The following is a 125,862-nucleotide window of genomic DNA, read 5'->3' on the forward strand; positions in this document are numbered from 1 at the left end:
TTTATTTTCACCAGTCTCTACCTGAAATTTTACCATTTCCTTCCATTATGAGTGTAGGCAACAAGCCACTGGAATACTAGCCGTACTTGTTTCTCAGCAGTAAAAATCGAAGTTATTTTCCTAATACTTTACAGTTGTTGCGGAATTTCAAAATACCGTTTAATTTCATCACTACAACATCATTGTGGTAGTTGTAAGACCTGCCACTGGACCTTATTATCGGATGTGTTAATAAAGAAGCACATTTAATACCGTACCATAGATCTGCTTTTATATTTTGGTAAATATGTCTCAGTATAATTTATTTCCTTAAATGTTCTTTGGATGCTATTTCATATGCATAAAAACATTATTATTCTGAGAAGTAGTCCTTAGACTGCGAGAGGGGTCCATGGCGTGCACACACACAGACTAAAAACCCAGTCAAGGAAGACAAGCCATCTTCATTGGCAGGGGTACCGGCAGGCCTAGAGTATAAGGGGAACCCCCACCCTGAAGGGGCTGCCAGGACAACCTAGGCTTCCCCCTGGAGACGCCTGGTGCCCTCAGTGTCTGCCCCAGGGACGCTTCAGTTACAGAACAAGACAGCATAGTATCGGATCCCTCTGGTTTGGTGCAAGGATGTTTTGATATTCGCTGTTTTGAGGTCCTAAAGAGCAGATGATCAAGTATTTGAATCCATTTTAGATTACTAAATGATTGTACATCAGATATCCTTCCTATTCCATCCCTAATCTGTCTCCCATCTCAGAGCCTCACACTGGGGTCAGGGTGAACAAGATGCCCAGGAATGGGAGTGTTTACTTAGCATGTACATGGTCACCCTGCTCACTTAATTTAAATGCAGAGCACATCATGAGAAACGCTGGTCTGGACAAAGCACAAGCTGGAATCAAGATTGCCAAGAGAAATATTAATATCAATAACCTCAGATATGCAGGTGACACCACACTTTTGGCAGAAAGCGAAGAACTGAAAAACTAAACTCTTGGTGAAAGTGAAAGAGAGTGAAACAGTTGGCTTAAAACTCAACACTCAGAAAACTAAGATCATGGCATCTGGTCCCATCACTTCATGGTAAATAGATGGGAAAACAGTGGAAACAGTGGCAGACTATTTTGGGGGGCTCCAAAATCACTGCAGATGGTGATTGCGGCCATGAAATTAAGACACTTGCTCCTTGGAAGAAAAGCTATGACCAACCTAGACATCATATTAAAAAGCAGAGACATTACTTTACCAACAAAGGTCCATCGAGTCAAAGGTCCATTCAGTCACTGAGTGATTGAACTGTTACTTAGCATGCAAGCAGGCACAGCCTGGGCGTTCTTAGCCCCAGGGCTGGGGTGGGCTAAAGCTCTGAACCCTTTTGGGTTGGTCTGTGCATGACAATAATCCTGTTTTGAGATGAAGTGAAGTCGCTCAGTCGTGCCCCATGGATAGCAGCCTGTACCAAGCTCCTCCGTCCATGGAATTTTCAAGGCAAGAAGTACTGGAGTGGGTTGCCATTTCCTTCGCTAGGGAATCTTCCCAAGGCCACCAGGGAAGTCCTGTTCTGGTTTCGCTAAACCCTCTTCTGACAACTAGCCTGAGGGCAGGGCTCTGACAAAAGCTACAGAGAAATATGGTTGAGGGATTCTTCCCCATCAGCCAACTTCTCCCAGGTACCCTGAGCTACTAAGAAAAGGCCTTCGAGGAACTCAGTTGCACCCAAGGAGCCCAGCCACCAAGTGTATAAAGACAGTTGCCCCTCGCAGGACACGGTATGCCCAGGCAGTCCTGCCTTTGTATGCCAGCTCTCATTCAATGCAGAGCAAAGCAGGGGCCCTTATCCCTCAGCACAGCTTGCCCAAGACCACACAGCCATCACGTAAAGCAGCCAACACTTAAACTAAATACACAGCCATCACGTAAAGCAGCCAACACTTAAACTAAATACACAGCCATTACGTAAAGCAGCCAACACTTAAACTAAATCTGTCAACTCCAGAGTGATTTCCCCAACAGGCTACCTCCCCTTTGAGTTGAAACCAAACAACACTGAGATCAATGGGCAGAAGATGGAAGCCCTTTTACTGAACTCAGCTGACCTCCAACCAACCAAATGCAATTTTTAAGAGAGGCTTGATTCTGTCTCTTCCTTCTCCTGTTCTCCAAGCCAGGCCCTGCTTCCTGTAGCTGCCAAAAAGAATCAGGCCAGTAGCAGCACCTCAACTTCTACTACCAACACTTGCCCTGGAGAAGCCCTAAAAGGAAGGGGCTTTTGCTTCCAATCCCAAGTCAAATCCACTGCAGACCTATAGCCCAGTAGTGGGATCTGGAGCCAGGCATTTTGCCTATGGGCCCTAGGTTCCTCATCTGTGGAATGAAGGGATTGGACTTCAGTCGATGTGAAAGTTGGACTATAAAGGAAACTGAGCACCGAAGAATTGATGCTTTTGAACTGTGATGTTGGAGAAGACTCTTGAGAGTCCCTTGGACTGCAAGGAGATCCAACCAGTCCATCCTAAAGGAGATCAGTCCTGAGTGTTCATTGGTAGGACTGATGTTGAAGCTGAAACTCCAATACTTTGGCCACCTGATGAGAAGAGCTGACTCATTGGAAAAGACCCTGCTGCTGGGAAAGATTGAAGACAGAGAATGAGAAGGTTGGATGGCATCACCGACCCAATGGACATGAGTTTGGGTGGGCTCCGGGAGTTGGTGATGGACAAAGAGGCCTGGCGTGCTGTAATCCATGGGGTCACAAAGAGTCAGACACGACTGAGCGACTGAACTGAACTGAACTGAACCGAGTGATGATGGCAAACTTTGGGAAGCACCACAGTAAATTGAAGCAATAGAGAAACTGAGAAGTAGGAGCTGATGCTCCTGTCTCCCTAGTGAAGACTTTATTTAATAAAGAAAGTCTAGACTTCTAGGCCCTGAAAGCTCTCATAAATAGCATTAGCCCAACAACCCAAGGCCATCTCCTGTTGAGAAATGCGTTCTACCACTAGATGGCAGACATGTGCCAGACAGCCTCATCCTACAGCTTGACCCACTTCCTAGCTTCCTCTGTAAAACTGGAACAGGACCACATTGCTTACATTCTTTGCAGGACTGAAGACTGGTAACGTCCCAGGAGTTATCATCAAAGTCAGGAATTTCAGGAACTGAAAAGAGAGTACATGGTGCCCAGGGCACTCACTGATAAGAGGAATCTGGAAACATCCTCAACCCTAATGCCCTTGGTAAGAGCCTCCTGGGCCTGTCAGATAAAACCCCATGTGACACATGAGCCTGTAAGGAGAGGTTAGGCTGGCTTTCCCTGGTCCAGGGCAGTCAGCACTCAACTGTGGTGAGCCCAAGGCCACTTCATCCTCACTCAGCAACACATCGTGGGCACCTCATTGTAAAAGGGCATGCCAAGCATAGATTGCCCTATGTGAAAAATGAGTTTATGTAACGCACAATTTCACATTCTCCCATGCATTCATTCGAGGAGATATGTCTGGATAAATCTTCGTTGTTGTTTTGTTGCTAAGTCGTGTCTGACTCTTTGTGACCCCATGGACTGCAGCCTTCCAGGCTCCTGTGTCCATGGGATTTCCCAGGCAAGAACACTGGAGTGAGTTACCATTTTCTTCTCCAGGGGATCTTCCCAGCCCTGGGATCAAACCCAGGTTTCCTGCGTTGACAGGTGAATTCTTTACCACTGGGCCACCAGGGAAGCCCCAGATAAATCTTTACTCCTGGCTCAAATTGATTCCACGGGCTAATTTGTTGTTTCAGTTCACGGTTTATTGAGAAGATAAACATGGAAAGTTTTACACTGTTTTAAACTGCCCTCAGCACCAGATGATGACAGAAATCGATCCCTGTGGTTCCCGCCTCTCAAAGCTACTTTCCCACATCCTAGGTCTCCTTCCCCACCTCTCACCTGTAGATCTTTCATGCAGGTCCTAACAGATTTCTTTCCATCTGAGTCGAGGTGGTTTGACTCAAGCAGCACTTACTCACTCATCAAACTGGTGAGTCCAGGCTGTGGAGCAGTAGGTGGCTCAGAGGACATTGTGACCGATGGGTGGGGAGGCAAAGAGAATGGCTCAGGAGCTTCACGGGCCTGTACCACTGCCCCTCCAGTTACAAGGAAGCAGAACTGAGTTCTGAGAAATGAATGAAGTCCCAAGCAAACCATCCAGCTCCAGACACGGTACACAGGTCGGGGAGATGTGAGAGCAACGCGCAGAGAAAGCTGGATCTCAGCTAAAGTGACTGTAAAACCATGACTCACAAGGGCTTCATCTGCCTGCAGATAACCACCAAGCTTGATAATACACACCTCTGTGTTATTTAAAAACACAGCAGTCTTCTGAGATGGATTCCTCTCAAATTCACGTTCTTTTGGACCCAAACTCCGCGGTGGGTTTGCCTCCGTCCTTGGGACAAGTGGCTGGATATAGCAGGGCCGCTCTGCGCACAGATGAGGGTCATGCGGTGCCTGGGGACAGCAGGCGAAGGGACGAAAGGGACACTGAGAAGGTGGGGAGCGAGGGGGGGACTGGGGTGCTACAAAGAGGGCAGAAGCCAATTATTTTAATTACTTTAAGATCTCTGGTGGTGGGTGGCCTAGATCTTTTAATAACGAGGTCGATGGTTATCTGCGTTGATTGTATGACTATAAACTAAATAGGTGTAGTCACTTAAGGTAATCACACACATGGATGTCTGTGTACTCAGCTTGAAGTTGTTCATTGTTATAATGCCAACTTTCTTCCAGCCAATAAGGGTTTAGAATGTTTTGTTTTGGCTTTTATTATTAAAGTTGAGGAAGGGACGGCAAAGGGAGGGGACGGAGGGAAGACACTGCACAAACTGGGTGACCTCAGAGGAAGCAGAGCCAGTGAGAGCCAGAGAAGAGAAGCCTCCCAGGGACACTGGCCTGGCTTTCAGGGATGGAGCAGAAGCGCACGCACGGAGGCCTGCGGCGCAGCAGAGGATGGGGAAGCTTAGCCACGACAGGCCGGTGCCCATATCCAGCCAGCGAAGGCCTAGAGCGCTACCCTCCCGTCGCCTGCTGGCCTCAGTCACTGCTCCTCCTGCACAAGCACCACAAAGAAGGCAAGAGTGGGTTCTTTTCTGTTCAGTCTTTATTTACAGCAAAGTACAGAGTACGTGGTCATTTAAGTGAGTGCTAACAAGTAAGTGCAGGGCAGTAGAAGGAAAAGGGGAAAGTGCAAGCATCTGAAAGACAGAAAAAAAAGAGAAAAAAGGCCTACATCTCTATTTACCTACTCACCCTGTTCCTGAGGCAGGACCAGCCAGGCACTCACCACCTCTAAGGGTGGCCGGACACTGCCTTGAAGCCAGCCCACTGCCTGAGGAGGGCCGCAGAAGGCGCAGAGACCAAGCCCATGGTGGGGACTCAGCTCCAGACTCGCCCCGACGGTTTCCCGAGCATGCTCGTCTCGCTCTCGTCTGCTGGGACACTGAGACTTTGCCCCTCTACCCTGAGGTCAGGGGGAAGCCAGCCCTTTCCCGAAGCCCAGCCCTGAGACCCAGAACCACCCTCGCCTGCCTCACCCACGTGGTCGTTGACAGGCAGGTGGGCGTCTCCAGGGTAGAGGAGAGCGTTTCCCTGCAAGAGGCTACTAGTTCCTGCCAATGGCTCTGGGCCCTGGGGCAGGTCAAGGTTGCTGAGTCAGGGACGCCGCACAACAGCGGCAAAGGAGGTGGTGCACCAACCAGCTGGGCTCCGGCCCCTCCTGCACACAAGCCTGACCCTGCAGCCTCACAAGAGGCTGGCATCCCACCCTAGGCACCACGACGAGCGTCCAAGCCAGCCCAGAGAGGCAGCAAGCCAAAGTCCCTGACCGTCCAGCAGCCAAGACCACAGTGGGTTGCTGCGGTTCACAGGCTCTGAAGGGTGAACTGGAGGCTTCTGCGGTACCCTTCACAGCCTGTTCTTCACAGACTATCGCCTCTCGAGGGCCCACCCTATCCACTCCAAAACCAATGATGCCTGAGGTAACAACACTGCATCTTCCTTACACACACTCCCAGCTCTCTGCTCCTGTTGGTCCCAGGATGGCAGAAGTTCCATTAGCATGAAGGCGTGTGGGACCAGGACTTCCCGCAACACAGCGCCTGTTACCTAAGCACATGGTTCTTGGACAACACCTGTACAGCGGGAGAAGCAGGCGCCACCAGGCGTCTCTAAAGCCAAGAGACTCCCAGGCATACGCAACCAACAGTGCCCTACTCTGCTCATCTGTTTGCCCAGACAGCAAACAGTATCCATTTCTGGCCTAATAATTCTATCTGATGCTCCAGCAAAAACAGATCCAGTGGCAATTTAAATGCCAATTCCTGGATTTGCCGCATAGAAAGCTCAAGTTCAGATAGATACCCAGTTGGCTAAATGCTGGGGTCCTCACAGGGCAGAGCTTCCTATCCCCTCCTTGCCCCAGACTTTCTGTGTCACAGAACCAGAGGGGTCATTAGCACGGCCAGCGAGGCCCCAGCCAAGAGGCCAAGATGTCAAGGGGTGGGGCTTCCCTAGTGGCTCACACACTATAGCGTCTGCCTGCAATGCAGAAGACCCAGGTTCAAACCCTAGGTCTGGAAAATCCCCTGCCAAAGGGAATGGCTACTCACTCCAGTAGCCCCACCTGGAGAACTCCATGGACAAAGGAGCCTGGTGGGCTACAGTCCATTGGATAGCAAAGAGTCAGACACGACTGAAGGACTAACACTTTGACTTTACCAAGAGGCAGGGCAGCCTGAGAACTGTTTCCCACCAAGGACAGGGCTACTCAGAGACCCTGGAGGCTTGGTCCCAACACCACCAGTGGATGAAAAAGCAGCTAAGTAAGTCAAGGCTCAGGGATGAGAAGACTCCATCTTCCAAGGCAGTAGGATAGACAGCCAAGGCACTGAATGGTTTGGCACCTGGGAGCTTCAAGTAAAGTTGAGCGTGCTACCCACCCAAGGGCCAAGGCTCCCCGAGACAGGGAACGGCTTCCCCTGAACACAGGTCCCAGCAAAGCAGCAGGCCCTTGGGTCCTCAGGATCCTAACCCAGGCCTGCCATCCACCCTTCACCTCAGAGCTACACAAGGCATGACTGGAAAGATAATCAATACTGGTTTGGAAATGCGCACTTCAGAACTCAGCCAACCCACCGGGCACTGGCCTTCAGAGCAGGCACCCTGGGGGCCTTCCCTTGCTCCGACTCAGCAGTTGCTACTCTCGGGGCCTGTAGTCCAGTCTCCTGAAGGTCTCGGGGTGGCAAAGCCCTGTTGCGGATTAGGTTTGACTTTTAGACACAGCCCAACAGAGTTAGTCAAACGGAGTCCAGAAAAGGGGAAGCAAACCAGGTGAGGGTGAGGCTGAGCCTACGGGAACAATTCGATGTGACTAGAGTTAATGGTGTTGGATTTATCAGAATGGCTCCAATGGGCTACAAAAGCAATGGAAAGAGAAGGGATTCCCAAAATGTTTCAGGCTGTGGCAGCCACAAAGGTGTAGCCTATCGAGCACTGAGATGGTCCACGCCGAGATTAAAAGGTTCTGGCTTTTCTGCAGTTAAAAGATGAGGCTTTAGAACACTATACTCACAGCTCCTCCATCTCATTAGGCCCCCTGCTTCCTCTGGCCCTCCCCACCAAGAATCTTCAGGAATCTGTACTGCTTCCAAAGAAGGAAGTTTCCACCAAGAGGGAGCCTCGGGGAAAGCTAGAATTCTCCACCCCAAATGCTTTCAGCCTAAGACTCCAACTTGTAATTTAAAAGCGCTACTCTTCCTCCCTGCCTCTGTGCCCAGCTGCCAGGTGACGTGGCTACACGGCAAATAAGGAAATCAGTGTGGCCGTGATACTGCCTGTCATGGCCCCTGCTGACTTCACCTTGCTGCAAATCCCTCAGGGTGGGGAACAAACGCTACAGCTCCCTATACAGCAGAGCTCTCTGGCTGCCCTGGGAGGGGCTGGCTGCCAGGAGAGGTCCTCAACCAAAGCCCAGGCTGCTAGGGTCCACTGTGCACCCCACAATCTGGGGAAAAGCCCGAGGACTATCATTGTGACCTCCCCAGAAGACGTCAGCATCTCAGATGCTACAACAGGCATGGTCCTTCTTTCCTCACTCTGTCAGGATGCAACTCCATCGCATCCCCACCATGGAAGGAGAGAGAAGCCACTCTGGTTTTCGGAAGCGGGTGAGTAAGGAAGGAAGGAAACAGCGAGCTGCCTGAGCAGCTGGAGGTGGGGTCGGGGCAAGAAGAAAACACAGAAGACTCGTTCCCCTCCGTGGGCTTCTTCCCTGAGTTTGATTTTTTAATTGAGGTCTTGCCTAATTTTAACTCAGAAAAAAAAAGAGAGAGAGAGAGAAGAAAAAATAAAAGAGGATATCTTATCCACATTATCCTAAAGCTCCAGCTCCAAGAAGGTAGCATCTGGCAGGGGAGGCGATCAAAGGTTCCAAACTCCACTTCCAATGAGTCGTGCAGACGCTGAGAGCCACGAGCCCCGAGCCTCCCTTCCACAGCCACCTGAGCCTGCCCCATGGGGCACACGCCGGGTACCAGGTGTGAAACCCCAGGTCCAGCCCCCAACACACTCAAGGACAGGCCCTCCTGCAGAATACTTACGGCAAACAGCTGTACAGTATTTGTACATTTACACAAAAATAGATCCTTTTATATATATATATATGTATTTATAACTGGTTACACGTTGGACTCATAATTAGGCATCACCAGTAGTAGTTGGCACAGTTTGTCATTTAAGCTCAGGGTCAGCTCCTGTTTCATTCCGTCGCTCCAAAGTACCAAAAAAAAAAAAAAAGGCATTTCATCTCCATGGTGTTTTCTTAAATACAGCAGTGTCTTAGGGAGCCACAAGCACAGATGCACAGTGCCTCCTGCCCCTCCTCCGGCCCTTTGGAGATGGGGTCAGTGCGGCCGGCTGCTCGACTCCGAGGCCTGCCTCTTGCGTGAAGGGGTGTAGCCGTTGAGATAGCCATTGGTCTGTCGTTTGGAGAGGCCCCCGTTCAGGATGTCCTGGATGTGCTGCACAATGAGGTTGATGGCCACTGTGGAGCAGAGAAGGGCAGAGTGTCAGGGGCACGCGGGGGTAGGGGCAGGTCTGCGGGGCTGTTTGGGTGGAAGGCACACAGGAACCGGAGATGAAAAACCGCTCCAGGAAGCCGGCTCTGCTGCTTGTGGGCAAGTCACCCGACCTCCCCAGACCTCTATGGGGACTAATATGACCCCACAGCAGAGTTCTCAGAGTAGGATAACCCGGGACACAGTAAGCCCTGAATGTGAGGCTTCTTATCAGGATGCGATCAGAGGCAAGAACTGGATGGACGCAATCAACCCAAATTCTGTAGACGTGAGGACTGGCCTTTGTTCTGACACCATTCCACCAGGGAACCTACCAGCTCCCCACCCCAAAGACAGGGAACCCCACAGAAGGCCCTCTCCCCCAAAGGTAAGACTGGACTCTCCTTCCTTAGCCTTAGAAACAAATCATATGCTTCAAGCACATGATCAATGCTAACATCGCCAAAAACAAGATAAACAAGTGCTTTCTGGGGTGACACCCCAAGAACATGGCTCCCCCAGCGTATTCTCCACGTTGTAGGAGCTGAAGCCAGTCATGAGGACACAAAGGCAAACCCAAGCTGAGGGCTGTTCTATAAAAACAACAGGCCTGTACTCCTCAAAAATGTAGTGTCCCAAAATACAATAAAGGCTGAGGAAGGTTAAAGGAGTCGATATTAAGTGTCCTGGATGTGACGAGTGCACTGTGGCTTGAATGCACCTCTAGTTAGTCATTGCTGTGACTAACTCCCAAATGGCTCAGCAAAAAATTAACTTTTTAAACAGAGGAAAACTGAAATAAATTATAAAGAGAATAGGAAAACAGGGTCTTCTCCCAATTCAGCTCTGCCCCATTACGCCTAAATCCAGACAGTCCTACTTTCTAGACAAGGCAAAGCTAATGCATGAATAAATGCACATGGTAAAAATCCTTTCCACCCCAGGAAAAGCCACCTTGAGCTTTCTAAATGAAATTAGGAAGGAACTCTGCTTTTACTAGAAATGGCCTTAGATACAAGGTGCCCAGGTATCACTGGGAACAACAGCAGAAGGTATGCACCGCCCTCCGATCACTGCCAGAGAAGCAAGAGCAAGTTCACGTCTGACCCCGCTTATGTACGTGCGTAAACACAGTGGCCTGTCCTTGATGCCAGGTGTGTAGGTATGAACCCCCTTCCAGCTCAGAGCAGCAGCCAGGGCCTCCGCCACACCCACAGAGCCTTGTTTGGTTACCACGTCCTATCCAAAGTATAACTGACAGAGGGAGGAGTCATGCCCTACGCAAGGCGCCCCACGAGGACTCACCGAGATTATCTGCACCTCTAGGAATGATCACGTCAGCGTATTTCTTTGTCTGTGGAGAAAGATATTTATAACACATTAGATGGATTACAGTGCATTAAAGAGAGAAGATGGCCCAAGCCCTTCTCCAAGGGAATGTGGAGAAAGGGCCAGCCTTCGCCTACTAATCCCAGAGGGCAATAATCTGTTACTTCCAATGTAATATATTTTATCCACTTTATCGAATTTATAATAGATCAGCTTTTTCCTGAGTTCTCATTAACATTCAACACTTTTTCAGCTTACAACCTGCACAATGAACATGGTCTTGGAAACTAAATATATATCTGCCTCTTCACCATTATGAAAAGCCTTAATTTGTAAAACCCAAACTTATGAAGAAGCAGTTCACCTTGGACTTCAACAGTTTGTCTAGTCAGAAAAAGTAAGTCCCACTGATGACCATTTCCACTGGCTCTGTTATGACACAGCCTTAAAAAAAGAAAAAATAAAGCGCACAGTGTTTGGGTTTTTTAGTTTACTGAGACTTTGTGAACCATTTTACAAACTACTGTGTCCTGGTGAGGCTGTGTAAACAATGCCTTAGGACATGGGTCTTCACCCTGCGCCGTGTCCATACTACAGCTGTGGAATGGCCAGAGGCCCAGCGTGAACTAGGCAGACAATGCATCAGGCCCAAGCTCACACAGAGTGGGCTGCTCTTTCCTGAGCTGAGTGGCTGCACAGTGGGAACTAGCAGAAACGACCTAGAAAATACTTACTTAAAATTCTGAGTTCCACTACAAGTTAAACAGCAGAAAGTTGGCAGTAAACTGTAATCTATGTCCAAAAAGAATACTTTGTATTCTTATTATTAAGCTAGAAAGAGCAGAGAGGTCCTCAGATGGATGGGTAGAACTTCAGAGCGCTACAGCCACCTCTGCCTTCTCCTCAGAAACATAATCCTGTGACCCAGGCCTCTCCAGGGAATGAGCAGGGCATCAGGGTTACTCAGGCTGACTCACACAGCCTGCCTGGTTCCGGATATGAAACAAAAGTCAAGTTGGTTTTGAAGCAAAACCTACTAACATACTTGAAGAAACAAAGACAGCTTGGGATCATATTTTTCCAGCACAGAAGAAAGAAGTTAATTATTAACATTAAGAGAAGTAGAGAAATCCCCACTCGACACTACTTCCCAATAGCCCTACATGAGCCAGTCTCCCTAAAGGCATCAGCCAAGATTAGGCGAAGACCCAGCCTCTCTCACACTCCCAGGACTGAGCTCTAAATTCTTAAGGAATGAGAACATGGTTTAGCCAACCTGAAAAAGACGTATGATGAGGTATGAGTCTCCTGAGCTAAAATTCTTTCCAAAGCTAGGCTCTCTCCCATGCCTTCCTCTTTCACACCCCACCACTCCACCTCTTGTAACCCTGACAGCCTTCCCCAAACGTTCGCCTGACTTTCCTCAGGAAGCTGGGGTGCTTCCTAGGCTGAGGGCTGATTCACTAAAAGCTGAACACTGCCCAGTCTCTACCCTTCCTTCTGGGAAAGTCATCTCACTAGAGAGTTCCCAGCTCATGGGGAGGCCTGACGAGCCTGGGGCAGAAGTACAGGAAGCCTGCTCCTCCATGGTACACCTCCCACAGGGGAGCTTACATAGGGACCAATGACAAGCTCAAAATAGGGCTCAAAGGGGGTGGCAGAAGAGATTCAGAAGGGAAGACTGCAGCTGAGGGCTCATGCACCAACATGCCAACCACCAGACCCAAGTAGTCAAGTCTATCCTTGGATACGATGCATCCTTAATAAAATGCCTCCCCATGAGCTCACCAAGCGAGAAGTATACAGCTTGCAGGAATATCGGACAGCGGGATCCTGCAGGGCCACCCCAAAAAAGAGTGGCGGGGCAGAGCCCCAGGGCAGGAGACAAAGCACCAGTGACTGCCTTTCTTAGGACTCGACAGAGGAGCAGCCAGAGGGGCGAGTGAGATCCTGGCTGGGGAGCTCAACTCACAGACCTTTATTTGTTTCATTACATTTTAAACACTAAATTCAATGAAAAACAAGAACACAACTCACTGGCAAGCAGAATTCCTCAAAGGCAGGCTTGACGAATGTAATGTACTGAGATAAAATCTGCTCAAGGTCCCTCCCTCTTTCGCTGATGTCCCTTAATACTAGAAGAGAAGGAAAAACAAGAATCAAGAAAACGGTGCATGTCCGCCCTTCACGAGGCTGATCAGGATCATACAAGCTCCACGAGGACTCTGGATGAGTCACATGCCAGATTCCTGAGAGACTGGACCAACCGCCGGTCAGCAGCAGCTGTGGGGAAAAACAAGTTGCATTTTCAAGTCTTGCTACAGTCAAACTCAGCTTTGACAAAACACTCTCTGAAGCAAAAGGTTTCCGGGAAAGGCCATTAATCTTCTCATTTCAAGCAACACTTGCCCCAAATAAAACTTCATTGTGAACCCCCCCAAAAAGGTAGGACAGACTCATAACAGGAAGGAGACTAGGCCCAGAGAAATGGTGGGGCTTCCTGGCAAAAGGGGCAGGTTGCCAGGAGACGTCCTTTGCCCGTCCTCATCCCGTTACCCTTGCACGCACTCACCTGTGTGCAGGCTGGCAACCCTCTGTGGATGTGCCACCACTGTCTGCCTGGTTCCCGGCCACACTGGGGCCCCTCCACCGGGTGGAAGTAGGGCAGAGGGCCCAGCTGCAGTCAGCCACACCTGCCCACCTCAAACACAGGAGACCACTAAGCAAAAGATGAGAAGACTATGGTGTCAGAAACCATGGCCAGAGCTGTGAAGCAGCCCAGAGGGACCCAAACTTATCATCTTCCACCTTCTTCCTCCTCAGGGTGGGGGGTGCTTTTAACAGAGTCTTTTGTCAAAGCACAGAAAAGGGTCCAGAATCCTGGTTCTGCCACTGTACACTAGCCTCCCTGGGCCTGAGTGTCTCCCAAACTCAGCAAGTGAGTTTGATTCCCATATCAAAAGCAACCCCTCCCTTCAAATGTTTTCAATCATGACTATTAAAATCTTTCCCTCCAACCCCAGAAGGGTATCAATTTATCTACAATCATTTGCAGTGGACCCTTGGCTCCTCTCAATCACTTGTCAAGTAATCGTTTCAGTATGGGATGAAACTCACTGTAAACAAACACAGGGAATACTTGTGAGTGCATTTCTGGAAAGTCGTGTCTGTAAATAATTCTGTGGACATGTATGCACGCACACAGGAACACACACACGTGGGGACGGGCAGGAAACAGAGCTTCTCTGGTTACAGTCCAGGCTGGTGTGAAGTCTGTAAGATCAGAAGGCTGGAAAACTGTCAGGAAGACCCCATTTCAGAAACCCAGGTAATACACTGCTACCACCACTGACTTCCAGCTCCGCGATTCACAAGGGTCTTCCCCCCATGAGCCCTGCTAATAAAATGGTTGGTTGGTCCCTAACTTGTCAGGATTTGCCTCACAAACCCAGCTGCCTGCATGCCCAGCCCAGCCAGGAAATGGTCTTCTCGGGCATTTGGACATGGGGCCCTGCTCCAGCTGCTGCTGCTGCTCTGCCAGGGACACTCGGCGGCCAAGTAGGAGTTCCAACAGCTGCCACGTGGCCAAGCCCCATGGGCCTCCAGAGTGCGGGCCTGTGGGCCAAGGGGCTAAGCTCACCAAAACACACAGCCCGTGTGGCCTCTAGCTCTTCACATGTCTCCAGATAAAGCCCAAAGGAAAAAGGAAGTCAGACCAAAAGGGCATCAGAGCTGGGGGGGAGCGGGGGGCAGGGGGGGAGCGGGGAAGCAAACACATGCCTGCACTTCAGCAGCTTTGACTCAAAACCGTGCAAGAGCCTGATGCTGGATTTGTTTTGCAAGACATGCATTCCCCACAGCTGCTGACAGCCTCAGCGCCGTGGAAATCTCCATCCTCCCTCTAGGACACACACGCACAGACTCTCCCCTTTCACAGTGCTCTGCCGCTGCCCTCAGCCCACATCTGCAGCTCTCCTCTGCCTTGCGGACCTAGAGCATCACTTGTCATGTCACGGGAGTGAGGACCACGAGGGGAGAGACCGGGTGGAGCAGGTGAATCACACCCGCTTCTGCTCTGGAGCCCAAAGCTGCTTCTGGCCCCATCATCTAGAGCGATGGAGGCAAAACCTTCTCTATTTGAATCCTGACCCCATTAACTACTACCTTCGTGGCCTCAGACAAAAAGCTAATTTTCCTCAACTGTAAAGCAGAGACCACAATAGCACCTTGTCTCACAAAGCTGTCACTTAGGAAGACTGGAGATGTGCAGTAAGGTTCTTCAGCACCGTGACTGGCACGTGGCATGCTTTCAGCGAGCCTAAGAGACACGATCACGACGCTGACAGGACCTGAGGAAGCTCCAGGAGAGGGATGGCTCCCCGATAGAGCAGACCATCAGGAGGACACGAGCTGGGAACTCAGCTAAGCAGGCTGGACCCAGCGGGGGTGGGGGTGGAGTCCCAGAGAGCAGCCGGGAAGGAAGGGGTGGGGCTCCCGGGGGGAGGGGAGAGCAGACACATGGAAAGACGGAAAGACAGGACGGCGAGGGGGAAACAGGCAGACGGGAGGAGACGTCCCGCAGCTTCCACGCTGGAACAGGAGACGGCAGTGGGCCAGAGGGCTGTCCAGACATGCGAACACACAAAACAGAAGGCTTCGCCCACCTCTGCTCCCAAGAGCCTCCCATCCAATTACCACCTTAAACAGACGGGACCCCTCCTTGAGCCCAGGACAACTTGGGACCAGCTAGTTCACTACAGTGAAGTGCCCTCCTCCTCAGAGTCAGGAAGCGTAACCAAGCCAACCACTGAATCAGAACAAGGTCTTGGCACCATCCGGAAACTCCAGAGACTCAAAACCGTCTGTAACCCCAGCACACTTGCTGGGCAGGGCAGGTCATCTCAGAGTGAAGGGCAGGAAACTCCAGGCCTGCTCTTCCCTGCCTGCCTTCCACTCGGCCCTTCCAAATCAGCCTCTGCTGCTTCTGGTCAGCCAGAGCCAAGAACCAAATGCAGAAGGACCAGAATAAACACAGTTCCTCCACGGTTGTCAATTCCCTTTAAAGATCAGTTGAGCAGATGTGTTATTCTAGTAAAAGAACCAACTGCCTATGTCAAGGCTCAGCGAAGCCCTAATTCTATGTAAGCTGGAGAGAGGGCCGTGGCAGGCGGGCCTGAGGCCAGCGGTCCCAGGGCCCCACTGCAGGTCCTCTCTGATCCTGCCTCAAAGCTAGGCTACACTCACACAGAGGGGACGGCAGGCTTTGCTGGGAGGAGACCAATCCCCTAGACACCAAGGGGCCCCCTGGGAAGGAAGGAAGTCTTTCCAAAGGCTATGAGACTCCCTCCCTTCCACATGAGGGTCAACCTGGAGTGTGCCCGGGAGGATGTGACCCACAGACAGTAAGACCACGGCACTCACTCAAGTCCCCAGGAATGTCCTGCTCCACAGCTCCTGACTAACCCTCCTTCCCTCTCCCTTACCCCCACCCCGCCCCAGCCCACAGAGCATGTTCTCCTGCCCTACAGAGACAGAGAGTGAGTTTGTAGAAACAGCATTTGGGAAGTCCCTCTTGACCAGCAGAAGGGTAACTCGGCAGTAGGTGACATGACAGGATGGCGGATCTGAAAGAAGACGGTGAGCCGCCGCAGGGGCACCGGGGAAGGCGAGGGGTGCAGAGCTGGCCCCGAGGCGAGCCGCCGCAGGGGCGCCGGGGAAGGCGAGGGGTGCAGAACTGGCCCTGAGAAACCCTCGGAAAGGCCACCGTCACCTCAAGCCTCTCCTCCATCTCACGGGAGGATCCTGGGATGAGACCTACCTAATCCATCCCAGAATTATCCATCGAAATCAGGCGTGTCACACCACAAAATGTGGTTCCAATTTCCACATTGTTTGTACTTACTTCTCTCTCTCAGGCATCACGCCATCCCCTGGGACGTTAGTACCACCTGCTGGACTAATGGTATCAGCCCAGGTGTTACCAGCTCCCGAGGACATGTCTCCTGAGGTTCTGACAAGTCCTGACGGAACACTAGGGAAAACAGAACATCAGCTACCATCTCAAATGAAGCAGGTTTCTGATCTGCCACGGTGACATTTATCCACTAAAGCCACCACCAGGCATTGCCTCTCACAGCACAACTATCCTAGGAGTACTAACCAGTCATTACATGATCCACCAGTAGGAAAATAAGGTGCAAACAGGTTAAAACACAACCTACTCCAAGTCACACATCATCTAAACAGTGAAAAGTGAAAGAAACTCTAAGTGTTAGTCGCTCAGTTGTGTCCAACTCCGTGCGACCCCACGGACTGTAGCCCGCCAAGCTCTTCTGTCCATGAAACAAATTTGTTTCATGAACTGGAAAAGGGAAAACTTCACACACTTTGAGGTTGGAAGGCTTTGGGTTGGGGCTTACGAAATCTGAATCTGCCACTGACTTGCTCTGTGACTAAGGGCTAAGCCTGGAGTATCCTGTGTCGCTCCTCCTCCACATGATGGGAAATCAAACCTTAGTCACCCTTCATCCCTCTCCTCAGTCACTTCCACCCCACTGCCTAGGCTGTGTCCTGTCGGCTCCAACTCTGCTGGGTTCCCCATCTCTCCTCAATGGTTCATGCCCCAAGATGCCACCCACAGACCTCAGGCCTCCCTGTCATCCAGATCAGAAAACAGTGCTAACCAGCCACAGTGTCTATTTTTGCAGCGAGCACCTTCTCAGGTTGCCTACGCCATCAGACCACCACATTCAAGTCCAGACCCCGCTTCCCCCACAAGGCCTCCGGAGCTCTCTGCTCTGCGCCCCAGGGCTGAGTCCACGGGCCCCCACTTCTCCAATGAGGCGGCCTCCAGAGCTCTCTGCTCTGTGCCCCAGGGTGAGTCCACAGGCTCTGCCTCCCTGCTAACAAGCACTTCAGTGTCTTCCGCACAGGCTCAAGGTGTTCAGAGGGAACAACCAACTGTGCTCCTGAACTGTCTGGACAGAGTGACCAAAGCTTCACAGAACTTTCTGGACAGCAAAGGGCAAGCGGAATGAGGAGATGGGACCAGCTGCCCAGAGCTGCCAGCAGAGGTGTTCCTGCCCCAAGATGTGCTACAGTGAGTCCCCATCTTGACTGGGACACCTATGGGGAAATCATAGGGAGCTAAGCACTTAGCCAAACTTCTCCCCAGCAAAAACAGAAGATAAACTTCTTATTTCAGGTCTGTGACCTCATGAACCTTTAACAAAACAGTGAGTGAAACTAATCCCTTCTCAAACGTCACTGGGCCCCAGGGACACGAGGCCACCGATGCACCGTCGGCAGCTTCTGGAACGCACCTCTGCGGGAAAGCCGGGTGTCCGCATCTGTGTCCACAAAAAGCTTCATCTGGAACAGGTCTCGCACCTCCTGGGAGTAGAAGGCCAGGATCCCTTCGAAGAGCACCACGTCTGCGGGGTAGACAGTAACTGTCTCCTCCTTCCTGCAAACCAGAGGGTGGAAGAGGGGCTGGGTCAGGTGGGAGCAGCAGGGGAGGGGGAGTCTGGAGTCCCATCCCCTGGACTGGAAGGGTTTAAGCATAGCCTCACAGAGCCCTGGGGCCACTATGCAGGCCTAAGAATGAGCGCCGGTGGGGCTGGGCCAAGGCCTCCTGTAACCAGCTCTTTGGAGCTTTCACTGTAAAGCAGAAACAGTGGGCCTACATCCCTCTCCTTGGAATAAAAAAGCCTGCTGCTAAATGAAGAATAAAGACACACAAAAGGAGACGTGAGCACTTCCCCCCTCACCCCGCCGGAGGCATCCCTAGGAACGCTCTGAGTCCTGGCATGTATGGAGCCTCACACTCTGAACTTTCAAAAACAGAAACTCAGTTTTCTCCCAAGAAGCCCATCCCGTCCCCCTATGCTGAGGCAGCTGGGAGGAAGACAGAAGGGGCAGAGGGAAAGGTGGGGATAAGAAAGCTTTAGATAAGAGACTGGGAAGGGGAAGGGTCTCTGTGGGAGGAGGAAACAGCCCCAGACCTGCCTGGTTTGGCTCTCTTCCTCATCAGCAAAGCAGAGACACACATTACTCAGTCATCCATCTGCCCACGGGGTTGGGAAGCCCCAGGCAGAGAGATACTAATGTAAACATGACTTTTCAAAAGCCAGGGCAGTGAAAACAAGTGGAGGGGCCTGATGGGGCCTAGCTCTGCCCTGCCTCAACTTTCACTGCACTCTTTTATCTTTTGCTTCTGTCCTAAAACCACATTGCACCTCATTTCAAAATTCACTGGAAGTAAAGTAAGGATACCACTGAAGGTTTACCACTGACCCTGACTGGCAGAGCAGCAAACATTTGTGAAGAAAACCAAACATTTATTTCAAAAGCTCCTTAAGATGACAGGTTTTATTTGCACAAACATAGGGAAGTCCGTCGCAGCTGCCCGCCAAGGAGGAACTTCCTCCGCATAAACATGCTTCAATTCTTTACTGGCTTGGTCCCCTGGGCTCGGGTCTAAATTCTAAGGGAGCGCTGCTGCAGAGCTACCAAGGTGGCAGCACACGGGGCAGAAAAGACGGCAGGAAAGGGCCAGGTGAGAGCAGTCAGGAGACTCCAGAGCAGTGGTGTAACTCTTGATGCACAGAGAATCATCTGGGGAGCTTTTAAAAATACTTATTCCTGGACCCTACTCCCCTGGGCTTCTGATTTCATTAGTCTAGGGTGTAGCTAGGGCATCAGTACTTTTTAAAAGCTCCCCAGGTATTTCTTTCTTTTTTTTTTTTTTTAGGCATGAAACTTTATTTACTTAACAGCAGAGGTTTGCAGTATATTGAGCAGATAAAAATACCAAGAGAAAACTGCATCCACATTCATATTAGAGAGACTTCTAACTTCTTTATTTTAGAAACCGACAGATAAAGAAGGAAATGGAAAGTCTGAATAACACAATTAACAAAATGTGGTTTGAGCATACACATAACTTTGTACAAAACTTTAAAATACAACTGCAGCAGGCACAAAAATTAACTGTCAGGCCACAGTGGAATATGAATCAATTCCAAAAAGCAGAACTCACTTGTACTTTTGTTTTTTTATCTATCCTGTTTGGGATTGCAGGGCATGAAACCTATGGATTTGATTTCATTAGTTCTGGAAAAAAAATTAAGCTAGTATCTCTTCAGATATTGCCTTTATTCTCTTCCCTTTCCTTCTGATTAAATATTTTTCAGGTCTGAACTACCTTCCACGTCTCTTAATCTTTTTTTTTTTTCCTGTCTTTTTCTTTCTTCATCCATTAAGGCATTAATGCATTAATGGAGGATTTCTTCAGATCAATCCTCTATTGTCTGAATTGAGTTTTTCTTTCCACTTTGCTGCTAATACCTCTACTGCGTTTGAAAATTTTGCCACTGTGTTTCCCAGTCCTAGAAGCAATTTCTTTTTTCATACTTATACATTATTTTTTTTAATTTACATTTGCTTTCACCGATTTTATTAAGATATAAAGCACTGTATGAGTTAAAGGTATACATATAATGATTTGACTTACATTATGAAATGATAACCCTAATGGGGTTAGTGAGCATCCGTCATCTCATATGAAACAAATATAAAAGAAATAGAAAAAATATTTTGTGATGAGAACTCTTCGGATGTACTCTTAACTGCTTTCACACAGAATGTACAGCAGTGTTACCTATATTGAGCTGTACATTACATCCCTAGTTCTTATGTGTCTTTACAAGCTGGAGCATGTACCTTTTGATTATCTTCATCTAATTCTCCCTCCTTCACAAACCCTATCTCCCCATTCCCCAACCCCCTATGGGGGTAGCAATAATCTGATCTCTTTTTCTATTAGTCAGTTTGTTTTTCTGCAGTATAATCAAGCTACAATACTGTGTCAGTGGCTAGCACACAACACAGTGATTTGATATTTCTACACATTTCAAAATCATTAAGTCTAGTTATCACCTGTCACCACACAAAGACATTGTTATTGAGTAAATTCCCCACACTGTACACTTCATACCCGTGATTCACTAATTTTGTAGCTGACAATTTGCACCTCTTAATCTCCCTGACTATTTCTTTTTCCCTACTCCCTTCACTTCTGGCAACCACCAGCTTGCTCTCTGTAGCTATGACTCTTGTCTCTGTTTTCTTGTTTGTCCACTCGTTTTGTTTTTAGAGTCTACACAATCCATAAAACCATACAGTATTTTCTTTGGCTGATTGGTTTCACTTGGCATAATACCCTCTAGGCCCACCAGTGTTGTCACGAATGGCAAGATTTCAGTTAAAAAGCTTCCCCAGCTATGTCTGCAGCCAGGGTTGAGATATAGCAGTCTCTGGGATAATGTCAGGTGCTGGAGAACAGTGCCCACTGTGGTTCAGGATAAGGAACCAAACTGGGCAGAATTCAGAAGCAAGACGGACAGAAAAAGAGATCAACAAGTGCGTGAAACGATGAGTCACTCTAGGCAGCTGCCCTGGGCCAAGAAGAGGGCGGAAAGGCTCTGCTGGGAAACAAAGAAAGCGTGTTTTCCTGGGATTTCTAGGGTTCCATCTGCAAAACACACAGACTGTGCTTACACAGACTGACACTGTCTGGCAGTGCTGATCAAGACTAAAAAGACTGTTGACTGTTTCAATTCAGTCATCCTCTTCAATCCTGGGACAGGAAGGAGAACAGAACTGCCTGCCCCGTGGGTGGTACCCCCGGAAGCTGGAATCAATCACTTCCCTACTCTATGTGAAGGTCTAGGTGAGAGAAAATTTTGAAGCAGTTTAGAGCTAAAAGCAACATTTATTGAGCTAGCCCAAGATGTGCCAGAAGGCACGTATGGTGCAATGTCCTGTTTAGGAGTCTGGAGATGGGCTGCGAGGTTCACATAAGAAACCTGGAGTATTAGAGTATTTGGGATAACCTAGCACAACCTTCTCACTTGAGAATTATTCCTTACAGTGAAGAAGGGGAAGATCAGAGAAAGGTATTTACAGAGAATAGGTGATTTCTCAGTTTCCGCCCAACATTCGTTTGTAGGCACCACAAAAAACACAAGGGTGGAATGGGATCAGTTAACTCTGAGTGGCTGGGTCCCTCACAAGTGGCTGGGGGACTGTTGAGGTCTTAGCTGCTCACAAAGCCTCACAGAAGAGTTGGACTCTGGGCCACTAAAGAACAGGATTTTAAAATAAAATATATGAGAGCAGAATTAGGAGAAAAAAGTAAAACACGTCTGGATGCGCAACTCTGTGGGGTTTTTTGTTAATACATGACCTTGACGGAGCTCATGCCAAGAAGATACTCATCTTCACCTCCTGCACCTGACTACGCTGGTCAGGCCCAGACTCCTCCCAGCTCCCCTCACTCCACTCCCTTCCATCGGGCCCTTAGCGGTGTCTCACCTGGGCCACTCCAAGGGCTTCATAACCAGCACTGTGCATCCTCTTTCCCTGCCACGAGAATGACCTCTCCACTACTACATAATAGCTGTCTTTGGCTCCCTACTGCCAACACGTTTGTGCCCTGGCTCTGAGGTCTGTGCCCTTCCTGATCTGAGGCCTATCTACCTCCCAGCCTCCTCCACCTCCTGCCACTCTCCCCACATACCGACCCCCTTCCCTCCATACCCAACCCACTGCAATCTCCCACCAAGCTTGCCCCTGAAATGCCTCCCTACCCATCACCTTGGAGATCCCTTTCCCAATAACTTCTTATGCTTTTCAATGCACAGCTTAAATATCACTTCCTATACGAGTGCCTGCTTTGACTACTCCAGCCTCCTTCCTCCTTTACATCCCTCCACAGGTCTGTGCCTTACCTGTCAGGCTGCAGGTTAATTCTGTAGCAGTGCCCCACCCCAGGTGGGCTTGACTGTCTCTTGTTAACCTGATGTCACCACCAATCTCTGCTAAGGCTGCTGCTGCTGCTAAGTTGCTTCAGTCGTGTCCGACTCTGGACGACCCCATAGACGGCAGCCCACCAGGCTCCTCCATCCCTGGGATTCTCCAGGCAAGAACGCTGGAGTGGGTAGAAACTACAATTTCCAGAATCTCTTTCCCTAAGTGGTTCCAGCTGCTTTGCCAAAGGAAAACTTAGAAGATGAAAGTGAAACAAAATCTAAAATTTTTAGGAGATCGTAACAGCTAGACAAGGAAACTATGGACACTCCACATAGAGGCTATGGGGACTTCCCTGGGCGGCCCAGGGGCTAGGACTCCACACTCTGAATGCCCCCCCGAATCCTTGGTCAGGGAACTAGATTCCACATACTGTGACTACGACCGGGTACAGCCAGGAAAAAAAAGGCTGTGGGCCCAGATGCAGCAGATTCACGGACTTGCCATGAACACAGTTTCTTTTCCAGCGGCCTAGTCTGCCATCAGTGGGAACTCATGTCTCTGATTGTTCACCTGCAGCCTCCCAGATCTTCGCTCTCCCAGCCCCTCATTACTTATGTTAGTTCCAATTTCTATCTAAACATCCCTCTAGTCCTGCACAGTCTGTAGAGGCAGATACAGGACGGGTATTTTGTTCTTTGAATGTCAATAGAACCGGGTTCATAATAGGAAGTGCTTCCATAGACACCAGAGAGGTATGAAGGTGAGAACCAAAGCAGCTGGACTTTCCATCACAATGTCCTCCTCCAACCAAACCTCTGCCACACCCTCAAGTTCTGAGAAAGTTCCAGAGAGCAGCACAGAATGTGTGAGCTAAACTGCATTAAAAGCTGAGATGTGTCCTAAAGGAACACACAGGGAGATAAAGATTGGGCTTTTAAATGGAGAAACAGACATAGAGAATAGACTTATGGACACGGGGAGAGGGGAGGACAGGGCGAGACGTAGAGAGAGAGTAACATGGAAACTTACGATACTGGATGTAAAACAGATAGCCAAGGGGAATTGGCTGTATGTCTCAGGGAACTCAAACAGGGGCTCTGTATCAACCTAGAGGGGTGGGATAGGGAGGGAGGTTCAAGAGGGAGGGGACCTATGGCTGATTCGTGTTGATTCACACTGATGACAGAAAGCAACAGAATTCTGTAAAACAATTATTCTTCGATTAAAAAATAAATTAATTAAATAAGATCAGGTTTTTAATCATAGAAATACTTGGTAGTAACAGCTGCATGAGATCGAATTACCCATTTAAGAAAAAAAAAATCAACTCAAGAGAGAACAAGATAAAGGAACTAGGAAAGAAAATGAAAAGTGGGAGGGAGAAACTCTCAAACACAGCCCAGAGCTGAAAAAACACTTACTGAGCCATCACGAAGCCCAGGATATGAAGCACTTTGGAGTGTCAGATGTGCCTGGGAGGCCCGGAAGTGAGCAGCGAGCCCTGCGCAGCTCTGAAGGAGCTCTAGGCCAGCAGGAGGGAAATCCTCCAGAAGCCCCTTTTCACCGCTCAGAGGGGAGGAGGCTGTGATGGAAGTCAACCCACTCCTCTACCGATCAGGAGCACTGCTGTTGCTCAGACGCTCAGTCAGGTCCAAATCTTGGCGGCCCCACGGACTGCAGCACGCCAGGCTTCCCTGTCCTTCACTGCCTCCCAGAGTGTGCTCAAACCCATGTGCATTGAGTCGGTGAGGCCATCCAACCATCTCATCCTGTCGCTCCGTCTCTTCCTGCCCCAAATCTTTCCCAGCATCAGACAGTCTTTTCCAATGAGTCAGCTCTTTGGATCATATGGCCAAACTGTTGGAGCTTCAGCTTCAAACAGAAGCATGAAGACTGACAAATGGCAGGGCAAATCTGACCCGAGAAGCTCCCTAGAGGGTCTATCCAGTCCTGGGAACTTCAGGACTCTCCGAGCTCTCCACACAGCCCAGTCCACAGTGAACCAGAGAGCAGAAGTGACAGCTTCCTTGTTCTTCTTCTCGTTCTTCCTCCACCCTGGCCCCTCGCTTTTTATTCTAGGAACAACATCTCGGGCCTGTGGATAAGGATGAATGTGCACTCCCTCACCTGAGCTCAAATTCACAAATCCATCCTTCAGGGTAACAAAACGGGATGATCCTGATCGGACTGTTCCAGGAAGCACTCAGACGAATTCCTGACCTGCGTACCTGCGGACACCCTGACGCCACTGCCCCACCACAGACAGGCTGCTGTGGGCACCAGGCGGCGGGAGGGGACAGGAGGCTGGCACTTCTGAGGAGCAGCAGGCAGCAATCCCCAGCCCGGAACAGCTCACTTACCGGGAATGGGAAACAAAGTCGTACACGGGAATCTGGACAGTTTTCCCTTCCGTGATTTCTTTGAGTGTCTTGAAGATGAGTTCATTGTCAAAGGCATCTGAAGGAAATCAAACTGTTAAGATGTTTGCTAACTGTAAAATGATTTCTCCTGTAATGATGAACAGGCATCCCTTTAAGCCTGTGTTCTACCCATATATGCGTCACACCCTAGATAAGCATCCCCTCTCCCCAAAAAAGTCTAATTTCAACCCAAAGCAGGATGCAAACTCTCTACATTTCAAACCAAAATGTGTGAGTCCTGAGAACTAGAAGTGAGTTCTTTTCTTTTGCCTTAATGTCCCATCCCTGGCCTGTATCTCTCGCCTCTCTCTAAACCCAGCATATGAAAGATAACCTCACGACTAGGTGAGGGCAGCAGGCACTACGGCAGTTTTGACTCCTGCAACTGAAAGAACCCTAAACCAGCTTAAGAGGCAGTGTGCTGACCTGGGACTGACAGGGCAAAAACCACTGGACCTCAATCTCCCTTTCTGCCTTTGGGTGAGTTTAACACACAAGCCGTGTACACCCATGTGCCAGGTGGTAGCAGGAGGTGGGGGCCACAGGCTGTGTAGACCAGAGGAGGCAGGAGAACCAGCTGTTCTGGCCTGTGTTTGTTCCGCCCTGAGTCATGGGTTTCTCCAAGAGTCACCCTTGTTCAGACGCAGATTCGATCAGTATTTAAGGAGCCAAGCATTGCAGAAGCCTCTGTGGAAGCCCTTCTGTCCTATAAGCCCACAGCAAGCCTGCAAGGTACCTAACAGCCCTCCATTCAATGGCTAGGAAACAGACGCAGAGAGGTTAAGCCACTTCTTCCATCAACACCTCCACAGGCCCTTCGATGGGCCAGCTCACCTGGGTGATCGAAGTTGAACTGGCCCTTCAGGGCTTTGGCCTTCTGCTCTGAAGTGAGGGCACGGTAGAAGCTGTCCTGGCTCAGGATGACCACCTGCTTCTGGCGATAGTCCACCTCGTTCTGCCCCAGAAGCTGCACGATCTTAGCACAGACGGAAGACTGCAGGGAGAGAAGAGAGCAGCTTAGACCACAGGCTGAGGCCAAGCCACCAAGCTGACTGTGTGCCCCGAGCAAGAGCCTTTGCAAAGAAGAATGCAAAGGCTACCACCGCGGATGATGCAGTAGGGGAAGGGAGGATACGTCTGCTGAGAAGGAATTCAGGGGCTTCCTTCCCCATTCCTTAACACAAATTACTATGCTGAAGTATCCACAGTGACGACGTAGGGACGAGGGCAGTAATCTCTACTTCTATTCATAAAGCCTTCCCCAAAGCCGCAAATAAAAGGTGATGCTATTTTATCCTTTACTTCCACCCTAGTATAGATACACAAAAAAGACAGCAGAAATTAGGGAAAGGGCACAGTGATGATGTGCTAATGGGCCAAAGGGCTGCTGGGTCATGAAATGACTGAGCATTTACACGACATCTCAGTCCTTACACATCTCTTTATATCAAAGGAATCTCAGGTTGGCAGTGAGGCCAAGGCCTTGGCTTCCATCCTACTTCAGTCTTTTGCTCTGGTCTACAGCCACGGACCTCATGGTCCGCACAGTACACCAGGCAACCTTTTCACAGATGTATGCCTCCACTTATGGAGCTGGAGACACAAACGTCACCAATACTGGAAACAGTAGGGCATCCTAACTAGGAGTAGGGACACCAGCTCCCAGTGAACTTGAACCTACATACTTGTAATACACGTATCTGACTTCTTTCCTCTCCAATGAACGAACGTACACTCTTAGAAAAGTATAAAAACAAGTGCATTCAAAAGAATGAGATAGTCGGGACTTCCCTGGCAGTCCAGTGGTTAAGATTTTGCCTTCCAGCGCAGGGAGTGTGTGTTTGATCCCTGGTCAGGGAGCTAAGATTCTATGCGCCTTGTGGCCAGGAAAAAAAAAAAAAAACACACCATAAAACAGGAGCAACATTGTAAAAAATTCAATAAAGAATTTTAGGACTTCCTTGGTGGTCCAGTGGTCTGCCTGCCTCTTACCAGGTTCCATCCCTGGTCCAGGAAGATGCCACGTGCTGCGGAACAGCTAAGCCCGTAGGCCATAACTACTGAGCCGTGCACACGGCAACAAAGCCTCCCCGCTCACCACAGCCAGAGAAAGCCCACACACAGCAGCAAAGACTCAGTGCAGCCAAATTTTTTTAAAAAATAAAACAAAAATTTTTTAAAGAATTTTTAAATGGTCCGCGCATCAATAAAGATCTTTTTAAAAATGAGATAGTGAAGGACTGTATTTATCAAATAACTGATTTCTTCCTCACTTGCTACAAAGATTAACTGAAAAGTAAGAATGTCTATATCACAGAACCTCTAGAAGAGGTAATGGAAGTGCCCTTATGGAACTGGCTGGCCTGATGACAAGCACAGTTTAAAGGTGAAAGAATGAGAGGATTCTTGGGCTCATCCTTTGAAGTCTTACAACTGAGACTATTTTACCAACTGATTTTAACAGGGAAAAACCAGGAAACTTTTAATTAAAAGTTACAGTTCATATGAAGAATGTATTTGATTTGTCCAAGCATAAGGAAAACTCACTATTCCTTACTATTTTGCACAGTATGTCCTGTTGTGTAAGTTGTGAAACACACTGTCATTTTATAAGGATCTGCGGGAGAATAATATTTTGACTCCACTGTTAGTTATTAGAAAGTTATTTTACTTTTATGACATTTTTGCATATTAATACACAAATAAAACACTTAAACTACTTAGGATTTTTGGAACGACAGATGTGCCATAAAAACAATCATAGGAGGATATAAAGCTTGCATATGACTTAAACTAGATTCAAAAATGAAAAAGCTGTAACAGAACCAAAGGTTCTATGCAGTTAAAAACTTTTGAGTTTTTATACTTGTATAGATCCATAACTTCCTTTTCCTAGCTTCCATCTGCTTCTTGCACCATAAGGCTATGAGTGGGGAACCCTTATACCTGCAGTTTTCACTACTAAATAGAATTCCTTCTAGAAGTCCAAAGAACTGGGGCTTTCCTGGTAGCTCAATGGTGAAGAATCCACCTGCCAACGCAGAAGACACAGGTTTGATCCCTGATCTGGGGAGACTCCACATGCCTCAGAGCAACTAAGCCCGAGTGCTACAACTACTGAGCCTGTGCTCTAGAGCTCATATGCCTCAACTGCTGAAGCCCACGGGCCTCGAGCCCACGCCCTGCAACAGGAGAAGCCACTGCCATGAGAAGGCTGTGAGCAGCCCCCTCTGGCCACAACTAGAGAAGAGCCCACTTGGCAACCAAGGCCCAGCACAGCCGAAAGCAAACTCACGAATAAAAACTGTTTAAAAGAAAGTCAGCAGGAGGAAGTGAGATAAATTTGGAGTTTGGGTTAACATATACACACCACTGTATATGAAGTAGATAAACAATACGGATTTACAGTATAGCACAGGAAACTACCGTATCTTGCAAAACCTACAGAGGAAGAGAATCTGGAAACCAGAAGTATAACTGAATCACTTTGCTGCACACCTGAAGCTAACGCAACACTGTAAATCAACTATACTCCAAAAAAAGAAGAAGAAGGCAATCAGAAGTTTCAGGCAGGGCTCCCGTGGGGGCTCCTTCCTTCCTTCCTTGGAATAAGGTGGTAAAGAATCCACCCGACAATGCAAAACGCACAGGGTTCCGCCCCTGGTCCAGGAATATCCCACGTGCAGCCGAGTCCCTGCACCACAACTACTGAGCCTGTGCTCTAGAGCCCGGGAGCTGCGACTCTGGAGCCCACATGCCACAACTAGTGAAGCCTGCACGCCTACAGCCCGAGCTTCAGAACAAGAGTTGCCATGCAACTCCACTATAGGAGAGCAGCCTCACTTGCTAAAACTAGAGAAAAGCCTGTGCAGCAACAAGACCCAGCACAGCCAAAGACAAATAAGTAAACAAACGAAATTAGTTTTTTAAGTACAAAAAAAAAGAGAGAGAAAGAAAGTTCCAAGGCATAAGAAACCCTTCATCATTCAGGAGATAAACACCACTGCATGAACAAGCAAAGAAACACCAGCCTCTAAGTTAATCTACATTTTTCTAGTATTTTGTTCTCCCTGAAACTTTTGTTAAAAATGGGCCCAAAATATCTAGATAACTGCTGAATCAGGGAGAGGGTCATTGTATTATTCTGTCTTCTGGCGCTTAGGTCTGAATCTTCACACAGTCAGAAGGAAGAAGTGCAACAGAGGACTTCTGCAATGAGTAAATGAGTCCCTCCTTTTATGTCTTTTTCACTTTTAATTTCCCTTTTCTCCAATCCTGCTGTCTTCAAAAGGATGAAATGGAGCTGCAAGGTGTCTTCTTCTCTTAGGAAAGGGTTTGAGACAGGAAAAAAATTAATGACTCGGGCTTGAGAAGAAGGCAAGCAATCATGAGCTTCTAGAATGCTAAAGATGGGAGACAGTACAACTGCTGTGGTGAGCTGCTGCTGCTGCTGCTGCTGCTGCTGCGGCGGCGGCGGCGGCGTTGCTTCAGTCGTGTCTGACTCTGTGCGACCCCAGAGACGGCAGCCCACCAGGCTCCCCCGTCCCTGGCATTCTCCAGGCAGGAACACTGGTGTGGGTTGCCATGTCCTTCTCCAATGCATGAAAGTGAAAAGAGAAAGTGAAGTCGCTCAATCATGTCTGACCCTCAGGGACCCCATGCACTGCAGCCTTCCAGGCTCCTCAGTCCATGGAATTTTCCAGGCAGGCGTACTGGAGTGGGGTGCCATTGCCTTCTCTGGTGGTGAGCTAAGACTTATTAATAACTATAGTTACAAAAACACAAGTACCATATGATGCCACTTACATGAGGTATCTAGAGTAGTCAGATTCATAGAAAGTAGAATGGAGACTGCCAAGGGCTCGGGAGAGTTGCATAATGGATATAATTTTTTACATGATGAAACAGTTCTGGAGATTGGGGCTCAAAGCAAATATACTTAACACTACTGAACTATATGCTTAAATATGATTTTTAAGACAGTAAATTTTATGCTATTAGGTTGGTGCAAAAGTAAATGTGGTTTTGCATTGCTGAACTTTGCTGTTTGATATTGGAATACATTCTTAAATGTGGTTATGTTATACATCATTTTAATGCACATTTCTCCACTTTCATGCAATAGGAATAAACAAACATTTCTTATTGGCAAATATGTGTTGATTATAATGGTTCCTATTTTCATTCATAACGATGTGTTTGAGCCTAGTTATAATGATTTAAAATTCACTTCCAAAACTGCAATTACATTTGTACCAACCTAATATGTATGTTTCATCACAATTAAAAATAATAACTGATATAAGAAGAATGTGCCTTTAGAGGCAGCTTCTTCCCATGTGCTAGTTGTGTGGTGTGTGCTCAGTTGTGTTGGAATCTCTGTGACCCCATGGACAGTAGCCTGCCAGGCTTCTCTGTCCATGGGATTTCCCAGGCAAGAATACTGGAGTGGGTTGCCATTTCCTCCTCCAGGGGACCTTCCCAACCTGGGGACGGAACCCAAGTCTCTTGTGCCTCCCTGCACTAGCAGGCGGATTCTTTACCACTGAGCCACCACGGAAGCCCACACTGGGCTCAATATTTTTAAATCATTCCATTTCCCATCACAACTTTGTATGCTGGCCGTTATTATTATACCCACTCAGTGTGCAGACCGAGATGAAGAGAGGCACAGCCCAAGGCCAGCTGCAGGGGAGCCAGGACTCTCACCCAAGGAACCCCACTCTGGAGCCACTTACTCTCCTTCCAGCTAAACCTCACCAGCAAACTGGCACCGCTCATGGGGCTGGGAGGAAACTCAGTTACACATAATGCAATGTATCCTGAACAGATTCTGTCCCTGCCACTTTTAGCACACTATTTTAAGTATTTTAAGGGGGAGGGAGGGCCAGTTTTGCAGGGACACAGTAACAAGTCAGCTTAGGGTTGCTGTCTGAATACAAAATTAAGATCAATATGGGGTTACTTTTAGAAAAAGAAAAAAGATTAAATGGAAGAATCAGTGAAGACAATTTACAATTTCTTCACTACTGTGCCATTTTGAAGATATCATCTCACTTAATTCTATTACAAAAGATATAGTTTTATCTTTTTTTCCACCTTAATGAGGAAACTGAAGCTTAGAGATTTCAGTTAAGCAAAACAACTTGCTCAAGGGTCATGGAGCTGAATCTCAAGCCTAACTGCAGATCTTCTAACTGCAAAGGCACAATTCTTTTCACTATTCTAGAACTGAAGCAGCTTTGGCATCACCCCCAATATTCTATATACATTTACTCCACTTCCAGGGAACACGGAGGGGACTACTTAGAAATATAATACTGTTTAGTCACACTGTATCATTAAAGTCAACTTCCACAGAATTTCATGTAATTCAAGGCAGTCAAGTGATCTGTATATGAAAAAGAAGCTAAAAAGCACACACACACATGTTCAAAGTATTTAGTCTTAAGGATTGTGTTCGAAGAATCCAGCCAGTAATGTTGGGGGGCCTAGAAAATTCTTTTAAGAAAAATCTATAGGATTAAGTCTCACAAACAGCTACGGTGATGGAGAACCAACCACTCACAATGCCTTTCAGATTCCTTCCTGTGCTGTAGTTTCTAGAACATGCCAACCCTGGACTTCATCATTAGGCCAGTGCTCAGATGTGCTGACCAGTGTGGCAGTCTCTCTTCCCAGAGACCCCTCTCACTCGGGAAGCCCCAGGAGAGCTCAGTCACCAGCGAACCAATGGACCCTTCCAGCTAGTGGTTTCCAACAGGGCGGATGTCCTCACTGGTTCCCATTTTGCTCCAAGCAGTACAGCGATTTCCTCAATTGATTCTCAGAAGAAAGGGCTCAGACAGCCTAGACACCATCTTAGTGTGCCATTTCTAGTGTGTCTGTGTGTGTCTTCCAAGATCTTCCTTAAGATCCCCTTGCCCACCCCAATACTGCCCAGTGAGGAAAACAGAGCTGAGGAAGCACCAACCACCCCACCACACAACCTGGAAGAAGCCCCAGCTGGTCAGCTCAGAGCAACTCAGGTCCGCACTGCAAAGGGCTTCAGGCTGGTATGTCCTCAGGCGACGGCGTAGGCATCTCTCAAGGCCACCTTACAGGAGAGTGCGGGATGCCATCAAGCTGTCTGTGCTGCTCAGAGTAAGCGGCTTCATCAAAAGAGAGCTCAGGTGGAGGAAAATCTAGCAATGACACGGCCTGGGGCTTAAGACGGCCAGCCAGCCCCAGGTGAGGCACCTGTGGCATCTCTCCCTCCCAGCCCTTCAGGATGGGTTGTGGATATCAGTCAGTGCCTGCCCTGATGGCGCCATCCAGCAGCCAAGAGTGCAAGAATCTAACTCCTTCACTCAGGGACTGCGTGCAAGTTACCTCAATGTATCTTGACAGAAGCTTTCCCTGTCACTATCACTAAGAAACACACAACTAACCTGTATGGTGTCCAGCATGCCCCCAGACATTACATCACTCCTTTGAAGGCAGGGGTTCCTCTCCATGCAGTTCGGAAGCTCTAATTCACAAGTATGAGAAAACCAAAGCCCCAGTAATCTGCCCTGAGACAGAACAAAGCTCAAACCTGCTGACTCAATTCCTGGTCAAACCATCTATGTGGAAGCAATAGGGAGGTGCCACTCAATGCTTCCCGGGGAATATCTGTAAGGCCAACCAACCGTGGGGCCATGGATGATCCCAGAACCCATGCACTGCTAAGTTGGTTCTGCTAGCTCCCATACAGTTATCACCACCACACACAAACACAAACAGCTAAGATCTGAACCAGAAACTCACTAAGTTGCTATATAACAATAACTAAGAGCTCCTGGAGCACAGGAACCAGTTGTGACTCAGCTTTTATTCCAGGGTTTGGCAGGCTTTGGCACCTGGTGGGCTCACTCAAATGTGGTTAGATGAATGAACACAGGGACTGTCTGAACTGATATCCAGCAGAGTATCTTTTTCTTTTCCCTTCAGGTCTGGAGTTTCAAATATATAGCTTACCCTGTTCATCCTTACCATCAGTCTTGATTCCATCCTGTAGTACATAACATACTCAAATAGAGATAACTAGTTGTGTAACCAAATCTCAGTCTCTGAGTTTTAGCCGAGCACATGACCACATTTCCCAGCTTATAGCTTGTGATTGTACTAAGTTCTGACCAATTAGACAAGCAGAGGTGTGAGGCAGAAGCTTCTGGAATCTCCTTAAAGGATAAGAGTCCCCTTTTGACTCTCTTCTTCCTGTTGGCTAGAAGAAGACTTGATGGCTGGAGCTCAAGCAGCCATTTGCTATAAGCATCCCCTCAACCAAATAATTTCTTTGTTGTAAAAGGTGAGGTGGGAACATTTGCCTCAACCACTGTCCCAGACCACTGGGTACATTTCTGCCACCTGCCAGTCTCTCTCTGTGTATTTACCCTGATGTGTCAGAGTAACATCATCCCCATCTTTCAGCACCTTGCTTGTGCTGCAGCCCAAGCTCTCCACAGGGGAAGCCATGACTGGGAGGGGGAAAACCAGATTATAAATGGTACTAAATACAAAACTTCCCACAATATAAACTCTAATTTTTAATTCCCGATTCATGTTCGTACTAAAAAGGTAGTCCAGCCTAGAAAATCCCAGGTGTTTTCCCACCTGAGAAAAACTCTGGTTGATCAACAGTCCCTGACATATTCCCAGGATTTTTCAATGAACTCTGAATCCAAGCTCTACTCCTAGCAAAGACATTTAAAATAATTCATTTCTAGGTTTGCAAAATTACATAGTTGGCTCTGTTCTCTTTGGAGTCATGAACCCCGACAGAGAAACTCCTTCAAAGAATACTTACTCGTGAAACTAAACTGGTTCAGAATCAACTGAGGGATGACGAACAATAGTGAACATACAAATGCCAGGGGCTGTTCTAAGGATTTTACATTTACTACGCTATTTAATCTGCAATTTTATGAGGTGCACGTTCTTCTTATGCCCATTTACGCAGAAGAAATGGAGGCACAGAGGGGGTAGATTAAGTGACGTGGCCCAAGATCAGACACCAAGAGAACAGCTGAGCTGGTCCTCAAACTCATGCAGGCTAGCTTCAGGACGCCAGACCTCAACAACCACACACACCGCCTGCCTTGCCGCTGCATCAGAACGGGACGCAGACCTCTTCTCTTCATGAGAGACACCGTGACCCTACCACACAGGTGCAGCGGCCACAGTGTATAATATAGGAGCTGCTGGGAACAAACACTCTCAGTAAGGCTCTGTAATTTCCTCTCCGTGGGCTCTGCAAAGCACAGGCTTGCTGGACTTCCTTAGAAGTTAGTTTTCCTGAGAAATATTTTACTAGGAAAACAGTAAGACAAGTCACTTCTGACCCACACTTTGCTGTACATGTGAAAATAACACAAAATTGTAAAATAACTATGTTTCTATTTCCTATATCCTATTTCCTATTAGGAAATACAATATTTCCTACACTTTTCCTATATAGGGAAAACTATATATTTCCCTATTTTTCAACAGGAAAAAAAACAGGAGAGGGACTGCTGCCCATGGTCCTCATGCGAAGCCAAGCTCCACTTTAATCCACAGCCTGGTGGCAGGTATTAACCTACCATCCAACACGGGTGAAACAGCAGGCAAGAGACAGGGCCTCTGCTCAAGCAGTGATGTGGGCCTCACCGCTGGCCTACACTCATTCAGTACGAAACTGTGACTGACTGCAACTTCCTGTGCTGATTCTGGGCCTGAATATAAAACCTGTGGACACTTCTTTGTATTCCCCACAGGCCATACACAAAAGACACCACCTCCACTCTCCCCTCCACCCCAAATTTGATGCATCTAGGCTGATTGCTGGCTTTGATGAATTTGCTCCTCATGAAGCCCTCTGCAAAAGGTAGAAGCCAAGAGGAGGAGTGCTGGAGGGTCAGCTCCCACTGCCCTGTGGATACACGTGAAGCTGGATCTCTTTCCCTCCCCTTTTACTTGAGGGGCTAAGAGGGTAAAACCCAGACAACCAAACCCCCTGTTTGAGGGAAAAACGAGCACACCCTTGGACAAGGTGTACCAAAACCCACTCACTTGGTACAGTTTGGCTTACAAAGCAAGGATAATATGCCTGTTGCAAAAATTATGGCCCAAGACTTGAAGTCCTTCCGGAGAGAAGCACAAAAAGAAAGCCGACTCCCTTCTGTTCTTAGCAAAGTGAACGGATAAAGGCAAGCACAATGTGCCAGTGGGATCCCCGGCTGGATCTCTGCAAACTGAAGCGCACACATGAGTAAACATTTAACAAGGACTTAACAGCACAAGAGTGCATTGCTGTACCAAGTATATTTGAGTTAACTCTTCCTTTCCAGCAGTCCTTAACCAAACTGTGGAAAACCGGAAGTTAGACTACCTGGCTCTCAAAAGATTGTTTTCTTCATTTTCTCTTTAAGTTTCCTCCGGCACCCGTGTCTAACTGCAGCACAGCAGGGGGAGGAAACCGAAAGTGTGTGCCAGGCACCCACTTCCCCTTCCTTTTGGAAAGGCTCTTTCACTGTCCTCGAAAACCCAACTTCCCATTTATCCCTCACAGCCTCTGAAGAAAGGGGATCAAATCTTCTATTAGGAGATTCAACTTCCTCAAGTTGTCCTTTCCAGATTTTGACAGATTCATCATTCATCAGCCACCTCTTTGGCCCCAAAACTCCTCTGAAATCCAAATGCAAGTAAATAAATAAAAGAATTGTTACAGACCATGTTACTCTGTAAAGGACTATAGTGAGGGGACTTCCCTGGTGGTCCAGGGATTAAGAATCCGCCTGCCAATGCAGGGGGCACGGGTTCGATCCCTGATCCAGAAGACTCCACATGCAGCAGGGCAACTAAGCCTAGGGGCACAGCTGCTAAAGCCTGTGCTCTAGAGCCGGTGCTCCAGGAGAGCAGTCACCACAGTGAGGAGCTTGAACACAACCAGAAAGTAGCCCCTACTTGCCGCAACTAGGGAATGCCGGCATGAGCAATGAAGACCTAGCGCAGCCAAAAATAATTAATTAATTAATTTAAAAATTAAAAATAATTTTAAAAAAGAAATGTAAGTGGCTCACCTCCCCAGGAAAACAATTTGACACTTTCCTTAAAGACTAAACACGCATCTACCATATGATCTTGCAATTGTACTCCTTCCTGGGCATTTATCCCAGAGAAATGAAAACATGTTCACACAAAGACACGTACACATATGTTCACAGAAGCTTCAGTCCTAACAGTCAGAAATGGGAAATCACCCAGATGTTCTCCAATAGGTGAACGCTTAAACAAACTGGTGTACCCACACCACACAGCACCACTGAATAATGAAAAGGAATGAACATCTACCTGAAGCAATCTCCAGAGAATTCTACTAGGGCAGAAAAAAGCAATCTCAAAAGGCTACAGAATGTATGCTTCCATTTACATTAACATTCTCGCAACGACAAAATTATGGAAATGGAGAAGAGGTTACTGGTTGACACGGATGAGGGATGAGGCGGAAGGGCAGTGGTGGGAGAAGGTAGGGATGGCTAACAACGAGCAACATGAAGGGGGGATCCTGTGGTGATGAAACATTCCGTGTTTTCACTTTATCCCTGTCAGTGCCCTGTAAGATACTACAAGATACCACCTACCACTGGGGAAACTGAGCAAAGGGTACATGGGATCTGTTTCATTATTTTAAAACTATCGTATGAATCTACAATTATCTCACACAAGAAGTTTATTTATTAAAAAAAAAAAAAAATCAATGACCATCCATCTTTTGTGATTCAACTATTGCCAGGGGTTGAACTGTGATCCCCCAAAAGCTATGAGTATGTCCTAACCCCTGGAATCTCAGAATGTGACCTTATTTGGAATAAAGTTCTTTGCAAATGCAACTGAGACTGAGGATCCCGAGATGACGCCATCCTTGGAACAGAGGAACCCTAAACCCAATGACAAGTGTCCTTGTAACAGAGCGAAAAGAAACAGAGGCGTGAGGGGGTGCCAGATGAAGCTGAAGCTAGAGACTGGAGAGAGGAGAGAAGCTAGAGACTGAGGAACTCCACCAGAGCTAGGAGAGAAGCATGTGCCAGAGACTCCTGCAGAAGACCCAAGGCTCTAACATCTACATTTTGGACTTCTGGCCTCCAGAAATACAAGAGGATAAATTCCCATTGTTTTAAACCACCGACTTTGTGATGATTTGTTACTGCAGCCCTAGGAAACTAATACATTTGACATTTTTCAATGACTGGGTTCAATTTCTCTCTTCTTTAAAATCACAGGATATGAGCATGTTTTTAACTTCTATTTATGTATATTCCTGGACATAATTTTTTCCGCCCACAGAGGATATAGGCCGTAAGGACATGTATCATTTCACTCTACAATCTTTTCTGCGGGGTTTTCCCTGGTATTTTATGTTTGTTCTAACTATAAACTATTACTAGGTGGCATATAGGAGTGTCCACTCATCAAATATCCTGGTTAATAATTATCATATGTGCTCAACAGGCTCAGTCAACTTTCAAAGGTTTCTTAAAAGAAGCCATACTGACTAACAGGCTAAATCTACTGTTTCCTTGGTAACTAAGAATTTGCTTTTGGATCTTGCAATGTGCTTCAGGGTCTTCAAAATGAGTAGTAATTACTAGGCTGAAGATATACAAAAAGTACCGTTTTGTATCTTGAGAGAAACACCCTAAGCTTCTGGCTTCTGAGCAGACAGATTAAAAAAAAAAAGAAAAAAAAAGGCCAAGATGGACAAAAACCACCCATTAACCACGAAGTTTTAAAAAGGCAGAAAATGGATATTTTGAATCAGGCTTGATTTCTGACTGTGCCACACCAGTTATGTTCAGAAAACGCGAACTCTCAAGACCGGTAACTATCCTTGTGGTATACAGTGGGACTGACAGCCATTCCATAAGTGAGCTCTAGAGGTTATCAAGTTAGTATACACAGCAGTGGCTAACAGAACATACATGCTCAATAAAAATTATTCTTGTCTCTAAATTTCCTTAAACTTTCATTTATGTATATTTATAAAAATATGTTAAATGGATAACCAACAAGGACCTACTGTATAGCACAGGGGACTCAGCTCAATGTTATGTGGCAGCCTGGATGGGAGGGGAGTTTGCAGGAGAATGGATACATGTATATGTATCACTAAGTACCTGAAACTATCACAACATTATTAACTGGCTATACTTCAATATAAAATTAAAAGTTTTAAAAAATAAAAAACAAAATCTGAGCCGAAATTCTGGGTTATATATTCTTTGCTTTTAGTTTTTAATCTTGGTGGGGTTTTTTTGTTGTACTTACTTATTTCTATTACCCTTTTCAAGGCAGTTAGGTTTTTTTTAAGAGGCAATATCTATGGTACATAGTACAAGATCTAAAAGGTATGACAGCAGAATGTGAATTTGCCTTTTTCCCACCCCATATCCAACCACCTTTGACTTCCTTGTAGCCACTGTTTTCAGTTTTCATATAGATCCTTTGATAGGTGGTCACGTCACATAAAAACATAAGTGTGTACAATTCCTCAAAAAAAAAAACCCCAGTATAATGCAATGCTGTGTGTACCTTCATTTACTCATATATTCTGAAGATTTTCCCAGTGCATGTAAGGCCACTTCCTTTACAAGTACATACATTCCACTGTAAGAAGGAATTGCAGCTAGTCTTCCACTGATAAGGATTTTAATTGTGCTCAACTTTTTCTAAAACAAGCACTCTGTATGGCCACATGTATATATCTGTGAGAAATGGGATATTTCCTGCCATACCAGTAAGCAAAGAATGTTACAGTCCCCAGCAATTACAGCCACAGATGGTGAGCCTGCGACCCGAGGGAACTCAGGAAGGAAAAATACCTGCCATCCAGCAGTTATCAGACTGCTGCCACTACCTACAGCGAGTCCTGAGGAAACTGAAGACGTGAAAACAGGATAACTGAGGGACATATCAGAGGAATGGCTTCAGTGAGCCCAGGTTCTTGCATCTTCCCATACACAGAAAAGCATTACCTCTGTTAACTTGGGATTCCTGGTTTTCTTTCACTAACAACCATCTCTGGGGACTGCCCTGGTGGTGCAGTGGAGAAGAATCTGCCGGCCAAGGCAGGGGACACAGGTTAGATCCCCGGTCTAGGAAGACTCCATAGACCAGCTAAGCCCACGCACCACAACCACTGATCCCGTGTTCCAGAGCCCAGGAGCCACAACCACTGATCCCGTGTTCCAGAGCCCAGGAGCCACAACCACTGATCCCGTGTTCCAGAGCCCAGGAGCCACAACCACTGATCCCGTGTTCCAGAGCCCATGCACCACAACCACTGAGCCTGTGTTCCAGAGCCCACGCACCACAACCACTGAGCCCGTGCTCCAGAGCCCAGGAGCCACAACCACGGCGCCCACGTGCTGTGCCACTGAGCCACAACCACTGAGCCCGTGTTCCAGAGCTTGAAAACCACAACTACTGAAGCCCACGCACGTAGCACCTACGCTCTGCAACGAGAGGAGCCACTTCAATGAGAAGCCTGTGCACTCCAAGAGCAGACCCCACTCATCACAACAAGAGAAAGCCCAAGTGCAGCAACAGACCCAGTACAGCCAAAAATAAATAAGATTAAATCATCTTCTGATACTTTTTGCAACTCCGTTGTTGCAAAACTTCTATATAACATGGATCTTCTTTCGCTGCCTCAGCACAGCTCTCTCAGGGTTACTTGAGATGCTGCTTCCCAGGCTCGAAGTCCTAAATATTCCCACAGGATAAAACAAAATATTCCCACGGGATAAAATATAATATTCCCACAGGATAAAACATAACTCTTCAACTTTTAAGTTGTGAATACTTTTTTTAAGCCAACAACTGTCAGATAAATTTCTACTACTGGATCTGCTAGGGCAAAGAATCTGTATTTTTTACATTTCCATACATAAGCCCAGATAGCGCCCACCATCAATGATGTACATACACCTATTTACTCATATCTGAAATTCTAACTTAATCCTCTCTGCTGCTGCTAAGCCGCTTCAGTCCTGTCCGACTCTGTGCGACCCCATAGACGGCAGCCCACCAGGCTCCCCCGTCCCTGGGATTCTCCAGGCAAGAACACTGGAGTGGATTGCCATTTCCTTCTCCAATGCATGAAAGGAAAAGTAGCGACCCCCTCTCTACCTATTTAATTTATATTTCTATTTTATATGAGGCAAAGCATCATATGCCTTCTGTTTTTCTTTTTCTGAAACCTGTCTGTTGATATCTTATCCTCACTCTCTGTTAAGGTGCTGGTCTTTTCTCATTGAAAAGCTCTTGATTTGCATTAAGAAAATGGACTCATTTCTCATTTGTATCACAAATATTATTTCCAGTGAACTGCCTTTTTCCTTTAAAAAATGTGATGTTCCTTAAAGAAAATTTTTATTTGTACAGTTAAATTAACTAGCTTTCTAAAAACTTTTTACCATGTTCTACTTTAAAAAGTTGCATCTACGGGGATTCCCAGGTGGCTCAGTGGTAAAGAATCTGCCTGCAATGCAGGAGATGCCCATGACACCACTTCTATCCCTGGGTCAGGAAGATATTCTCAAGCAGAAATGTAGAGTAAAGTCTCCCAAATTTTCTTCTTCTCAGGTATCCTTTCTTTCTCTTCAACTCCCAAGATGGAACCAGCTCAAAGGAGGGCCACAAGAGGGCACCAGTCCAGCGGCTCTCTGAACCCTGAGGCTGCAGGCGGGACACCCAGGGAACACCCAGGGCAACAACGGAAAGGAAATGAGATCTAACCAAGTGGGTTGTAAGGAACTTCCTGTGCACATACAAAGAGCTACAGAAAAACCTGCAGCTGTGTCCTTCTGGAATTCATCCTGAAAGAGACAGAGGATCTGTTTTCAACCCTCTGGCCCACAGCTGCACACATGATGAGATCAGACTTGAGCTGTGGCACAACTTTTAGGGCAAAAATCTGCAGCAGGTTTAGAGTCCATCATAGATCAAGGCCATGTGTAAAGTGATTTTTCTTTCAAACACAAAGTATGTTTTCTCACCTCACACAGGGTATTCCATAACAGTGTGAAATCCTGTTTCTTCTCTACTGGGTCAAACAGCTAATGTAAGTACAGACATCCTCACAAAAAAACCCCTCCACAAACTAATGGGGAATTTCAGGCCAAACAAACCTCCTATAAAGAACACATATATAACTAAAGATAGTAGATTAAGAAGCACATTAAATATCACGTGTTATTTTGGGAGAAAATGGCTTTACAATATTGTGTTGGTTTCTGCCACACAACAATGCAAATCAGTCATAATTATATATATATATATAATATAGATTACATTATATATAATATATATTATATATATATATGCAAAAAGGAAAAATGGCTGTCTGAGAAGGCCTTACAAATAGCTGACAAAAGAAGAGAAGTGAAAGGCAAAGGAGAAAAGGAAAGATTTGAATGCAGAGTTCCAAAGAATAGCGAGGAGAGTAAAGAAAGCCTTCCTCAGGGATCACTGCAAAGAAATAGAGGAAAACAATAGAATGGGAAAGACTAGAGATCTCTTCAAGAAAATTAGAGATACCAAGAGAACATTTCATGCAAAGATGAGCACAATAAAGAAAAGAAATGGTATGGACCTAACAGAGGCAGAAGATATTAAGACGAGGCGGCAAGAATACACAGCAGAACTATACGAAAAAGATCTTCATGACCCAGATAATCACGATGGTGTGATCACTCACCTAGAGCCAGACATCCTGGAATGTGAAGTCAAGTACCTTAGGAAGCATCACTAGGAACAAAGCTAGTGGAGGTGATGGAATTCCAGTTGAGCTATTTCAAATCCTAAAAGATGATGCTGTGAAAGTGCTGCACTCAGTATGTCAGCAAATCTGGAAAACTCAGCAGTGGCCACAGGACTGGAAAAGGTCAGTTTTCATTCCAATCCCAAAGAAAGGCAATGCCAAAGAATGCTCAAACTACTGCACAATTGCACTCATCTCACACGCTAGTAAAGGAATGCTCAAAATTCTCCAAGCCAGGCTTCAGCAATACGTGAACCATGAACATATTCCAGATGTTCAAGCTGGTTTTAGAAAAGGCAGAGGAACCAGAGATCAGATTGCCAAGATCCGCTGGATCATGGAAAAAGCAAGAGAGTTCCAGAAAAACATTTACTTCTGCTTTATTGACTATGCCAAAGCCTTTGACTGTGTGGATCACAACAAACTGGAAAATTCTGAAAGAGGTGAGAATACCAGAGCACCTTAGTGGCCTCCTGAGCAATTTTTATGCAGGTCAAGAAACAACAGTTAGAACTGGACATGAAATAACAGACTGGTTCCAAATCAAGAAAGGAGTATGTCAAGGCTGTATACTGTCACCCTGCTTATTTAACTTAACTGTACAGTACATTATGCGAAATGCCAGGCTGGATGAAGCACAAGCTGGAATCAGGACAGCTGGGAGAAATGTCAATAACCTTAGATATGCAAATGACACCACCCTTATGGCAGAAAGCAAAGAAGAGCTAGCATCTCTTGATGAAAGTAAAAAGAGGAGAGTAAAAATGCTGGCTTAAAACTCAACATTCAGAAAATGAAGATCATGGCATCTGGTCCCATCGTTTCATGGCAAATAGATGAGGAAACAATGGAAACAGGGACAGACTTTATATTTTGGGGCTCCAAAATCACTGCAGATGGTGACTGCAGCCATGAAATTAAAAGATGCTTGCTCCTTACTACAAAAGCTATGACCAATTTGCGTCCCCATTCCATCCCTGCAAATAGGTTCATCAATACTATTTTTCTAGACTCTATATATATGTCTTGATACATATTTATTTTTCTTTCTGACTTATATCACTCTGTATAACAGGCTCTAGGTTCATCCACCTCACTAGAACTGACCACTGTTATTAAGCCCCACATCTTTCTTGCCCGCCCGTCTGCCGATGGACGTCTAGGTTGCTCCCATGTCCTAGCTCTTGGAAGCAGTGCTCCTGTGAACACTGGGGTGCGTGTGCTCAGTTGCTCGGTCTGACTCTTTGAGACCCCACGGACTGTCGCCCACGAGTCTGCTCTGTCCATGGGATTTTTCAGGCAAGAACACTGGAGTGGCTTTACATGTGTTTTTTCAATTATGGTTTTCCCAAAGTATATGCCCAGTAGTGGGACTGCTGGGTCATACGGTAGCTTCATTCCTAGTTTTTAAGGAACATCTATACTGTTCTTCATAGTGGCTGTATCAATTTACATTCCCACCAACAGTCCAAGAGCGGTCCCTTTTCTCTACATCCTCTCTAGGATTTACTGTCTGTAGATTTTTTTGATTATTGTCATTCTGACTGGCGTGAAGTGATACCTCATTGTAGTTTTGATTTGCATTTCTCTAATAATTAGTGATGATATGCTCCCTTTCCCCCTTTCTCAATTGAAATAGCTCTTACAGATACCCAGGAAACTGCACAGCAGTCCCCTCAGGGAAGCCTCCTGGAGTGTGCTCCCTCACCATAATGCAGTGAGAGGCTTGAATCGCTTCCTCCCAGATCATTCCAACGGAACCTTCTTGCCAGATACCATGACTCAGTAACTCCTGTGAGTTGCAGCTAAGCATCTTCTTTCCCATGATAAAATTATCTTTCAACTAACTGTATTAAAATGAAGATGTAATCCTACCTTATACAATATACCAAAATTAACTCTAAATGGACCCAAGGCCTAAGCCTAAGATTTGAGACGACAAATCCCAAACCCTTTCAAGAAAACAAAGGAGGAAAGCATACTGACACTGGATTCGGCAAAGATTTTTCTGGACATGACACCAAAACCACAAGCAGCAAGAGAAAAAAAATAAGATGGACTTCATCAAAAGTAAAGCCTTTTGAGCATCAAAGGACACTATCAACAGAGTAAAAAAGCAGCCTAAGGAATGAGAGAAAATATTTGCAAATCACATATCTGATAAGAGATTGGTACCCAGAACACACAAAGAACTCTTACAACAACAACAAAAACCGATTAAAAAATGATCAAGAACTTTCCTAGTGGGCCAGTGGTTTAAGAATCCACCTGCCAATTCAAGGGACATGGGTTCAGCCTGGTCCAGGAAGAAGCCACATGCTGAAGTTCCTCAACGACGGAAGCCTACACGCTCTAGGGTCCAAGGCCGTTAACAAGAGCAGCCACCTTAGTGAGATTCCTGCGCATCACCGCAGTTAGAGAAAGTTCGCACCCAGCACCGAAGATCCAGCTCAGCCAAATAATAAACAAATAAATAAAACTGGGGGGTGGGGTGGGGAGTGAGATATCAATAAAAAAATTTCATTAAAAAAAAAAAGATCAAGAATCGAACAGAGACTTCTCCTAAGACTCTATGAGTGCCCAATAAGCGGGTGAAAAGATGTTCAACATGACTAATCATTAGGGAAATGCAAACCAAATACCACAATGATGCCTCTTCACACCGATTAGGAAGGCTATTAGCAGAAGAAAATAACAAGGGTTGACAAGGATATGGAGGCACTGGTGCCCTGTGCACTGCTGCAAAATGTAGCAAAGGACTGTGAAACAGTACAACCACTGTGCAAGACAGCACAGTAATTTCTCAAAAAGTTAAGCACAGAATTGCCATAAGATCCAGCATTCCAGGTCTAAATATATACCCAGAAGAACTGAAAGCAAGGAACAGATATTTGTACATTCATGTTCAAAGCAGCATTATTCACAATAGCCAAAACGTGAAAGCAATCACAGTATCTATCGATGGATGAACGGACACACAAAATGTGATGCTGTATTACTACACAATGGAGTATCTGTTTACCCTTAAGAAGGGAGGAAATTACGGCACATGCTACAACATTGATGAACCTTAATTCCTGGAGGAATTAAGCCAAATGAAACAAACCAATCACAAAGACAAATACCATATGATTCACTTATGACATACTTAGAGTAGTAGGGCCTCCATGGGCTGGAGGTAAGGGGAAATGAGGAGTTACTGTGAAACAGGCAGAGTTTTAAGCTGGAGAAGGTGAGAAAGCTCTGGAGATGAACGGTGGCAATGGCTGAACAACAAGGTGAATGTATGTAATGCCACAGAACTGTTCACTTCAAAACGCAAATATTCTGTTACATATATTTTACCATAATAAAAACTTATCTACTTATATTACTAATCTCTTATCACCAAACTACATAAATTATGGGCAAGGGTCTGAGCTCATTCATCTTTGTACACCTACCCCAGTGCCAAGCCCTCAATAAAAGTATACTGAGTCAAAGTCACATTTCTCAAGTAGAGTCTAAAACCAGGATGTTTTCCAGATTCAGAGTCCTGAAAGGTAGCCCCTGAAACCTTGATGCAGAAATGCACACGCACACACACACACACACACACACACACACACACACCATATCACATAACCCTTTTCTCAGTTACAGACATCACTTCTCTCACTAACAAATATTTAACAAAAAATAAAAATCAACAGCTTGCATTGCTATTTATCAACTTAAAGCCAAGCTCATGCATGCATGCTAAGTCGCTTCAGTGTCTGCCTCTTTGCGACACTATGGACCATAGTCTGCCAGGCTCCTCTGACCATGGGATTCTCCAGGCAAGAATGCTGGAGTGGGTGGCCATGCCTCCTCCAGGGGATCTCCCCGACCCAGGGATCAAACCCCTGTCTCTTATGTCTCTTGCACTGGCAGGTGGGTTCTTTACCACTAGCACCACTTGGAAGCCCACTTAATTCCCAGTACATCCTTAAGACACAGCATTACTCTAATCTTGCAGAGTTAATGTCCTCTTCCAGGAAGACTTGAAAGATTGTGCCTAGAAAGTGCCCTTGCCCTCTCCTCCTTCTCTTTTCCTTCTCCCTGCTCCGCATACTAGCTACATACAGTTTTCTGCAACTCTTCCTCAGCTTGCCACACACCAAGTCCTATGAAGAAAGCCTGGATTACTGGAAAAGGATAGATCTCTCTGCTAAGGAGGTGGGAAGCAACAGGCTTGGTCTCAGACCTATATAAAAGCAAAAGTCTTGGCACCGAGTCCTGCCACCACTGTGGAAGTCAAGTCTGATGCGATGCAGGCTCTGTAATTAGTTATCACGGCCGCTGTTACCCGAGGTAACCACCCACTCACTTTTCCAAGTTCTTTCACAGGGACTTGGGTTATGAATTCATCTGTCTCATTTGTTTTTTGATTCTGCATATAAGTGATATCATATGTCTTTCTTTGTCTGACTTACTCCACTTAATATGATAATCCTGCTATATTTAGAGTGGATAACAAGCAAGGACCTACTGTTAATCAGGAAACTCTGCCCAATATTCTATAACAACCTAAACGGGGAAATAATTTGAAAAAGAATAGATGCCTGTATGTATAATAAGTAAATAAAACAATATAGGTCTCTCTTTTCACGTGAAAAAATAAGGAATATATAAATTAGGGTTGTTTTCAAGAAAGAACTTACCCCACCCCATCTCCAGAAAAATGCAAGAGCAAAAAATGTTTTTTTTCTAGCCCTTTCTTTTTTTTTCTAGCCCTTTCTAGTTTTCTCTAGCCCTTTCTTCTGAGGCGCTCTCTGCTGCGCTCACCATACCTGCCAGGAAAGCTTATACACTGCCGTCCCAGCAACACACTGCATCTGGGACCCAGCTGTCCTGAGAAACTACTCACAGTGGCGCCAACAGCAAGCACTGAGGACCCTGTCCCAGTTTGCCAAGAGTGTGAAAAACGTTCATCCTTTTAACCTATAATTCAACCTGAAGGAATTTACCCTAAGGAAAAAATCAAAGTGGAATGCAAAACTTATAAAAATGTTCATGCTCATCATTGCAAAAAAGTTGATGACAACCTACTTAGTCAACAACAAGGGGGGTGGGTTTATTAAATAAATCCTGGAACACTGCACATACAATATAATACAGGTACCAAATCATGTCTGCAGAAAATAAATTTGGTAATATGGGAAAATTCTCAGGATATGTTAAGTTTTAAAAAGCCCTGTTTATCTCAATTTTGTCCAAAGCCAAAATAAGTTCCATGGACATATATATTAAATTCAGAAAGAAATTTAATAGTTTTAACAATGGTTAGGTATGGGTGAAGCAAATACAAAACACTTTTCGTATTCCTTATACAATTTTACTTATTTTTATACACTAAATGATAAAGTTCAAGCAGAACCCATAAACATAAAACGACATTTGTTTCTGAAATGTTACTTTTAAAAATCTATTTATTTTGGAAAGATTGCTAAAAGGAAAAGTTGTACACTCTGGTAAAGTTTATAATCCATTATCACTAGGACAGGTAGAGATGGAAAAAATCCTATGGTTTCCTATTCTCATTTGGCACCCTGAATCTGACCTTGAAAAAAGCCAAAGAATGCACAAAAACAGGAGGCAGATCCAGGACCCTGATATGTGGGGTCACTTACATTGGAAAAATAAAGGAGGAACTATTAAAAAATAAAAGACACAATTTTTTATAGTACAATGTAAGGTGGTTGCTGTATTTCACAAACACATAATGCAACTGACGTACACCATATAAGCTTTCTACAGACACTCAGAACTTAGTGTTATTACAGACCAAACTGGTTTGCAAACCAGCAATTAGGAAGCATAAGATGATCTCTGTGATCCTACTACTAATACTCTGAATTTCTAAACACTGTTGGAAGTCATTCAGGCTGAGCCATACTACAATCGAGACCAAAACTAATTTCAAGCATGCTTTTTTAGCATCTGGTTCCAATGACTTCCCTTTAATCTACAAAAGGTCCTGGCTTGAAAAGAATGTTTCCTTCTTTACAAAATACCCTACAAGCAATCCCCAAACTGATACACACACACACACACACACAGACACTGCCACCGAAACGTTCACTGGCTGTGCAAAAGTAAAACACATTTTTCCATATGAATGAGTGAAGACTGTGTTCCCAGTACAGTTTCTACTGTCATTTACCACATACTGATGATCCGTCTACAAACAAGAAAAAGCACTACTGCTGCAATTCTACGTAAGTGAAGAACGCCAGCACAGCTGAGCGCCTGCTGGTGCCTGAGGGCGCAGACCCATGCTTCTGGGGCTTTGCTCTTCATGCCTCTCACGGAAAAGGGCCAACGTGACTGGTTCTCCAATACTCAGTCTGGCCGTATGTCTCCAGAGGTCCCTACTCCAAACCTCTCTGCCTTACTAGTTTTCTGTGTGTCCCCAGAGATGAGCCCTCAAGCACATAAACCCCTCTCAGGGTCAATCTGCAAAGCACATCTCTAGTACAGGAGGGAGCGCCCTCTAGATGGAGGTCCCAATGGCCATGCAGTTCTTTCCTCAAGGCCCAAAGGCTCACATATAATTACATGTTTTCCAAGTTCCAGATCTGGCTGAGGGCAGCTGAGAACCAGACAGTAAAATTATCTCTAAGTAGCCAAATGCCTAGCAAGGTCCCGGATTTAGATAAAACTCTGCTTTTTCTACACAGGGAAATCCTCAATTATAGTTATTTACTCTTTCTTTTTACCCACAAAACTGAGAAGCTTCCCTTCCAGATTTCAGTTCAAAGGGACAGTAACAATTGCTGAGTGCCTCTGTGTGGCACTATTTTACTCTCACTTAAGCCTGTAAGTGTCTTATCAAGGCCACTGGCAATGAGGCGGCCCATGACCTGAAACTCAACCCCATCTGGTGGCTCTCAAGTCCGAGGGGGCAGAGTCGGTGCCAGGAGCCCCAGCCAGCTGAGGGTACTATTAAGGTAGTTTAAAAAAAAAAACAACCAGCTGACACAAGACTCAGACTGCAGCAGCTCCATTCACTAACTGCTCCTGATGCAAACAAAGGGTACTGGGGATTTTCTTCCCTAAAATTAAATTTTCCCAAAGTGTTGGTACTTACCTGGGTTTCTCTGAAATGTTCCAACCTCGAGGTTTGGGGGAGGGGGGTGCTGGGGTTTTTACTCCAGAGGACCTCATACTCCTACTAGGCAGCACAAGGCACCACTCCCTGAGCAGCGGTGATGCGGCCGGACTCGAGTCCTGCGTTCACTCAGCTGCACCTGCTCACAGCTGCAGCATGCTAACCTTCGCTCTTCCCTATGGCACATGAAATCTTCAGTTGGGGCATAGGGGGTCTAGTCTCCTGACCAGGGACCGAACACGGTCCCCCCGCACTGAGAGGACAGTCTTAGTCACCGACCAGCAGGAAGTCTCGGCCCTCCAGGGGCCGTCGGATGCGGACGCAGCCCTCCTGGCCCTGGCTGCCTTAGCACGGGCAACCGCAAGCTTCCCTGAGTATTAGTGAAGCAGCGAGAAGAGACACTAGAGAGACAGGTGACAGGACGAACGCCTGAGGATTACACCGTCAGAGATCACCCAGTAGGAAGGGAAGACAGAGCGAGAGACTACGCATGAATACAGAGACCAAGAATAGCACACGCCCCAGCATCTGGTAAGGATTTCTACCGAGGCTGACAAGGGGACTTTATGGCTTTCTCTTCTATAAGCAAGAGCTTTCAAGGGGCAACCATTAAAGAATAAAAAAAATGAGGAGGGTCTCTATCAGAACTCCTCTCTCTCGAGGGCCATTCAATAATTATCAATCAGTTTAATGAAAATGATAACATAATTTACTAAAATTTAAAAGTAGCTTCAGGAAATAGGGATGTATGTGAGGCAGAAGAGCACAGCGAGGACAAAACAGGCTTGCTTACAGACCTGAGTTTGAATCCGGATGTGGACGGCTGACCTTGAGCAAAAGCATTCACTTTCTTTAGCCTCAGTTTCTTCATCCACAAGATGGCCAGGTAGGAGACACCTATCTTATAGGAATGTACAAGCATCCAATAAACCAGAGCTAATTCATTTTACTGGTGATAAGACACAAACTATACTTGACAAGTTCCTTTCTTTTTTTTTTAAACAAAAGGAGTTTTAAGCACTTACTCTGCCTGGTAAAGTATGGGGCATTTATGGAAAATCATGTAGAGCTTATCATCACAATCCCAAGGATATTAACAAGGGATATTGGATAAGATTAAGAATTTACATGAACATCATGTGTAACTGTAGGGAGGTGAGCTAGAGACCTCTGGTCATAGTCCTTTTAATAACACTGAGAAGACTTTAACAGAGCAAAAGACAGCTCAATGGTGGTGGTGTGACAGCCTTAACAACTTCAGGAAGGAGGGGGACAAAGGTAGGGGGAAAGAAAGACTCAGAAGTGGATCCTGAAAGGCAGGTGGTGCAAACCTGGAGTTAAGGTACAGAAGGCTTCAGAGGAAAGTCCAGTGATCCCGCGGTACTGGCGAGGTTTTCCTACTGTGATGTGATGGTGATGTGAGCTGACCCAAACCTGGGAGTGACGAATCCAGACAGCCCTGGCCCCACACAGCAACCTACATGGAGGCTGGGGGGAGGGGGCTGGGAGAGCTACTGTCAAAGGCAAGGCAAGGTGGGCAGGGAAGGCAGAGTGTTCACAAGAGAGGGTGAGGGACCTTCCACCCAGATTTGAGTTTGGAAAGGACTTTCTCCTTCACTGCAGTTGATCCTGCTAACAGGTGCAATTTGGGTCTGAAATGCAGGGGGAGGTTTGTATATAGAAATTTATATAGATTTCATTACAGTCCTCCAATCACTGTATCATAAATGTCACAACCCAGTGAACTGCCTTCTCTTTCTCAGTCTTCAAACCAAATGGCAGGGAGTTAGCACCAACATCACTATAAACTTGTAGAACAGGATTTGCAACGGACACTGCTAGTTCAGCAGATTCTGTGATATGTCCAGACACTTCTGCTTCGAGGCCTGGTGTAACCTTCCTGGATGCGGCCGTTCCCTCCAGGGACAAGTTCCCAGGCCTATCAGAGCAGCTGCTGCTGGCTCATTCATCTGGCAGCAAAAACCAGCTAACGTAGGCAAGGCCGCCAAGGGGGCAGACTGAGGAACCGCAGCCACCTTCTGCACGACACCCAGGGCCGCACTGCCAGACCCGCCTGCGGCAGGCACAGGGCGTGTGGGAGAGGTGTACAGACCCAAGAGCGAAGCCCTGGGTCCACCCCATACTGGCTGAGCAACTTCAGGCAGGCTGCTTAACCTCGCTGAGTCTCCACTCCCTCCCCTAAAACAGAGGACCAGAACCTCCCATCTCAGGATAAAAGTGAATGGGCAGCTTTTCATCCTTAGGGGCACCCTGCATGCTGCCTGCAAAGCTCCACGATGCTGGTGGTGGCCCCTATACCAGCCTCACGCACACACCTCGCGTGCCTATCCTAAGATTTTTTTGCGATGGTCTGGAAAACAAACCTTCTCCAGTCCTCCGACCATTCACCTTCCTCACTTTCTCAGAGTGCTGATTTTAGAGGCCAAGATCCTCAGAACTCCCCCCTGTACCGCTCTCCCCAACCCCTAGGGGCCACACACACACAGGGACAGAGCTGGCCTGCTGAGAGGGTGTCCAGTGTGTCAGTCATTCAGTCGTGTCCGATTCTTTGCAACCCCATGGACCATAGCCCGCTAGGCTCCTCTGTCCATGGAATTCTCCAGGCAAGAGTACTGGAGTGGGTTGCCTTTCCCTTCAACAGGGGATCTTCGCTACTCACGGATCAAACCTAGGTCTCCTGGCTTGCGGGGGGATTCTTTACCATCTGAGTCACCAGAGAAGCCCTGGAGTAACCCTTGAATGTGGGAGGCTGACACTGACAGTCCAAGAAAAGGGCTGGGAGAGGGGGATTACAAAAGGAGAGAGGAAAGGGAGACAGAAGAACAGTCAGACAACAGCCAGAGCAGCAGGTAAAGGACATGTGGGGTGCACTGGAATGGGACATCACTCAAACGCCTCCACTCGGCACACACAGCTGCCAAGCTGGCGCTGACTGGCGGCTCCTGCCTCTCGCTCCTGCCGCGTACCGGGCATGAGCACACGCTGCTGTTCCCAGCCCTCCAGTTCTGTCTGGAACACCACCCTGCAGGTGTCCCCGCACCGTTCCAATCTGGCAAACTCACTCATCTTTCCTCCTTCAGCTCAGCCATCATCCCCGCCTTCTCCAGCTCCCCAGCCCTGCACTGACGTCTCCCTGTGGGTGTTTCCAACATACTGTGCGCTCCACACCATGTCACTTACCAAACTGCACTGCCTGCCATCACTTGCGTTTTATCCGTCTTACTCATCTTTGCTGGCCAGATACAAGGGACTCAATAGGCTCCCAAATGGCTGAATAAACCGACGACTCAGGCGGCACTCAGTATCATAGCTTGCCTCCTGCTCTGTAAACCTATAGCTGATTCATGTTGATATCTGACAGAAAACAAAAGTCTATAAAGCAATAATCCTTTAATTAAAAAAATAAATCCCTAGGTGAGCCCAAAGCTGAAGAGTTAGGAAGGTTAACAGTTAAATCACCACCTAGGCAATTAAATCAAGAGTGGAATGGTTAAAAAGAAGAAAAGTTTTTTATAAACTCAATGCCTTTAAAGATCCTTACAAGTTACACAGGGGAAAAAAGCTGAAAAAAGACAACAAACAAAACTCACCTAACACCTAAAATGCCAGGTGTTAGGGACACAACACATTGTTGGCTGAAAAAAAGTATCGGATGGCACCTAGTGCTATAAGGGGCCTACTCCTCTTATGGACCCTGATTAGCTTAGTAGAAACCAGGCTTCAAAGGCAAGATTCAAGTGCTAGCTATGCCATTTACTGGCTGAGCAAGCTTCTGAGCCTTAGTTTTATCATCTGTTGTAAGCAGGACAGGGTACCTATTTTACAGACAATTTAAAACACTGTTTAGAACACATAATGGGGCTTCCCAGGTGGCGCTATTGGTGAGAAAAAAAAAAAAAAAAATCCGCCTGCCAAGGCAGGAGACATGAGACACCGGTTCGGTTCCTGGGTCAGGAAGATCCCCTGGGGGAGGGCATGTCAACCCACTCCAGTCTTCTTGCGTGGATCGGGAGCCTGGCAGGCTACAGTCCACAGAGTCACACCAGTAAGACACAGCTGAATTGACTTACCGCGCACGCAGAACATATAATATAGAATACCCCATACACTAAAAACACCTATGCATTACCATGGAGAGTTCGTTAGGATTTAAAAACATTTTCATATTTCATATTTTATTTTCATTGACTCCTGGGTGCTACAGAGTAGATTCCTTTCCCCTTTATAGAGATGATCAAACATCTGGGAATTCAGTCAACCTGCACCACAGCATACCAGAGGCTAAGCAGAGTGCAGATTCAGAGCATTTTGACCTCTCTGCTCTGTGGATCTTCCCAGGAAGCAGAGTTCCAAGCCTCTCCCAACAAGGCTGGCTCTGGGAGGCTGCACAACGCCCTCTCCCACCCCCGCTGCCCCACTCAGCCCTCACCACATTCCATGTTCTACATTATGGGGCGGGGGTGGTGGGGGGGTTCCTGCCTCCACACACCAGTCTCAGACCCCAGCACATCACCCAAAGCAAGTCTCAAACAGCACATGTTCTACCACCCTGCAGGGGTTCAGACATCTTCAGAAATCCTGGGGTGTGCAATTCCGCTGACAGAGGTCACTTGGGCCCCAGTCAGGACAGAAAATGCAAAGACTGGGAAGTGACTGAGCCCATATGTGAGCACAGCTCTACCTCCCCCCACAGCGGATCCTGCGCCGACCGAAGGCATTCAACTGTGAGCTGTTCTGAAACAAGATGCAGGAAGTATGGCCTGCTGCTGTATGTAAGTGCCTTATATGAGGTCATCTTTGCTGCCAAGTAAATGGAGATTCAGAGGGACCAGAAGCAGGCACCTATGGAACGAGCTCAGAAAGCCTGACTCACTGGAGCTCACCTTTACACGCTGAGGCCCACGATCTGTGGAAAGAGGTTCCGAAGAGAGCTAGCTAGACCCTACACCATTCCAGAGATAAAGACCTAGCAAACTATTAATTACTTTCCAAACCCAGTTAAAATCTTTTCAACTATGTCTTTCTAAAGGAGGCTCCAATAAGTGCTGAGAATCTGTAGGAAAAACAGAAGTGTAAAGAAAAGAATTTGGGGGCTAAAATAAAGCAAGTAAGGTATTATTTATAGACTCAAAAAGATATGGCACAGCCAAAAAAAGAAAAAAAATATGGTGAAGTAAGAGCTATGGATGCAGGGAGCTTGCTTCAGGGTGAAGAGCTGAACAAAAATCAGAACATCAACAAAGCATAATACAGATTTCTTTTTTTTTTAATCTATAAAGATTCAAAAAACACATCTTAAAAAAAGAAAGGAGGCTGAGTTAGCAATGTACAGTTTAAGACGCGGGGTGGGGGCTGGGGGAGGGGACATACAGCTACGCCAGCTGCAACGGCCACAGGGCCTCACACCACCAGTCAGTTCTCTGGTGGCCCCTGGAGCTCCCAGACTCAGGACTGGGACCCAGATATTCACATGACATGTAACTCACACAACGGAAGGGGCAACTGAGAGAAAAGAAACTAGCGCCAGGGCCCTGGGAGGGGCACAGCCTGGGGAACCAGAGTCTTCAAGTGGGAGACCTCGCTTCGATATTTTAGAGATGTCTGACTCAAAATCACAAGAGCTGTACTGGCTTGAGTTTGATTCTCATCATCCTCTAAGAGGACTTTTCAGAATGTCCCACTTAAGCCAGACTGTACCAGGTTTCCAGTTTGGGCACTGAAGTTTTCCCAAAAAACCACACTCAGATCCAGGAAAACAAAAACCAGCGGCACAAAACAAAAGCTTCCGTACAAACATTCAAAAGACAAAGGAAAGAGCCTGAGAATCTGCGTGCTTATGAAGCCAGGAGACAAAAAAATAAACCAGAGAGAACCATCCTCACAATGCTTCCCCCAGGGGCTGGCAGGATGACCTAATCTCAGAGATACAGTGTGCTGGGTCAGCTCCAAAAGTGAGACACATCACAGAGGGAACAGAATCTTGGGTTTACCTTCCCAACAACTTGGTACTACATGACCTGGAAGGGACTTTGAGGGCTAAATTCCTAAGGAAGGAAAGTGTCTGTTTGGGGATATGGAGCAATCTCAGATTCTTTTCCTGGCTTGCCATGCTGTTTCTGGGTCATGGCAGTCACACCTGTCACCTGTTAACCCAGTCCATCTCTCTGAATAATGAGTGTTCGTTATTATACCTATTTGATATGGAATAGGGCTTCCCTGGTGGCTCAATTGTTAAAAAAAAAATCTGCCTGCAATGTAGATGAGATTCAGTCCTTAGGTCGGGAAGATCCCCTGGGGAAGGAAACAGTAATCCACTCCAGTATTCTTGCCTGGGAAATCCCATGGACAGAGAAGTGTGGTGGGTTATATTGCATGGGATCACCAGGACTCAGATGCAACTTAACAACTAAATCACCACCAGCACCACGATATAAAAAATGACCAACCAAGTTACAGACCCTTATGATTTACTAGTAACTATTCAGAAAAACCTGGTAAAGGCTGGATGAAAAATGTGGAGGAAGGCATCACCCCAAGAACAGAAGGGCAAGAACTACTGTGAACCCACACCTACTGTGTAGCCCGCTGCTACTCACTCCAAGAGACATGCTTTTCCAGCTAAAACCAGCTTTTCCTGTGTTTACAAACCCTCACTACAATCACCCAACAAAACTGGTCACTAACCTCCAACACAAAAAGGTTAGAGCTAAAGATGAGACAAGCAGAAATGAATCTCGTGTTTCTCTCTCAACGCTGGACCTGACCATTCTATATAAAACAGTAATTAGTAAGACCACTGGCTTCCTCCTGTCTCCACCTTACCACCCCCATGGCCCTGCCCCTTCTCCTCCACATCTCAGAGGCCAGGATCCCTTTAGGACTACTTCATTAACTGCAACTCCAGAGAAAACTTCTGCTTTGGTTGCGGTTTTCCCCCACTCCTTTCCTAGATCCAGAACCCACAATTTCACCATGTGCTATACATGGTGCTGTACAAAGAGAATGTTTTGTCTGCAGCTGGGATTCTCAGAGCAGAGGCACCACACTGCCTGACCTCCTCTGTCTGGTTCGCTGGTAAACACTTGAGATCCACAAGACCACAACTCCAGCTTTGTCCTTATCCTCCGCCCCTGCCCCCACGCTGGGCAAACTGTACCAAGTAAATCAACATGGACATTCCTTCTACGAGAATCTGCCTAGCCATTCTATTGAACACACTTTGGAGACTCAGCTTTTCCCCACTATCATTTTTATTTCCTTTTCATAATCATCTTACTTGTCTGTCTTTTCCCACACTGGGCTCATTTCATTCGACATCCACCTAGGCAGTCCCAACTTGTACTGTGGCAGTCCCAACTTGTATTGTACAAGTCCCAACTTGTATAATACAGGCAGGCCCACTGTATTTTCTGAAGCCTAAGGCTAAGGTAGCTAGTAACAAGAGCTGACAGACCCACAGACATCCATGTCTGCTCCAAGTTCCCAGTCTATCTAAAGCCCAACATTTCTTCTAAAAGTTTAACCTCTACCAACTCTTTCTCAGATTCCAGTATGGTAATACAAACAAATGAAGTAAAACCAAACAGCAGAGGAGAAAATTAAGCAAGTCACAAAATAATTCTAACAGTCAGCAACCATTTGACAACCTTTAACTTAATAAGCAAGAGCAACTGACAATAACCTACTCATTATTTTTCACCTCAGAATCAGTTCAGTTCAGTTCAGTTCACTTCAGTCACTCAGTCGTGTCCGATCTTTGCGACCCCATGAATCGCAGCACGCCAGGCCTCCTTGCCCATTAACAACTCGCGGAATTCACTCAGACTCACGTCCATCGAGTCAGTCATGCCATCCAGCCATCTCATCCTCTGTCATCCCCTTCTCCTCCTGCCCCCAATCCCTCCCAGCATCAAAGTCTTTTCCAATGAGTCAACTCTTCGCATGAGGTGGCCAAAGTACTGGAGCTTCGGCTTCAGCATCATTCCCTCCAAAGAAATCCCAGGGCTGATCTCCTTCAGAATGGACTGGTTGGATCTCCTTGCAGTCCAAGGGACTCTCAAGAGTCTTCTCCAACACCACAGTTCAAACGCATCAATTCTTCAGCGCTCAGCCTTCTTCACAGTCCAACTCTCACATCCATAAATGACCACAGGAAAAACCATAGCCTTGACTAGACGGACCTTAGTCGGCAAAGTAATGTCTCTGTTTTTGAATATGCTATCTAGGTTGGTCACAACTTTTCTTCCAAGGAGTAGGCGTCTTTTAATTTCATGGCTGCAGTCACCATCTGCAGTGATTTTGGAGCCCAAAAAAATGAAGTCTGACACTGTTTCCCCATCTATTTCCCATGACGTGATGGGACTAGATGCCATGATCTTCGTTTTCTGAAGGTTGAGCTTTAAGCCAACTTTTTCACTCTCCACCTTCACTTTCATCAAGAGGCTTTTTAGCTCCTCTTCACTTTCTGCCATAAGGGTGGTGTCATCTGCATATCTGAGGTGATTGATATTTCTCCCGGCAATCTTGATTCCAGCTTGTGCTTCTTCCAGCCCAGCATTTCTCATGATGTACTCTGCATATAAGTTAAATAAACAGGGTGACAATACAGCCTTGACGTACTCCCTTTCCTATTTGGAACCAGTCTGTTGTTCCATGTCCAGTTCTAATTGTTGCTTCCTGACCTGCATATAGGTTTCTCAAGAGGCAGGTCAGGTGGACTGTTATTCCCATCTCTTTCAGAATTTTCCACAGTTGATTGTGATCCACACAGTCAAAGGCTTTGGCATAGTCAATAAAGCAGACATAGATGTTTTTCTGGAACTCTCTTGCTTTTTCCATGATCCAGTGGATGTTGGCAATCTGATCTCTGGTTCCTCTGCCTTTTCTAAAACCAGCTTGAACATCTGGAATATGTTCATGGTTCACGTATTGCTGAAGCCTGGCTTGGAGAATTTTGAGCATTCCTTTACTAGCGTGTGAGATGAGTGCAATTGTGCAGTAGTTTGAGCATTCTTTGGCATTGCCTTTCTTTGGGATTGGAATGAAAACTGACCTTTTCCAGTCCTGTGGCCACTGCTGAGTCTTCCAAATTTGCTGGCATATTGAGTGCAGCACTTTCACAGAATCATCTTTCAAGATTTGAAATAGCTCAATTGGAATTCCATCACCTCCACTAGCTTTGTTTATAGTGATGCTGTCTAAGGCCCACTTGACTTCACATTCCAGGATGTCCGGCTCTAGGTGAGTGATCACACCATCGTGATTATCTGGGTCATGAAGATCTTTTTTGTACAGTTCTTCTGTGTGTTCTTGCCACCTCTTCTTAATATCTTCTGCTTCTGTTAGGTCCATACCATTTCTGTCCTTTATCGAGCCCATCTTTGCATGAAATGTCTCCTTGGTATCTCTAATTTTCTTGAAGAGATCTCTAGTCTTTCCCATTCTGTTGTCTTCCTCTATTTCTTTGCCTTCAACACTGAGGAAGGCTTTCTTCTCTCTTCATGCTATTCTTTGGAACTCTGCATTCAGATGCTTATATCTTTCCTTTTCTCCTTTGCTTTTCGCTTCTCCTCTTTTCACAGCTATTTGTAAGGCCTCCCCAGACAGCCATTTTGCTTTTTTGCATTTCTTTTCCATGGGGATGGTCTTGATCCCTGTCTCCTGCACAATGTCACACTTTATTCCATAGTTCATCAGGCACTCTGTCTATCAGATCTAGGCCCTTAAATCTATTTCTCACTTCCACTGTATAATCATAAGGGATTTGATTTAGGTCATACCTGAATGGTCTAGTGGTTTTCCCTACTTTCTTCAATTTAAGTCTGAATTTGGTAATAAGGAGTTCATGATCTGAGCCACAGTCAGCTCCTGGTCTTATTTTTGTTGACTGTATAGAGCTTCTCCATCTTTGGCTGCAAAGAATATAATCAATCTGATTTCGGTGTTGACCATCTGGTGATGTCCATGTGTAGAGTCTTCTCTTGTGTTGTTGGAAGAGGGTGTTGGTCAGGGGCAGCTGCCAGGAGGAGCAACCCCACGTCCAAGGAGCGGTGGCTTCACGGGTGCAGGAGGGCCTAGAGGAGCTATTCCATGTTGAAGGTCAGGAGGGATGGCGGTGAAGAGATACCCCTCATCCAAGGTAAGAGAAACCCAAGTAGGACAGTAGGTGTTGCAAGAGGGCATCAGAGGGCAGACACACTGAAACCATAATCACAGAAAACTAGTCAATCTAATCACACTAGGACCACAGCCTTGTCTAACTCAATGAAACTAAGCCATGCTGTGTGGGGCCACCCAAGACGGGCGGGTCATGGTGGGAAGGTCTGACACAATGTGGTCCACTGGAGAAGGGAATGGCAAACCACTTCAGTATTCTTGCCTTGAGAACCCCATGAACAGTATTAAAAGGCAAAATGATAGGATACTGAAAGAGGAACTCCCCAGGTCAGTAGGTGCCCAAAATGCTACTGGAGATCAGTGGAGAAATAACTCCAGAAAGAAGGAAGGGATGGAGCCAAAGCAAAAACAATACGTAGTTGTGGATGGGACTGGTGATAGAAGCAAGGTCCGATGCTGTAAAGAGCAATATGGCATAGGAACCTGGAATGTCAGGTCCATGAATCAAGGCAAATTGGAAGTGGTCAAACAGGAGATGGCAAGAGTAAACATCAACATTCTAGGAATCAGCGAACTAAAATGGATTGGAATGGGTGAACTTAACTCAGATGACCATTATATCTCCTACAGTGGGCAGGAATCCCTTAGAAGAAATGGAGTAGCCATCAAGGTCAACAAAAGAGTCCGAAATGCAGTACTTGGATGCAATCTCAAAACCAACAGAATGATCTCTGTTTGTTTCCAAGGCAAAACCATTCAATATCACAGTAAATCCAAGCCTATGCCCCAACCAGTAACGCTGAAGAAGCTGAAGTTGAACGGTTCTATGAAGACCTACAAGACCTTTTAGAACTAACACCTAAAAAAGATGTCCTTTTCATTATAGAGGACTGGAATGCAAAAGTAGGAAGTCAAGAAACACCTGGAGTAACAGGCAAGTTTGGCCTTGGAATTCGGAATGAAGCAGGGCAAAGGCTAATAGAGTTTTGCCAACAGAACGCACTGGTCATAGCAAACAACTCAGCATAGCACTCGAAAAATCTGGTAACACCCAACACTCTCAAACACGATCCCACAACTCAGTATGAACAAAGTCTACATGATCATAGTAATACGAAACTCTAAATGTCGCTCTAACCAAAATGATACACTTAAACATATTAGAAGAGACATAGGGAAAGTTTAAGTGTTAGCTAAAACCTCACCATCTACAAGAGGAAGTCAATAAAGCACGCTTAATATTGAGAGGAGAGAAAAGCTGAAAGTATCAGTGAAAATGTGATTTTTTGAAACAGCAAAATAATCAAAGGAATTGGAAGTGCTTGTCTCTGGGGAGATGGGATGGAGTGGAGGAAGGACTTATTTGGGAATGTAACCTTTGCTGAAGGGGTAGTTATCCTCATTGTCATCGTCACCATCACCTTCCTAAGAGCTAACATTTATTGGCTGTTTACTATATACCAGGTAACATTTCAGTGGCTTTGTCTATATTATTACTGCATGTGTTATTTCGCCTCTTTTGAGAGGTACTATTTTGGTGCCCATTTTACAGATGAGAAAAATGAGGCATAGCAAGCAACTCTGCCCAAGACCACTGCACTAGGGAGTAGCAGAGCAGAGGCAGGACTATTTGTCTTATATATCAAGCACATTTTTTCTTTAACTTTTACCACAGTAATATACAGGTTAAATTTTCAATCAGATACCTGCCCACAAGCAGCAGCATATGGAAATAAAAATAGCCAGTTAAATATGAGGGTGTGTGCTATTTCCAGTGTACATGACAGAAGGCTCAGATGGGGAGAAAAGCAGGCATGACACTGCTATCACACCAAAATGGTTAGTTAATCTGAACAGGTGCCCCCTGTACACAGGCTGAGTCCACATGTTCCCTCAATCAGTGAGAACCTCTGTGCCCTAATGCGGAAAAGTCCAAACGACCCTCTCTGAAGTTTTACTCACACACACCTCATTTTCTCAGATTAGGAAATATACTTCTAATCTCTAAATGAAGTCAGCCTCCAGGATCCCTGTCGCCAGAGAATGAGAGTGTGTTAATTCCTATATCAGAAAGGGCTTTTTGTGTCCTCACACTTGGTTCTGGGATAGAAAGCTCCTCCAGCAAAATGTGCACACAAGATGCTACAGAGTTTAAGAAATTGATGGTCTTCTGGCAGCGGACCCCATGCTAGCCTAAGAGTCCCTATCCCACAGGGAAAGCCTCTGCTCCCACTGGAGGGGAACAGAAGGAAAGATGATAATCACTTCTCAAACATTATTATAACATGTTATTACACAAAGAAAAAATAACTTTAATGTTTTAAAAATGTATTTGGCTGTTCTGGGTCTTAGTTGCAGCATGCAAGATCTTCACTCTTTGTTGCAGCAGGCAGGCTCTCAGTTGTGGCATGCGGGATCTAGTTCCCTAAGCAGGAATCCAACACTGGCCCCCTGCATTGGGAGTGTGGAGTCTTAGCCACTGGACCACTAGGGAAGTTCCACAAAGGAAATTTTAAGCAGTCTTTTTTTCTCATCAGCACAACTATAGGAACTGGGAAAAGATCAGAGTCAGTAACCAACACACTCAAACCTCCAAGTATGTATGCATGCTAAGTTGTTTCAGTCGTGCCCGACTCTTGACCCCATGGACTATAGCCCACCAGGCTCCTCTGTCCATGGGATTTTTCAGGCAAGAGTACTAGAGTGGGTTGCTGTGCCCTTCTCCAGGGGATCTTCCCGACCCAGGGATCAAACCTGCATCTCTTACATCTCCTGCATTGGCAGGGGGTTCTTTACCACTAGCGCCATCTGGGAAGCCCCTTTCAAGTAGGTATACCCTCAGAATTTAGCACCATTAATTTTCTTTACAGGAATGACAACTCCCAGCAAGAATCAACAGAAAACAGGTGACAGCAGCCATCCGGAGGAGCACGCCTATCCCCAGGATATTGCTGATGAGGCTAAACTGTCTCCCACATCTTAAGGAGACTAACATTTGGATAACATAAAATAATATCAGTCCTGTCTATTCTTGCATAGCTAAGACAATGTCACATCTTGAGGGACAGAGTCCCCAAGTGGTCATGGAGGAATAGAAATGTTTCCCAAGACGGTAATGTTTATGTAAAAGGACTTTATCTATGAATAAGTGTGTGCTTATAATTGAAAAGAAAAAACTTTTTGAGGAAAACAACCAAACTGCACTGTAGAAGGGTGCTGAAAAAATACTTCATTCTTACTTTTTGTTTGGTATATTTCATGTTCATTCCATGCACCAGTGCAGAGCATCACGCTGGGAGCTGCAAGAAGCAAGCCGCCTGCCCTATAGAGCTTACACTGAGACTCAGCAGAGCAGAGTAGGGTTTAGGACACTGGAGTCAGGGGTGTGTGCATGTGTGTATGTGTGAGAGGGAGAGACACTGGAGTCAGCGGTGTGTGTATATGTGTGTGTGTGTGTGAGAGAGAGAGAGAGATACTGGAGTCAGGGTGCATGTGTGCACACGGCTCAGTAATGTCTGACTCTTTGCAACCCCATTAACTGTAACCCACCAGGCTCCTCTGTCTATGGAATTTTCCAGGCAAGAATACTGGAGTGGGTTGCCATTTCCAACTCTAGTAGGAATCTTCCCAACCCAGGGAACAAACCCTCATCTCTTACATCTGCATTGGCAGGTGGATTCTTTACCACTGAGCCACCAGACACCCTGCTTGGGTTTAAATGTCATTCCCACCATATACTGTTTATGCACTTAAGACATTACTTAACTACTCTGTAATATAAGCTCCTCACCTGGAAATCAGGGATAATTACAGTAACTTACCTTTCAGGGCTCTTAAAAGGATTAAAGGAGTTAATACATATATGATACTTGGAACACACAGTCAGTGCTCAGAAAAATATTCCCTATTATTTGTAAGTGTTTTGAAAAGAAATAGATAAGAAACACACATACAAATAATTTCAGATAGTATTAAGTGATACAAGGAAAATAAAATAAGGTAGAATAGAGTGACTGCAGGCACTCCAACATGTCATGTCAATGTCTTACACGAGCATGTGTTACTTTTGATTAAGAGAAAAAGAAGTGGCAAAAGATAAAAGTTTGTTCTTTCTAACAAATTATAAGACTGTGCCACCCTCAAAATACTTGAGCCCAACAATTTGAAACTGAAATATCCACCTAAGAGCACAGAGAAAAGTAATGGGTTTTTCCTATAAATACAGAGTTCATTTAAAGCTGACTTTCTTTTCCACAGTCATGTATAGTAACTTTTGACATGCACTAGTAGCTCTTAGATCCATGAAATCACAGTTTTGCACACTAGTCCTATGTTCCAAAACCTCAGAGCACAGTCCATCTGCCGTCCCAATGCGTGCTCTTCTCCCTCCACACAGCTCAACACTCATGTGCCAGGCAGAGCAGGGGGTCAGCCAGATGCAATGTCAACAAGCATGGCTCCTGCTGGTACAGGACCTACCAACATTAGCCTAACATTCAGCTCTGCAGAGAGCAAGTACCGTGAAGATCAACCAAGAATTATATATATATATATACATAAGATAAACTTTTCAGACCTCAAATTCTGATGTTAGAATGAAAAAAAAAGTTATCCAGATAAATCCATACAATAACTTAATGTTATAACTTAATGTCATGGCCCAAAAGGGGGCAGAAAAAAAAGAAACTCATTATGTTCACTCAAGTATTTTGAGTACCTGTGATCTCCTAGGCACAGATAGGTTGATAGAGATGAAAGACCTTGCTCAGTCTGCTGGTGGCCGGTGGTTCAAGATGATGGAGCAAAAGAACACGTGCTCATCGTCTCTGCGAGTACCAAAACTGCAACTAGCTGCTGAACCACCATCAACAGGAGGATGCTGGAACCCACCAAAAAGAGATACCCCACGTCCAAGGACAGTCACGATAAAATCAAGTGCCGTACACATCAGGTAGGTGGCCCACAACCTGGAGAACAATAACACCTACGACATTCTCCTATTGTGAAGGTTCTGAGCCTGAGGGTCCGGCAAGGGGACCGGGAACCCCAGAGAACCGGACTTTGAAGGCCAGTGGGACTTGATTCCAGGTTTTCCACAGGACGGGGGACCGCGAACAGCACGCTAGAGGGAGGAGAACGCAGGATAGGAACCTCGATTCGGAGCACAGAAGACAGAGAACACCTCCCTCTGAAGAGATCAGGCAAAAGCGGAGGGGACAAGAGAAGCAGCCACACATCCAGAAATATGGAGGTGAGCTCTCAGATCTGGGAACTGGAGGCTGATGACTCGGTAGGAAAGGACAGGCCTGGTCTATGGAGAGACACAAAGTAAGCCTGGAGAGACTAAGCCATAGCTTAGGTGGGAGGCAATCCTGTCAGCAAGACTGAAGGCAAAGAGCCACACACCAAGAGCTGTGGGGGAGTGACAAGCATGACCCCCTCCTGGAAACCGGAAAAGGTCAGTTTTCATTCCAATCTCAAAGAGAGGCAATGTCAAAAAATGTTAAAACCAGCACACAAGTGCACTCATCTCACAAGCTAGCAAAGTTAGGCTGAAAATTCTCCAAGCTAGGCTTCAACAGTACATGAACCAAGAACTTCCAGACGTTCAAGCTGGATTTAGAAAAGGCAGAGGAACCAGAGATCAAATTGTCAACATCTGTTGGATCATAGAAAAGGCAAGAGAGTTCCAGAAAAACATCTACTTCTGCTTCATTGACTATGCTAAAGCCATTGACTGTGCGGATCAAAATAAACTGCGGAAAAATCAAGAGATGGGAATACCAGACCACCTGACCTGCCTCCTGAGAAATCTGTATACAGGTCAAGAAACAATTAGAACCAGACATGGAACAAAGGACTGATTCAAAATCCGGAAAGGAGTACATTAAGGTGGTTTATTGTCACCCTCCTTATTTAACTTATATGCAGAGTACAACATGCAAAATGCCAGGCTGGAGGAAGCACAAGCTGGAAGAGTGACAGGAGAAATATCAACAACCTCAGAAATGCAGATGACAGCACCCTTATGGCAGAAAGCAAAGAAGAACTAAAGAGCCTCTTGATAAAAGTGAGAGAGAAGAGTGAAAACGCTGACTTAAAACTAAAGATTCAGAAAATTAAGATCATGGCATCTGGTCCCATCACTTCATGGCAAACAGATGGGGAAACAATGGAAATAGGGACAGACTTTATTTTTCTGGGCTCCAAAATCACTGCAGATGGTAACTGCAGCCATGAGATTAAAAGACACTTGCACCTTGGAAGAAAAGCTATGACAAACCTAGAGAGCATATTAAAAAGCAGAGACACTACTTTGCCCACAAAGGTCCATCTTAGTCAAAGCTATGGTTTTTCCAGTGGTCACATATGGATGTGAGAGTTGGACCATGAAGAAAGCTGAGCGCCAAAGAACAGATGCTTTTGAACTGTGGTGTTGGAGAAGACTCTTGAGAGTCCCTTGGACTTCAAGGATATCAAATAAGTCAATCCTAAAGGAAATTAGTCCTGAATATTCATTGGAAGGACTGATCCTGACTAATACTTTGGCCACCTGATGCAAAAAACTGATTCCTTAGAAGAGATCCTGATGTTGGGACAGACTGAGGACAGGAGGAGACGGGGACAACAGAGGATGAGATGGTTGGATGGCATCACCAACTCGATGGCTATAAATTTGAGCAAGCTCCGGGAGGTGATGATGGAAAGGGAAGCCTGGTGTGCTGCAGTCCGTGGGGTCACAAAGGGTTGGACAAGACTGAGCGACTGAACTGAACTGAGACATGACCCCTCCAGCAACAATGTGGAGAATGTTTTGAAAAAAGTCCCAGATTGGCTGCTGGGACATCTGCCACTGGAGAGTTATCCAAGCAAGAAACAATAGATGCAGGGGAGGAGCTATGCAGTACTTAGCCGCTCAGTTGTGTCTGATTCGTTGTGACCCTGTGGACTGTAGCCTACAAAGCTTCTCTGTCTGTGGGGGTTCTCCAGACAAGAATACTGAAGTGGGTTGCCATACCCTCCTCCATGAGATCTTCCCAACCCAGGGATCAAACCCAGGTCTCCTGCATTACTGGCAGATTCTTTACCACCCAAGCTACCAGAGAAGCCTGCAGGGAAGGAGGGGAGGCGGGTAAATCCAAGAGAAATTCAGCAAGTGGAACTGCTGGGACCCTGGGAGTCTGGACAGATGTAAGGGGATGGAGGAGGCTGGAGAGTGAGAGACAGGACACACGGTTGCTGCCCCTTGCATTTATGTGGAGAGAAAATACTTGTAGTACAGCACCTGTGACTGGAAGCAGATGAGGTTAGGTACTAGGGTCTAGTTCTGAATAAATTTAGTTCAGGACCATCAGTGGGCAATGCCCAGGAGACAGCTGCAAAGTGGGAAAGGAACCCAGGAACAGGCTCAGGGCAAGAAATCACTTGGGAATCACCAACAAATGGAGGATACGGAATATGCAGAGGGTGAAAACCAGTGAGCCAAGAGGGGTTCTAAGGCATAACACACGCACAGGCAGAAAAGACCCTCAGAGGTGACTGAGGAAGATCAGTGACACAAGGAGAAAACAAGCTAGCCTAAACAAGTGAAATCAAAAGACTTCCCAGAGAGAATGGCCATTGTCAATGTCACAGAAAAGTAAACTAAGCTATCAATAGCTTGAATGGACTTAGGGACTAGGTGACTGCTGGCGACTTTAGCAAGAAAAGCTTTGCCATAGCCATTAACACTCTCCAGCTCCTCTGAACCTCTAACAGTACTTACTGACGGTACTATTTACTTGGCACTTGTCACACCTTCAATAACCGACTAAGTCCTTTCTCTGCAAGAGGCTAGAATGGACAACCTACATTCCAGGATCCTGGAATCTAGAGGTCAGGTCTTGGATGGACTGAGGTATCAAGCTGAGTGAAATAAATCTGACAGAAAAAGACATATATCCTCTGTGACCACTTCTGTGCAGAACCTGAAAAACAAAATAAGTGAGTGAATATAACAACAACAGCAGCAAGCAAATAGACTCATAGGTGTGGAGGACAAAATAGTGGTTACCAGTAAGGGAGGAGGGGCAAGACAGGGATAGAGGATTAAAAGGTACCTACTACTATGTATAAGATAAATAAGCTACAAGGATATATTGTACAGAACAGGGATTATAGCCAATATTTTACAGTAACTATAAATGAGAGTATCATCTACAAAAAACTTGAATCGCTATGTTGTGTACCTGAAACCAATATGATATTGTAAATCAACTATATCTCAAGAAAAACCAAAAGTTTTAAAGATATGGGAAGAGAAAATCAGAGGTCTAACAGCTGACTACAAGACGGTGAATGCCCCCGGAGAAGAGTACAGGGAGTATTTTTAGTTGGGTTGAGAAGACATTTACTAAACAACTGCCACGTGTTTCGGCGCTAGGTCAGCACTGGTGAGTAAGACCTCGACACGTAAGCCCACTGAGGCCAAGGGCTTTATCTAATCACTGCTGTATTCATAGCATTTAACTGCATACCTGGCACTGTGTCAAAAGTTAATAAATGTTTACGGAATGAACCAGTGAATGGAAACATGAGCTCTTCTCTTGGGGGAAGACAGTCTTGAAAGCTGCGGTGGCGTATTTACATACGTGTGTCTCCTATGCAAGGCCAAGTTCCTAGATTCCAACCCTACAGCTATCAAATACTGCCTTGCCTCTAACAGGCAATCAAAACACAGCTGGGACGAGGGGTGGCGACAAGGAGCATGAGGACCTACACAGGTGTAGTCAATTTGTCATAATTCAGTGAACCTCACACCTGTAATTTACACACATTCCTGTGTGTTCTGTTTTTAATTAAAAGGGCTTTCAAAGAAAGTAACGTTGAAAAATTGCTTCCCCCTCCCACCCCTGCTGCTGCTGCTAAGTCACTTCAGTCGTGTCCAACTCTGTGCGACCCCATAGACAGCCGTCCACCAGGCTCCCCTGTCCCTGGGATTCTCCAGGCAAGAACACTGGAGTGGGCTGCCATTTCCTTCTCCAATGCATGAAAGTGAAATGTGAAAGTGAAGTCGCTCAGTCGTGTCTGACTCTTAGTGACTCCATGGACTGCAGCCTACCAGACTCCTCCGCCCATGGGATTTTCCAGGCAAGAGTAGTGGAGTGGGGCGCCACTGCCTTCTCCGGCTCCCATCCCTAACTACCCTCTATAAAACAAGTTCACTTCTTCAAAAAAAGGACCACCACAGGAATTTCCTGGCAGTCCAGTGGTTAAGACTCCTCACTTCCATTGCCGAGCGTGCAGGCTCCATCCTGGTTGGGGAACTAAAATCCTGCAAATTTGGGCCAAACCAAAAAAAGAAAAGAAAGTACAAGGTTCACCTTAACAACTACAGAAAAAGAAAGGCCAATATCTGACTAGTCGTGGCCTTATCAGCAAAGAAGACAGGTCGCGGCCTCAAGGAACCAGCGCCACAGTGAGCAAGTGGAATCACACACCAGCGGTATCATTGCCGCCAAGCCCGGACAGCACCAGGCTCATGTGTCACGGTGCCGTGCTGTCGGAAGGGGCAGGACGACGGCCAAGAGCCTGCAGTGACAGCACAGCTGCCGCGGAGCGTGAGCCGCAGTGCAGGCAGGCGACGGTGCCGCCGCGAACCTCCTGCCATGTTTCTGCGCCTTCTCGTGGGATTCTAGCAACTCTCCAAACTAGACACCATTTCCTTCTCACAGACGTAGAAAGGGGTTCAGAAGAAACAGGTGAAGAGTGATAGACCTGGGGTCTTAACACAAGCATGCTGACTCCAAAGGCCATGGAGCTATCTGGAGCTACAGGAGTTCTACTTCAATCCTTGCTGGAAGGAGAGACATCACAAAGCTTTGATTCTATCACATCAACAAGACCCGCAAAAGGAGCCTTGTGGCAGGTTGGGGATTCAGCCTTTCTCAGATGTCCAAAACACAAACTTCCCCACTTTAAGAATGATGTCTCCTGATCTTGTCCCTCCAGAACCCAAATGGTCCATCCAGCACAGCCTCTGGCTTTCGTCATCCAGAGGCAGACAAGGAGGGCTCCCCTTGCATCACCTAGCTGACTGCCTCTTATTCAACTACGATGTATCACTCAAGAGTCTGATCCCTATGCTTTCAAACGCTTACTTTCTCAACAGAGCGGGCAGAGGAAAATGAAACCAGTGACTAATCAAAATGGCATGCTTTACAATCCCAATGTCCACTGGCAGGTGAGTAGATATGCGTGCTGTGTGTGTGTATGTATATAAGTATATGCACACACAGACACACAGTGGAACACTCCTCAGTCATAGCAGAATAATGCCACCTGCAGCAACATGGACGGACCCAGACGTCAGCCTACTAAGTGAGATAAGCCAGAAAGATAGAGACAAACATCACATGATATCGCTTCTATGTGGAATCTAAAATAGAACATAGAAGCAGAAACAGGCTTACAGATATAGATAACGGGATTGTGGTGGCAGAGGTGGGAAGGTAAGGATGGACTGGGAGTTTGGGATTAGTAGACGCAGACTATTATAAGAGAATGGATGAACGACAGGTCTGACTGTATAGCACAGGGAACGATATTCAATATTCTGTGATAAACCATAATGGAAAAGAATACGAAAAAGAATGTATGTGTGTGTTGTCTGTATGTCATCACGAAGTCATGTCCAACTCTCTGCGACCCCATGGGCTGTAGCCCGCCAGGCTCCTCTGTCCATAGGATTCTCCAGGCAAGAGTACTGGAGTGGGTTGCCACTTCCTTCTCCAGGGGATCTTCCTGACTCAGGGACTGAGCCCGAGTCTCCTGCTTGGCAGACAGATTCTCTACCAGAGCCACCGGGGAAGCCCATATATGTCTGTATGCATTATCTGTATATATCACTGAATCATTTCGCTGTAGAGCAGAAATAGATGCAACACTGTAATCAACTACACTTCAATAAAAAATGTTTCTTAAAAAAAATCAACAGATCCCCAGGACACTCAGCCCACCCGAAACAGCAGTCTCCTCACCAAATGCAACTTTCGTAGAAATTCTGGAGACAGTGCCCACAGACAACCAATACACCACACAACAGAGACAGACCCTCCAAAAACCTCCACTAAAACAAAGGGTGATCACGTCACAGCTGCTCTGACAAATGCCAGGCTGGTTTCAAAGGACCTGTTGGTAGAGGTGCCAGCTTGTGAGCCACACAGACTGGCAGGCAACCTGTGGCCCAGGGGTCTCTGCCCTGGGTTCCCAGTTCTGTTCCTGCTCAGAACTACTTCTTAGTACCAGCCCTATCATAAATTTACTAGAATAATAAAGACCGTAACTGTTTCAGTTTATAAAGTATCTGCACTTCTTTTGTCAAAAAAAAGAAAACATTTTAAATGGCAACATCTCAGATCTCAACCTGGCTGTTTCACAGCAGAAACTCAAGTAATACATATAATCATCTGTGTTGATGAAGAGAACACTAATAACCCCAACAGGATAACACAAAATTACACATACGGCTACGGGCCGTGTCTCTCATGTCAAATCTATTTCAGAATGTTGCCTACAGGCCGCCCTAAATTCAGAAGAACCTAAAGAGCTACCTACAGTGTTTTCTCATCCTATGGCTCTACTCAGCACGTCACCAACTCCACTCCATGCTACAAAAGGCCTACATTCAGATGGATGCAAGGTGCCTAAAGCAAAGATAGTTTTTCTCAAAAGACGATGCATCTACCTCCCTCTAAGATAATAACTGTGGTTTAAAAGATCTAGCGTTCTAGCATTTCTTGAGTTTAAGATCTAGTTTATATCAACAAGCATTTCATTAAACAAAATTAGGAGGCATTGCCAGTAAGACTTGACAGTAAAGTACTAAGGTTGATTATATATATTTTTTAAAATTAAACAAGGTTTCCCTTGTGGCTCAGCTGGTAAAGAATCCGCCTGCAATGCAGGAGACCTGGGTTTGATCCCTGGGTTAGGAAGATCCCCTGGAGAAGGGAAAGGCTACCCACTCCAGTATTCTGGCCTGGAGAATTCCACGGACTGTATAGTCTGTGAGGTCACAAAGAGTTGGACACGACTGAGCAACTTTCCTTCCTTCCTTCCTTCTTAAGTAGGCACCTAAGCCATCTACCATGTACAATGATGCTGAGCTGAGCAATGAGCCTACCATCCAATCCTAGTGAAGAGATGCCCAAGAAGAGGAAGCACAGATGTCACCAGCAAAGGAACAATGGTCTCCTAGCAACAGCCAAAGCAACTGGGTTAAGGGCTGAAAACTAGCATTAGAAGGGCTAACTGAGCAAGGGACTGGAAAAACCCAGTTCAGGTGGAAAATACACATGGCCCCAGGACCTGCTGGCCTGGAAAAATCGAGTTTCAGGTGGATGCCGGCAAGTGGCGAGAGACATCAATCAGTCTTTCAGAACCCCAACAAAAGATTACAGATGCTTATGCAGGTTCGGAGTTGAGGATTCGAGAAGTACCTCGTCTGGGTGATCACTGGTAAGAAAACAAGGATACTCAAGGCAAGTTGCAGAACTGTGAAATGCTACGGTCTGACAGGACCCTCGCACATAGCTAAGAAGTAACTGGCAAAGCTGGACTGGAGCCCAAGTTTCCTGAATCAGTGGCCATGACGGGTGACTTGAAATACTAGTGCTGAACTGAATAACCTAATTAGGGGGCAACAAACCCTTTTACAATCCGGAGGTTTCCAGTTTTCTGCTCTCAACAAAATTAAAGGGAGCTAAGTGTTGAGTTGGTTGATTCATAAAGACACATCAGGTTTCGACAATTTAAATAATTTTGATAATTTAAAAGATTACAAACTAAGTGGCCGGGGCAGGAATACAGTCACAGATGTGGAGAATGAATCTGTGGGCAGGGGTGTGGGGTGAGTTGAGAGCAGCCCTGGCATCTATACACCACCATGTGCCCATACACAGCGAGCAGGGAGCTGCTGCACAGCGTGTGGGGCTCAGCTCTGCGTTCCGTGGGACCTAGAAGGCTGGGACGCTGCGGGGAAAGCAAGGAGGCGGCTCAAGAGGAAGGGAATATATGTATACGTATACGGGATTTCTGTTGTTATACAGCAGAAACTGACACAACAGTGTAAAGCAACTATATTCCAGCTAAAAATAAAAATAGTAAGTGAACCTGATATAACAAAAGTTCTTCTGATCCTATCTACTTCTGTCAACAAGGTTTCTCAAATTTACATCTACGCAAATGAAAAACCTTATTCTCGCATGAAGTAGTAATCATTCCCCAGTACATGAAATAATTCAGTGTTGCAGCTCCATTTGTCTCAAGTTGCTTTCCAACATAATTCTACCTTTCATGTTTAATTACTTATCCAAAACATATGCCTACTTGTTCTGATTAATTTATGTTAATAACCATACTGACACAAACCAAAAGAAATTAACACTGAAGAGACTTATGAGGATAGAAAATAAAAAATCACTCCCATCACTCCATATTTTTGTTGCAGAAAGATGACAGAATGATCAATAAAAGATTTTCAAGTATAAAAATAAATTAACATGTTTGTGGAGGAAGTGGAACTGAAATATCATTTCAAGGAGAAAAAAATGAAAAATTTACATTTTTGATTCAATGAAAAGCTTAGTCATGTATTTTTTAAATGGATGACAATAAGTCAACTTATAACAGTATTTAGAGCCCACTAGACTCATTTTAGAAGAATGAGATAATTGTTGTTTTAAAACATCAACATTTACAATATATCAGAAATTACATGATTTGCTACTCTACTTATGCGATGAAAAACCATGTGATGGGGATAAAGAATTCTCCAAAATTCTCTTAGCAGAAAGGTATGCAAACATTTAAAGGCCATAGCCCAAAATCACAGGTCAACACTCTTAGCATCCCAGTACCCTACAAGCTCCCTGTGCCAACGCGCACAGGGCAGGGACAGAGCTCACCCTCCATCTAGGAAGAGATGACTCTAGAGACACCTGCAGAACTCTGGACTTCCTTCAAGACAGGCAGGCAAACAGAGGATGTTTGCTGAGATATGAAGCAACAGCTCTTCAGCTGAGGGGAGGGAAGAAATGGGGACGGGAGGGGAGATATCAGACCAGACAGCATACTTACAGACTGATTAAAGTGATTAAAGAAAAGAAGCACAGCTCAACTTCAAGGACACATACAAATATTCTTATGCTTCCATGTGCGTACTAGACAAAAAGTCGTACCTTACTGAAGCTCTACACAAAGGTGCCACAAGTCATACAAAAGGCCAAGTGGCAGAATCTTCTGTCACCATTACTGTGAAAATGAATGCTCAGCCAAAATGAATGTGGGACCACACAGGATGGGACTAAAACGCACTGCTGGACACGCCAGGGCACTCAAGGCTACTATGTAGGGCTCTCAAGGTTACTATAGGAAGTATGAGTGGTTCAGAGATACTCTTGACACTTTTCCTGCAGTTTCACACGGGGTATCCATGTGAAACTAACTGCGTTTTATTAATAAAAGAACCACTTCCCTGGTGGTGCAGTGACTAGGAATCCAGGTTTGATCTCTAGTCAGGAAACTAAGATTCCATTCGCCTCTGAACTCCTAGTGGCTGAGATGGTAAAGAGTCTGCCGGCAATGTGGGAGACCCAACTTCAGTCCCTGGGCCGGAAAGATCTTCTGGAGAAGGAAATGGCAACCCACTCCAGTATTCCTGCCTGGAAAGTCCCATGGATGGAGGAGCCTGGTGGGCTACAGTCCATAGGGTCACAAAGAGTCTAACACGACTGAGTTACTTCACTCTCTGTCTCTCTGAACACCTCAGACTGTGCACCCCCATGCACCGCAAGGAAGATCTTGCATGCTGCAACTAAGATCCACGGCAGCCAAATAAATAAATTTTTAAAAAACTTTCTTTAAAAAAAAAAAAAAGGAACCCTATGCTCTGAAAAGATCATTTTTAATAGCCAGGTGCCAATGCAAATTGATCTTTTTTAGTATTATCATCCTCTTCCATCATCATTCAAAACTCTCAAAGCATACATGATGCGTTTTAGAACCAATGTCCCCAGGACGTCCCTGTGAGGACTCTGTGCTTCCACTGTAGGGGGCCTGTGTTCACTCCCTGGCGGGGGAGCTAAGGTCCAACAGGCCACACAGCATGGACGAAAGACAAAATAGAAGCAATGCCCTCATACCTAATCAGAGTTCTGCTTACACGAGGCCTGAAAGTCCACCGTTTTATATGATTCTTCATAGTTCTCAGGTTAAACAGTGCACTGATGGTACTGCTGTGACTGTAAATGCTTTGCTTTCTGAGTCAACTCTCCTGTTAGACTTTACTGAATGCTGATGAGTCCGCTCTGTTAACACCTGATGACCTTTATACCTCTTACTTTGTCTTTCAGAAAGTCTGTCTTTTGGGACTCCCCTGGCAGTCCACTGGCTAAGACTCTGTCTCTCAATGCTGGGGCCCTGGGTTTGATCCCTGGTTGGGGAACTAGATCCCACGCCTAAGACCCTGTGCAGCCAAATAAATAAATAAAAATAAAAATAAAAAAAAAAGAAAGTCTGTGTTTTCTTTATTATCTTCATGTAAAATTTTCAGTGCATTTGAAAATATTTCACTTTCAAAAGAAGTTTTTGATTTGCTGTCGAAAGAAAATGAATACATGTATTAAAATCAAATTAACAAATTAAATATTAAAAATAATACTTTGAAAATGTTCCCATTGTTAGGTAACTTAGTTGCCAAAAACTATGCGTGCAACTATAAAACTCATAAATAGAAACCTGTAAACACCTGTAAATAATTCCAATGAGGGTTTTCAGTGGGTTTTGAATCCACTAGTTAAAATAAATAAATAAATGGAGCACCTTGGTTTGCAAAAACAGCTGATGGACAACAAAGAAGATGAAAATATCCTAGCTATAATTGGGGGATGGGACTCTCATAACTAGATAAATACTACAAATGATGAGTTTCTTGTACCTGGATCATTTTGGGCAATAACTTTTTCAAATACAGTCATTAAATCAAGATTTGAGAGACTTATTAACAGAAGCAAACCTTCAGCCTTATACAATCACTAAGAGTAATATCACCAAGATCATGAATCATCACATTTAAGTAAGGTTTTTAAAAATCAAACATTCACTAAGAATCAAAAGGCTTTAAAGAAGCCACATTTTTAAGTGTATATCTCATCTTTCTTATCATTCCATAATCCCTATTTTTGTTTTGAATTCTATTAATTATACTGACAGGATTTACATATTCAGGTACATGATACTTCATAACAACATAATCAAATTCTTTAATGATAGATCAGTTTAATGATAAAAAGTTTGCTGGACAAGAAAGCACATACATATATACATACACACACACAGATTATTCCCTCAAACTTTAAAGAATTGAGACACACGTCTAAAAAATCTTAGGGATATTAAGCAAATCCAACAGCACCATCTCCACAACCTGTCTCCATCACAAGACCTCATGAGAATAAGACTCAATGAAGAAATAGTATCAATGAAAAGACACAATCAAAAAATGGGAGGAAGAAAAAGAGAAAGTCTTAAAAAATGTTTGAGACAAAAAAAAAAAAAAATGGGTAGAAAACCTAAACAGATGTCTCTCCAAAGATACAGAAACAGCCAACAGGCACGTGAAAAGATGTTCAACATTGCTAATTATCAGAGAAATGTATATCAAAATGGCCATCATAAAAAAGTCTGCAAATAACAAGCGCTGGGGAGGGCATGGGGAAAGGGGAACCCTCCTACACTATCGGTGGGTACTTAAAAAAATTTTTTTTAAATAGTATCAGGCAGAAGACCTAAGCAAATGCTATAGGCATGGTGAGCTGGAGCTAGGTGACCAGACAGCGTGCATCAGGAACACACTTCAAAGACTTTCCGACAGGAAATAAAGGAGGCAACAGCAAGCAGCATGCCCTGCTGTCTGGGCTTCGTTCTAATAGGCACGTGTCAGACGCACTAGCGCAATGAACAAGAGGGGAATTTCAGTCAGAGCAAACAGCAAATGTGAAGAGCCCCGGGTGTCGGGGGCAGGGGGCCTGATGGACCAAGACAGGAGCGTGGCCAGAATCAAGAGCAAAGAGCAGAGCGGCAGGAGAGCAGCAGGGCCAGATCACGCCAGGCCTGTCCCGCAGCAGCTTGGGGCAGTACAAAGCAGACAATGTCAGCTCTGTTTCTCACAGCAGGACTTCAGTCCCATGGTTCTGGAAGCACCTGATGGAGGGACGGTATGGACTAAGTGATCTGGTTGGATGGGGATGGCTGCTGAGGTTCCAAAAACCCAGGTCCAGGGAGCATTCCAGGGTGCTGCAAAAGCAGATGCTGACTCATGGTCAAGCCCAGCTGACAGCTCCCACCTCTGAAGGGACTGTGATGTCCTCTCTTGGGCTGTATTATTCATACACTGTCCAACTGACCTGCCTTAAAATAAACACCTCTGAGGGCTAGTCTCTGCTGGCAAAGAAAGTCCAAAACAGGAGTAGGTTTAGTAAAGGAAAAACCTGGATTCCTATCCAGCTTCTGTCACTGACTACATGACCTCTCCCACTGTTACTCATCAATGGGGAAGATACCTGCCCCACTTCAAAGGGAAGAGACAATCAAATGCTTTAATGCTAAACTGGCTGGCTGGTAAAAGCTGTTTAAGCAGTTTTACACTATACTGACAGAGACGTTCTCTCATGTTTTCTTATTTCCTGAGTTCCTCTCAAGTCCAAGCGCTTGATACAGTATTCTGCACAGTGACATTCAGCAAATATCCATTTAGCACACATTAAATAAATACTAGACTCTGAACAAGCAATACCAATGAGTTAGGGTTCAGGTGGGCTTTTGATTGTCTATCATTGCCACACAAATAGGACAATTAAATATGGTTTCAACTGTGGCTTCAAAAGCCTATTTCAAATAGTCATGAATGAAAAGAATAAAAGGGTAATTATAAACTATGGTTTGCCTAACTCAGTCCAACAAATGCTGAATGACAGTGCTGTATAAAACACTGCAATGGGCATTAAAGCAAAAATAAATGAGTTGCTCTTACAGAACTTTTATTACAGTGAGGGAAGCAGTCAACAAATAACCCCAGCAATTGAGGGCTTCCCTGGTGGCTCAATGGTAAAGAATCTGCCTGCTAATGCAGGAGATATGGGTTAGATCCCTGGCTTTGGAAGATCTTATGGAGAAAGAAATGGCAACCCACTCCAGTATTCTTGGGGTTCCCAACTGGTGCTAGTGGTAAAGAAGCCGCCTGCCAATGCAGTAGGCATAAAAGACAAGACTTCGATCCCTGGGTCAGGAAGATCCCTTGGAAAAGGGAATGGCAACCCACTCCAGTATTCTTGCCTGGAGAATTTCAGGGACAGAGGAGCCTACAGTTCACAGGGTCTCAGAGAGTCATGCACAACTTAGCAACTAAACAGCAATGGCAAAATGTGGTGAAACTACAGAGCATTAGAGAGAAAAAAAATAATTCTGATTAAGGATATGGATAACAAGGTTCCCTGGAGGAAGTATTAACCTAACTGAAGCCTTAAAAGGATTATAGGCCATTCCAGAGAAAAGACCAGGAGCAAAAGTAGAACTGAAAGCAAGGGAGGTTCAAAAGGGTGAGGATATATGCATACCTATGGCTGATTCATGTTGAGCTTTGACAAAAAACAGCAAAGTTCTGTAAAGCAATTATCCTCCAATAAATAAATAATGAATTTTTTTTTTTAAAGTATAACTGAAAGCAGCTCCACAGATGTGTGGTGTATATTTGGGTGTGGAGAAGCAGGACAAGAGTAGAAAAATAAACAGTCTGGGGGCCACATCTTGGGGGCAGGGAACTGTGCAATGTGCTGAAATACCTGACTTGTAGTCTGGGTGATGGAGACGCATTCAAGGTTTCCCAAAAGAAGAGTGACCCAGTCAGAGCTAAGCTAAAGAAGACCTCTCTGAGGAAGTGCAGAAAAAGAAACTATTTTAACCGGCTAAAGAAGAAGCCACAGGGCATTAAACAGCTAAAGTGAAGAGAACAGGGAATGGCAGCTAAAGTCAAGGGTATATATGCAAGTAAAGAAATTTAAACTGTCATTTTCCCCACCAACCATGGTTACTTGTTGCTCTCTAGACCTGTCCTTTAAGAGGAAATATGAGAATCTGGTCTTCAACAAACATCCAGATTACTTTCTCAACCCACCACAATTTTAGATGAGTTTTTAGCAGTGATTTGTCATATCGGCCCAGTAAAGCTTACTCTAGAGTTCTAATTCATCTTCATTTGTAAAACAAACTTTTAAAATGTGATATATGGAGCAGCAATCACTATTTTTGCCTTCCACAACCAAAATAATTTAGGCTAAGATAAAATACTTGCAACTCAGGGCAGCCACAACACTTAGACAAATTAGAGCTCTCCAGAGAAGCTAAACAGGGAGTTGTTTTCTCTTATAAAGCAGGGGAGAGAGCAGTGAAGATCTATACTATGCGGCCAAGGTGCATTTCCATTTCCTTTTGGGTCAAGTACCTCTGAAACCATTCTGCAGCCATTTCCAAGTAGCCCCTTTCCAGGTTGAAGGTGTAAACTTGTGTTCTCCAGGCATGCCTTAGTCAAGTCTTCTTAAACAAGAACAATGACTAGGACATAGCAGTACCTATCTAGTTCTGGCTCCACCACTAAATATATGATCTGAATTCATTATTTTCCTCATCCATCAGTGATGAGATGAAGTGCTGGACTCCAGGACCTCTGAGGTTTCTTCTAGCTCTAAAAGATGCCCTTGGACCCTTTCAGTTCAGTTCAGTTCAGTCGCTCAGTCATGTCCGACCCCATGAATCACAGCACACCAGGCCTCCTTGTCCATCACCATCTCTCGGAGTTCACTCAAACTCACATCCATCGAGTTGGTGATGCCATCCAGCCATCTCATCCTCTATCGTCCCCTTCTCCTCCTGCCCCCAATCCCTCCCAGCATCAGAGTCTTTTCCAATGAGTCAACTCTTCACATGAGGTGGCCAAAGTACTAGAGTTTCAGCTTTAGCATCATTCCTTCCAAAGAACACCCAGGGCTGATCTCCTTCAGAATGGACTGGTTGGATCTCCTTGCAGTCCAAGGGACTCTCAAGAGTCTTCTCCAACACCACAGTTCAAAAGCATCAATTCTTCGGCGCTCAGCCTTCTTCACAGTCCAACTCTCACATCCATACATGACCACTGGAAAAACCATAGCCTTGACTAGATAGACCTTTGTTGGCAAAGTAACGTCTCTGCTTTTCAATATGCTATCCAGGTTGGACCCTTTGCCTTCTCCCAAATTCCTTTAACAAGCCCAGAGCAAACACCCAGGAAGTAGAGTATCAACCTGGCTTCCAGAGCCTCCTGTACTAAAATGTTCAGGCTTGAGACTCCCAAACGAGGTCCAATCTGTTGATAGGGACCATCCTTTAAACAAAAACAAACCCCCCACCCCCGGCAAAAACAAAAATTCAAACTCCTTGGAAGAAAGATGCTAAAGACTGGATTATAGAATCACGACATAACTGCCGCAAACTGACTACAACACAAAATTTTCAAAGTCCAGTGCTCCTTGGGACTTTTTTAGTAACAAAAAAATTATAAAATAACTCTAAGCAATGACAAACTACTTGTGATTGCCCAAAAGGTACAACATGCTTTAAAAACTGCATGAGGGACTTTCCTGGCAGTCCGATGGTTAAGATTCCACATGCTGCCAATGCAGGGAGTGCATGCTTGATCTCTACTGAGGGAACTAAAAGCCCACATGCCACTTGACACAGCCAAAGATTTAAAACTGTGTGAAAACAGACCCTTTTTGGGGAGTATCTTCTTCCTTGATTAGAAACAGGGACAAAAGAGAGCTCACTTAAGAGCTCTATTACTAGCTCCTACCTGACACCTTACCAAAACAGCACTTACATGTATACTGATATCAACTGAGAACAGGTGATCATTCAGGAACACAAAAATAAGAAGGGAGTTATTTCATCTTTCAGGATCTCAATTTCTACCTCTGTAGTAACTATTTAGTTGATTACCAAGGTCATTTTGTTTCTAAATGCTACACTCATATGTCAGTTTGTCTCCCTACCCCTAGGAGGGCTGGATCTCAGGTCAATATTGGAGTCCAACTATACCCCACGTCGGCTTCCCTGATGGCTCAGACGGTAAAGAATCTGCCTTCAATGCAGGAGACCCAGGTTCGATCCCTGGGTTGGAAAAATCCCTGGAGAAGGGAATGCCAACCCACTCCAGTATTCTTGCCTGGAGAGTTCCATGGACAGAGGAGCCTGGCGGCCTCCAATCCACGGAGTCGCAAAGAGTCGGACACTACTGAGCGACTAACACACGCACACGCGCGCGCACACACACACACACGCCTGGTATTGTGGTAGGAGCGCTACAGTCCATGGAGTCACAACACGACTGAGCGACACGCACACACACGCCAGGTATTGTGCTAGGAGCGCTGGGAATACAGCCATCAACAACAAAAAAGGGGCCGCGCGACACGAATACGCTCGGGGGGTGGGGGGTGGGGTGCTGGTTCTAATGTAACAGTTAAACTTCCTAAAAGAACTGGCATCCTGGTTTGGCTTTGGCTTAACATGGAAAAAATTTCAAAATTAAAAAAGGCATTCAACCAGGGGCAAATTCAACATAAACTTCTGGGCCCTAAAGCAGGCAGATTTCCTAACCCTGGGAGCCACGGACGAGATTAACTAATCAATAAAGAAGTTCCACAGCGCCAGCTGCCGCTTCTGGGCCCCACGCGCCGAACTAGTCCAGACCTGGAGGGAAACGTGTAAAACCAAAATGGAGGAGGGGCTCCGGCAGAGTCAGATCCGGAGCGAAAACCTCGTGGCTCTCCTCTCATGGCGCCAACCAGCCTTCCTGCTCCGCTCTCCCCAACCCTAGGAGGCATCATCTCGCCTCGCCAGACGCAGCGCTCAGCACCCATGTCTCGCAGGCTCCCCTTGAGCCCGTGCGCAGAATCAACTTGGAGATTGTTAAAACAGTAGGGGAAACAAGTAGCCACCTTAAAGGAAGGGGAGCAAAGAAAGAAACATCTGTGAGGACTCCGCCCTTCCCCACCTGCAGAAAAAGCCGGGGCTAAAGCTAGGAAAGCATATCCCTAGCTTTGCTGATCAAACAATAAAGCAGGCTGCTAAAGGGGTCAGACACCTAGAGGATGACCACTTTCCGCGGATCCAAGACGCCTACGGCCCCAGACATCTAAGAGCCCGGGGCCAGTACAACTTTCTCATTGAAGCTGACCGCGTTTCCTCTTAAAACCAGAGAGGGAGAGAGAGAAAAGCCCTGGGTATGATCATTACATTGATGTCACCTCGCTTATTTTGGCTCTTATTTGGATTTTCCCCGGAAACCCCTGCAATCCCCGGCCCCAGCATCCAGTCCAAGCGGGGCTCCTCTTCTTCCTCTGGACGCTGCCTCGTGCTTTCTCGCAGCCGTCCGGGTAGGGCTGCGCGGCTCGCTCCGCCCTTGGCACCGGGGCTGCGCCGCTGGGCGAGCGCATCAACGCCAGGACAGGGGAAGACGGGTGTACCGCGGGGGTCGTAGAGGACCCTGCTTAAAGCCCTCTCCCCCACGTCGGACTTGCAAAACAATAAGCATCCGTTTTCCCTGCCCCTCCCCCACAGGACCCCGGCCACGAGTCACTGCCGCCCGGGGAGCGTGCCAGCCCTGCGATCGGTAGCCGGGGTACCTCTGGAACCTTGGTGGCCCGGCTCCCCGCCCGCCCGTCCCCCGCAGCGGCGCCCGTGGTCCGCGCAGGGAGGACTCGGCACTGGAGCGCTGCCAGGAGCGGAGGCGCGCGGGCCACGCGGTGGCTGCAGCAACTGACACGGCCCGCGGCCGCCGGCCACATGCGCCGCCGCGGGGCCGGGACCCGGGAGGGGAACAGTAGGGAGGGGGAGAGAGCGCGGCCCCGGGGCCCCGCTGTACCTTGCCGCTGGCCGTGCCCCCGCTGACGCCGATCAGGAAGGGCTCGCCGCCGTTGGGCTGCTGGTGGTTCTGCAGGGTCTGTTCGCTATCCCCGGCCATGGCTCGCGCGGCCCCTCCTCCCGCTGCCTGTGCGAACCGACGCACGCTCCCCGCCCGCGCCCGCGCCGGGCTCCCTCTGCTTCCCGCAGCCGCCACTGGGCGCTGCCCAGGCCGAGGCTGCCGCCGCTCCCAGCTCGGAGCCCGGTGCTGCCTTTCCCTAAGGAGCGCAGAGCCTTCCTCTGCCCGCTGCGGCCGTCCCGGTTTACATCCCAGGCAGAGGTCAGCGTGATGCTGCTGCTCCAATCCGGGCGGGCAGCGCACTGCTATTCGCCGAGGCGGCGGCGAGGCGTCTGGCCCCCGCCTCCGCCCCTCCCGGGCCCGGCCGCCACCGCCCGAGGTCTCTGGGAAAGGTGTGAGCCCGACCCTCCTCCCTACCCACCCGGTTAACCCTATCAACGACGACGGCCTGCCGAGGACCAAGGGAGAAGAATGGAGCCTTCTGCGTGTTTTAATTGGGTATGCCCCCACCTATTTCAAAAGGGATAAAAAGCTAAAAGGGCAGATCAAATAATAGAGGGGACGGATGCCTCAGGTTTGAGAAGCAAAGTCAGAACAAGCTTGGAAGAGTAAGATGAAACAAAGAGTTAATGTCATTTCTCCATTATCCAGACTAAAAACTTGTGTTCTGAAAATGAATTTTTTTTCCCCCTCCCGTTTGCCAAAATAATATTTCAGTCTCTGGCTTTAAATATTTCCTGTCTTGGAAATCTCCAAACACCATCCTCTAACTTAACAGGCGACTTTCCGTAGCCCTTCTTCCGAAAGAAAGGTAATTTGAGGGGGCTCTGAGGAACGCCCTCCCTCCCGACATCAACGCCCCTTCTAACCATAGTTTGAAATCCCAAACACGGAGGTTCCTGAGGAGTTAAGGCTGTGGAAACGTTAAAACTATGCATGTCGATTTGTTAATACCTTTAAGTGAAGTGGTTTAGGTGGACAGTTAGGCACTTGGTTACAAAAGACAGTAGCTGCTGGTGACCAAGAGTGGGGCCACCTCTGGAACCAGATTTCTGTATTCGCTGCAGTTCCCTGAGCAAGTCACTCAACCTCCCTTGCTCAATGTTCTCATCTGTAAAATGGGAATAATGGCAATTACAGGCTAGGATTATTGTATTAAAATGAACTTTCATATTTACAGCATTTAACAGAGGGCGTGACACAGGTTCAAGCCTTTCTATAAAGGCGCTGTGAGAAAAGGCCCCGAAAGGGCTGAAACTGGAGAAGCAGCCTTGCTGAAGCACAGGAAAGAGAGGGAGGACCAGACTAGCCACTTCCAACCTCTGCTCCCGTGAGCGCGGGGCTGCCAGCCCTGAGCTCCGGCCCTGCCCTCTAAAGGAGAACTCAAGACTGTTGCATTCGCTTTCAAAACGTAGGAAACTGTCTTAAATTCAGAATCACTTTGAAAAAATTACTGAAGAAAACGAAGAGTATTCGGAAAAAACAGATATTCTTTTCATTTTTTAAATATTTAAGGTTACCATCCCCAACCAAACTCCACAGAAGCTCAGACAAGAAACTAAGCTGGGGAGAGGCGCTTCTTGGAATCCAGAGGCAGGCATTTGGGAGAGGTTAGCAAGAAGGCTGATCAGATTGCTGAGGGGTGTGTAGTTAAGTGCTGCTTCTCCTACAAGTTCTTCCCTCAGTGAAAAGATAACGATCTTTTAGGATTATGGCAGAGCTTGTCAGAGCCGAGAAAGGCCAACTGGAATTTGGAACTTGATGGACTCATAGCTAAGGGGATATTAGGTAATTGAGAGGAAGAAGAATAATAAAACAATGCCACATTTTCCATGAACTTTTCCCAAATTCCCATCTTCTTTATCATTCCAATAACTTTTTTCTACAACATTGTAATCATAAAAATTTTCAAACTTAAAGTGGAAAGATTTTACAGTAAAGACTGATATAGCCACCACCTAGATTCTCCTGTTAACATTGTATTATACTTGCTTTATCACATCTATACATTGTACCTTTTGTTTCCCTTTCTTAAAGTGACTTACTGCAAACTGGTTTACCCATTTCTTGCTTTGTGTTTGTTTTCTATCCCTAGCACCTAAAACAGTTTCTGACACACAGCCTTAGGGAGTAAAGAGACACCATATCTCGTCTCTACATTCTTAAGGCCCACAGAACAGAATAACTGAGGGTAGGAGGCACTCACACAATACATGTTTGTTGAATATTGGATGAATGAATGAACAAATATGAAAGAGGTAAGAAAATGTGCTGTGCTGTGCTTAGTCGCTCGGTTGTGTCCGACTCTCTGTGACCCCATGGACTGCGGCCCGCCAGGCTCCTCTGTCCATGGGGATTCTCCAGGCAAGAACGCTGGAGTGGATTGCCATGCCCTCCTCCAGGGGATCTTCCCAACCCAGGGATCGAACCCAGGTCTCCCACATTGCAGGCAGATTCTTTACCAGCTGAGCTACCAGGGAAGCTCAAATACCAACAAGTAAATATCACTTCCACCATTTTGGAAGAAAATGTAGTTTTCCCTAGATTGCATTTATGTGGTTACTATTATTTCTCAGTGTTTTGTTTTCCTGTCATTCCAAGTAACTGTCTGCCTCTAATCCTAGTATGTGCATCTGTTAACTAGTGGAACTAACTCCTTAACTGAGCTAACTCATTACACTTATCTGCACCCTGTTTAATAATAATAATATTTGACATGAGTTAATATACATAAAAGTGCTCTGAAAAAAAAAAGCTATCTATAAAGCCCTAATCCAGCTGTTCTCTGCACTCCCTGTTTTCACTTTGCTATTTTCTTTTTTTCTGTTTGTCCCTAGGGCAGGCTTACCTACACAGAAGGAAGTTCCCCTGTCCATTTAAATTATTAAGAATATTCTCAGCACTGGTGACCTCAACAAGGACTGCTGCATCTCTGCTTTCTATAAAGCACGGTAGGCTGTCTGTGCTGTCCCCTGTGCTGTGTCATCCTCTCTTGGGAGCCTGGTCACCAAATCCCACAGCTTAGGATGTTCAAATCACGTTTGAGCCTCCTGCAGCAATTACACTGCAGATTCTGGATTAAGTGATTTCCAGATGCCCTCCTTCCCCTCCCACTAAGAAGAAAAAAAAAAAAATCAAATGTTTTCAGTAAAATCCAGAGCTAGAACAGATGCACAGGAATACATTTTCTTGGTATCTGTGAGAATCTTCTTATATGTACAGAGATTCAGTCTGATCAAGTTCTGGCCTAGTTAACATTTGGGAGTGAAATCAGCATGAATGTGCAACTACAGCTGTAGCCAAAGAAGAAGGAAAGGACTTGCTGCTGACAGCCTCGGCCTCGCTTCTACCCTTAAAGTAGCGACAGCTCTGAGCTAGACGGCAGCCTTACATCTCGCCTCCAGTTGACAAATGCTACCCCCAGGTGCTTCACACACCATAGCTAATTCTCTAATTGCTTGTCACATTTCCCAACCAGAAAAAAACGTTCTCACACTTCAGTATGTCTTCTGCAGCATGTTAGTTCCCCGTTATGCCTTTCCATTTACCTCCTCTCTTTCATTAATCAACAGTTACTTTGACAGGTCATAAGTACTGATCTGGGAAGATGACCATCTGATATGAAAGCTCCCTCAACATCTGGCTCTGTAATCTTCAGTTCAGTTCAGTCGCTCAGTTGTGTCCAGTTCTTTGCGACCCCATGGACTCCAGCACGCTAGGCTTCCCTGTCCATCACCAAATCCCAGAGCTTGCTCAAACTCATGGCCACCGAGTCAGTGATGCCGCCCAACCATCGTATTGTCTGTGATCTTAATCAGTCACATTCTCAGATAGATTCTGTTAGGCAGCAGGACAGAGCAGTCTTAGGGCAGCATCAGCAGCCTCTGAAGGCAGATCCATGGTCCCTACCCCAGAAGCAGTAAACCTGAAACTTCACGGGCCAGGCAATTTGTCTTTCATGAACGGTACACGATTCAAGTGCTTGCCAAAGTTTGAGCACTCCTGATTTAGTGGAAAGAAGACAGTGTGAGCTCTGGTTAGAAAAGCACGGTTTACATCCTTGCTTGTTACTTACTCATTTTATAACCTTCAGCAAGTTACTTTCTATACACCTCAGTTTCTTTACCTGTTAAATGGTACCTGGCTCATAGGATGGTTGTAAAAAATAATAAAAACATTATCAGTATACATATAACGGTTGTTAAGTCAGTATCATTTCTCTTTCCCTCCTGTTTCTGTCACAAGTCTAACTATTGCAAGAGTCACACCATTAGAAATTAGGAGTTCCAAAGGTAAGGACTTCTAATCCCTGTGGACACTTTAAACTAAAATGAAAAAGATAACGTCCAAAATAGGGAACCCCACATGTAGTGCTTGCCTGCAGTTGGAGAAGTTGCGGATAAAGGGAGACTGGCGGCTAGTGGGTCTGGGATCTCTTTTCAGAGTAAAGGGAATGCTCTGAAATTGTCTGGTGGTTGTGCAACTTTTGCTTAAGAACCTTTTAATCATATAAGTTAGTGAATTATATGGTATGTAAGTTGTATCTCAGTAGAGAGCAGTTTCAAAAAATAGGTCTCAACCTGCAGGGGAAAGAGGTTTTTCAGAATTGGTAACAGAAATGACATAGGCACAGGGGAAAAAAAAGACAATGATAGGGGATTTTGTAACCTATAAAACAGTGCCCAAATGCAAATCATTAATTTTTTTATATTCAGTATACTGATTTTTCCACATATGCCCTTCCCCTTCCTCAGAAAGATGATAGTCATACAAGGGCCCTTAAACTTTAGTTGGCCCAACTTCAGAAATCCCACATGCCCCCAGAATTCTTCCCAGACTTTGAGAAAGTTAACATACAGATTTTAGTCCTATAGCGATTTATTTTCTCTCCCTACCTCATAACATGATTTGTTAGTGTGATTCTATGAAAATGAAGTTAGGAGTTCAGTTGTCTTGCCCAGCAAGCTTCCAGCATCCTTGTTTTGTTCACACTCTGTGTTCTAAGCCATTTACCTTTATTCTGTTCCCAGTTCTTATCCCAGACCTGTATCTGACCCTGTGCTTCTTTTCCTATCACCAGACTACCACCTTGTCCATCTCACTTTTCTGCAGTGACTTCCTTCACCTTCCTCAGTTAGCTCCAAGGTCACTTTCTCTGTAAATAATCTACTTCTACCCCTCCCCCTTCACCCTAGGGCTGATGCTTTGTTCATTACACCATAATGGACATTATGGCTGGTGATGTACAGTGCTGGGACTAGGGTGACACAAGGGTGTCAAAACGTAAGGAGGCTCTGACTCTCCGATGGAGCAAGTGCTTAGAGTAGCTGTGCTGTGCTTAGTTGGTCAGTCGTGTCCAACTCTTTGCAGCCCCATGGACTGCAGCCCACCAGGCTCCTCTGTCCATGGGGATTCTCCAGGCAAGAATACTGGAGTGGGTTGCCATGCCTTCCTCCAGGAGACCTTCCCGACCCAAGGATCAAACCCAGGTCTCCTGCATTGCGGGCAGATTCTTTCCTGTCTTGAGCCACCAGGGAAGCTAGTGTAGGGTGGGCCTTAAAAAGGAGTCTTCCATATGTGTTTGTTCTAAATGTTTTCTTTGTCTCTCTCCAGTCCCAGCCCTAATAATTGTCAACAGGAGAAGCAGAAGATGGTACAGCTGATGGCATCAACCTCAGAGGAATAGCTACATTTAGTTTGGTGGCTTGTCTTTTATTTAGACTGATGGCCAAGGATGGCAGGTCTGACTGTCCTGGAGGTGATGCTGAGGTGCCAATTTGTGTTGGAGGCTAAATGAGATTGCAGATTTAGCAGATTACTTTTTGCTTGGGGTTCAAATGGTATGTTGCTGAAAAGTTACTTCGGTATCTCAAAGCAAACTCTCCTCAGATCATTAGGAGAGAAAATTAATTCAACTCTGCTTCATAATGAAATTACAGCTGTTCCTTGTGGCAGAGAGGCCTAAAGGTTTGAGTGGTAGAACCTAGTGTTTCAGAAATATTTTCAGTCAGAGACTGAGAAAACTAAAAAAAGCAACAGATTCCCCAGGAACACACACACACACAAGTAGAATTTTGGGTGTGTAATTTACTTAGGTCTGACACAGCCTGCTGGCCAGGGGAGGTGGTGGGGGTGAGGGCAGCTTCAGAGAAGAGCACCCACTGCCAGCACAGTGGAAGTGTTAGCTCTCTTTAAGGAATATGGGTCACCTCTGCCAGCACAGAGGCCCCAGGGGCATGGTGGTTTGCAAAGACAGTATCCTCAAAGGCACCCATCCAGATGTCCCCACCCATATCTTAGGATCTTAGGTTTTTACCACCAAGACCCTGACATCTTGCTACCAGTCCTGCCTTGGCTGACCAATACAAGCTCAGTTTTGAGCGCTAAGCCTATAACAATTAGGTATTGAGCCGGCTGAAATGACACGCACTATCCCAACTCGCTGGCGGTAGGGACATTAGCTGGGGCTCTCGGTCAGTTATGTTGCTTGCAGGCTGAGTTCTTTGAGGTGCCTCTCGTGGTCACCATATATGGAGAGCAAAGTCTTAAAATCTCTGATTAAAATTGTTGAATTATCAATTTTCCCTTTCAGTTATGTCACTTTTTGCTGCATGTATTCTAGGACTCCCTTGTTAACTATGTGTACATTTATGAGGGGTCATATCCATTATGAAATGTCCCTGCTTATCTCTCAGAATATTCTATGTCCTAAGGCCAATTCTGTCTGACATTAATAAGCCACTCCACCTCTCTTATGATTACTGATTGCATGGTATATCGGTTTCCATCTTTTAACTTATTTCTATCTGTGAAGCTAACGTGTATGTCTTAGGAACTGTATATACTTGGATCTTGCTTTTTTATGTAGCCAGACAGTCTGTAGTAGATCTAACAGTATAGTATAATAAGTCTGCTAGTCTCCTCTCAGTTTTTGCTTATCTGATAATATCTTTATTTCAATTTCCTTTTCAAAGAATGGTTTTATTGGATATAGAATTCTTGGTTAAGAGCATGGTACTTTTTCCCCAGCCCTTTTAATATGTCATTCTGTTGTCTTTCTGGACTTCATTATTTCTAGTGAGAAGTTAGCTATTGTTGTCCCCCTATAATGATGAGTCATTTTCTCTTGCTGCTTTCAAGATTTTTCTCTTTGCCTTTGGTTTTCAGAAAATGTCGAGGTGTGGTTCTCTTTTATCCTGTTGAAATTTCATTGAGTTTTAGGATTTGTAAGTTAAGGTTTTTCATTAAATTTTGGATGTTTTTTGGCCAGTTTCTTGAAATATGTTTTCTACTCCTTTCTCCCTCCCCATTTTGGGACTCCCATTAAAGTTGGAACACTTGACTCCAAGGTTTCTAAGACTCTTTAATTTTCTTCAATCCTTTTTTCTCTGTCCTTAGGTGTGGACAATTTCTATTAGTCTGTCTTCAATTCACCGATTATTTCTCCTGTCATCTCCCATCTGCTGTTGAAACCATGTAATCAATTTTTCATTTGAGTTACTATACTTTTCAAATCTAGGATTTCCATTTGGTTCTTTGTAATACTATTTTCCTATTGAGATTTGCTTTGTGTTGATTCATTGTTAGCATTTCTAAAGTTCAGTTCAGTTCAGTTCAGTTCAGTCGCTCAGTCGTGTCCAACTCTTTGCGACCCCATGAATCGCAGCACGCCAGGCCTCCCTGTCCATCACCAACTCCCGGAGTTCACTCAGATTCACGTCCATCGAGTCAGCCATGCCATCCAGCCATCTCATCCTCTGTTGTCCCCGTCTCCTCCTGCCTCCAATCCCTCCCAGCATCAGAGTCTTTTCCAATGAGTCAACTCTTCACATGAGGTGGCCAGAGTACTGGAGTTTCAGCTTTAGCATCATTCCCTCCAAAGAAATCCCAGGGCTGATCTCCTTCAGAATGGACTGGTTGGATCTCCTTGCAGTCCAAGGGACTCTCAAGAGTCTTCTCCAACACCACAGTTCAAAAGCATCAATTCTTCGGCGCTCAGCCTTCTTCATAGTCCAACTCTCACATCCATACGTGACCACAGGAAAAACCATAGCCTTGACTAGACGGAACTTAGTCGGCAAAGTAATGTCTCTGCTTTTGAATATACTATCTAAGTTGGTCATAACTTTTCTCCCAAGGAGTAAGCGTCTTTTAATTTCATGGCTGCAGTCACCATCTGCAGTGATTTTGGAGCCCCAAAAAATAAAGTCTGACACTGTTTCCACTGTTTCCCTGTCTATTTCCCATGAAGTGATGGGACCGGATGCCATGATCTTCATTTTCTGAATGTAGAGCTTTAAGCCAACTTTTTCACTCTCCTCTTTCACTTTCATCAAGAGGCTTTTTAGCTCCTCTTCACTTTCTGCCATAAGGGTGGTGTCATCTGCATATCTGAGGTCATTGATATTTCTCCCAGCAATCTTGATTCCAGCTTGTGTTTCTTCCAGTCCAGCATTTCTCATGATGTAATCTGCAGAGAAGTTAAATAAGCAGGGTGACAATATATAGCCTTGACGTACTCCTTTTCCTATTTGGAACCAGTCTGGTGTTCCATGTCCAGTTCTAACTGTTGCTTCCTGACCTGCATACAGATTTCTCAAGAGGCAGGTCAGGTGGTGTGGTATTCCCATCTCTTTCAGAATTTTCCACAGTTTATTGTGATCCACACAGTCAAAGGCTTTGGCAGTTATTTGAACATATTTATAGTGGCTGCCTTGGAGTGTTTCCCTGCTAAAAGTAAAAGCTGGGTCTGTTCCTAGTTTCTTCTCCTTTTTGTTTTTTTGTTTGTTTTTCTTGTATATGGGTATAACTTTCCTAGGTTTTTTTGCATGTCTAGTAATTTTTGATTTAAAAAAACTGGAAATTTTAGATAATATTTTAGCTACTCTGAGTTCCATTTTATATTTTTGATGGTTATTGGGTTTTTCATATTTTGTTTAATAAGATGCTTAAAGTGCAGACTCTGTTTTCCTGATGTACAGCCTCCAGTCTCTGCTGTCATATTGATTTTTAATTAATTGGTTTTTTTACTTTTGGCCTAACTCCGTGGCATGTGAGATCTTAGTTCCCCGACCAGGGACCGAACCCACACTTCATGCACTGGAAGACATAGTCTTAACCACTGTGCTGCTGGGAAAGTCCCTCTGCTGTTTTATTTTTGTTTGTTAGTTTGCTGTGTTTGCTTAGCCTGGCTCCCTAGTGATTTCCTCTGTGACTAATTGCTTAGTGGTCAGTCAATGCTTTGGGCAGAGGTTGTACTCAAATACCTTGAGCCAGTTAGGCTTTCACCCTCTGCTGATTGATATGTGTGGATTAGGGAATGCATTCAAAGCTTCAGCCTGTACTCAAGTCTCCCTCATCTTTTAGTTTTTGCTGGATCCTCCAAGGTCTGTTGGATCTCCTTTATACATGTGTAGTGTCCCAGTCAGCCAAGGAGGTGAGCAACTTATCTCAGCTCTTCTATGCCTGCTTCAATTCCAGGATCACCCTGTTAAATTTCTGGCTGCTTCACCACTTGCTCTGAACCTGAACCTTATCTTCCAGCTGGCAGGGATGCTTGAAGCATTTTCCCTTGTGTCCAACTAAAGTGAAAGTGAAGTCGCTCAGTCACGTCCGACTCTTTGCGACCCCATGGACTGTAGCCTACCAGGCTCCTCTGTCCGTGGGATTTTCCAGGCAAGAGTACTGGAGAGGGTTGCCATTTCCTTCTCCAGGGGATCTTCCCGACCCAAGGGTCAAACCCAGGTATCCCGCATAGCAGGCAGATGTTTTACTTTCTGAGCCACCAGGGAAGCCCTGACTAAGTCCAGCTAAGTCCACTACTTGTTACTGGAGAGATTGTAGGACTATGGTCCCTACACTGAATAGGGTCTGACTCCTCTTGCTGATATGAGATTCTCTTGCAAAACTGAAAACTGTCCAGTGAAATAAAACATAGCAAGATAAAATTCCAGGCTCTGAAACTTTATTCAGGGAATTCTACCAAACATTCAAAGCAGAGTTAATACCAAGATTTCACAAACTACCAGAGAGGAAAAAAAAAAGATGGAACATTTAACAACTCATTTTATGAGACCAGCAAGAAATTTAACACCAAAACCTGACAACACAGGACAAGAATGGAAAATTAAAGGGTTTTCGTATAAGCATATTCTCTCCTATAAGTGTAGTAAGTAAAAATCCTACATATAAATCACAGTTTTAAACATGCATGTTCCTAAGTTGCTTCAGTTGTGTCTGACTCTGTGAGACCCTGTGGACTGTAGCCCTCCAGGCTCCTCCGTCCATGAGATTCTGCAGGCAAGAATACTGGAGTGGGTCACCAGGCCCTCCTCCAGGGGATCTTCCTGACCCAGGGATCGAACCTTGTGTCTCTTAATGTCTCCTGCATTGGCAGCCACTAACGCTACCTGGGAAGCCCAATTTTAAATATATCAACACATAGTCTATCACAAACAAGTTTATTTTTTAAATGTAAGGCTAGTTTAATATTGGAAAGATCTATACCTTCAATGTTCTAGATTTGGCTCAAAAACGATGTGCAGAGAGCAGTGTATATTTAGATATGGATAAATCCTGCAATAAGAAGAGGTAGTGTCCTTCGTTACCTATCTCTATGAAATGAACTCTTCCTTTAATATCCTGCAGCAGTATTTCCCCAAATATTTGCCTTGGAACAGTGGTTTTGGGAGGAAAAGAGTTATTGGAAACCAGTAAGTTTGGAAAACCCTGTGTGCTATCCTCTGTTCCCACTTAAACGAGGCGGGAGTGACGGCATATTAGCATATTAAACACCCTGAGAAATACTGCAATAAACAAACTTACTTATGTTTGTTGAAGCCAGTGCTTTACCAAAGTGCAGAATCCTTTTCTTGGTATGCCTATTACTAAAAGGCAGAGCCAATATTTTGTGGAGCTCAAAGTGCTAGTAACCAAGAGTCCATACAGCAAATTATCTCTTATAAAGAACAGTATTTTGCTAGCTTGAAAGAGGCCCTAAGAGACCTATTTACACTGAGAAAGATATTTACTTCAGCTATTAGATATCACATATTTAATGTTGTTATTAGTATTCATTATAATTGTTTTCTAGCTTAGGTTATAGGTATTTAGTGTATAAAAATCAAACAATGAAGAAAATTTTTATATAGAATATTAAAGTTCTCTAATTCCCTCCCTTAGAGATAATTGTTATTATCAGTTTAATGTTATTAGTTTTTAATATTCACATTTTTTGCAAAGCTTTTTTTAGAATAATTGCTCACTAGCAGAAGAGTTCATCAGTTTCTGCTAATGAAAAATAGACATATCAATACCTCTACAAATAAATATGAAAATATCAGTTTTAAAAATATGTACAAAGGAGTTCTCTGGTGGTCCAGTGGTTAAGACTCTGCCTTGAGATGTGGGGAACGCAGGTTTGATCCCTGATCTAAGAACTAAAATCCCACATGTTGCAGAGCAACTAAGCCTGGACACCACAACTGTGGGAGCCCACGCTCCACAAGGAAAGATCCCGCATGATGCAGCCAAGATCCCACATGCCACAGCTGAGACCTGATGCAGCCAAATGCATATATATACACAAAATATGCACAAAAGAGGAACACTAAAAGTACAGGGACTTTCCTTGTGATCCAGCAGCTAAGACTCCACACTCCCAATGCATGGGGCCCAGGTTCTATTCCTGGTTGGGGAACGAGATCCCACATGCCAAAATGAAAATTGAAGATCCTGCATGCCACAACTAAGACCCAGTACAGCCAAATAAATAAAAATAAATATTTTAAAATGTTAAAGGTAAAAGGAAAGATAAAAGAAGGAAAAAACCCTCAGGAAAGGAAAGCTGAACACTATGACATCGGATTAACTTTAAGGAAGAAATGGAACACACCAAAGATGGGAAACAAACTGGGATAATTTATTTATTTTTGGATACACAAAACACTTTTTTGAATGTTTCGACAGTTTCATAACAAACAGTTTTCACTATGGCTATTATAAATCAAGGCATACTTACACAGGAAAGTATTCACAGGCATAAAATTAGTTTATGCAGGCAAGAGAAAATGGATAAAAGACATCAGTAGTTGACAGTTATGACTGATGGAGAGAAGGTGTCGCTCATTCACAATAATCCAGGATTTGGAATGAAATGAAGGTCAACAGAGGAAGAACTCCAAGTCAGTGTCGGCCTGTTGGCAGCTGGAGCATCACTGTTGCCAAGGGAGACAACTAGGCACTCACTGTCCCTTCTCCACTGGTGACGTTTCCAGGGATCAGGCGGGAGTCGAAATGACAAGAGAAAGGGCTTTGTAAATAAGGCCACAGAAATTATCATACTGCTCAGTCTTTTGGATCATCCAATTCATCGCCATATCTGACAGTGGCATCCAGGCCTGTTTTGTGGAAGGGTCTCATTTTCTTCTGTGCTGCAACTTCAGAAGTTTCAGGTCCAGTCCCCACATTTATTTTCCTTTGACATCTCAGGTTGAAATGTCAGAACGTTTATTTCCTATTCCTCCAGCTGTCAGATTAGTTTCATGTTCCCCTGCGGTTCTCCTCTAGCTTTCGCGTACCTTTCCTCCGGTGTGGCCACAGAACTATGTACAGTATTCTGGAGGTGACCTCTTCTGTTTCTTTTACGAGGCCCTTCCTAATGGCCTCACATTGGTGTTGCTCTCTGTGGCCAAAGAACCATGCTACTCTGGACTAGCATGTTCAAAGAACAAAAGCATTGCCTCTGACACCCCGCTAGCTTGCTTGCCTTGCTTTAGGTGGAAAAGAGATCTAGGCAAACAAATCAGGGGACCTGGCACATAGACTGGTATTATCAGTAATGAGCTATGTCACCTTGTAAGTTATTTAAATTTTATTGGTTATCATTTATTCACATATTAAATGAAAGGATTGGCTTTTAGATGCTCTTTAGTTCCCTCCCAGCACTGAATTTATATAATTATGATATGTAGCTTGAGCTTCCCTGGTGGCTCAGACGGTAAAGCGTCTGCCTGCAGTGCGGGAGACCCAGGTTTGATCCCTGGGTTGGGAAGATCCCCTGGAGAAGGAAATGGCAACCCGCTCCAGTACTCTTGCCTGGAAAATTCCATGGACTGAGGAGCCTGGTGGGCTACAGTTCATGGGCTCGCAAAGAGTCAGACACAGTTGAGCAAGCTTATCATTATTCTCTACATTGTTATACTTCATAGGAATTTTTAGTAGTATATTTGTATTTTGGCATTTCATTTACTGCAGTTGGCTAGTGTCAACTACAAATGTAAATATATCACCTTAAAACCTCAAATCTTAATGTAACATATAATTCTGCATCAGTGTGTAAGGAACCATATCCAGAGTGCATTTCAAAACCCCCACCCTTTATTTTCTTGTTCTAAATCACAATTCTAACGGCCATCATCAAAAAAATCTACAAACAATAAATTCTGGAGAGTGTGTGGAAAAGACTTACACTGTTTGTGGGAATGTAAATTGGTTCAGCCACTACGGAGAACAGTATGGTGGTTCCTTAAAAAAACGAAAATAAGCTGTCATATAATGCACTCCTAGGCATATATCTGGAGAAAACCATAATTCAAAAAGATATATGCACCCCAGTATTCACTGCAGCACTATTTCCAATAGCCAGGACACGGAAGCAACCTAAATGTCCATCAATAGTGGAATGGATACAAAAGATGTAATACACATATACAATGGAATATTACTCAGTCATAAAAAGGGGAATGAAATTGGGTCATTTGCAGAGGTGGCAGATGGATCCAGAGAGTGTCATACAGAGTGAAGTAAGCCAGATAAAGACAACTATCATCTGATACTGCTTATCTGTGGAATCTAAAAAAATTGATGGTTATGGTGGGGAGGAGGGAAGCAAAGAGATAAACTGAGAGATCAGGACTGACATATACACTTTCAGTTCAGTCACTCAGTCGTGTCCAACTCTGCAACCCCATAGACTGCGGCACGCCAGGCTTCCCCGTCCATCACGATCTCCCAGAGCTTGCTCAAACTCATGTCCATCGAGTTGGTGATGCCATCCAACCATCTCATCCTCTGTTGTCCCCTTCTCCTCCTGCCTTCAATCTTTCCCAGTATCAGGGTCTTTTCCAACGAGTCAGTTCTGTGCCAAAGTATTGGAGCTTCGGCTTCAGCATCAGAACTAAAGAGCCTCTTTATGAAAGTGAAAGAGGAGAGTGAAAAAGTTAGCTTAAAATTCAATATTCAAAAAACTAAGATCACGGCATCCAGTCCCATCACTCCATAGCAAATAAATGGAGAAACAATGAAAACAGTAAGAGTCTTTATTTGGGGGGCCTCCAAAATCACTGCAGATGGTGATTGCAGCCATGAAATTAAAAGACACTCACTCCTTAGAAGAAAAGGTATGACCAACCTAGACAGCATATTAAAAAGAGAGATATTACTTTGCCAGCAAAGGTCTGTCTAGTCAAAGCTATGGGTTTTCCAGTAGTCATATATAGATGTGAGAGTTGGACTATAAAGAAAGCTGAGTGCCAAAGAATTGATGCCTTTGAACTGTGGTGTTGGAGAAGACTCTTGAAAGTCCCTTGGACTGCAAGGAGATCAAACCAGTCAGTCCTAAAGGAAATCAGTCCTGAATATTCACTGGAAGGACTGATGCTGAAGCTGAAGCTCCAATACTTTGGCCACCTGATGTGAAGAATGACTCATTGGAAAGGACTCTGATGCTGGGAAAGATTGAAGGTGGGAGGAGAAGGGGACAACAGAGGATGAGATGCTTGGATGGCCTCACCGACTCGATGTACATGAGTTTGAGCAAGCTCTGGGAGATCGTGATGGATAGGGAAGCCTGGCGTGCTGCAGTCCATGCAGTTGCAAAGAGTTGGACATGACTGAGCGACTGAACTGAATAACTGATTCAATCTGCTGTACACCTGAAACTAACCGCCCAATGTTGTAAATCAACTATACTCTAATAAAATGTTTTTTAAAAATCACAACTCCATTCATTTATACATTCTTTTTTTTTTAATGTTAAGTTCCTATAATTTGCCAGTAAGACAGATATTATTTCTGTTCTTATTGAGCTTATAATCTAAAGACTGGTACAGGTATTTGAATAAGCCATGACAAGAAAATGTGATCCTATGGAAAACACTAGGGAATATTTAGCAGAGACATCTAACCACGTCCCAAAGCAACCTCAGTTTTTTAAAATAACCTTTGACTTCACTATTTGAAACTTTGAACATTTAAACAAATTACATCTGCAGCTCTCATTTTTTTTTTTTTTAATTACAGACTTAGTTGCTCTGTGGCATGTGGGATCTTCCTGGATCAGGGATCAAACCCATGTCTCCTGCATTGGCAGGCAGGTTCTTAACCACTGAGCTACAAGGGAAGGCCCCAGTTCTCCTTTATTTAAGATAAGATAATTTAAGTAATAACATTAGAAATTCTCCTTTCCCTAAAAAAAAAAGTACATTCAGACACCTCCGTATCAATAACACCTGACAACCCAGGAGAATATTTTCCAAATGGCTTTAATAGTAGCTTATTTATTAGTTGATAAACAACCCTGCAATTTTTCTAAGTTTTTAAGTACTGTGCAAAAGTGGCCCGCCATAGGTGAAAAAAATCCAATATAATTTATCCATTGTGTACAGAAGTGTTTCAGCTGTATTCTACATGGGATGCCCCACAAATCAGTGTAATACATTTGTTACAAAGGAACATAATTGGCCAACACAGACAAGTCTTTTGTGTATTAAGACTGTAGAGCTTCACTGTTGTTATTGCTGAGTATTTTTAACATTAAGTGTAATAGTTTTGACTTTTATTATCTCTCCATTATAAAAGTAATATAGAATTATAGTCAAATTAGAAACTCTTCAGTGAGTATAAAGAAAGCAATCGCCCTTAAGGTCCCAGTCAGATATAACTCACGTTAACAGTTTAGTGTTTAACCTGCTAGCTGGCTTTCCCCTTTCTTGTCTTTACTTTCTAAAATGGACTTCAACTGTACAAATTTGAAATAGTCAAAACCCTTACTTTGTAACACATTCTCATCATTGACTCTCTTTATTATTTATCTAATAAGCTAGTAAATATTTGCCACTATATGCAAGACCTACAGTGAGCTGTGCTATGCTCAGTCGTGTCTGACTCTCTGCAATGTCATGGACGGTAGCCCGCCAGGCTCCTCTGCTCATGGGATTTCCCAGGTAAGAATACTGGAATGGGTTGCCATTTCCTTCTCCAGGGGATCTTCCTGACCCAGGGACTGAATCCGTGTCTCTGATGTCTCCTGCCCTGGCAGGCGGATTCTTTACCACTGCACCACCAGGGAAGCTCAAGATCTAGAACAGAGACAACCAATGACAAGTTATTGTCAATATTCTAGATGTTTTTCTATGCATTATATGTATGTAGAACTTTTTTTAAAGTGTTCCTTTCTAGCCAAGATCTCATCAGTCTAGTATCCACAATTAAGAGATTGAAGTGAGAAGCAAAGATTGTCTTAACACATATTTACCAATGAACTACTAGCATACCAATGAACAGATTATAAACTCTCAATGTAACCAATAAACATTTGTATCATTTGAAGTAATGAACAGTATTCCACTGCACAAATTTGTTACAATTTATTTAACAGTCTTTTTTTCACATTTAGATACTCTGTTTTTTAAATTAGGTAAGAATGTGAAAACATCCTTAAATATGCTTCTTGACTCATATCTTGGCCCATATCTTGACCCATCTATCTGATTATTTCCACTTGTTGGATCAAAGGGTATGCACATTTTCAGGGCCTTTGATACAACCTGCTAAATTGCTTTTAAAGTTTAAACTAATTTAGCTTCCAGTGATCTCACTAGGAAAGTAAGGCTCCAGATGCCAGAAAACCTCAGGCAGCTGGAAGTTGGTGGTATAAATACAATGATCAGACCTGAGGATGGGTAGGGCACTGACAAAGTATACTATGCTTTAGGAAGAAATCATATATGCAACATTTAATTAGAATATTCTAGCATATTTTTAGGTTATATATGCAAGAATACTGTAAAATCCATGATGGAAAAAAAGCAACATAAACAAAACTTTGTGTGGCCAGAGGTCTAGTTCAGTTCAGTCACTCACTTGTGTCCGACTCTCTGCGACCCCACCAATCACAGCACGCCAGGCCTCCCAGTCCATCACCAACTGCTGGAGTTCACTCAAACTCATGTCCATCAATTCAGTGATGCCATCCAGCCATCTCATCCTCTGTCGTCCCCTTCTCCTCCTGCCCCCAATCCCTCCCAGCATCAGGGTCTTTTCCAATGAGTCAACTCTTCACATGAGGTGGCCAAAGTACTGGAGTTTCAGCTTCAGCATCATTCTCTCCAATGAAATCCCAGGGCTGATCTCCTTCAGAATGGACTGGCTGGATCTCCTTGCAGTCCAAGGGACCCTCAAGAGTCTTCTCCAACACCACAGTTCAAACGCATCAATTCTTCGGCGCTCAGCTTTCTTCACAGTCCAACTCTCACATCCATACATGATCACTGAAAAAACCATAGCCTTGACTAGACAGACCTTTGTTGGCAAAGTAATGTCTCTGGTTTTTAACATGCTGCCTAGGCTGGTCATAACTTTTCTTCCAAGGAGTAAGCATCTTTTAATTTCATGGCTGCAGTCACCATCTGCAGTGATTTTGGAGCCCAAGAAAATAAAGTCTGACACTGTTTCTGCTGTTTCCCCATCTATCTGCCATGAAGTGATGGGACCAGATGCCATGATCTTAGTTTTCTGAATGTTGAGCTTTAAACCAACTTTTTCACTCTCAGTCAACACCAAAATCAGATTGATTATATTCTTTGCAGCCAAAGATGGAGAAGCTCTATACAGTCAGCAAAAACAATACCAGGAGCTGACTGTGGCTCAGATCATGAACTCCTTATTGCCAAATTCAGACTTAAATTGAAGAAAGTAGGGAAAACCACTAGACCATTCAGGTATGATCTAAATCAAATTCCTTATGATTATACAGTGGAAGTGAGAAATAGATTTAAGGGACTAGATCTGATAGAGTGCCTGATGAACTATGGACAGAGGTTCGTGACATTGTACAGGAGACAGGGATCAAGACCATCCCCATGGAAAAGAAATGCAAAAAGGCAAAAGGGCTGTCTGAGGAGGCCTTACAAATAGCTGTGAAAAGAAGAGAAGCGAAAAGCAGAGGACAAAAGGAAAGATATAAGCATCTGAAAGCAGAGTTCCAAAGAATAGCAAGGAGAGATAAGAAAACCTTCCTCAGAGATCAATGCAAAGAAATAGAGGAAAATAACAGAATGGGAAAGACTAGAGATCTCTTCAAGAAAATTAGAGATACCAAGGAAACATGTCATGCAAAGATGGGCTTGATAAAGGACAGAAATGATATGGACCTAACAGAAGGATATTAAGAAGAGGTGGCAAGAATACACAGAATAACTGTACCGAAAAGATCTTCACGACCCAGATAATCATGATGGTGTGATCACTCACCTAGAGCCAGATGTCCTGGAATGTGAAGTCAAGTGGGCCTTAGGAAGCATCACTACAAACAAAGCTAGTGGAGGTGATGGAATTCCAGTTGAACTATTTCAAATCCTGAAAGATGATGCTGTGAAAGTGCTGCACTCAATATGCCAGCAAATTGGGAAAACTCAGCAGTGGCCACAGGACTGGAAAAGGTCAGTTTTCATTCCAATCCCAAAGAGAGGCCAGAGGTCTAAGTTTCTTTCAAAAACCAAATTATATGATGAATAAGTAGAAATATTTTTTTAAAATAAAAAATATAACTATTAAATCCTATCCAATTTTTATATGTCTGTAAGCAGTCCTGGGTGTTCATTGGAAGGACTGATTCTGAGGCTGAAACTCCAGTACTTTGGCCACCTCATGTGAAGAGTTGACTCATTGGAAAAGACCCTGATACTGGGAGGGGTTGGGGGCAGGAAGAGAAGAGGACGACAGAGGATGAGATGGCTGGACAGCATCACCGACTTGATGGACATGAGTTTGGGTGAACTCCGGGAGTTGGTGATGGACAGGGAGGCCTGGTGTGCTGCGGTTCATGGGTCGCAAAGAGTCGGACCGACGTCTGAGCGACTGAACTGAACTGAACCCTTAGGCCAACTTGAAATGTTCAATAGGCAAAGCTTCAGGCAGATGAAGACCTAGAAAAAATATTTTTTAAACCCTTACATGCTTCTATATATACATGTAACAAACTCATATTAAATATTTTTCTAACATGAATTTAGTAATTTAGTAATAATCCCACATCATTCCAGTCCTCCTGCTTACCATTTATTTTGGTTTTAGAAATGGTAAAAAATTCATCAAGTTATATATATATATATATATATAAACAACATGCACATATGTTTATATATTCACAAAGTAAAAAAATAAGCAATAAAAAGTATACAATGAAAAATAAATCTTATGTGTATTCCTAATGTTACTATCCAAACACAGTCACTCTGAATGGTTTCTTACATATCCTTAAGAATGTCTAAGCAGATATCAAACACACAGACAAAAAATATGTGTGTGTATTCTCTCTCCAATTAAAAAAAAAACATATGCTACAAACTACTGTATCTTAGAGACTATTCCATATTACTACAGAGTTATCTGCCTCATAAAAAAATTTATTTTTATTGAAAGCACAGAATAAAACATTTTCAGGGCTTAGGGGAAATTACTTTTGAGGAAGGCTCAGTAGATACCCTGAGATTACTGTAATAAGAAAAAGTTGAAGGAGACATTCATTTATTCATTCCTTCACTTACTCATTCACCATGATTTGAATATTTAACAGCTATGGGGAACTTACTGGGTATTAGGAGTATAAAAATGAATTAGAAATCATTTCTACCTTCTAGGAGTCCTAGGCTATTAGGAAATATACCCATATAAACAATTCAGCAATCGTAATACCATATGATGTGATGTTATGCTATACACTGGCAACACAAAGAAGTAATTAACTCTATTTGTACCAGGAACAAATGTTAAGCATTCATGGGTATTATCTCATATAAAACTTACCACAACCCTATTACATGCCTGCAGGGGTTCTTTATTAGTCAAGGCTTTATTAAAAGTCCCCACAGTTGAGAGATTGAGCAAAAGTTGCCTTGCTATATATTTACCAGTAAATCAATCACTTATAAAATTAGTCATTAGATATCCTTCCTTACATAACATCTTTCTGTTCCTATTAGCCTGTTTGAAAATTCACTCCAAACTGTTTGCAAAGTGAAATTGCGAATTTCTTGCAAAAGATGTAGGACTTTCATGAAGTCTTCAAAAGTAATAGCGGAGAATTGCTCAGATTACAAGCAAAACCACAGATGAAAATAAGAATGTTGTGGAAGTATACTAGTTAATAATTGAAGAAGAGAAATTCCAAAAGGGTAGTGGCATTTCACAAGAAAATGATTTGAATGGAAAAGAAAAGTAAAATATCTGTTTTATGTATCATGGTGGTGGTGGTGGTGGTTTAGTCACTAAGTCTTGTCCGACTCTTGTGACCCCATGGACTGTAGCCCACCAGGCTCCTCTGTCCATGGGATTTTTCAGGTAACCTAAGGCAAACCCTATAGCAGGTATACAAAAGATAACAGTGGTACCAATAAGCACAGGACTATGGAAAATCACCAAATCAAAAGGAAGAGAGCAAGAAAAGAAGAAGAAAGGAACAAAGAAATTACAAACAGCCAGAAAACAATTAACAAAATGCCAACAGTAAGTCCATACCTAAACCAATAATTACTTTAAATATAAAAGAATAATTATCTAATGAAAAGACATAGAATGTCTTGGGACTCCCCTGGCAGTCCAGTGGTTAAGACTCCATGCTTCCACTGCAGGGGCCACAGGTTTCATTGCTGGTTGGGGAACTAAGATCCCGCATGCTACCCCCTAAAGACACAGAGTGCCTGAATGGATTAAAAAAACAAGACCCAACTATATGCTGCCTATAAGAGACTCACTGAAGCTCTAAGGAAACAGACTAAAAGTGAAGAGATGGGAAAATGTATTATTTGTAAATGGAAACCAAAAGAGAGCAGGAGTAAGCTATACTTCCCCTGGAGGAGGAAATGGCAAGCCATTCCAGTATTCTTGCCTGAAAAATCCTCATGGACAGAGGAGCCCGGCAGGCTACAATCCATGAGGTCACAGAGTCAGGCACGACTGAGCAACTGAGCGCAAGCACAAAGCTCTATTTCAATCAGATAAAACAGGCTTTAAGGCAAAGACGTGTAAGAAGAAAAAAGGAAGGTGATTATATAGTGATAAAGGGGTTAATCAAAAACAGGATGTAATATTTGTAAATATTTATGCATCCAAAATAGGAGGAGCACCTAAATATATAAAGCAAATACTATCAGACCTGAAAGAAATAACAACATAATAATAGCAAAATAATCCTTTTCAACAACGGATAGGTAATCCAGACAGAAAGTCAATAAGGCAACACTGCATTTCCTACATTAGACCAGATGACTTTACTGATGAATTCTACCAAACATTTAAAGAAGAATTAATACCAATCCTTCTCAAACCTTTCCAAAAAATAGAAAAAGAGGGAACACTTCCAAATTCATTTAATGAGGCTAACATTACCCTGATACCAAAATCAGACAAAGATGCTACAAGAAAAGAAAATTACAAATCAATATCCCTGATAAACATACATGCAAAAATCCTCAACAAAATACTGGCAAATCAAATTTAACAATATACTAACAGGACCATATACAATAATGAAATGAGATTTATTCTAGGGATGTAAGGATGACTCATAATCTGCAAATCAATCAATTTGATATATCTCATTAACAAAATGAAGGATAAACATTATATGATGATGTAGAAAAAGCATTTACAAAATTCAACATCTATTCATGATAAAAAACTTCAAACAAAGTCAGTATGGAAGGAATGTACTTCAACAAAGTAAAGGTCATTAAGATAAACTTCCAGCTAACATCATACTTGATGGCAAAAAGCTGAAAAGTTTTGCTTTAAGATCAGAAACAAGCAAAGGATGCCTACTCTTGTTACTTTAACTCAACATAGTACTGGAAGTCCCAGCCAGAGCAATTAGGCAAGAAAAAGAAAGAAAAAGCATTCAAATTGGAAAGGAATATGTAAAATTGTCTTTACTTGCAGATGACATAATATTATATATAGAAACCCTCAAGGACTCTAACAAAAACTGATAGAATTAATAAATGAATTCACCAAAGTTGCAGGATACAAACTCATATGTAAGCATTAATTGTATTAAAAACACTGACAATGAGCTACACAAAATGGAAAATAACAAAACAACATGACTTAGTTTCATCAAAAGAAATAAAATATCCAGGAATAAATTTAACCAAAGGAAAAAAAGTCTGTATACTAAAAACTATAAAATATTGATGAAAGAAATAAATGGAAAGTTATTCTGTGCTTACAGATTGGGACAATTAATATTTTTAAAATGTTCTTTATACTACCTAAAGAAATCTCAAATTCAGTGCAATCCCTACAGAATTCCAATGACATTTTTTTTGTAGAAATAGAATGAATAATTCTAAAATTCATATGTAATCACAAAAGACCCTAAACAGCCAATGCAAACTTGAGAAAGAACAAAGCTGTAAGTATTACATATTCTGATTTTAAACTATATTACAAAAGTATAGTAATCTAAACAGTATGGTTTTGTTATAAAAATAGACACATAGCTCAAAGGGACAGAATAGAGCCCAGAAATAAATTCATGCATATTTGGTTAATTAACTTATAACAAAGGAGCCAAGAATATACAATGGGGAAAAATAGTCTCTTCAATAAATGGTGTTGGGAAAGCTGGACAAGAATGAAATGAATGAATGAAATTGGATAAGAATGGAACTGGACCCCTATCTAACATTATACACCAAAATGAATTCAGAATGGATTAAAGACTAGAGTGTAAGACCAGAAATCATAAAGTTCCTAGCAAAAAGCATAGGGAGTAAACACTTTGACATCAGTCTTGGTGATGATTTTTTGGATTTGTCACCAAAAGCAGAAGTAACAAAAGCAAAAATAAACAAGTGAGACTACATCTAACCAAAAAACTTCTGTACTGCAAAGGAAACAAGCAGTATAAGCAGTATAAGCCCACTTATAGACTGTGAGAAAATATTTGCAAATCATACATTTGATAAGGAATTAATATCCAAAATATATAAAGAACACACAATTCAACAAAAAACTATCAAACAATCCAATTAAAAAGTATATAGAAGAACTGAATAGATAATTTTCTAAAGACACAAAAAAGGCAAGTATATAAAAAGGTGTTCAGTATCAGTAATCATCAGGGAAATGCAAATAGAAACCACAATGAAATATCACCTTACACTTGGTAAAATGGTTATCAAACCAACAAGTGGTGGTGAGGATGCAGAGAAATGAGAACATTTGTGCACTGTGGGTGGGACTGCAAATTTGTGCAGCCAGTCATATGGAGGTTGCTCAAACAATGAAACTACAACTACCATATGACCTACCCAATCTACCTCTGGATATATATCCAAATGAAATCAAAATAGGATATCAAAGATACGCCTGTTGACTTATACGTAATTCCAGCATTATTCACAAGTCAAAATATGGAAACAGCCCGTGTCCATAAATAGATGAAACAATAAAGAATGGATAAAGAATATGTAGCATGGGCTTTACTGGTAGCCCAGTGCCTGCTGATGCAGGGGACATGGGTTCGATCCTTGGTATGGGAAGATTCCAGACACAGCAACTAAGTCTGCGGGCCACAACTATTGAGCCCAAGCTCTAGAGCCTGCGGACGGTAACTACAGAAGCCTGTGCACCTAAAGCCCATGCTCCACAGTGAGAAGCCACTGCAGGGAGAAGCCCATGCACAGCAACTTACAGAGTAGCACCAACTCGCCCCAACTAGAGCAAGCCCTCAGGCAGCAAGGAAGACCCAGCACAGCCTAAATAAGTAAGTTTTTAAATGGTGTGGCATACACACACACACACACAGAGTTCAGTTCCGTCACTCAGTCCTGTCCAAATCTACGCACTGCCGCACATCAAGCTTCCCTGTCCATCACCAACTCCCAGAGCTTGCACAAACTCACGCACATCAAGTCAGTGATGCCACCCAACCATCTCATCTTCTGTCGTCACCTTCTCCTCCTGCCCTCAATCTTTCCCAGCATCAGGGTCTTTTCCAATGAGTCAGTTCTTCGCATCAGGTGGCCAAAATATTGAAGCTTCACCATCAGTCCTTCCAATGAAGATTCAGGACTGATTTCCTTTAGGACTGACTGGTTTGATCTCCTTGCAGTCCAAGGGACTCTCAAGAGTCTTCTCCAACATCACAGTTCAAAAGCATCAATTCTTTGGCGCTCAGCTTTCTATTTGGTCTATCTCTCACATCCATACATGACTACACAGTGAACTATTACTCAGTTGTGAGAAAGAAGGAAACCATTTTATTCGTGACAATATGGGTCGACTGTGAGGACATTGTGCTAAGTGAAATCTATCAGACAGAAAAAGACAAATAATGTATTGTTATCACTTATCTCTGGGTTGGGAAGATCCTCTGGAGAAGGAAATGGCTATCCACTGCAGTACTCTTGCCTGGGAAATGCCATGGACAGAGGAGCCTGGCGGGCTACAGTCCACATGGTCACAAAGAGTCAGACGTGACTGTTTTCCACAGCATCTGCTTCCTCTATGTCTCATGTATCACTTATATGTGGAATCTCTAAAAAAGAAAAGAAGACAAACACGGAGAAGCTGAGTAAAGAAAAGTTGTTGCCAGGGCCTGAGGGTGGAGAAAATAGAGAGAGGTTAGTAAAAGTATACCAACTTTTAGCTATAAGATTAATAAAGTCTGAGGATCAAACATAAAACATGGTGACTATAGCTGGTAACTGGTTTTAAAAAAAAAACCTCAAGTAAATTTTAAAATCTAATTGGTTTTATTTAATATAAGGCAATTCATGAATTGGATAGGACCCCATCTAGCAACTAATGGGCTTCCCAGGTGGTGCAGTGGTAAAGAATCTGCCTGCCAAGCAGGAGTTGCGAGAGATGCAGGCTTGATCCCTGGATTGGGAAGGTGCCCTGGAGAAGGAAATGGCAAGCCATTACAGTATTCTTGCCTGGAAAATTCCATGGACAGAGTCTGGCAGGCTACAGTCCACAGGGTCACAAAGCGTCAGATACGACTGAACACCAGCACAGACCTGGCTCTGACTGCCTCTTGAATATCATCTCTCCCCAGTGGGGCAGGGTTATTCTGAAGGATACAGTGCAAGAAAAGAAGAAGAAAAAGAAGCCATCTAGCAACTAAGAGTGCTTTGAGGAGTTGTATGAAATGGAGGGTTACAAGGCAGCAGGCAGCCTTGGAGGGTTATAGGCAGCAGGAGAGTGGGGCAAGAAGGTATTAGCAAAAGAACAGAAAAGATTGTCTCCATCCAGGCCACCTTTTTGGGTGGGTGGGAGAGGAAACAGCAGAAGTCTTTATCTTGTAATATCAGACCAATTGTTTTAAAGGTCACATTTCTGTGGAATGCTAAAATTGCAATTACAGACATACCTCAGAGATATTGTGTGCTCAGTTCCAGACCACCACAATAAAGCAAATATTGCAATGAAGTGACTCACATGAAACTTTTGTTTATCCAGTGTACATAAAAGTTAGGTTTACGCTATACCATAGGAAAAGGAGCGCATCAAGGCTGTATATTGTCACCCTGCTTATTTAACTTATATGCAGAGTACATCATGAGAAACGCTGGACTGGAAAGAAACACAAGCTGGAATCAAGACTGCCGGGAGAAATATCAATCACCTCAGATATGCAGATGACACCACCCTGATGGCAGAAAGTGAAGAGGAACTAAAAAGCCTCTTGATGAAAGTGAAAGAGGAGAGTGAAAAAGTTGGCTTAAAGCTCAACATTCAGAAAACGAAGATCATGGCATCAGGTCCCATCACTTCATGGGAAATAGATGGGGAAACAGGGGAAACAGTGTCAGACTTTACTTTTTTGGGCTCCAAAATCACTGCAGATGGTGACTGCAGCCATGAAATTAAAAGACGCTTACTCCTTGGAAGAAAAGTTACGACCAACCTAGACAGCATACTGAAAAGCAGAGACATTAGTTTGCTGACTAAGGTCCGTCTAGTCAAGGTTATGGTTTTTCCAGTGGTCATGTATGGATGTGAGAGTTGGACTGTGAAGAAGGCTGAGCGCTGAAGAATTGATGCTTTTGAACTGTGGTGTTGGAGAAGACTCTTGAGAGTCCCTTGGACTGCAAGGAGATTCAACCAGTCCATTCTGAAGGAGATAGCCCTGGGATTTCTTTGGAGGGAATGATGCTCAAGCTGAAACTCCAATACTTTGGCCACCTCATGCGAAGAGTTGACTCAATGGAAAAGACTCTGATGCTGGGAGGGATTGGGGGCAGGAGGAGAAGGGGACGACAGAGAATGAGATGGCTGGATGGCATCACTGACTCGATGGACATGAGTCTGAGTGAACTCCGGGAGTTGGTGATGGACAGGGAGTCCTGGCGTGCTGCGATTCATGGGGTCGCAAAGAGTCGGACATGACTGAGCAACTGAACTGAACTGAACTGATAGTCTATTAAGGGCTTCCCTAGTGGCTCAGATGGTAAAGAATCTGCCTGCAATGAGGGAGACCTGGGTTCGATCCGAGTTGGGAAGACCCCCTGGAGGAGGGCATGGCAGCCCACTCCAGTATTCTTACCTGGAGGATCGCTATGAACAGAGGAGCCTGGCGGCCACAGTCTATGGGGTCACAGAGTCAGGCACGACTGAGTGACTAAGCACATAGTCTGTTAGCCGTGCAGTAACATTATGTCTAAAAAAAACGTATCTGTGTTATTCATTCAATCATGTCCAACTCTTTGCAACCCCATGAACTATAGCCCACCAGGCTCCTCTGTCCACGGAATTCTTCAGGCAAGAATAATGGAGTGGGTAGCCATTCCCTTTTCCAGGGAATCTTCCTTACCCAGGGATCAAACCTGGGTCTTCTGTATGCAGGCAGATTCATCACCATCTGAGCCGCTGGGGACACAAGGTTTCCACAAACCAATTGTCAAAATCAAAGCACAATAACATAAAGTGCAACAAAATGAGGTAGGTATGCCTGTTTCAAATTAAAGAAAAACACTCAATGTAAAAATTGAGTTGACTTTTATTCGGGGACTTTACAGAGAACTATTGCCCAGGAGATAGCCTCTCAGTAATTCTGCGGGGACTACTCCAAAGACATAGGGGAGGAGCCATTATATATATGATTTGGGGGGTCTGGGAAATAAATACATGTTGACAAACATATTTCAGGTAAAAGATGACTGCTAATTACAAAGAACAGATATCTCAAGTTAATAATTTTGATGCTTTTCTGTGTATGGGAAGTTTCAAGAATTGAGGGTCATTAAAATTCTTCCTTAAATATGGATCTTATTATCTACAGGCCCAAAGCAGAAAATGTTTTATGCTGTTTCCCTCACCCCATTCCAAATCCCCTTCAAAGAGTGCACAGATGGCGGGCAATGTCGGTGAGCTGCAACTTAACCCTTTCATAAATGGGGTGATGAGCCACGATCTTTGTTCTCTTTGTTCATACTTAAAAGTCTTGGATTGCTGCCTTGGGGAAAAATGACTCCATTTTGGGCCTTTTTAACTTGATGCTGTATTGCATAAACAAAATTTGCTTTGAAAGTAGAATTTAAATGTTCTCAACACACACATGCACACAAAAAATATGTGAGGTGATGGATATGTTAACTATCTAGATGGAGGGAATCATTCAAAATGTGCATATATATAAAATCACTACAATGTATATTTTAAATATCTTATGATTTCATTTGTCAATGATACCTCAATGAAGGTGAAAGTCTTTTGAAAAGTAAAATATCCTTCAAAAATGACCCTCTGGGGACACAGCAGCAAACTTGGGCAGGTATTCCTTTTCCAGACTAGTTGTAAAAATGCCATAGTAGAAAGAAGGATGTTGACAGGTTCCAGAATTTTACATAATTGCTCTAAGAAAAGCCTAGGGGAGAAAAAATTGTATTATCAGTTCTTGAACAGGAAGAAATGACAATCTGAATATGTAAGAGGGCCAGTATCATGGAAGTAGATATTCTAGGTAAGAATTGTGATTTTTTTCTTTCCTTCTCACATTGTTTACTCAAAATGGTTCCCTAAAAGTTGATCTGAATAATTTTATCACATGCCAAATTCCTTTCAATGCTGTTGTACAATTTTGCATTGCCATCAGCAATATATGACAATTTGATAATTCACAGCCATGCTAATAGAATGTGTTGTCAAATTCTTAGATTTCTGATGGATGAGATTTGAGAAATGGTGTTCAATATTGTTTTACACTTTCTCATATTGGGAGTAAGCGTGATTATCCTTTCATTTGTTTAAAATATATTATCTTTTTTTATGAACTGTGTATTGTGATTTTTGTCCATTTTTCTGTCATGGTTTGGCTCTCGTTTTCTGTTTTTTATTTAAATCAACCCTTTGTCTGTGGTACAGTGGCAATTATTTTCTTTTAGTTTTCATTTGTCTTTTGCTATGTCTGTAGCACAGTTTTTTTTTTTTAATCCTTAAGTACTTAAATGTATCACTCTTTTAACTATCATTTCTTCTGATTTGGCTTAATAGTTAAGAACAGATTTCTCCTCTCTAGTTCAAAAGAAATTCATCTCGGTTTCTTCTGGGGTTTGTATGTTTTCATGTTTTTTCATTTTAGATCTCAAACCTATTTTGCTAATAATGCTTTCAAGTCTTTTATAGTCTTATTGATTTTCTATCTACTTGTAGCAAACTATAACTGTAGACTTATCTATTTTTCTTTTCTAGACCGTCAGCTTTTATTTCATGTATTTTGAAGCTCTGACAAGTGCATAAACATCAAAGACTGTTATGTCTTTATATTGAAATGATCTTTCTGTTATTATGAAATGTCTTCTTTACCCCTGGTAATATACTTGTCCTAAAGTTCACTTTGTCTCATATTAATACAGTTCACCCTTCTTAAGAGTAATGTTTGCATATTTTTTAACATGAATTTAAGAATATACTATTCTTCCATATATATATATTTGTGTTAATATATTTCATTGGTTCTTTTTTAAGCCAGTATGAAAATCTCTGCCTTTCCATTTTGATGTTTAGACCATTTATATTTAGTGTAATTTTCCATACGGTAAGGTTTAAATCTAACACTTTACTATTTTGTATTTTTCTGATGTGTTCATTGTCTCCTTTTTTTGTCTTTTCCTTTTTTAAGAATAATTTTAAAAATCTATTTAATTCCCATTCTGGCCTATTAGCTGTATTTTTGTATTAGTTTTTTAGTGGTTGATCTGGAGTTTACAACTGCGTCTTTAACTTATACTCTATCATCAAATACGATTATGGTGGTGGTGGTGGTTTAGTAGCTAAGTCGTGTCTGACTCTTGTGACCCCATCGACGGTAGCCCACCAGGCTCCTCTGTCCATGGGATTGTCCAGGCAAGAATACTGGAGTGGATTGCCATTTCCTTCTCCAGGGGATCTTTCCAACCCAGGAATCGAACCCGGGTCTCCTGCATTGCAGGCAGATTCTTTACCAACTGAACTATGAGGGAAGTCCCAATACTATTATACTATATGATAAAATGTTAAAATCATACATGAGAAAAGAAAAAAAAAACATCATACAAGAGTATACTTACATTTCTCCCATACATCCTTTGTTGCTGTTCTTGTCATACATTTCACTTTTATACAAGTTATTAACTTCAGGCTACTATTGTTTTTCAGTTGCTAAGTCATGTACCACTGTTTGTGACCCCATGGACTACAGCACACCAGGCCTTCCTATCCCACACTATCACCCAGAGTTTGCCCAAGTTCATGTCCAGTGAGTCAGTGATGCTATCCAACCATCTCATCCTCTGTCACTGTCTTCTTTTGCCTTCAGTCTTTCTCAGCACCAAGGTCTTTTCCAATGAGTTGGCTCTTTGCATAATGTGGCCAAAGTATTGGAGTTTCAGCATCAGTCCTTCCAATGAATATTCAGGGTTGATTTTCTTTAGGATTGAATGGTTTGCTCTCCTTAACTTCCAAGGGACTCTCAAGAGTCTTCTCTAGCACTACAGTTTGAAAGCATCAATTCTTTGGTGCTCAGCCCTCTTTATGGTCCAACTCTCATATTTATACATGACTACTGGAAAGACCATAGTTTTCACTATGCAGACCTCTGTCAGCAAAGTGATATCTCTGCTTTTTAATACACTGTCTAGGTGTGTTACACCTTTCCTTCCAAGAAGCAGTTCAGTTCAGTTGCTCATTTGTGTCCGACTCTTTATGACCCTATGGACTGCAGCATGCCAGGCTTCTCAGTCCATCATCAACTCCCAGAGTTTATTCAAACTCATGGCCACTGAGTAGGTGATGCCATCCAACCATCTCATGCTCTGTCGTCCCTTTCTCCTCCTGCCCTCAATCTTTCCCAGCATCAGGGTCTTTTCAAACGAGTCAGGTCTTCACATCAGGTGGCCAAAGTACTGCAGTTTCACCTTCAGTATCAGTCCTTTCATTGAATATTCAGAACTGATTTCCTTTAGGATGGAGGGTTGGATCTCCTTGCACTCCAAGAGACTCTCAAGAGTCTCCTCCAATACCACAGCTCAAAAGCATCAATTCTTCAGCACTCAGCTTGCCTTATAGTCCAATTCTCACATCCATATACTGGAAAAACCATAGCTTTGACTAGACAGACCTTTGTTGGCAAAGTAATGTCTCTGCCTTTTAATATTCTGTCTGGGCTGGTCATAACTTTTCTTCCAAGGAGCAAGTGTCTTTTAATTTCATGGCTGCAGTCACCATCTGCAGTGATTTTGGAGCCCCCAAAATGAAGTCTGTCCCTATTTCCATTGTTTCCCTCTCTATTTGCCATGAAGTGATGGGACCAGATGCCATGATCTTAGTTTTCTGAATGTTTAGCTTTAAGCCAACTTTTTCACTCTCTTTCACCTTCATCAAGAGGCTTTTTAGTTCCTCTTCACTTATGATGCCATAAGGGTGGTGTCATCTGCATACCTGAGGTTATTGATATTTCTCCCAGCAGTCTTGATTCCTGGCATTTCTCATGATGTACTCTGCATATAAGTTAAATAAGCAGGGCGACAATATACAGCCTTGACATAGTCCTTTTCCTATTTGGAACCAGTCTGTTGTTCCTTGTCCAGTTCTAACTGTTGCTTCCTGACCTGCATACAGATTTCTCGGGTGGCAGTTTAGGTGGTCTGGTATTCCCATCTCTTGAAGAATTTTCCAGTTTGTTGTGATCCACACAGTCAAAGGCTTCGGCATAGTCAATAAAGCAAAAGTAGATGTTTTTCTGGAACTCTCTTGCTTTTTTGATGATCCAGCAGATGTTGGCAATTTGATCCTCTGCCTCTTCTAAATCTACCTTGAACATCTGAAAGTTCACAGTTCACGTAGTGTTGAAGCCTGGCTTGGAGAATCTGGAGCATTACTTTGCTAGCATGTGAGATGAGTGCAATTGTGCTGTAGTTTGAGCATTCTTTGACATTGCTTTTCTTTGGAACTGGAATGAAAACTGACCTTTTCCAGTCCTGTGGCCACTGCTGAATTTTTCAAATTTGCTGGGCATATTCAGTGCAGCACTTTCACAGCACCATCTTTTAGGATTTTAAATAGTTCAACTGGAATTCCATCACATCCACTAGCCTTTTTGTAGTGGAGCAAGTACCTTCTAATTTCATGGCTGCAGTCACCATCTGCAGTGATTTTGGAGCCCAAGAAGAGAAAATCTGTCACTGCTTTATTTATGAAAATCAGTATATTTACTGGGTTTATTATTTCTGGCACCTTCATTCCTTTGTATAAATCCAGCTTTTAATCTTGTATCATTTTCCTTCCGCCTGGAGTAATACTTCTTTTACTGTAGTACAATATGTTAGTGCCCATTTATCTCAGATTTGTCTGAAAATATCTTTATCTTACCTTAATTTTGAAGAATATTTTTGTTACAGGAAGAATCAGTTATTTTCAGTATATTAAAACTATTCTATCATCTGACTTGCTTAGGTTCTAATGAGAAAGTTGCTGTCATTTTATTTTTGTTTCTTTGTGTATAATATGTGTATTTTTGTTCCTCTTAGTGCTTTTCAATTTTCTCTTTTATCAGTGCTTTTCAGCAATGCAACTGTAATGTGCCTTGATGTGCCTTTTTCTTTAACTTATCCTATTTGGCATTAGTTGAGACTCTTGGATCTAGGGAGGTAGTTTAAAATGTATAAAACAGTGTTATATCTGAATTGCAAGAAGCTAGGAAAGACTGAATATGCTAAACAGAGACATGGAAGATATAGGAAAAAAGATCACAAATCACACTCACAGAAATGAAACACAGTTTTAAAAGTGACAGTATATCAGGTATTACAGAAGACTGATTAGTGAATTTAATGCACTAGAAAACATCCCAAATGAAACACAGAGATGAAATCCACCACAAACTCCTTTAAGTTTCTGAGAATAGGTGAACTTATTGAATAAAAATGAGATGAGCTACAATGTGATGAAAGATGTGAGAAAGATTCTACAAAGGGAATGGAATAAGGGTGTAGCAAATGAGATTAAAAAGATTGCAAAGAGCATACAATACCAAGCTGAGTTTATATAACAAGATTTTTATGGATATATTTTCCCATCCACCACACTAGAAACACCAAAATAATTTTTGCCATTTCTCGTTTCTCTATTCCCTAAGCCATGCTAAGTTAGTCCCATGAATAACCTTCCTGGTTTCTAGTAGTCATCATTCTTTTCACTGACACCCTAATTCTGTCTCTTTTTTTGTCTGTCTAGATGTCAGTATGGTCCTCAAAGTAATCTGCCTTCCATTCTGAATTGTGTTGCCAAATTCTTTTTCCTAAGGCACCAGTTTGATCATATCCCTTGTTTTTTTTTTTTTTTTTTTTGCTCTAAAATCTTCAAAGGTTCTGCTGTCTTCTGAATAAAAATTTGGACTATGTTTCACCTGCAATTCAAAGTCCTACTTATTTCTCTAGCTTTTGTAAGTCTTATGGTATACCTGTACTAAATTATCTGGAAATAATTCTAACAAACTTTCATTTTATTGCCTCTTACTTTGTCATTAATGAAAAGTTACTGAGAACATTCGATGCAGTATTTTTGAAAAAATATATTTATTTATTTACTAATTGGGGGCAGGAGGAGAAGGGGACGACAGAGGATGAGGTGGCTGGACGGCATCACTGACTCGATGGACGTGAGTCTGAGTGAACTCCGGGAGTTGGTGATGGACAGGGAGTCCTGGCGTTCTGCGATTCATGGGGTTGCAAAGAGTCGGACATGACTGAGTGACTGAACTGAACTGAATGGCTATGACAGGTCTCAGCTGCAGCACACTGGATATTCGATATTGTTGCAGCATGCAGGATCTTTTAGTTGTAGCATTTGAACTCTTAGTTGCAACATGTGGGATATAGTTCCCCGACCAGGGATTGAATCTCGGCCCCCTGTGTTGGGAGCATGGAGTCTTCGCTACTGGACCACCAGGGAAGTCCCTACAATGTGACATTAATCTAAATGCCAGGGATAAAGTTACTTTCTTTCAACCCAGTTTCATGGAAATCTGATCAACTTCATACAAATCCATATAATGAAATTTCTGAACTTTCAAAGTTGAAGATCAGACCTAGATAAAAGTAAAATCACTATGGTACATTCATTTAGGAAGTTTTATGTGAAATAGCCAACTGGCCTCTATGTTGAAAACATTATGGAATGAATTATTTGCATGAGACTCAAGAGAGAACCCTGAGACAGAAAAATGTATGAGAATCATATTGAAATGAATGAAAAAGTTTTACTTTGTCCCATATAGAACAATTTCCCCCTGTCTGGAAAAGGATGAATGACCTATATCACAAGAATGGAAAGTTAAAATTTCCCTGTGCTTTGGTGGAATGCTTTTGTTTGTAGAATATGTATTTCATCTCTTTGACAAATATTTTTGTGTATCTAGTAATATGCCCTATACTAAATGCATAGGTCAGTGAGATCCTAAAAATGACCTGGACTCAGAGAAATGAACCTATGAACATTAATAGGATTGTTTATGGTATTTATGTTTCTCCATGAATAAAACCCATGACTTTTTGGCAGCAAAGTGAATTACTAAGGTGGGTATGAGTCTAAGTAGTGAGTGCGAGTGAATTATTGGCCAACAGTCTATTATAGGAATACTGAGTAAGTGTGACAATGTGTATTTGTAAAGAGAAAAGTCACCTCATATTTTAGTCTTCTATTAAGATGGCCCAGACTCACATATCAGAAAAGGAATGTGGATTAGTTTAGGTATTCAAGTATTTTCAAAGGTCTCTTCTAATTTTTAGGATTATATAAGATTATTGTCAAAACTGATTTTTTTGTATTTTCCTCTCTTAAAAGGCTACCCAGACACTCTGTGTCACGCTTGTCAAAATAAAGGTTAAAATTCTGAGACTGGGCTTCCCTGTGGTTCAGTGGTTAAGAACCCAGTTGTCAACGCAGGGGACCCAGGTTTGAGCCATGGTCTGGGAAGATCCCACATGCCATGGGGCAAGTAAGCCAGTGCACCACAAGTACTGAGGCAATGTGCCCAGAACCCAAGCTCTGTATCAAGAGAAGCCACTGTGATAAGAAGCCCACATACTCCAGTGAAACTGAGTCGTACCCCCTCACCTCAACTACAGAAAGCCTGCATGCAGCGACAAGGACTCAGTGCAGCCAAAATAAATAAATAAATAAATATAAAAACATTCAGAGACTGTAATTCTATATTTTTCTTTGTTAAAAGACCCCAAGAATTGTATGAGCTTTAGCACACTCTCTCTCTCTCTCTATATATATATATATAAATATAAAAATAAATAAATAAAAATAAAAACATTCAGAGACATTTACCATGAAATTAATGGAAGAAACTTAAGCTCCTGAGATCCTCACTTGCACTGGTTCCTTTTAAATAAGGAAGCAAGTATTCACTTCTGAAGAAGTGAATACTACTGTAATTCTATATTTTTCTTTGTTAAAAGACCCCAAGAATTGTATAAGCTTTAGCGCTCTCTCTCTCAGAGAGAGCTTCCCTTGTGGCTCAACTGGTGAAGATTCCACCCACAATGTGGGAGACCTGGGTTTGATCCCTGACTTGGGAAGATACCTTGGAGAACGGAAAGGCTACCTACTCCAGTATTTTGGCCTCGAGAGTTCTATGGACTGTATAACCCATGGGGTCGCAAAGAGTCAGAGACTACTGAGTGACTTTCACTTCCCTAGGTCTCAGTATACCTAGAAATGCCTCTGGTATAAACCTCAGAATTCTTACAACTGTTATGCCCAAGTCGAGAAACCTCCCAGTGACCACCAGGGAGCCGATATCCGATGCAAAAGCAAGAGAGTTTTTATTACCAAGCTTGAGCTGGGGCTCCCACCGTTACCGACACAGCGGCTAAGGAGAGGAGCCCCGAACTCTGGGTTACATTGCTTATATAGGGCATTCTCGAGTGAAAAATTCGAAAAACGGGAGTTTCCGGGTTAGGAGACGTCTAATTGGTTACCTTCTGTGGAAGGGTTAAGTGTTGGGTTCTGATTGGTTTTCATTTCCCGGGCTGGCCACAGGTTCTGATTGTTTCCCATTTCCCGGGCTTAATTCAAGTTTCCTGGGCAGGTCATAAGTCCTGAACGTAAAGTCAGGAGATCCTGATCTGGGATCTGACTGGCTTGCAGGTTGGTGGGGTGACGTCAGGGGATTTCCAAAGACTCTTTCCTCAGAACTCTAAAATGGAGTCTTTTTTAACAAAATGGGGTGGCTTAGGTTCTTCACAACCTTAGAATTCTTGTTCACCTCATTATTTAATTCTAAGAATTAATATTTCATCCTTCAAAACTCTCTTGGATTTTTCTTCTCTTTCTTGTCAGTTTTTGCTGATCACTATGCAATTTAGTTCAGGGCATCTTCACTTGAAAAACTGTATCATGATGATAGCCTCATAGTTGGTTTTACTGACTGCAACTCTCCTCCAAATAAATCTATCCTTTGTAAAGTTGGCAGACTAATCTTCTTAAAAAGAAACAGAGATTATTTTGCAAAATTCCCATCCAAACTCAAGATATTCTGGTGTCTTTCCACTATCACAGCTCTTTTACACTTGAGATATTTAAATGCTCAGGCAAAAGGGTGGCAGTCTATCAGAGGGTACTTGAAGCCACATAAGAAATGTGAAACTTTTCTAGAGTGTCATTTTTACTTGATAGCAAGTAGCTTAAAAGATTACTCCCTCCTCCTTTTCTTCAACAATATCAAGCAGATATAGAGTTAAATGTAAAAAGAAAAAATACTTTTAAGCTCAGATGCAGAGAATTAGATTTACTATTATTCTTGGCTCCTGACACATTCTCACCAATTGTTCATTCAAGGCTGGAGCCTTCATTCATTCTGTCAACTACAAATTGGCACTCACCAAGAGTATCACCAATGCCTGAACAACAAGGCATTTGCCATCTGACTCTACTGAGATTGAACCCCATGCTGCTGTAGCTGTTGACCTTCAACAACCCCTGAGGGAGTTCAGGGTGGAGTGAGGCGCTCTGTGCTCCATGGAATCTGGTGGGACAGGTCCTTAGATAGTTGGATGTTTTTAGGACGGTTTTTAGGACGATCTCAATCCTTGCATCTCCTCATATCTAGAGAAGCACTAAATCCCTTCATGGTGACATCAGACGCTCATGATTAACAAAAAACCTTTTGTAAATTGAGGGCTTCATGATATTGAACTCCCCCTTCACCAAAACCTTATGTATTGACTTTCCGCCACTGCCACTTTGGAACAGTCTCTCAGAGCTATCTGTCACGTGAGTGTATGTTCCTTGGTTCTTTGTCTCGTCACAACAAAGATTTGGAGCAACGGACATTAAAACTCTCGGCGCATCACAGGTCTCTTGGACAAAACATGTTATAGCTCTTAGGCAAATCAGTGTTACAGCTTGGCTCCTCTTTTTATGTTTTTTTTCCTCCACCTGGGCCTGCCCTATGCAAATTGGGCTTAGCCAGGAGTGCTGTTTGTTCTACCTGAAGCCTTCACTCTGGTCCTCGGACCTTCTTTTGTTCTATTTTCGTGGGCTTTTCCCTTCCTTGTCTTTTAGCCACCACCATTTTGGATTCCTTTTCCCTATCCTACCTACCTAACATATCTGAGATGCTGTGTCCCAGGCTGCAGTCGTCTTTTTGCCCGAAATAAAACTTAACTCATAACTCTCAAGTTGTATATCTTTTTTTTAGTCAACAATTCTTTCATTTAAAATAATACGACAGGACTTTCTTGGTGGTCCAATGATTAGGAATCCACCTACCAATGCAGGGGCATGGGTTTAATCCCGGGTTCTGGGAAATTTCCACTTGCTGAGAGGCAACTAAGCCTCTGTACCACAACTACTGAAGTCTGTGTGCCATAGAACCTGTGCTCTACAACAAGAGAAACCACCACACTGAGAAGCCCACTCACTGCAGCTAGTGAGTAGCCCCCACTCAAAGCAATGAGAATGCCCATGCACAGCAATGAAGATCCAGTGTAGCTGAAAATTAAATGATAAAAAAAAAAATACCCATGAAATTACCAAAGTAAAAACTAGAACATGAATTTACATTTACACTCACCTCTTTGACCTTCCATTGCATCATCCAGTCGCTCTATCGTGTCCGACTCTTTTTGCGACCCCATGGACTGTAGCCTACCAGGCTCCTCTGTCCATGGAATTTTCCAAGCAAGAGTACTGGAGTGGGTTGCCATTTCCTTATCCAGGTGATCTTCCCGACCCAGGGATTGAACCCAGGTCTCCCACATTGCAGGCAGACGCTTTACCATCTGAGCCACCGGGGAAGACCCCCTATTCAAGGTACCACTATCTAAATCATCATTCTCCAAGATGGCAGAGTAGAAGGACAAGCACTTATCTCCTCCTGTGAGAGCACCAAAATCACAATTAGCTGTTGAACATTCAACAGAAGGACTGTGGAACAAACCAAAAAAAGATATGATGTGAAAGTCACTCAGTCATGTCCAACTCTTTGTGACCCCATGGACTATACAGTCCACGGAATTCTCCATACCGGAATACTGGAGTGGGTAGCCGTTCCCTTCTCCAGGGGCTCCTTCCAACCCAGGAATTGAACCAGGGTCTCCTGCATTGTAGGGGATTCTTTACCAACTGAGCTATCAGTGAAGCCAACCACCCCCCCACCACCTGCCAAAAAAAAAGGTAAAAAGACAAAGAAGAAGCCACAGTGAGATGCTAGGAGGGATACAAGTGCGATAAAATCAAATCTCATACCCACAAGGTGGGTGACACAAACTGGAGAACAATAATACCAAAGAAGTTCTCCCACAGTTGTGAAGGTTCTGAACCCCACAGCAGGCTTCCCAGCCTGGGGATCCAACAAAGGGACTGGGAATCCTCATGGAATCCCCACCTTGAAGGCCAGCAGAATTTGACTATAGGACTTCCACAGGACTGGGAAAAACAGAGACTCCATTCTTGGAGGGCACAAACAAAATCTTGGTGTGTACCAAGACCCAGAAGAAAGGAGCAGCTACCCCCCAGGAGACTGAACTAAAATAATCTGCTAGTGTTGAACCATCTCCTGTGGAGGTGTGGATCAGCAGGAGCCACCACAGGGATGCAGGGAGTGGCAGCACCTGTCTGGGAATGTCCTAGTTGGAGGTTCCTCTTGGAGGCTGCCATTAATCCTACCTTAGATCCCTGGGCTGGGTTGCCTCAGGCCAGACAACGACCAGGGGGGAGTATGACCCCACTCATCAAGCAGATAATTGGATTAAAGCTTAACTGAGCAAGGCCCTGGCCACCAGAGCAAGATCCAGTTTTTCCCACAAGTCCCTGCTATCAAGAAGCTTACACAAGCCTCTTTGCCTCCTCCATCAGAAGGCCGACAGAAGAAGCAAGAAAAACCACAGTCCCACAAAAATCACATTACAGAAAGTTAATGAGGATGGAAGAGCAGAAAGTTATGCCCCAGATGAAGGGACAAGATAAAACCCCAGAAAAACTATGAAAAAAACAACTTAAACAACTAAACAACAACTAAACTCAGGATCTCAGGAAAATAGAGATGAATAATACACTAGAAGGAATAAATAGAATTACTGAGGCAGAAGAATGGATAAATGACCTTGAGGACAGGATGGTGGAAATCACTGCTGCAGAACAGAATACAGAGAAAAGAAGAATAAGAAATGAAGACACCCTGAGAGACCTCTGAGACAACATTAAGTGCACCAACATTCACATTATAGGGGTCCCAGAAGGTGAAGAGAGAGACAAAGGACTTGAGAAAATATTTGAAGAGATAATAGATGAAAATTTCCCTAACATGGGAAAGGAAATAGTCAAAAAAGTTGCAGAAGTCAACAGTCAACAGTCACAGGCAGGAAATACCCAAAGAGGAACACATAGTAATCAAGACACATAGTAATCAAACTGACAAAAAGACAAAGATAAAATATTAAAAGCAACAAGGGAAAAGTGACAAATAAATACCAGGGAACTCCCATCAGGCTATCAGCTGATTTCTCAACAGAAACTCTATAAGCCACAAGGGAATGGCATGATACATTTAAACCAATTAAAGGGAAGAATCTACAACCAAGACTACTATACCCAATAAGACTCTCCTTCAGATTTGATGGAGAAATCAAAAGCTTTTCAGACAAGCAAAAGTTAAGAGAATTTAGCACCACCAAACCAGCTTTACAACAAATGATAAAGGAACTTCTCTAGGCAGGAAACACAAAAGAAGGGAAAGACCTACAGAAAATAAACCCTAAACAATTAAGAAAATGGGAATAGGATCATACATATAGATAATTACCTTAAATGTAAATGGATTAAATGCACCAACCAAAACAGACTGGCTGGGCATATATAGAATGTATATTAGATATATGTGTGTGCACGCTAAATCACTTCAGTCATGTTCCATTCTTTGCAACCCTACAGACTGTAGCCCACCAGGCTCCTCTGTCCATGAGACTTTCTAGGCAAGAATACTGGAGTGGATTGCCATCCTCTCCTCCAGGGGATCATCCTAATTCAGGGATCGAACCCACTTTTCTTATGTCTCTTACACTGGCAGGCAGGTTCTTCACCACTAGCACCACCTGGGAAGCCCAGGCAGTTATACGTGCATGTATGCAATTTCACTTACCACATCACTTGCTTGACCCCCAAACTGTGTTCAGTTCAGTTCAGTCGCTTAGTCATGTCCGACTCTTTGTGACCCCATGAATCACAGCACGCCAGGACTCCCTGTCCATCACCAACTCCCGGAGTTCACTCAGACTCACATCCCATCGAGTCAGTCATGCTGGACATCCAGCCATCTCATCCTCTGTCGTCCCCTTCTCCTCCTGCCTCCAATCCCTCCCAGCATCAGAGTCTTTTCCAATGAGTCAACTCTTCTCATGAGGTGGCCAAAGTATTGGAGTTTCAGCTTTAGCATCATTCCCTCCAAAGAAATCCCAGGGCTGATCTCCTTCAGAATGGACTGGTTTGTTCTCCTTGCAGTCCAAGGGACTCTCAAGAGTCTTCTCCACCACCACAGTTCAAAAGCATCCATTCTTCGGCACTCGGCTTTCTTCACAGTCCAACTCTCACATCCATACATGACCACTGGAAAAACCATAGCCTTGACTAGACGGACCTTTGTTGGCAAAGTAATGTCTCTGCTTTTGAATATGCTATCTAGGTTGGTCATAACTTTTCTTCCAAGGAGTAAGCATCTTTTAATTTCATGGCTGCAGTCACCATCTCCAATGATTTTGGAGCCCAAAAAAATAAAGCCTGACACTGTTTCCCGTTTCCCCATCTATTTCCCATGAAGTGATGGGACCAGATGCCATGATCTTCGTTTTCTGAATGTTGAGCTTTAAGCCAACTTTTTCACTCTCCACTTTCACTTTCATCAAGAGGCTTTTTAGTTTCTCTTCACTTTCTGCCATAAGGGTGGTGTCATCTGCATATCTGAGGTGATTGATATTTCTCCCGGCAGTCTTGATTCCAGCTTGTGTTTCTTCCAGTCCAGCGTTTCTCATGATGTACTCTGCATACAAATTAAATAAGCAAGGTGACAATATACAGCCTTGATGTACTCCTTTTCCTATTTGGAACCAGTCTGTTGTTCCATGTCCAGTTCTAACTGTTGCTTCCTGACGTGCATGTAGGTTTCTCAAGAGGCAGGTTAGGTGGTCTGGTATTCCCATCTCTGTAAGAATTTTCCACAGTTGATTGTGATCCACACAGTCAAAGGCTTTGGCATAGTCAATAAAGCATACATAGATGTTTTTCTGGAACTCTCTTGCTTTTTCCATGATCCAGCGGACGTTGGCAATTTGATCTCTGGTTCCTCTGCCTTTTCTAAAACCAACTTGAACATCTGGAAGTTCACGGTTCATGTATTGCTGAAACCTGGCTTGGAGAATTTTGAGCATTACTTTACTAGCATGTGAGATGAGTGCAATTGTGCAGTAGTTTGAACATTCTTTGGCATTGCCTTTCTTTGGGATTGGACGTTTTATACTGTTAGGTTAATCATGTTCCCATCATGGCTTACAATGTAACGATCTTTTATTTTTTGTCTCCTGATTGTGAAAACGGATAAATATTTTTTACTATTGTGATTATGTAACTATTACTCACTTAATATTACTGTAGCATGACTGGTCAACAGAAAAATAATAGAACTCTGTATCACCAAAACTACTATTTAATAGAGAAACCTGTTATCACTTTTAAAAATTCTGATGCATATCCTAGTTATCTTGGAATTTTTTAAAAAATACAAACACCCAGGTATTGTTTTACTTTCTCCAGAGCTCCAGGTATCTTTCTAATGAGCATCCATGTTTAAAAACAACTGTACTAAAAAAAAAAAAAAAAAAAAGATAAAATACTAAAAAAAAAAAATTAATTAAAAACAACTGTACTATATGATGATCTTTTACTTTATTTAGTTTATTTCACTTTTTCTATTTCATATTCAGTGCTCCCATTTCAGTTAGTTTGTTTTCCAACTTCTCCATATCCTTTTTTTTTTTTTTTTGGATGTCTTTTCTCAAGCCTTTATCAAGCATGGTAGCTTGAGATATATATATATATATATATATATATATATATATATATATGTCTATTTTGTATATATATTTTCAGTTCAGTTCAGTCACTCAGTCGTGTCTAACTCTGCGAACCAGTGGAATGCAGCACATACATATAATATGTATAATATATATATATTTTAGAGAACTTATGAAATTTTGCCTAATTGAAACATTAATGACATTTTGATTCCACTTATTTGACTTAGTAAGAATAGAATGCTAGATTTCTAATTAAAATAATATGCAACAGGCAATAAAGCTTTACTGTATAGCACAGGGAACTCCAGTCAATATCTTGTAATAACCTATAATGGAAAACAATCTCAAAAATATATGTGTATATGTATAACCTTGCTGTGCATCTGAAACACTGTAGGTCAACTATACTTTAAAAATATGTATATATTAAAAACAATCATTTTCTTCCTTTTCTTTTTATTATCACCTATATATATGTATATATACATATATATTCCTAAATAGTGTTGGGTGGGGAACTTAGAAATTATTAACATTACGACGTCTACTTCACGCTGTATATAATTCTTACATTCTTTTCACTCAATGTTGTATTGCTAGGATTAATTAAGGCATGCTTGTGTGCATGCTGTTACTTCAGTTGTGTCCAACTCTTTGCAACCCTATGGAATGTAGCCCATCAGCCTCCTCTGTCCATGGGATTCTTCAGGCAAGAATATTGGAGTGGGTTGCCATGCCCTCCTCCAGAGAATCTTTCTGACCCAGCAATCAAACCTGCATCTCCTGCATTGCAGATTTTTTACCTACTGAGCCAAGTGGAACGCCCATTATTAAGGACTATAACCGTAGTACTATATAATCTAGAGTATATATCCTAATTTATCTATCCTCTATTTGTATATGGGCATTTGGGTTGTTTTTAGATTTTGATATTAAAGAGAATACTCATATGAACAATCTCGTACATATCCTGGTACTTGTTCAAGTTTCTTTAGGGTATACACCTAGGAGCAAAATGGTAGGTCATGGGGTACGCAAATGTTTATCTCTACAGGGTAATAACAAACTTTTGAAGGGGGCAGTACCAATTTACACTCCCACAAGGATCAAAAGATTCTGCTGATCCATATCCTCTAGATATGGTCCAAATTAACAAAATCTTTTAAAATTTATGGTACCATATGTACTATATCAAGCCTACCTTTTTAACTGTGTCCAAGGGTACAGTTCCCCTTCATGGATAACAGCTTTGACATGTTGAAGAGGCTTGCATAATGCAATGAAGCTACGAGCCATGCCATGCAGGGCCACCCAAGACAAATGGGTTATAGTGAAGAGTTCTGACAAATCATGGTCTACTGGAGGAGGAAATGGCAACCCACTCCAATATTCTTGCCGTGAGAACCCCACTGATAGTATGAAAAGGCAAAAAGATATGACAATGGAGAATTACTAATAGCTCTAGAAAGAATGAAGTGGCTAAAAAAAAACAAAAGCCAAAAACCATGAAGCAGATACACTGAGTTGTGGACGTGTCTGAAGTGGATACAACACTCAGTTGTGGATGTGTCTGGTGGTGAAAGTAAATTCCAGTGCTATAAAGAACAATACTGCATAGGAACCTACAATGTTAGGTCCATGAATCAAGGTAAATTGGAATGGTCAAGCAGATGACAAGACTGAGCACTGACATCTTAGGAATCAGTTAAGTAAAATGGATGGGAACGGGCAAA

At 44.0% G+C, this 125,862-nt stretch overlaps 1 protein-coding gene across 1 annotated transcript; it reads right to left on the reverse strand.

The window, feature by feature from the left end:
* Positions 1-5,119: 5,119 nt before the first annotated feature.
* UCK2 (uridine-cytidine kinase 2) lies at positions 5,120-82,024 on the reverse strand. Its single transcript, XM_052636745.1, has 7 exons — positions 81,732-82,024; positions 25,482-25,641; positions 24,588-24,684; positions 17,736-17,878; positions 12,451-12,548; positions 10,390-10,438; positions 5,120-9,071 (listed from the first exon to the last, which is right to left on the reverse strand). Exons 1-7 carry the CDS (start codon positions 81,828-81,830, stop codon positions 8,932-8,934), a joined length of 786 nt encoding a protein of 261 aa, XP_052492705.1. The 5' UTR covers positions 81,831-82,024; the 3' UTR covers positions 5,120-8,931.
* Between the last annotated feature and the right edge of the window lie 43,838 nt (positions 82,025-125,862).

Source organism: Budorcas taxicolor, chromosome 3 (assembly GCF_023091745.1).
Source record: "Budorcas taxicolor isolate Tak-1 chromosome 3, Takin1.1, whole genome shotgun sequence".
Taxonomy (NCBI): Eukaryota; Metazoa; Chordata; class Mammalia; order Artiodactyla; family Bovidae; genus Budorcas; species Budorcas taxicolor.

Coding starts and splice junctions, on each gene's coding strand:
- UCK2 (XM_052636745.1), bottom strand. CDS start 81,830: ATGGCCGGGGATAGCGAACAGACCCTGCAGAACCACCAGCAGCCCAAC. Junction 12,549..17,735: donor CACCCGGCTTTCCCGCAGAG/GTGCGTTCCAGA, acceptor CTTCTCTTCTAG/TATTAAGGGACATCAGCGAA. Junction 10,439..12,450: donor TTGAGGAATTCTGCTTGCCA/GTGAGTTGTGTT, acceptor CTTTCTCCACAG/ACAAAGAAATACGCTGACGT.